Source organism: Ptychodera flava, chromosome 18 (assembly GCF_041260155.1).
Source record: "Ptychodera flava strain L36383 chromosome 18, AS_Pfla_20210202, whole genome shotgun sequence".
Classification (NCBI taxonomy): Eukaryota; Metazoa; Hemichordata; class Enteropneusta; family Ptychoderidae; genus Ptychodera; species Ptychodera flava.
Window position 1 is genome coordinate 28,790,283 of NC_091945.1, and position 104,931 is coordinate 28,895,213.

At 35.8% G+C, this 104,931-nt stretch overlaps 4 protein-coding genes across 19 annotated transcripts; 3 read left to right on the forward strand and 1 right to left on the reverse strand.

Moving 5' to 3' along the window:
- Positions 1–1,369: 1,369 nt before the first annotated feature.
- Positions 1,370–71,874, reverse strand: LOC139117309 (extended synaptotagmin-2-like). 10 transcript variants are annotated; one of them, XM_070680304.1, is made up of 26 exons: positions 71,179–71,610; positions 52,624–52,665; positions 47,227–47,364; positions 46,956–47,032; positions 33,370–33,436; positions 32,753–32,842; positions 32,205–32,260; positions 31,740–31,860; positions 31,108–31,207; positions 30,606–30,676; positions 29,892–29,977; positions 27,994–28,042; positions 26,596–26,685; positions 24,232–24,249; positions 22,260–22,355; positions 20,723–20,746; positions 17,429–17,500; positions 16,810–16,896; positions 16,418–16,567; positions 14,716–14,772; positions 7,044–7,285; positions 6,528–6,626; positions 6,023–6,157; positions 5,347–5,452; positions 4,976–5,025; positions 1,370–4,604 (listed from the first exon to the last, which is right to left on the reverse strand). In XM_070680304.1, exons 1-26 carry the CDS (start codon positions 71,467–71,469, stop codon positions 4,532–4,534), a joined length of 2,487 nt encoding a protein of 828 aa, XP_070536405.1. In that variant the 5' UTR covers positions 71,470–71,610; the 3' UTR covers positions 1,370–4,531. The 10 variants fall into 10 exon arrangements, with proteins under 10 accessions (XP_070536405.1, XP_070536408.1, XP_070536412.1 ...); XM_070680307.1 differs by lacking the exon at positions 24,232–24,249 and having other exon boundaries at positions 22,260–22,346; XM_070680311.1 differs by lacking the exon at positions 14,716–14,772.
- Positions 35,645–39,621, forward strand: LOC139117312 (pancreatic lipase-related protein 2-like). 2 transcript variants are annotated; one of them, XM_070680317.1, is made up of 7 exons: positions 35,645–35,736; positions 36,193–36,275; positions 36,782–37,074; positions 37,521–37,749; positions 38,222–38,358; positions 38,524–38,590; positions 39,204–39,621. In XM_070680317.1, the coding sequence occupies exons 2-7, from the start codon at positions 36,233–36,235 to the stop codon at positions 39,416–39,418; spliced, it is 984 nt and encodes a 327-aa protein (XP_070536418.1). In that variant the 5' UTR covers positions 35,645–35,736; positions 36,193–36,232; the 3' UTR covers positions 39,419–39,621. The 2 variants fall into 2 exon arrangements, with proteins under 2 accessions (XP_070536418.1, XP_070536417.1); XM_070680316.1 differs by having other exon boundaries at positions 35,648–35,736; positions 36,196–36,275.
- Positions 41,734–45,804, forward strand: LOC139117311 (pancreatic lipase-related protein 2-like). Its single transcript, XM_070680315.1, has 7 exons — positions 41,734–41,858; positions 42,569–42,650; positions 43,297–43,589; positions 43,706–43,934; positions 44,609–44,745; positions 44,884–44,950; positions 45,502–45,804. Exons 2-7 carry the CDS (start codon positions 42,602–42,604, stop codon positions 45,714–45,716), a joined length of 990 nt encoding a protein of 329 aa, XP_070536416.1. The 5' UTR covers positions 41,734–41,858; positions 42,569–42,601; the 3' UTR covers positions 45,717–45,804.
- On the forward strand, positions 71,861–97,788 carry LOC139117308 (cytoplasmic dynein 2 intermediate chain 1-like). Of its 6 annotated transcripts, XM_070680298.1 has the most exons (30): positions 71,879–72,033; positions 73,122–73,175; positions 74,131–74,305; positions 78,702–78,883; positions 79,374–79,553; positions 79,970–80,032; positions 80,642–80,838; positions 81,010–81,052; positions 84,072–84,143; positions 85,697–85,801; positions 86,183–86,251; positions 87,076–87,162; positions 87,593–87,617; positions 87,877–88,109; positions 88,441–88,552; positions 89,094–89,197; positions 89,543–89,669; positions 90,759–90,835; positions 91,076–91,152; positions 91,583–91,887; positions 92,088–92,152; positions 92,603–92,654; positions 93,221–93,287; positions 93,727–93,814; positions 94,231–94,297; positions 94,594–94,652; positions 95,023–95,068; positions 95,516–95,693; positions 96,459–96,531; positions 96,932–97,788. In XM_070680298.1, the coding sequence occupies exons 1-30, from the start codon at positions 72,019–72,021 to the stop codon at positions 97,043–97,045; spliced, it is 3,111 nt and encodes a 1,036-aa protein (XP_070536399.1). In that variant the 5' UTR covers positions 71,879–72,018; the 3' UTR covers positions 97,046–97,788. The 6 variants fall into 6 exon arrangements, with proteins under 6 accessions (XP_070536402.1, XP_070536399.1, XP_070536401.1 ...); XM_070680301.1 differs by lacking the exon at positions 84,072–84,143 and having other exon boundaries at positions 71,861–72,033; XM_070680300.1 differs by lacking the exon at positions 79,970–80,032.
- The last annotated feature ends 7,143 nt before the right edge of the window (positions 97,789–104,931 follow it).

Consider the following 104,931-nt stretch of genomic DNA (forward strand, 5'->3'; position numbering starts at 1 on the left):
GTGTTTTACGAACAGAAAAAAGTAAAAGTTTCATTACAAGAGCAATCAAACTTTGTGAATTCAGCCACAACATCCAGCTGAAAACAAACGGGACCCAGGCAGAGGTTTTGAGAAGATATGCAGCATGCATCTAATCTTGTCTCGTTCTTTGGGTTGAAACACCATTACCCGATAATTAACCTCAAAGTGACGGTATAAAGGAAATAACCAACACAATCTTACCCTTTTTCCATCACCACAAATCTCACTTATACGGTAATACAAAAACAACCGCCTAGGACTTAAGAGGTCCAATGCACCTATCAGTGTTTTCCACTGGAGATGTTCCAAGCCATGTCAAAGCCCCCACTCGCCACGCTAAAAATATGTCAAATAAAAAAGGTCAGGGAAAATAGAGGCAACATGAAGATAATTTTGGACTTCACGCCATTCAAAATATGGAACAGTGTGTGAATCGCAGCTTTCAAATTCATTCCCGTCCCGTGCTACGATTTGCGTTCAATTTTCCATGTTGCCCCGCACTCCCCCCCCCCCCCCCTCCTCTTTGGGAAACGACCTCTTAGTGACAAACATGGATGAAGTACGAAAGAGACTGCATACGGCAAGTTGAGATAAAATTATTGATAAAGGTAATGGTCTAAAACATATATTGTCTTCTTTCTCTTGAAAAAAAAGTGTGTTCATTTATAAAGTAACAGCCTTGCCTATACAGTGGATTGTTATTCTTAAGGCAGTATTAGTGCCTCAAAATCCAGAGTTGAAACTTTTCGCGAGGAAAACTTAAAGCATTCCCTTTCAAAATCGATGATAAAACTCCGGGGTCACAATGACAAAAATTGGCACTAGAGAAATTACCCGATATTTCCTATCCTATGAAAATCAAAATGTCTCATTCTTCGAGTTGAAACACCATTACCCCGGCGATTAGCCCCCAGTGGAATAAAAGTAGTGAAATCTTCCAAGTCATTGCATTCAAAGTCTAAGCCAGTTCTGCCATGCTCTAGATAGGATACATTCAGCCTGATTGTTTATTCATATTAATGTCTCCCTGAACTATGAATAAAACATAAAGGGTATTGACCTTGCCTGGATCCAATCGTCATCAAATCTGATCCAAACATATGCTGCTACGCTAGACTTCAACAGCGCATGTGTCGTTGAAAGTGGACAGCCTGTTGATGCTTGCTTAATCTGACGCACTGCGTTCATCTCAAATAATTTATTTCACAAACTCGTTTTTAGACAAAGGCTTTCCAAAACACAGGCTTTCATTTACACGCACACATTCAACCTCGTGGGGCCTGTCATCCTTTTTACTAAACGGGGGTAGAAATATTCACAAATGTGAAAAACAACAGTCATAACCGGCTTAATATCCATCACCATATCTTTTTATTGCCAACACGCAGCACAAAGCTGTCAATAAATAAAAACTATGCACTATACTTGCTTTTCTATAAAATTTACACAACATATTTTTCAGCAAATGGACACAAACATTATGGCATAGCAGAAATCTAACCTAGTTTACATTAAATTATTATTAATTCATATTCACTATGACTAAGATTTGAAATGGAATCAAATGAAATGCTGGATTATAATTCTAGGCATCAATAAAATACAGTAGCTGCACCATTAGATAGATTATCAGATATTAGCCTTGCTAATCACTTATTCATGTGATCAGTAAATATATAAAGTACACATGGGCAAAATACACTACTGAGGACACAGTATTCTAAACCCTGTTTTCTGTCACAATATTGTGTATCATCCTTTCACCCCTGTATACCAGTCCTACAACCCTAGTGGCAACAGCAGGGCTGTACCATTTCTGCTGGGAAAGGGGGTGTAAGGTTTCTTACAAATGGTTATACAATAAGTTGAACGATAGAAAACAGGCACAGGGTAAACCTTGCATAGTATGCAGCAACTGTATACAAGAACCAAAAAAATAGAAAAACTTTTTTTAAAAACTTCATGCAGCTCTATAAAGTATAAGAATATATTTCCTTCACCTGGTGAAAATAGTGTTTGTTATCATCTGCTTTGATTTGGTGTAGAGTTCAAAACCTAGGAGGTCATAAGGCACTTGAAAAGTTGACAGAGTTATTGTCCGTGATTAAAATATTCTGCTGAATATACATGCTATGTAACTTCTGCGAGTCCAGTTTATGTCACAGAGTGTCCCTATACAATTGAATCTATCAGCCTATATTAATCAAAACTGTATGCTTTAAGACTGTATGCACTGAAAGAAATCATTGTCAATAGAGTACATTGTCTACACTCAATGTGCTGATTACAGTTTTTATCAAACATCACTGAATGTGTTTGTTTTGACATGTGAACCCATTTGGAGTATTTCAAGTTATTTTCCAATGTCTTTTCATGCTTGAACGGGACTTTTTCTTACACCTTTATAACATACAAGATATAAAATTTACTATATTTCCTAGACTTTATTGCTTAGCAACCACTCTTATTTCATATGACTTAAAATCATTCTAATAGATATACCTTTGTGGAACTGTATAGTACTCTAACTATGCTAGTACTAACTTAGGACATTCCACGATAAATGTGTTTTGAGTCAGTTTTATGCATAGTCCTGTTCAGCCTTCATCAAATAGATGATGAAGATACTTGCAGAGCACATGTCTTCCTGAATCTAACAACAGCCACATAGAGCTCCAACCACAGTCCTTCCCCTGTGGAGGAAGCTACACTAGTAATGTATATGTGAAAATAACATTTCTCACTAACAGGTAAAATCTTAGCTGCCAAAAAACCCTGAAAAATCACCTAGAAAATGCAGCTATGATAAGCATGGACTTCAGCTTTTCCTGCTGAAACAACAGGTGTTAGCACACATTATGCCATGAGTATATACAGGACTAAGGGCGCCCTCTATACAAAATGGTGCATTACTTTCGTTTATATAATTTTTCTTTTGAAGAGTACTGAAGATCACGTATTACCCATCATTCAAGGCAGTACCTGTTAAATTCATCAAATTATCTTGTGGCAGCTAGCAGTTCATTTTGCGTTGTTATTTCATTTTGATTAACATTGAATTCAAATGTTCCCTAGCATGTTTTAATCCCTAAGTAAACACTAGTTAAGAAAAAAAGAGAAACCGTATTTTTTTTCAGCACTGAATACAAAGCTGTATAAGAATCCAAGGATTTGACATAGTTTCAATGTTTACATTACAATAAAATCAGGAAAAACTAATATCTGGCATTCTTAACTTAGTAACTTATGAAACAGCTACAATTACCGGTAACATCTGATAAAATTAAACACACAAATTATTATAAATATCAACAAAATCTACACATTGAAATAAGTTATTTTTGCTAAAATGTAATACACCGATCAATCATAAATAAATTTTATTAATTTAACTTATCAATTGCACAAATAGTCATTTTAATGTTTGAATAGTTTTCTAATGGGTCGATTAGGGAGGGGTTCTCCGGGAATTGTATCAAAGTACTTGGAACTAGCAGTACTACACTATGCTATATGATGTGAAAATGCTTCCTCCTTTTTTCAAACAGAACCATAACTTTTTTTATTAATTTTTTGGACACGGTACCAAAGTGTCTATGTTCTGCTGTTACAAAATGATTTCACTTCTGAAAGAGGATGCTGGGATTTGACAGTTGAACATGCACACACCAGAGTCCATACACTCAAAGTCATTTCAAATTCAAGGACTTTTTCAACAACTTTCAAGCACAATTTGAAGTCTAAAAATGCAAAACTGCCATTTTCCAGTTATCGTTTTTGCAATATATCAATTTTTTATAAATCAGCATTTTTGAAACTGATCATCTTGTCATTTTTGAAAATTCCGGGTGGGTTATCGATATTCCAACTTTCCAGACTCAACAAGGATCTTCTACGACTTTAGGAGGCTTCAACATTCCAGGACTTTCCATGAGTGTATGGACCCTGACACACAAATATCATATTCTGTTGCTGAATGAATTCCACGGTATATTTGTTACATTAATCTGCTATATTAACTTATTACTGCACGGTATAACAAGCCAATACAAATCTTACACAACCTGTATACATTAAACAATTAAAAGAATTTTTGATTTTCCCATTTTGTTTTATGAATTATTTCTAAAACAAGGAAAGCATCTGGTTAAGTTCCTTGGGGACCTTTTCTAGAGTATCTTGAAGTTACTTAGTTTGTAAAATGATGAGTCAGAAAACTCTAGACTTTGTTTCCTGAAGACCAAACTGCCAACTGAAGAAGCTGCCTCTTACAAATCCAATAGAAATGATCAAAATATTTTCTTGCAACTGTGATGAGGGTTTAAATGTAAAGTTCATCGGTTGACTGCTAATGCAGCAATGGTTTATACTGGTTTCCATGGTGAAAGTACTGTGAATGGGTTATTTACTAGTCATGAATTATCCGTAATGCAGCTTTAAAAAACTATTAAAAAGTACTATTTTGATGTTTTTTCATGTTACTTGATATGGTTAAATATTTCAGTGTCCTCTATACTGCTGTTCCACTGGCAAGAGATGGTGTCGATGCATCCATTGATGATCCCTCACCCTGCAAAGGGAACCTATAAAAGACCCAAAAAAATTTCACGAATATCAAGTCTGACTTCTTTCCCGTTCACTTACAAAGAATAGTATCATCCTGGCCACTTTTGAATACAGCTCTAGCATTTAGACAATGCTGATTTGGTAAGATTGACTTCGAAAACTAAACTGACACTGGCATGTATGATGACTTTACAGTCATGGGATAGTTTCAAATCACCATGATTTTGATATGAAGTTAGAGACTGTGAAAATATTTTGATACTCCAATGATACTCCAAGATATGATAATTTACAATTCACGACATGACTGTGTTTACAAATTCAATATCTGTTCTCAATGGATGTCAGATTGAAACCGAGAAAATCATTTAGTTTCATGTTTACTTACCACACAGTTGTAGCTTTTGTAAGGTCCAGCTCAGACAGGTGAATGTATGCCTGTGTGAAAAAATGTACGTGAATGTAAGTATGTGTGTGTGTGTGTGTGTGTGTGTGTGTGTGTGTGTGTGAGAGAGAGAGAGAGAGAGAGAGAGAGAGAGAGAGAGAGAGAGAGAGAGATTCCAATATACATTCACAGTACAACTCAACCTAAAGTTTTGCACTACTTTGCTTTCCTTAAAGGTTCTCTATCAATATTATCTAGAGAAGTGTGCAGTGTCAATGTCTGTCACATTCTCAGTGCAAGGCCTAAGCTTCATCGGTCTCCTTATTTGATTTAACAGTCTCTAGTTAGTCTGTGAATGATAAGATGCTGCTCACCTGTCCAATGAAAGATTTGCTTTGTGAGAACATGCCCACTGAGTTCTTGACAGCCATGTCAATCACACGTTGCTGTGCCTCGTCAGCATTGCAGTGGAACTCAAATCTGGTAAAAAACGCAAGTAAATGATGTGTCAAAAATACACAGACAAGGGTGCTATATTACAACATCATTCTTATATTTTGGTTAAATTACAATCAAAGCCTGTGACAACGGACCGCTTTGCAGAAGCTACCTGTCAAGAACAGTCACTCCAATGCATGTATACAGTAATGGTTCAAGGTGTTTTAAGATAGATAAACACTATATTTGAGACTGAAGATATAGGTGTATGAACATTTCAATAACAGTTATGTCATATTTATACCCTCTAACCAAAGAAATAGTGAATTGATTTCTGCGCAAATCTACCATAACTTCAGTTTGGTACAGAATCAATAAACTGTGGGTATCAACATGGAATTTATGAAATACAGAAAATAATTTTGTACTTTGCAGAGATAGAATTACCTAATGTTTTGGTTATAAAAAAGTCACAAGAACATAACAGGGTTCATAACATATCTCTTGGGAAAAAAGAAACATTGATATGTAAATACAGACATATTCATAAATTCTTGTGATTTGTGAAATACGAAAGCGGGGTATTAACAAATATGGGTCTAAAGTACTCACGTCTCATCAAAAACTGGGTTGAGTTCATCCTTGATTACTCGTGTCTTTTTCCTGCCTGATTTGGATTTGTCTGGTAGCAGATACAGCCTCACATACGGATCCGATGTATTGTCAGAATTCAAAGGTGGTAAATTCCTGAGACAAGAAAGCAAAAATTCTTAATAACTCCGCTTTCAGACAACAGTTTAGCCATCAATGACCTATGGTAGGATCTCTCACAATGAATCAAACCTTCCCACAATGCAGTTCAACACTATATATGATGTGTACTATGTAGGATACCTATATTCTAACACTATAATTAGTGAGTACCAGGTTTGACACTATTTATTATCTATGATTTTTAGTACCGGTTTCAGGCTGAAACAAAATAGCTTCATGTTGAAATCCTTCACCCTGTTCCCATATGGATCCAACTTGATTGAAAACACTAAGATTGAAGCAAAGACTAGGGGGTAAGAGGGCTGTTGCTATGGGGATAACAATAGAGCAAGGCAGTACTAACTCAGCTTTGTGTACTACGACAATCAGTTTGTTTCTCTGTGAGCTGTATCGTATCGTTAATTGAACTTTTCCAAGGCCGCTGTCCTCTTCTTCACCAGAGCTGTAAGATTGTTGATGGGAAAAAGAAAGAAAGAAAAATAACACTTGATCGCTCCAGGAATATGCAAAAATCTCTTGGAAATATTAAGCTGTACTAAATAGAGTACTAGATGGCAAATAAGTAGAAATATAAGACAAAGTAAAAAATATGAATGACTTATCGAGAATGCACAAGTTCATAAGATCTGTTTCAAAGCCAAGCTCGTGTTTACACTGCACAATCAAACATTGGCGCAGGCCCATATGTGAAACAAATCAACACAAGATACTGGTTCTATCTTCCATTTATTTCTTACACCATAAAACAATGAAAAGAATGTTGATCATTTGTCACATCCCTTTCATATTAGTATCAGTATCACATTTCAAACAAGACACATTCCACATAAATTTTAAATCTCTTTGATAAGTGACATGCCTTTTAGCAACGTTTCGCCTTCTGAGCTCTGTATGGCCAGCCAGGGCTTCGGCAGAAACCATGTCACCGTTGATGACGGCCGTTGTGTCTGCCGACGTGCCAACGCCACCTGCATCACTGATACTGCTGGCCATGCTGGTGCCGTCAAGCTTCTCATTGTCATTACCAGATGCTGGCTCTTCCGCAGGTGACGACGCAACCTCATTGGACGGTGACTGGGTGCCTTTGCTGGGTGATAAAACCTAATATGCAAATATGTAAAAAAGAAAGCATGTATATTAGTAATAACTTATAATTTGTACGGACTAAAGAAATCACAGTGATACAAGTATTGGAAGTAATAAATAATAAACTATTCTGACTTGAAATACATATTGAAAATTTCAATCTGATTACAAATAAGGCTAATGACCTGCACTAATATAGTCTATTGTATACAAGTTTCTCTAATTTCTATCTTACCTGGAAATACTTTTATATTCTGAAATATATAATTCCATGTACTTATGAGTAGGTATGATATTCTAGCATGCTAACTCATGCAGTGGGTGCACAAACAGTTGATTTCTTTAACCCCTTACTGTGAGTGCCAAATTATTAACCACTTGGTCTGGTCAAAATAGTCCATGGAATCTAGAAAAACTTGTCTACTGGGAAACTGGTACAACCCTTCATTTTGCGTCTGCTACAGCATTCAGTATGTGCAGAAGATGAACTTTTCACTTCTGTACAACGTGCTGAGTTTCTGTGTTTTCATGGTGAAGTATTTAACAAGTGGTGATTCTGTCCACCAACTGTGCGCATTTGCCACCATTGCCGATAGCATAACAACCCTGGCATACAACAGTCATTTCAGAATTGACTGCCATGTCATGTTATACAGGTGTGCAGTGAAGTTCCCACAGAAAAAGTTGCTGAGAATTCATAAAGTTTCATCCTTGCAAGACATCAAAGTCATTGCTTTTTTTCAGCCTTCAAAACATGATGAAAATAGAACTTAGAAAGAAATTTGTAAATAGCATACATTACTGGCATACAAAATAAATATTTATCAATTGTATTATTAGTGCAGTGAAATCACCCCCAGAAACAAATGCTTAGAATTCTTTCTTTCTTTTAACAAGGTATGAAATTCATAGTTTTGTTGTTTCTTAGCTTTGAGAATGAAAGAAAAATGCCTTGCAAATTTTAATGACACCATGAGAACTATTTATTGTAAGCCCCTTGTATAGGATCAATATCCACATTCAACATGCCTTGGTGAATACCATGTGAAGATTGCTAAAATTTATTATTCAAATGTTTCCTTATTCACATCAGTTTTCTCACTCTGCCATTCAACCGCCCTTCTTTGAGAGCTGACCGCAGCAGCATGTTATGACAGCTTCACGCACACATTTGCCCGCATCCAATCATGTCAACCATGCCACAAGATAAATTCAATACCAGACTCACAAACACCATTGCAAATTCTATTTTAATCAAATGTGCTACATTTGACAGTCACATGACAAGTGTCCTGGCCTGTGACCTTTGACACTGACCTGTACTTTTACTGAGGGTTTACAAAATCATTTCTGATCAAATTGATCCCTGCACATACCTCATCATTGTAAACTCCACACAAATAATTCAGCTTTGTCATTGAGGTCTCTTAGCTAGGGCAAATCATCATTTTTCAACTGTGAGCAATAATTTAAAATGTCCACTACACCATTACCAAATAAATATTTAAGTCTGAACTTCTCTACATATACAATCTAAATATTAAATTTTAAAAATTCAAAATGCTGACAAAACAACTGATGATTTATATGATTTTGTTTTTTAACATTTTTTTAATGTATAATTCAAGATTCTATTGATGTATAAACAAATAAATACCGTCAGACTTGCCATGTGTTAAAAAGCAATGTCCGCTGAGTTGATAAGTATTCTTAACGTTCATTTCAGACAATAAATGAGCAACTTTTCAAGTGAAAGTGATTACTTACTACTGAGAAAAAAACCTAGAGTGTCTGTGTTGGAATTCAACAAAGTTGTGACATCCAGAACATACACTGTCCCAGTTTTGTTAATTTTTATTTGTGGCTGTTAATTTCTGATTCAATCGAAAAGGGAAAGGAATAAATAGACGTAAAAATTTCAAAAGTTAATACTCATACATTACCTAGAACATTTAAGTTCGGTTTTTGGATCTCTAGTTTAAACAAAGTCAATTGAGAATTATACCCAGTATAACATTTATTGTATATTATTACATATTAAAGAATCTCAAACATCTAGATGATAAAAATTAAAGCCAATAAATCTTAAGTTAATAACTGAAAAGGGCAGTTTAATTGAATCTTAATTTTAAAAAGTGTCTTTCTAGTATTTATTTGAAAAGTTCCATCTGAAAGGATGCAATGCAGACTTTCTGTTGATGTACAGTTTGTTATGCTTAGCCATATATTGAGTTAGGAGTTCAACACAGAGATGCAGATTAATTTTGTCTCACAGCCAATTTCAGGAATGAGAAACTAAAGCTTAGTTCAGACTGCATTTGGTAGTCCTTAAAAAAGAAACAATGTAGTCTGGCTTTATGTTTATAGCCAGCTAGTCATGAATACATACACGTGTATTATTTTTCACTGGTCAACTTGCAGAATAGTAAATCAACTGCTCAAATCCAAAGAATTACTTTTCCTGGACCTAGAACTTGTGAGTATGCTCATCCCTGCATTTTACAAACATTCTGTATAGTGTCTCTTTTTCAATATTCTCCCAACCACTATTGTTTATCATCTCTTTGAACTAGTAAATTATGCATGCTATTAGGACTGCAACAGAAAACAAACTCTTGTGAGAACAGAATCTGTTGAAACATTGCAACAAATATATGTGAATTGGTTCATAACAAATGTTGGATAAATTGAGGTCTGGTTCATAGAGAGAAAAGACCTTAATCTCAGAAGTATCAACATCCATTGGCATCTTGCAAATTGTGACTTTTAAAGTGTTGTGTAACTGATTAACTTTGACAGATACTCTGCAAATAATTTCTCCATCTTTTGTGACATGATGCTTTAAGTAAAGTGGGAATGTTTCGGACTGCAGCACACTATTGTTTCAGTGCTTCTTATTGGTTGTTTTCAAGTTATGCAAATTAACCGACATTTGTGACAAAGAAACATCAGTTTTTGACCTTGGCAAGAATAATGTGCAACCTGATTTAAGTCGTGTCTTAACGTTTTGATTCTTTAGTTTGTGCCTTCCTAGTTTTGAATGTTGATATTTGAGTTTGTAGCAATACTCAATAATTGTAATAGATGTAGTGTTGGTCATAATGCTGTCAATTATTCCATAACGTCAAATTATACCAATATTTCTGAAAACAATCTCTGACGACTTGCATTACAGCGACTGTTGAAATTGTGTGATTTGTTGTGAACCTTCAACTATGCCACAGGGCATGCAAAACCTAATTTATGGTAGAACGCGCCTCGGGGACAGATAGTCGGACTCTCAAATTTCTAGATCTTTTCTGATCTACTACTTTTGGGGGCTCATTTTAAAGCTCTTGGAGAAAGAAAAACTTTCACTGGCTTAGTTTTTCGAATATCCAAAATTTAATTTTTCCCCATAGAGTTAACACCGGAATGGCGGCCATTTTGAATTGAAAATATAGCAAAAGGTTGGGTAATTTGTTTCGCTAGTTCCAAACTTTGCACGGTGACTCCTGATTTTTGTTGTTGATTTGGTAAGAGAATAGTTGAAAATTTTATTCAGGAAAGTTTGAGCAAAAGTTTATGACTTTCACTTTCGAGGCGCATACTACCTTAAAATAGTTTGTGATAACTGGGTTTAAAACTGCAGCAAAACTGAGTCTCTTTTTCAATATCAGGGTAATCAGCCCCAGGAAATTTCTCCTTTGGTTTTTTAGAGAATTATGGCTGTCACCATCTTATTTTACATAGCTAAAGTAGTTTTCCTAAGTAAGCATTAATTATGGTCAAATTGGAGTTAAGTATAGAGTTAATGTTTTAAGATTGGAAAAATCATATATGTGACATTGCACATCATCAAAGAACATCAATGCTTATCTTACCTATTAAAGATTTTAAAACTTCTATTACTTTGAAGCCAAGCAAGTAATTATGTAAAATTATTCAAGAATCCTTGAAAAATATCATAGTAAATGTAAAGTGAATGGCAAGAATGATAATTTAAATAAACATGCAAGGTATCATGAGTGTTTCATTGGTAAAATCTTACGATAGGTGGGTAAATGTACTGGTTTGTTCAGTGACTTGGCTTCCAGACCTTTTTTCACTGGCAAAAAGAACAATAAATATCTTCTAACATGTATTTTCAGTGCTGTGTTAGGGACTGCTGATCATAAAAACAGACGCACGAGAAATGTAATATATTTGTTTTAGTGCCAGCCCCTTGAAATAAAACTCATTAATGTGAAAGTGGTTTCAGAACTTCAGCGAATTCCTTATTGTGATTTTGGCATATGAAATATAAGCTGAGGTCTGACCCCCTCCCCTTCGCACATGAAGAAATAACCTTTCTCATACATCTGCTTTTGTGATCGACAGTCCCTTACAACATCCCATACACTGGGATGCATCATAGACCCTCGAGAGAGTTTTTCTCGAGGGTCTATGGATGCATATTGATAAAACTGTACACTGCTGAAAGCATTCATTTCCGCAGCCGTGTTGGTTATTTTGGAAAAATACATGCATTGCCCAACACAGTATTTCAGTTATGTATCCAATCTTCAAGCAACACAACTTTGAAAACGCCAATGACATAGGACTACACATCTTGTAACCTACTACAGTAGGTATTTCAAAAAAAGGCTATTGTAGTAAACAGTAATATGTAAATAACATTATATTATATAAACTATAACTATAGCAAAAAGGTAATTATAAATTAAATACTGAATGTTATTAATAAATTAATAATGAAAAAAGAGCGATGAAACATGCACGGTCAATTCAACTTGAATTCAGAAAATGTTACTGTGAAGACTGAAAACCCAATAATCCCTTCTTTTAATAGTAATTGCAGCTATTGAACTCTTTCTACTAGCATGGATATCAGTGAGCTAGCTAACGTTAGCTCAGATCAGCTCTGAATCCTGCTGAATATGTCTCAATGGTCCTTAGCGTCATCATCATCATCATCGGAGGAGGAGGAGGATGGTTGTGGTTTGCCATCGTCGGATTTCTCATCCCAGGCATAGATGTCCTCCTGGCAGGGGACAACACACACACACACTGTGTCAGCTAGTACCCTCAACCTGCATCTCATCCGTGCAACTTATTCAAAAACATCCATGGAAAACATCCTAATTTCTTTTCAAGATGTATTTTCAAAATTTTGATTTATCCCATCCAAATTTCATATGCAAGGTAGGATATGGTTGGTTCGTCTAAAAACATAGTAGCTTCTCATTAGAGACAACATTTTGTTTTTAATTATTATTTTTTGGGTCGCTTGATGAAAGTACTCAATCTAATCCTTATTTGACTATGGATGTTTTTGAACTGGCTGTTTACTGACCCTGCAGGCAATGCACAGAGTCATCTAGCATTATCCAAAAGAGTTTCAGTGCAGTAAAGCATGCTATACTGTTGAAACCCATGCATGTCCACCACCAACATCTACTGAAATAAGTCCCATGCCTTGGTTTACATGCACCATGGCAGATGAAGGTGAATGCACTGATTTGAAAAATACTGTCTGTGGAAGGTTACCCTGAACTGGTAGCAATTGCAAGGCTAAAGTAATTACAAAATCACCAATTTGAAACCAGTGTGCTTTCACAAAGTTCTAATGTAAAAGAACCATGAGACCACCAAGGCAATGCTGTTCATCTATGACATATATGTAATGTAGACTGAGGAAGAAAGAAAGTTTTGCCACTAAACCAAATAATATGATCTTCTCCTAAGCCTCTTTTATGAAAGGTCATCTTTGGAAAAAGAAGACTAAAAAATACATTGACACCAGAAAATTGACAGCATAGCCTTTGTCATAGCAAACTGAATACGTCGATAAAACTACTGGGTAACATTCCCAGAAAGAGAAAAAAAGGCCTGCTTGTTTCAATGTGCCTCAAAAACCAAAGTTTTAACTGGCCACCAGGCTAAGCAATTATCATAAAAGACTCTGACTTGTACTATTAAATCTCACAGAAATGACTGTACTCAGACAATGCTAAAAGGCTACTGTTGATGGTGTTTCACATCCATATACGAATGATGAAGGGAACTAGAGCAATATGGAGGACTGGTGACCATATTGGATCTTACTGCAAAACGAACTAACCAATGGATGTATGAACATCCAGTATGTATAATATACTTATTATAAATCCTTTCCACAAAGTGATTGGTGATGTAGGGAGCAAGAGATTTCAAGAATATAATGCTAGATTGTATCTTTGATGTCATTGCTATTTCTGATCAATCTACCTGCCATATATATACACGATTATTTTAAATAGATCAAGATTTGCCTCCAAGTTACGACTTCAACTCAACAACCATGATCCTATCTGACATTAGTATTATTGATTTAAGGCAGTGTGCAACTGAGAAAATACACCAAACAACTACAAGAACTTAAAATTTGTGATAAAATAAGCGTTGAAATTTACACTGGTGGTTTTTTGAGTTCATAAAGTTATCGGTAATCCTCTGTGTGACCTAGCCATAGAGACATTCCAGTGAAAAAGCACAAAAACTTAGAAAGGGAAGATCTTATATTTATGATATTATATTCTTCACTTATGCATAACTGATGGTTAATAGTTGCTCCAGTACACGTTCAGTATTATGGTAAACCTGAAAACCATGATTTCATTTTTGTCCAGTAGGTTGGAAAAATTGCCCTCGGTGCTACCAACTATAACATTTCAAGACATTGGTATGAGCCCCATTCCAAGACCTGAATCACAACCCGGTGAAAGAGGACACTAACAGAAGTAGACCACATGATGGCTCAATGCCAACCACTCTATGGTGGCAGCATCAAACAGTTCTGTGAAGAATGTGCATTCATACTACAGTACAGAAAACATAGAAAAGTGTGCACTGAGGGAAATATAACATATCATGAAAAAATGTGTCAACATTGGAAAGGGTCAAGAGTTCAATAGACTGCAAACATTTACTGCAATCAAATAAAAAAATGAACGCAAAAATTTAAACTTGTCTTTGAGATTTCCCACTTGTATTAACCAACCTATAGAAATTCCAATTTTAATAATATATCAATTATTGGGCAGGTAGCTGTCTCTTTGGATGATATTTTTTCACTAGTTTTGTTTTGTATGTCAACTGCAAGTTTTTGTTCTTCTCCTAGAAGCATGTTGAAACACCAACTAAGAGCATCAACAAGTGTAAAATGCACTGTTTTGTTTACATTTGAATTCTAGTCCAGACCAGAAGTCATTCGTCAACAATAACAATGCAATCTACACATATGTACAGGCTGAATTGACAAGCTGAAAACTGTGTATCTCAACATACTTTGGGAATAGAACAAGGAAAAGAAGTTGACATTAAAAACAAATATTGTGAAAATAAATCATTAACTGTTAAAACTACTGGCCCTTGAAATGATAGAATAAAATCCTGCATGCTCTGTTGCTATGGTGATCACTTACCGCATCCACAGAACCTATTTGGTTACCATAGAACTTAGATCCAGGTGATACAATGGACTGATGGTTTAATGTGATGATGAGAAAAAAATATGCTGGTCATAAAATACGAATAGTGAGAGTGAAAGGAAGACAAGGAGGAAAATGGATGTGAGGGAAAACTGATGCATAAATGGTGAGATTTGAAAATTGTGTATGTGTAATGGAGATGTGTGTGACGGAATCTGAAGAAATGATAATATGCTAAGATAAAGATTTTTATGACCTTTTTTCTCACAGCCTGGTTCAGACCAGTTAATAAATTATGACAGAGGAAAGATTTAGTATACATATGTATAGAATACTTGTTTTTCTGTATGAATACATTTTTGTATGAAAAATGTGTAGAACATTTGATACAAGAAGTATACAACATGTATAAATGAAAGGTTGGAACAGAATGTAATTCTTGTGTGCGAAGGAAATCTTGGGAGATACGACAATTTGACACATGATAATAAATACGTGTGATAGACTAACAGGTCAACAATGTATTGAGCAATCCATTGTATGTACTGAGAATCTTTGTACTCGGCTATTTTGGAAGAAAACTCCTCGTATATCTCACAAAAGAGTTTAAAATGGTAAATAAACTCCTTCACCATGCTGCAGATTCAAGCCTTCTATGCCTGGTACTAATGGATGCAAAACACCTGGTATGATCCCTTTATATACACCATGTTTTGATGATAGACAGATCTCATCCCAGAACCTGCACTTCATCATAGTATCTTTACACACGACAACATAACCTACAAGAGCGTATCTGCATGCTAGATGCATCAATCATCACGCAACACAATGTTAACAGCATGACTCTTCATACATATTATGGATACCAAAAAATACCAATCTCAAATACGTGCTGAAATAAAAACCTCACATGCACCCAAGGTATTTATCAAAGCACAGTTTTAGTCTAGGAGTGAGCATGAGCCATTGAATGTTTGTCAGAGGATTGGTATCCAGGTATAGCCATTGATCCACAAGCAGTGTTTGCAATTCTTTATGCAGTTTTATCACTTCAGATAGCATTAACCTAGTCCACTGGATCATCATAATGGCAAATATTTCAACACTCAGTGGTCCAATACCTCGAACCCTTGGATTTGCTCACCTCTGCAGTTCATGTAAGATTTTTACTACCAGGTAATTTCTAATGCATGACTGGGGTAGTTTGTCAACCTTTTCACCATGCATGCAATTAATAGAGTTAGATGGCCCATGACGGAGTTAGTACGTCTGGGATAAAACAGATGAACACATAGGTGTTTTCACCAAATCCCAGAAATTTTTAGCTGATAAGATGGAGGATAATGACCCTAATACAGGTATTTTACAAGTAAAGTAAAAACCTTTGATGAACATTTGAAATTTTACACAACAATAAAAATATCTCAACATTCAATAAATATATCTCAAGATTTGAAAATCAAACGAGGGCTAAATCAATATCTGAACACATTTATTTACAATTTTCTGAACATGGTGCTCATGTTAGCGTTCAAATACACTCTTGATACATACCTATGATTTTTATTTCTTGAAATATTGTTGTTAAAAAAACACAAAACTGACAATCTTCTATACACTTTGATATTTATATCAGGCTAGACATTCATGTACAAATGGCATTTTCTGCTTGAAATGATTTACATGCACTCACCCTCAGACACAGTTTCAGGTTGATGAAGGAGTTTGGCCCGGACTCTTCCAGGTGGAATCTCTGCTCTAGTTCCAGGTCAGGCTCATCCAGTAACTGCTTCAATGCAACGCTGACTTTGCCCAACTCTTTGGATGATTTCTTGTCCAAAACCTGCGTGCAGGAATGCAGAGAGATCATACTGTGTAATCATGCATACATTTATTCATATTATGAAAGTCAACAGCACTGGGCAACATTTTAATTGATGTGTCAAAGAAGAATGTGGCTTTGGGACAGATTTTCAGAAAAAAAGGAAAGTTATCAAAGTCTTATCCATTGAATACTGGGTCCTACAATATTTTGTCTTCAGATCTGTATGTTATCTCATTTCCATTTATGTGTTAGATACTGACCTCAACGTCCAGAGACTGCAATGATGGGTTCTGTACCAAGAAGAAATAGGCCTCTTCCCATACTGGGTCATTGGTTTCTTTCTGGACCTTTTGGAATTTCAAATGAAAATGCAAAAAGTTAGAAAATAAAATATATTCTAAGAACTTGGAAACATTCACAAGTAAAAAAATGACATTTACTCGTATTCGGTGAATTTCTGGTTTACACATTGTCCCATACATTACACTGATGAGTGCTAAACTGTGAGCATTTTCCTTGTATCCTCCCTCAAGAGCAACCTCATCATAATACATGCACAGATATTTTTGTGAACTTAAAAGACAAGGAACAAAATATACTGCATTCTAAATGCTTTGTTTGACAAAAGTAAAAACAACATATCTCAATCAAGTCAACTATGAGGGCAGTATACTGGCACTGGTTGATTATGGCCAACTGTAGCATTTATATTGACTTTCTTGCAAAATCGAATCTATGTCTGCTTTGGGAAGCTTTAATCAACTCAACTATGAGGGCAGTATACTGGCACTGGTTGATTATGGCCAACTGTAGCATTTATATTGGCTTTCTTGCAAAATCGAATCTATGTCTGCTTTGGGAAGTCTATTTTTTTCTTACCTTACTTTTCTTGGTTTTATGACCAAGAGACAGGGTACAGTAGGCACTTGGTGGTGTTATGGTCTTCTTGGACTGCAAGCAGAAACAAAATACGTATAAATTAGTAACAGACATTACAATCATAAAATTGACCTGTGCTCAGAATTAATAAGAGTGCAAATTGTTGTTCTACATTTATATATTTTGGCTTTTTATAGACAGTGTATTGGATGGTTGGGTATATCATTCAGTGTAGATGAAAAGTTGGTGCTATGTTCACGTGCACTGGCAAAAGTCATCTAATGGTTCTTACCTTCTATGCTATTCTATAGACTACATTACCTTCTACTTGCCATGCAAGGCATGCAAAGAAACAGTACATGTTGTACTGTTTTTTTAGTAAGCAATACAAGCTTTGAACTGAATGATGTTAGTGTTAAAGCTACCAGAAGCTCCAAGAGATACCATAAATGTGGCAGTTGATGTGATTGCTTCTTGAGAAAAATGTACACATCAGGGGCAGCCAACAAGCCAAGTTTGAGAAATTGTTACCAGAAGTTTTGTCACCTGCAAATAAGTTATTACAACATAAGCCTAGCAAAATTGAAATTTGGAAGGGACACTGAAAGCTGTACCCAGCTGCACTCTGCTGGGAATTAAAAAACTTCCCCTTCTGCCAAAGTTTTAATAACTCCCCAGCGGCAAAACTGCCCCTGACCCTCTGACCATTACAAGTCCTACCCCACTGTCCTCTCCCTGCCCCATGATTTTGTCCCCTGTCATCCTGAAAATAACTTAATCCTACTCTCTGCCAAAGTACCTTTGTCTTTTGTAGAAAACTAACAAAACTTACTTGCCTGCTTATGACATATAAAATTGCTCACCTACTTGGTTCCCACCCTCTGATACAATAAAAACTCTTTGTCCACCCACTGAGAAATATTTCTTATTAACCTTTACATATATTTGTTGGCTACCCCTGGCAGATATCACTCAATCATTGCTGTCCAGTACAATCTGTACCAGAGTACTGACCCTATTATTCAAATGCAAAATTGTGGACCAGTTTGTGATAATTAAACATGGTTCAAGCTGTATTGTCTTCTAAATACAATGAAGTTATTAAGGTAGTTTGCGTCTCAATAGTCAAAGACTGAAAACTTTTACTCAAACTTTCCTGTAGCAAACTTTCAACCATTCCCTTTCATAATCAAGAATAAACATCAGGGTTACCGTGCAAAATTTGGTACTAGTGGAAAACATTACCCAATATTTACCGATATTTGAAATAAAAAATGGCTGCCATCCCTATTTTATCTCAATGGGGAAAATAATTCCTTATTTACACGAAACTAAGCTAGTAAATACGTTATTTACTCAGTATGGTTCAAAATGAGTCCCCTCCCCATATGGTAGGCAAAACGAGTATTGTAAAGATTTGAGAGTCTTAGTATATGTTCTGGAGGCGCATTCTACCTTAACAGAGTGTAGAGACACCTTTTCCATGATTTGCAGAGTCACTATAAAGATAAGAAAATCTGTTCTACTGGCAACATTTCGGGCAAAGATTTAGGAGAGAGAGAGAGTGATGAGAGAAAAAGTTCCATATTATGGACTGTAACTGGAACTGGGCTTAAAGTACAATACACTATGACAGGGCAACATCTGGGACACTGACAAAAACACATGGTGGAATATTCACAAAAAGGATCCATACATACAATAATGCAAAAACACATATACACATGCAAGCTCTAAGGTCCTACATGAATTTGTTTGTACAATTTAAGCACATACTTTACAAAAGACTGGACTTCCAGCTGATAGTATTTTTCACACATTTTCACAAGATTATATTAAGGAAATACTAAAATTACTATAAATCACAAAAGTTTATATTAATTAGCTTGTCATTTTTAAAACTTTGATGATGCATTCTGAGAATTTATCACAGCATTTTTATCAAGCTAAACATGGGAACAGCGCAATATTGTACAATTCATCAAGTCCATTGAATGGATAAGCTTGAAAATACGTCTTCTTCCAATTAATTGAATTGGCTTCACTGAGCAGAAACACTTGACTTCTCTGAGCAGAAACAGACACTCTGACTAAATTATTAAGTAAACACTGATTCTAATGCGCATTAGGAAATCAAGTTGAAGTCAATGCTATTTATGAGATACATGGGATTCTACACTCATATTCAAATACCAGATTTCCTGTTTATTATACTGAAAATTGCTATGTTGGTCATTATTATGATAGCAAAGTACACAGCTTTCTTGATGTTTGAGATATAAATTGTACATTCTACCCGACGTCCTCATTCTTCCCTTTATGTATCATTAATAACAATGGCAAATTATGTGGAAAGTGTTCGCAAAATCATTTTTTGAATCAATCCAACATCTACAGTCACTAAACAGAATCAAAGTTTCTGGTCAACTTTGGCTGTAAAAATCTGATATGCTACAAATTCATCTGAAATGAAGCATCTATGATATCACTCATCTGCAGCTTTCTCTTTCATTGTTTTGTTTTGTTTTGCTTTGTTTACGTCCCATACTGTAAATGATAAATCAATGGGGAAATAAAGTTGGGACTTTCTTGTATGATGCGACTCAACTTAAAATAAAACTACACACAACTGAAAGTGCGACACAAACGCTATAACTGTTAAAATTAAAACTACATTTTAGACATAGATATCACGTAGTAGTTGTGTGCCCCATTACTGTGCATGCATAAATCCCGTGCAAGCAAACACCAAAAGTGATGAGATGTGAAGTAAAAAATTGCACATGCTGGATTAGGAGAGGGTGGTTGTCATACAGTATTTTGAGATACTAACAAATAGAAATGAAAGCAAAATGCAAAGCAAGTTTAATACAAAGCAAGGCCTTGTCATGGCAATCACATCTGTTGTACAGTTTCCCAACAGTAAATACAGTTAATGTGGATAGGTCGCAGGCATACCTTCTTTCTGTTCTATAGAAAGAAAACAGAAAAAAAACACATGCAGGGTATTGTAGTTTACCCAATTCATAACAAAGGACAGATACAGGACATATGACAACAGCATACAGACATTCAACAAAACATCTCATGTGCGAATAGAAACATAGCATTTAATATACAAATGAAAGTAGGCAGGCAATGCAAATGTCATGTATTTTCAGTAAGTAAACCCTGAAGCGAATAAAAGATAATAATACCAGAAACCCAACTCATGCATATCCCCTCATATCTTTTATCATAGCCAGTTGTAAAGCAAACAATTGAAAATAAACAAAAGTTTGGCAGGCTCCTTACGGAAAAGAATCCTCCATCAGTTTTCTGGATATATGGTTATGAAAGAAATTGTAAAGCAAGTGAGAAAGATTTCTCTTCTGCTGTTTCAATATTGATAATAAATGAAAATTTATTCTACAGATGTGGCTATTCAATGATTGTATCACTAAAGGTTTAAGGCATATGTTAATAAAAAGAAAACAATTGTTTTGTGAAAATGCTGTCACTAGAGCAATCAAGAGTGTTCTACAAATACATGATGCATGTCTAAGGAATGGCAAACTACTTTGCTGAGAAAAAAATGATAAAAAAGATTTGACTGAATAATATTTTTGAAATAAATGTACAGATAATCGCATACATGTACATAGGGTTTTATTGAAAACCTGGATGAGAAAAAAATTTGCATCTTACAAATTCTGCATTCACATTTATTATCTGTACATCATGACCCTGTTGATATACACAGCTGTGTTTATGAACCCAGCTTGAGACGGCAATCCATTTCATAACTCTACTTTTAAAAAAATGCAGTCATTCAAACATTTTTTTCCTCCCCAAAATCTTCATTTTTGAATCTGCAGCTCTAAACTTGCCAGCCTGACACCCACCACATTGGCAGTAAATTCATGCAATTTTTCTTGTAACTCATAAATTCTGCCTGGCTACTATGGAAGTCATTGGCATGTATGTCAAGCATGACAGGACACAAAAATGGAAGTAAAAAAAAACTGATTTACAGATTCCCAAAGCTAATTCACACAAATCACTTGTAAGGACATCCCCAGAAAAATAATTTATGTACTTTTTTAAGTTAAAATCAAAAGAGACCATGAAGTAATGATGGTTAGTGATTAGATTTAGAAATTATACAGAATGTGAAAATTGTTAACATTGGCCAATCAAAGCCTTTCACCATATCAGGATAGGAATTGATATTGTTACCAAGAACATAATGTAATATTCCCTGAGTTTAAGCTCTTCATCAATACTAAGGTTCCATAATTTGTCTACAAATGCAATAATGAACAGAAGAGGGCCCAGTACACTCAAAATAGCCGTGTGTGCTTTTTTGTCATCAGTTTTATACCATGTGATAACTTCATTGTGATTTTGATTGAGTGGCTATCATCTCATACAACTCAAAGTTTGCACACAATATCTTTTCAGATAGTGACTCTATACCATTTCGCTGCATTTAGCAGATGAGAAAGTGTCTCAGGGCTGCAAGTTTGCAAACAAGAGAGCCACTGTACAAGCAAACAATCAGACAAACTAATATGAATGGTGAAAAAATCATTTGCACAATAAAAAGCGCTTCTAAACATAAAGTTATATTGCTTTTATTCAATTTACATTTATTACTATATTGTTAGTTTGTAAGCTAAAGACAATTTTGTGATTAGTAGTTGACCACAGTTGCCCATTTGCAAGTATATAATGAGCAACACAGCTACATGTAGCAAACATAAATGCAAAATATTTTTCAAGTCTTGGTTGGTGGTTATGATGAGTTGATCACAACCTCCTAAAAGTGTGTGCGTGTAGCAATGCTTACCGGCAAGTCTTTGGCAGAGTCTAGCTTGACACTCAGCAAACTGGATGCTAACTGTTGGTTCACCAGTGCCTTCAACCGCTTTGTCTCCTCCAGGGCCTGTTAGAACAGACATTGCATGCATACCATCAGTACCATCCAACACACGGTAGACACTGGTCACTATTATAAAATCTATCATTTTTACCACCCTTTCCACCACTAAAAGGTGGTTTTACTCCCAGTTTTCTACAATATTATGGCAAAAAATATGTATATATGAAATTCTGGCCAAAAAAGGTGTCAATTTTATGTAGTATTGACATGTCTTCTGGGTGGCGTTTTCACTCATCAAACAAAGTAAGGCCTTCTAACAATAACAGAATTTCATTTGGTCATCATCAAACAAAATCAACAAACGTCATAAACAAGGTGACTGATAGAACAAGAATATTGTAAAATACATGCATAAACATATTTAAATATTCAGGACTCTACATAAAATTCCTTGGATTTTGTCAGAATAGCCTTCAATGTTTTTACCAATATCTTTCCAGACTAAGTTTTTTATCACAAACTACAAACAACACAAGTGACAATGTACGACAAAACAAACCATCCACCGTAATTCATTATATGACGTGTTGAAAAGTCAAAGGTGAAAACAATGATCGTTTTTGCATGGAAAGGTGTCTTTGTACCATGTCCAATATGACTTTGATGAGTATAATGTCACGACAAATACAATATGATTAATTATTGGTGTAACACTAACACTATAAATCCTATATTGACACATATCAAGAAATTTTCAGTGATGAGAGATAAAGACCTCATCTGTACCAGAAATGAAGTCCACACAAGCTGATGTCAGCCTTTCAATTTTCATGCCAAAATTAATATTTTTAACACTTTTATGTAATGTAGCCTGTATGTGCTGTTACATATCTCGGATGTATTTTCTCAGATGAAGACTGACAACGTTCTGTTTGTGAAAAATATATGTATACAAGTAGACTGTTGCAGACAAACACTTTCAGTCAAATCCTGTTTATGAATCAGTAACAGAAAGAAGAGGGAAGTAGCATTATATCAAATTTGTGAACAATAAGACATAAGTTTTTTTGTGACTGAGTCGATAAGATTACCAGTACTATCTCACTGAACATTTCTCAATATTTGAATTTGAGCAAAATAGTAATTTTTTTCATTTCACATGTAGAAAGCATATACCATTATGAATAGTGAGAATGTAGCATGAGCAATCCCTCTATAGCATAATCTGAGCTATACTCGGATATTATGTCTGGTACAAGTCTGGTTTGTCTTATACACTGAGTATCATACTTATGGTTCAACCTATATGGCCAATGTAGTGTATAAATTATACGAAATAACATACTTTGTTTATGCTGCATGAACAACAGAATGGCTGAAAAAATCATGCTCATTCCTATTGCCCCATTTCACTGACCAGAGATTCACTTTCACCATATAAAATAATAGACTTGGGCCAAACCATTGTAATCATTAACCTTTGATGTAATAGATGTCTGACTTGTGTCGTATCCACAAAAGGCAGAGACAGACAATGCATTTTGAGTATGAGCTCAGATTACATGTGTCAACATGATTCATGACACCATGATGGTACCAAAATACTTGACAATGTATTAATTTTACCAGGTTATTGTTTATCAATTCTAAAATGTGGTGCAATCTGTGATTTTGGAGTAGTGTTTGTGGAATGAAAGTCAGAAATGACAAGTCAACAAGGTGACAGTCTAGAAGAAAGAAGACTTAGAGTACTTATCAGCCGTAAAGAAATTGTTGCATTTAGTGTTAATATACACAGATAGCAATTGTAGCCAGCTGGCACATGCTTGAAGTGAGGGCAGGTCACTTCAGTTCCTTCACTTCAGTACATTTAATCGTTACAACAGCAGTACACAAACTACCAGGAAAGTAGACAAAAGTGGCAGAAAACATGCAGTACCCGCATTCTGATCCGAGCCTAAGAAACAGACAGAATAAACAGACAAGGACGTGACATGGTTAGAACATATATTAACATCACACACATTTCTCTTATGCACTCTGTATCATCATCAGCTGCTGCGTACAAAACTCCCTTGCATCAAAAGTTTCTAGCATGCAAAATAAAACAGCTAGTGGCAAAGAATCAGGCTTCTTAAATTGGTAGTGCAGCAATCAAAAACACCTGCATGCTGATAGCTCTATAAAAACTATGTGTATGATTGAAAGCAGCATTGCTTGAACACAAGCATAAAATACCATGCAAATACTAGATACTAAATACAAGCCAGTAACTTACACAACAATACAGCAAAGGTTAGTTGGCACATAACAATGAAATTATATACACTGTCAGACATAGCAATGTTTACACATAATATATACAGTGTCACATATAGGAATAATGTTCATTAAAATCAGTAAATGTGTGTAAAAGTGAAGTGTGTAGATAACAGCCTAGTTCTTCTGAAATATTTGTAGCGCTGGTCAGTAAATTTATAATTTTTGTAACTTGCTGATCACTTGCGTACTTACATAATAATACTGTGTACTATAGATTTTCAGGTGGTGATGTCGGCAATAATTCAGATAATGTTCTTATAACTAGATTATTACTTATCTGTACCATTGTCCAGTCCACTACATTTCTTGAAACTAAATTGAATTTTGAGTTATCAGTTTCTACAATATTGTCTATTGCTAGTGATCTTTTGAACTGCTACTTGTTCATTACATATTGGTTTGCCAGTGTGTAATATGTGAGCTGTGACAAAATATGGATTCTAGTACCATTACTGGTATATCTTTCCTTATGTTTACATTGCATTATAACTTGCAAACGGTATTTCATTTTAGATCCCTGCCTAGTATGCTTATCATCCTGTACTGAAATGTTTCCTCTTAGGATATTTGACAACATATTGTTATGATCAACAGTTGAATACATTTTGAAGTACAAAATGACAATAACCTGACGTATGAAATAAGATATACAAACAAAAAAACAAACAAATAAATAAATATATGTATTAATTCAATGCATAATCGGAGCATTATTGCAAAGTAGGAAAATTTAGATTTCATAAAAGTGTGGTTCTTTTGTACACAATGTGAACATGATGTTAAAAGTGACCAAGCACTAAGAGTGTAAAATCCCTTCACCATTGAACTGAAGGTTCATTACTCTGATTCCCAAGTTCAAGTCTTTTTATACAGCTGCAAAGACTGGGAATGGATAATTTGTGTGAATTTCAGAGAGTGGAGTCTGACAAACTGTATACTGGCATGCTCCATTCAAGAGAAACAAAATATATGGTTCAAGATACAGGCATGACACCAAATGACATTGTAAGGATTTTGTATGTTAAGAAACATGCAGTCTAGTGATCAAGTTCACTGCATTGTACATGTCACATGGAGATCCTGTTTAAGAATATCGTTCAAATTGATACCTGCCGATTATCAGGGACATAGCACTGAATTTGTATAAATAAATCTGGCTGAATCTTCATCTAATGAAATATGAATAGAGTTCAACACCGCAAATGATGTAATATGCAACAGCTTTGAGTAATTTCTCAAAAATATTCCTGATATATTTAAGCGTTCTTCAAAATACCATTGATTTTATCGTAATTTAAACAAATCTGAACAAGCCCATACATATCATACTCAGGAAGTGAATTAGAAGGGCAGTTACTGTATTGGAAAATGCTCAAAAAATCCTCTAATTTTGTTATGATTTGGGTAAATCTTCATATGACATAATCACTGTCCATTTTCAGTCAAAAAGCAACAGTAGAAGAAAGGTGGTTTTAAAAATTATTGATAAAAAATCACATCATTGTGATGCCAAAAAGAGAAACTCCTTTGAAATCAGTAAAAAATGCAAATTTTGTCATAAATTAAACAAATTTGCATAAATTATCGATTGATATTTTGTGTACCAAGGTTGATGGTAACTGAACAGGTACCTTTTCAGGAAACTTGTGAATTAATGAAAAGGGAATGATCTCAAAAGACCATTTGTCTCAGTTCCTTGGTACTTGAGAAGGTCGAACTAGTTGATTGCAGGATACAGGTTGCAAACTACATATTACTACATTACATATTACAAAAACAAGCTTCAAGGGTAAGTGATAAAAAGTCCTTCACCAAATACATCCTTGAGAACCCTTGACCAGACTCAATTGAATAAATCCAGTTTATGAGAGGTCTGTGCATAAAAACATAAAGTTAATGACTTTCACCAATTGTTTAGCAACACATTCACACACACATATAAATTACTTGACAAACAACAGAAAGTCAAGAAAAATCTTACCTCCTCCAGAGCATCCACTTGATCTGATAAAGTCAACCAAATCAACTTCAGATGTATCTGGCCAGTTTTCGCCTCCTCCAATGGTAACCACTGTAATTAAAATGTTAATTTATGCACCAAATGAGCCAATGACAATTGACTTGATAAAACTAGCCACGCCCTGGCTGACTACGCAGGTCATTATATTTTAAATTTTCCCAACTACTGACAAGATTTTGAAATTTTCATCTCTGTGCAGTGAACCAAAAGGTGCTTATCAACTGTTGAGATTAAGTGGATCATTTAATACTAAAGTATCAGCAACTATTCACTCTTGATATTTTTTACCAATTCTGTGTATAGTTCCTTTTTCTGCTTTCTAACACATGCTAAAATGTAACAGGTATCCTGCTTGACAACATGCACTGTATATACCAGACATTTAGAAGTTTGATATTTATTTTCAAAAGAATTTCATGAAAATATGAGCCTATATCGGGAACAAGTTGTTTATGGACAAAGAAATTATGCAATCACCAAATAATGAAATTTATTCACTCAGAGAAAAATAATATATCATTTTATTTCAAAGGAAAACCTGAATAAATCCTTGGTATTTCTCTTGACAGAATATTTAACATAATTTTGGATGGGAATTTCCTCTGATATTGGACTGGACTGGTCAAATGGCAGTCCTTTGTTCAAATTCCAACCATAGCACAGCTGCTGAAAAACAATTCATCTGTCTTTGCACTGGCTATGCGTTGACTCTCAAAGCGTGTTCATATGTCAAAAACATGCACATTATACAACTGCCTTTCTATGGGTCTCTACCAGTATGGTTTGATCTTTGATTCATTTCTGTTTGAGGTGTTTCACAGGACAATTCCATGAGTATCGGTATTCTCATTTGTTAATTTGACAAGTGGGATAACAGGTTTCAACTCCTTCTCAGTGTATTATGACTGTACAAATCAAGAGTAATGTGGTGGAAAGCTTGCTATGATATTGTGCATGCATAGATTTACCTTCAAGTTTTTTTCTTTCAGATTGGCTGCAACATTGCCATAATAACCTTAAGCATGCTATGTGAAAATATTTCTATTCTCAACCTATAATGGTGTACAAGATGTAATTTTGGGTAATACTTTATCAGACTTGTCATATAATTCATGTTCAGACGTTGTCTTCATCATTACCATCACATACAGCTACACTGCAGACTGATACCATGATTAAATTGTTTGTTCACAACCAATGTCAGACTTTGTTGGTTCCGTGTTTTGACAAAGTATTGTTACCTAGGGTAAAGATGAATGCAGAAGACAGGATTTTCATCCACTGTTATTGGGACAGAGGGCAAAGGTCACAATGAAGAGAGATGGGTGAGAATTTAAATCTATATGAGTGGAGACTCACGGTGTCAATGTAGCCCTTGGTAACAATGTCTTCAATGTCAACACTTAGGCTGTGAATGGAGAGAACATGCAAAGTGGTTGATACTGAAAGAGATCTTAAAAGATTTGTTCCTAGTTCTCATGGCTGGGAAGTAGTATTTGCAGGTGTCAATGGATGTGGATGTGTGCATGTGATGTGTGTATGGGAGAGATGTGCCCTTGTACAGCTGTTAGTGTCACTGCCTATGGGGGTGTGGTGATGCAAATGTCTATGTACATGGATATCACAAGTACAAGTGTTGTGTTAGTTGTGCTTGCACCTGTAAATGGTGTATGGTGAGGAGGGGTGTACGTGAGAACAAATTCTTTTAACCTTTTTACCCCACCTTTCTTGCATGTAAGTACAACTATTCAATTGGAAACAATTGAGTCGTACCAAATTGTGGGGGGTGGAAGGTTTCAAAATGTGTGACACGTGCATGTGCGTATATAGTTATGCCAGAACTAGGAACTAGAAATTGATTAGTGTGTTATTAATAACATGATATACACAAGTTTGTCACTCAATCTACTCTAGTGTATCAAAGGGCTGCTATCGGCTTACCAAATATTTTGTTGAAATTTCTAACACTAAACTCAAAATTCAACAGGTAAAATAAGGAAGAAATGATGAAATCGTGCTGTGATAATAAGCTAAATGAATCAATCAATTTGTAATAGAGACATTCTGGTTTTAAGTCAGTATTACTGGCTATACTCTCATAGAAAAGTAAGAGTGGCAATTTTATGTACAACTGAAATACTTTTCTTTTGTTATGCATTTTGTCAATCACCAAAAATTCATGGTGTTATCATTTGTCTTCTATGCAAAGGCTGTACAAATTGAACAATTATTCTCAAGGATGTGTGAATGACAATTTTCACTTTAAAGGAGATAAATTTTGTGTTTGTCTTGATAAAACAGCATCTTTTCATTTCTATAATCAATATTGCAAAAGTTGTTGATAGAGATCAAAACAAATACATCTTTGGTAAAATGCAGATTGTATTCTAATTCTGGTAGGTTTTTTCAAATAGCTGAATAACCCTTCAGAATCTCACATGTAAAAAATATATACAGCAGCTGAGTCATCTTGTAGTGTTAATGTTAGAATTAGAGGTTGGGTGCAGTTAAACTTCTTCAGGAGGTAAGATTGATGGAATTCGTAGCTTTAGTCAGAAAGAAAAGAAAAAAGTGGTTTAATCAGCTGTAGCTGGATACAGATGATTTACATCAGTGGGGTTATGAATTAGTTAAAACATAAAAAATATGGCAAAACAAACAATCACACGCAGAGTACTGTGATCAATTCTCAAAAATACTGATTACAGAAGAGATATTTGGAAAATTATTTTTTTTTCAAAGTGATTCATTTAAGCACACAAACTTACAAACTGTGTTTTTCAAATTTTTAAACTTGTGCAGATTCCTGGAACACTTGTGCAACATAAACCAAAGTGCTAAACTGTTTTCCTGAATAAGGGGAGCTATGTCAAATATTGCAAAGTACCCACAGCATACATTGTTACCGTACTTTCCTGCTGCAAAACCATGCTGACATAGATATTAGATGTGCTGGATGAAAGCCGGTACAGACTCATAAACATCACGATAGCACATGCATGGCAGACTATGTGGCACACAGACATCAAAATGCCAGCAACTGGTGTAGTACAATATGGGTTAACACTAACTAACAGCAAAATGGGAACACACGCATGAGTACTTAATATACAGATTGCTATAAAGTGATCCAGATGGCAAAAAACACTGCACACACCAGGTAAGTTGTGGGTATAAACAGGTTCCAAGACTGAAATCTTGAGTACAATTATGATCTCTCTTGCCCTTGCAGGGAAAGCAAGAATGTGTTTACTTACACGCCCAATGATTCATCTTTGGAACCCTTATCTTCATCCCACAGTTCAATATCCACAACTTGGCCCAGAGGTTCATCCACTATAGCCTAAAATGAAATTTGATCATGACATAATTGTTTTGTGTATACCCTGATGATACAGTCAACGCCGTGCAAAAATTAAGGTTGCTCTGTAATAGATGGGTGATATTTTCTCTGTGAATTCCTATTAAAAATCACCACTAGAGTGACAGAGAGCACCACATTGACCGTTTACAGACTGATCCTAATGTGCTATACTTTTATTACAATTAGTGATAGTTAACCCTCTCAGGCCTAAACCCCTTAACCCTTTGAGCGCTGTAATTTTCTCCCGCCAAAATTTTAGTGCAAAATTTTACCAATTTTAATGAATTTTTCTGTAATTTTTTGATAATTTTGGAGCAAATGGACATCACATTTCATTGGCTACAGTTTTTTCTCAAAATTTTGGCAAAAATCTGAGAAAAATTGACAGGGTTTATTTTATGTAGGGGACAAAAATAGACTTTGACGCTCATAGGGTTAATATATAGTGGTAGCTCTTGTAAGTTATCTGAGAGTCAGGCCTGAAAGGGTTTAACATGGATAAAAGTTTTGTACACAAGTTATCAAAGTTACACTGCAAACGGTGTACCGGTATATCTTCTGATCTCAACTTTTTCTCGACAGCTGCTTGAGAAGGATTCATTCTCACCTCAAAGTATTTTTCCCATTTAGGATTGACAGTTGAACTGATGGTTTCCGTCTTGAACTTCTGACCACCAACTGAAATGCGTGTGTGAAGTTCCATGAGAAATACTAATATGTGGTTATTTTATCCTTTGAGCTTTTGAACCCTGCTCTGGGGTGATTCCATTCCATCATAGGTCATCAAGAGGTCAGGTTCAAAGGCCAAATTTCTAATACACATACCACTTTAAACAGCATTGTGGTAACCAATGGTTATTGACTTACTCGAACTGAAAATTCTCCCAACACTGAAAACTTTAAGGCAAAGAATTGTACATTTGAGTAAGTTTTGACAATATTTCTGGTATTTGCATGAAGTAGCATAGGCTTGCCAGAAAAACTGAAAAATCTACATATATTATGAGATACAGGCTTTCATGTTCTCTCAGTTTAGTGACTTCATAGACAACAATGGTTTGCTTTCTAATACAGAACACCATCAAAATTAACAGGCTATATTGACTTACCATGCAAGATACAGTATGGATCAGAAGAACCTTTAGAAAAGACAGCAATGTCTTTCTTCATCAGATTTTTGGCTTCCTCAACTCCAATACGCAATACACCCTGGGAAAAGGTAATATCAGTGCAGTATGTTTGACACATTTCACTGGTATCAGGTGAGAAGAAAATGGCAAGCACAGCTATATAAGTGTCACCATTCAGAGATAATGGACAGCAATCATACTTTTCACTGGGAAATACTTGGGGCATCTTAATTGCTTGATCAGTGCAAAAGGGAAGGAACAAATTTTTGGTCAAAAGTATTTTTTTTTTCAAATTTTTAGTTAATGACTAAAAATCTATCATTTGAGAAAATCATAAAAATCCAATATGTATAAATTCTCAGAATGAATATCAATATAAATGATTTTATCAGTGAAAACAAAGTCATTTTGTCTTTGTTCTAAAAGTTTGGAAAATTTGAATTACAGCTCTGTATTCCTCTAAACTTTGCATCTTGCCTGTCTACCAAGTAACATCATGAGAAATTAACATATACATGTCAATTCATTTCACATCCAACCGTTTCTTTCTTTAAAGTGTCCATAGTAAAGAAAGCTAGCACAGAATGATTAAATTTCATTGAGGGTAATACCTTTGGCATGGGGAACTTCAACTTGAGGAGTTCGATATCTTTGGTTATTGGTATTACCAGTCTGTTAGGTAAGACCAAGAACTGACTCAACTGATCTTCAATGATATTCCTCAGTATGCCACTAGAGGGATAAAATAGACAGGGATATTCATAAACATGGACAGACAAAGTTATGACAGTGTGCCCTCTATTTTCCCTTCAGTCGCTTCTTTTGTCAGAGCTACATGTAGGAATGGTTTTCAACATGGAAATATAATTTCATGAGCTAGACAAAGATTTTTCACCTGTACTTACATGGCAGACTCACAAGTTGAATTTCATGGATTTGATATGACCTAATTGTGTGGGTGTTTCAGTTTTGCATATGATAATAGGCAATTGATGGGTATATAAAAGTGTGTGTCTAATTGGTTATGCAGAAAATGTACAAAGTATTATATAACTGTAGGAATGGAAGTGACTTACCTCAAACCAGGAATGTCAAGGATGTTAGCAATATTTGTCATGTTGAAGTCTAACTCCTGTTAAATGAAGAACATGGCAAAAACTATTGTTTTAATAGAAGATTAAATCAATTAAGTTTGTGTCATTAACTTTAATTTTAGTAACCATTGAAGCTGTGACATGTTTGTTGAAATTGGTATTTCAACATACAAAAGTGCTGCCCAAAGCATAGCTCCTTCTAGAGTGTGCCAAAGTTGCTTAGAATAGCTAAGAAAAGTAGATTGTCTATCACAATCACATGAAACTGTTATTCCAAACAGTAACCAACGCACTATGAAGGTTTGCCAATAATGTGGCCATTAAATAATTCACCTCAAGTGGACCTATACATAATTTCTTTTGATGCAAAACTACATGAGTCATGATTAGACCATGAGATGCTGTCACTTGGGAAGATTGAGGCAACTCTGGCACTGTGATCGATTTAAAATAATCATGTGATACTGCCATATAAGGTAAATAATGATACTCTTGCATATTTATAACAAGGCTGACTATTGGTCACATACAGGCATATTCAGGAAGTAGACTGTCATTGCACCAATCAGAGGAACTGTACTAATGAGAGGCTTCATCTCAATCCGTACAGTGCCATGTAGCTGAAAGAGGTACAAATAAAAAGATGAAGATAAATAAAGACAGTATTGGGTAAAAAATTGGGATACAATAAAATCTCCCTGGCAATCCAACATATCCTAATAGGAGCTAGTTTGATTAAATTTCATAAATATTTTAGATGTCAACATAATTCCACAGTCACATATCCCTTTCAAATCTCAGTAAACTGTCATTCTAAGCAGCACCAAGTCTAAGTACACTAATGGTACAATGTCAATGTGAGATCATTCTTGTTCCTATCATTGGAAAAATACTACCCCTGACAATGTTTGCTTCCAAACATAATTATTGTCACATTTGATGGCCACTTTGTCTTTTCTGACATCACAGCTGCATTTTGTAGATCCTGATCACTACAATCATCCCTTCAAAATTTTATCTTTATTCACAGTTTATTCCCATAACATCAACAATAAGAATATAGGGGCAGTACGTGCTGGCTGTGTATCCAGCTGGAGAACAGGATGACATCACTAAAGGCTGTGCATAAAATTGTGAGCTCACACACCTGCACATCTTCGATACCAGCTTTCACACGTGACAGACCCACTTCGATGTCGCAATCACCAGCATAACTAGATAAGATAGAAAATTGTACAGTTACTTGATAATGCTACTGTCCAATGACAGACATTTTTACAGTACACTGATAATTCAACAACCAATCAACAAGAACCTTTCTTGTCAACTCTTCCCATTCAAATGGACTTCAATTCCCTCACATCATCGAATACATCATTCTATAGATGTACAAGTAAACAAATACAATTTGTCTGAATTTATGGATGGTTCAATAAAATATATTACATGTTGTGATGACAGAGGTCACCAAAGAAAAATAAGGTCACTTGAGTATTTATTGACAAAAAAGAAATCCCAATATGCAGAGTACATTATGATGTGCTGAATAAATGGGAGTAAAAAAAAATTGAGTGAGATAACAAATTATCAAAGATAATCTGACAATTTGAAATTTCCTTCAATATCACATCAAATATATATCAACATAACTGCATCAGGCCTGAGGGAATAGCCAAATGTTTACTTCTTGTAGTCAACAATTGCATAGTTGGTATTTTACCCAGAACTCGGCAAAAATGCTACGTTTTATATGTAAATATCTGAATGCGTGTGATATTAAGTAAATCATGGACAGCCAATATTTTGAAGGCAAAGTTCCATGGATTTGTTTTGCTACCTGCCTTGGACCAGTTAATACCTGTGCAACGAAGAGTTTTGGGATCTCTGGACAGATATTTAATTTTCCCAGTATTCTTGGTTGAAGGACAATGTAACTGATGATGATAAAGGGCTACTAAGGACCACATGTTTGCTAACTTCTGAGCTCTGACTGGATGTCATACTGGTAGTGTATACACTTACACACTGATAGGAACATTACGTACTTAACCCCAGTAAATGCATATACATTCAGATATGTAAGTGTTTGCTTAACCCGTCAAAAAAAGGACATTCACTTTATAAATCATCAGTTTTCAGTTAATGTTTGACACTTGTTGTTATTAGATAGATAAATATCATCATTTGCCCTGGTTATGGTGATATATCTTGTAAATGGTTCTACTCTGGAATAAATAAGATGCAGTGTTCCACATACTCAGTATGCCAAAAAAGATCACGTGATGGCAGTACCAAACAAAATCATGTGTACAAATGGCAATACACATTATTTCTATGTGTATTTGCATATGTGGGTTTGTTTGTACTGTGGTCCATTTGAATTCTGAGTTTCACCTATTGGATGCTTAATTTTAGCAAAGTCTGGTCAACTGCAGCATTGTGTATGAACATGTGTCATTATTAGTGCATTAATAACTATCACTTGTGACAACATTTTACTTTATATATTCATTACAGGCTCTGCTTTTGAAATCCTTGTGAACTTTCTCATGTCACTGAAGTCACACATGTTTGTAATGTGCCTTGAATACAAAGAATATTTTAATCATATTGACATCACCACGGACACTATAATGCTCAAAACTACTACAAACTATATATCCTGTTGTATTTACAAGTCTGGGCCATGCAATGCACTCTACATGCTTCAGAATATACATGTTTTATCGGATATACTGAGAAAAACAAATATTTTGGACCTAGTTATTGGTCCAATCATTTTTGACCTAGTTATGTGGACATATCTCCCATATGCTCTCTACTAAGGTGTAATTCATTAGTGCAGGGACTGAAATTCACCAGGAAGTACATTCAACAATGATCAAAATTTTGCTTTGATCATCAAAGAAGTGATTTATGTTTCCCTAACATGACATTACCAGAGTTTATAAACACACAGTCCCTTGTACCAGAAGGGCTGCAACATTCATTTCAAAGTATGTATAGGATATAAAACAGTGGTGATGCACAGAAAAAAAAAACTTTCACCAACTTGACTACAAAAACACACATAGGAATTTACATATACTTTTTTGCATAAATATAGAGATCAATACTATATAATTTCAAATTAACAACTCAGACTTTTGAGAAGATTTGCTCATTTTTACAGTAATATCAAATGAAATTATTTGCTTTAGAATATTACCTTTTATTGAAGGTGTTTATTGTGGTAAAAATTTAAAATGTTACTTCTAGTTCTACAATTCTTGAAAAATGATGTTGTTAGAGTTACGTGACAAAAAAATTTGAAAAAATGGGACAACTGGTGACTGCCTGTCGAAGAGATAGTAAGCCTGTGTAAATACACATTTTTATTATATTATCTTTGGACAATATGTTGAATTCCCATCCATCCTGGCTTAAGACTTGAGAGTGTTGCACAGCCAGTTCAAGTTTGGTCACTGGTTGTGGTGTACATCTCATAAAACGGAGGCTCCTGTTTGAGTTACACGTGAGTTGCAAGGACTTTTTGCTATGTTGTGGATTTCCACTGAGCACTGCACTTTTCATTGTATTCATGCACAGATCTATCAATGTTTTCAAATGGGGAATGCGGGTCTAATAGGGCAATTTTTTATTTTTTCGTAGCCATGTCAAATTCCCCATCCACAGGTTATAACAATACTTCAAATACCCCAGGGTAGGGAATATAGAGGCTACATATAGACAATTTGGGACTTGGCATCAATTTAAATTCTAGACACAGTGTGCATCAAATTCCCGTCCCAGGATACCATTTGCGATCAGTTTCCCTTGCTTTTGAAAGTCAAGGTGGACTTTCCTGGAGCACACAAACCCCACAATTGCTTCCTCTGACAATGTATATATGCATATAACTTTGCAGATCTTGAAATAACAGTGACACCTACTGTAGTCTTTTATTACAAATTTGGAAACTTTTTACTAGCAGGTATCAGACAGCTGGTTCTATAACTAAATTTCTGAAGATGATTTTGAGTCTCTGTGCTCTGCTGTCTCTTGCCACTCTGGGTGAGTACGACTTTTCAAACTTCTCTGCCACAGTGCCTTAAACATTTCAAACTTTAGATTGAAATGCAAATGAAAGGGCTCCACAAAAAGGTGAAACAACTATAATGTTTATGTTATAGTTTCATATTGTAAGTCTTGTTACTGCTCAGCGTAAATTGTTTAAACACCGAATGACTGTTCATAGCTGTTTTGTGTTTTCACTCTGCTTGGATATTTGACAGTTTTGTGTGCAACTGCGATATGTTATGTATTCACATTTCGACGAAATGCATTGAAGTTTAACACTTCCAGGCCTAAACCCCTATATATAGGGATAGCTCTGGTAAGTTATCGGAAAGTCAGGCCTGACATCTAGGTGGGGAAGTTATTCATCCCTTATGAAAATAGTGACAATGTACAGTACATTACAATTGTATCTTGTGATTATAATTAAACTTTCTGAAAACTACAATCTCACAACTTTTATCTTGTTGTATCGTTTGACATTACTGGGTAAATGCATGTAGGCATGGCTGACACTGTGTGTTACCCAGAGTTGGACGACCGATGTTTCACCAATGATCCACCATATGACAACACCAACCAGCTGCCGGAAGACCCAGCCACGGTTGGCACAGCTTTCCAGTTGTTCACCAGACAGAACTACAACACTGGACAGTTTCTTGACCGCCACAAGCCAGAGGCCCTTGAAGCTTCCAATTTTGACGCACAGAGAATGTCTGTGTTCATCATCCATGGATGGTTGAACCATGGAGATATATTCTGGATGCATAACGTGAAAGATGCTCTGCTGGATTTTGTAAGTGGTCTGATTGCTTCATGAGAAAAGAGGTGATCATATTTTCAAGGTGGAAGTGGAAGTACAACTGGTGATCTAGTCATTGGCTGCCATTTATCATATACATTATAATCCACACTGCATTCATAAAGAAAATTCTAACAAGCAAAGCGCCAACTTTATAAAAAGATGCAACATTTTAGCATGTGTATTTCAAATATAGTGCACAGTTCGAGTACATTTCAAATATATGCATTTCAAATGGGAAAAAAATATGCAGGAAAAGTCAACTGATTAACACAAAAAAATTCGACTTTCATCTCTTTTGGTAAATAAAGTCATGAAATATATTTTTGATATTATCAATTTCTGAAATTATCAAATGTGTGTTTTCTCTTATGCCATAGTTGTGTCACCTCAGTCAATTTGCAGTTTATGGTCTGATTAGGCTCATATATTTTTTTCAGAATGATTATAATGTTTTCTTGGTCGATTGGTCAGGAGGTGCCAGAGCTGGGTATTTCCAGTCTGTAGCCAACACCAGAATAGTGGGTGCTGAAAGTGATCTCTTTGCTAAATTCTTGTATACGCAAACTGGTCAGACATTCGGAGACATGTACTGTGTTGGCCACAGTCTTGGTGGGCATTGCTGTGGCTACTTTGGCGAAGGAACTCCATTCCTGGGGAGAATCACAGGTGAGTATTATAAGTTGCGAGTTACATCAGATTATAAGTAAAGGCGAGAGTAGTTTCCAGACTTGTTCAATAGTTTCATGGTACCTGCAAGTTGAGCAGCGGTGGAAATACTATGCTGACAGTCAAGTTCACGTATTACACAGGTTACATGCTAGTTTGTACAGTATTTTAGTATGTGGCTTCCAGCAAACTACATTGGTCATTCAAAAAATTGTACTATTATTTGTGATACATTATACAATATGTCCTTGGTTTTAAAATTAGAAATAATGCAGTACTTCAAAAGCTGGGCAAATTTATTTTTATCAAGTGGGAGACAACATTTGCATTTTACAAATAACAATAATGGCTGTTGAATTATATGCCTCTTACAATCAGATTTCCTTTGACATCTTCCTTGAAAATACCAGAATAAAAGAATTTTTCACGTTTTGAAAAATTTCAATTGCTTTCATAATGTATACACAAACAGGTCTGGACCCAGCAGGCCCTAACTTTGAAGATGAGCATGTATTGGTTCGCCTTGACCCAAGAGATGCACAGTTTGTTGATGTGATACACACCGATGCTGAAAGACTCATTGAACTTGGTCTTGGAATATACCAAGAGGTATAAATTATTCCTTGTTTCTTCTACTTTGTACATTTTAAGTTTCCTGTACTTTTCAATAATTAGATATGGTATCGATAATATTGCGTCTACATCATAACTAATTCACGTATGATACTAACAAATGTTAATTTCACTGATGTTATTTTTTTTTTGATACTGCAGTGTGGACATGTTGATTTCTACCCAAATGGTGGTAAGGATCAACCAGGCTGTGATAGGGTTGGTAGTGGTAAGTGAAAAGTCATTACAAAACCCCACTTTGCCTTCCCTTTCCAAACATCTCCCCTCTCCCACTAAAAAATCAACACTGCAATGAAGTTTTTCTCTTCAGATTGGAAATATATGTTAATGAAAAAAGCAGAATTTCATGTTGACTTGAAACAGTAAACTCCTAGCATAGTAAAAACTATATTCAACATGATTGAACTTTTGCAAGATACTGTAATTGTCTTTCAAATGAAAGGAAATGGCCATGATTATGCTAATCATATGCACAGAGGGATTTGTGGAGGGACCACGAAGAAATCAACCGTGGAATATCAGTGTGCTGATTGGATGTTAATTATATGGCTCCACCTTACTTAACATAACAAACCACTCCCACAAGCAAAATCAGCCAATCAGCATTGGGATCAAGTCTGTGTTTGCTTTACAACTGTTATATAAACCTATGAGTACATGTTAATTAGGTTACTTATCCTGCTTTGGTGGCCCATACCAAAATGCACAAAGTTCAATGTGGCTATTAAAAGCCTGCAGAAACTGCAGATTCATGTTAGTTTCACTGAAACGTTATGGGCAAAAACACACACATAATGTTGGCCTTTTGTTTCCGTCCACAGAGGTTTGTGATCACACAAGAGCTGTTGAGTATTACCTGCATTCTATTACCCCAAGCTGCAAGTTCACAGCCTACCCATGTGAACTGGAGCAATGGTCTAACTGCAATGACTGTGGTACCAGGGGGTGTAACTACATGGGACACCCTGCCACACCAGATAATCAAGGTGTTTACTACCTGGAGACCTCTGATTCCGTGCCATACTGTCTGGGTTAAGGAGATGTTTATGTCATCATCGCTTTTGACTGATATTTTGAAATGTTAATTCTGGACATAAAAGTTGCTAAAGCAGGGTGAGGGACCCCTACAGTGGGTTTGTGTGATTCAAAATTGATTCAAAGCTTGTCAAGCAATCTTATATATGTCAAGTGTAATTTTGTCACGGTGATTCTAGATGCAAATAAACCTAGCACAAAGTATTGGATTTGTTGTTGTGACACTTTCACAAAACCTGACTATGTGTTACATGCAACTGAGTTGACACAGTAATGGTGAGCTTTATGGAACAAACCAGTATGCCAGTGTTGAATTTATCACCCACTTTCTTCATGGCAGACCTATTGTATGTGTGAGAAGATAAATTACTTTCATTGACTTATGAGAGGGACAGTACCTGTTCAATCCGACCGATACTTATGTACAAATTTTGATCATTACACATCATTCTTTCCACAATATAATATCTTTCAAAAGTTGTATTTAAATTGTATATATTGAAAATTGGGATTGGAAAAGGTACCTGATATGATCTCAGTGAGTGTCAACAAGTTACATATGCAGAGACAAAACTAAGAAGTGTATGACTATGAATGGAAAGTCAGTTGCATGTATTACATGACAAAGAATAGACAGTGGAGCATCAGTGATGTCCTCTATACATAATGTGGAGAGGTACGTCACATACACACGGCTAGTAGGAGTCTGTCTATGAACATATGGTATACTTTCTGGTGTGTTGCAAACATATGTTTATCTACATTTGTGTACATATATGATATCATACACTGACACGCACTGCAAGATTTCAGCACTGCTAAATTTGCAAAATGTGAAGACACCAAATCAAGGAGACAAAAGAACAAAAGTTGTCATTTATTAATATCTGTTAAGATGTTAGATCTGTCTCACAGTGTAAAAACTATTCCAGTACTACACTGCTTCTCAATACTACTGATGAAATAAGGGGAATTTTCTGGAACTAAAATTTTCCTCTGTAGACTGGCTGTCATTTTTTCACCATAAAATTACCAGAATTTACACAATTTTGCCTAAAATCATACTTTGCTAAATAGGAGCTCAGTAATTTTGCCCTGCAGGACAAAATTATTTGATACTGATTGGAAATAATCTGTATAGAGCTATGATTTCTAATGTTACAGTATGGTTGCCATATGAATTATTGAAATATACTGTACCGATCACAGTATGATTCTGATTGTAACTATACCAGTATTCCAATGGTCAACCCTTCAGCAGATATGCCAAAAACAGAATGACAAGTACCCCCATATAAAACTGCATACCCATATGGGTTAAAAATTAAGCAAGGACAAAGTGCCTTGCCATACTCTCTTACAGCCCTCTCTAGCTGATGTTATGGGCCTTTCTACACTTGCATGGTAGACGAGGCTACAAGCAGCATATACTAGTATACAAATAGGGGTCTGGTACGTACTGTACTCCAGCCTGATTTTTGGTTTAATAGACAATCTTCGGATCATGAAATGGCAGTCTTAGCCACTGCGCCACAACTTTAAAAGTATACAGTCACCTGTAATCTAAATATGCCCATATTTGGTCAAGGGGGCATTCCTTTGTATTCAAAATGCCCATGTGAGGGCGCTGTTTTTAAAAAGTGGCCACCCGCTTAAAATCTGCGATTGGTTAGATTTTCTCTTTCCATGGTAACTGAGGCAAAATTAGAACAGGTGACAGTTTACCTTTAATTGGTCACCAGAGCAAAGCAATTATCATTAATCTCATTACAATAACTGCATGACACAACTAAAGTCTCAGTCTATTTAAAACACAGTTTTGAAAATTCATCATGAGTAACAAAACAGTCCGGTCAGATTATTTGGTTGTTATGTGACATAACCACATTGTAGATGTAATATGCAATAATTTTATGTGGAAGAGATAGTACCTTGTCAGTAAAATGTGCCCCCTGGACGTATGATAAACTTTGACATCATATCTCATATACTGGTACTCCACCAGCTTTGTCACTCTGGCCTGGTGTGTACAACCATATGCTCTATCAATGATGTGTGACCTAGCTGTGTACCGGTAAACTGGGCATGAAAGTCGGGGTTTTAACTCTGTCCCTTCTAAATTTGGGTATAAACTCTGTTAAATTTCTATTGGATGAGGATAGACCTCAATAGCAGGAAATTGGGGGTGATGGGTACTGGGTTTACATAGTGCCCCTTTTATGGAAAAAAACTTCTATTTACAGCAAATGAGACCGACAAACTGATAAGACAACTAGGTGTCTCCTGCATGGAGAGATAGCTAACACCATAAAAATACTGGTTATCTAAGAAAATGTGTTCAATTCCCATCAAACTGATGTTTTATAATCTGAGCTTCTGACTGAGTCATCCTAGAGTTTGAAGAGACGCATTTTCAGAAGAAAGTTCTGGCTGAGAGCACTGTGAGTATACGAACCAATATGCTTTGAATTTCTCGTATAGCTGAACATTCACTTTATACAGGTTACTTGTTTGCTAAGCACTGACTAACATGATTTTGATTTTGATAAATCAGAAACTGGTGACATTCGTGCTTCTATTGAGATACTGGTCTTCATGTAGAAAACAGACAATATTGCTGAACATAACATTATGAACAATTTGATTGAAAGGTAGAATGCGCCTCAGGGACAGATATTAAGACTCGCAACTTTGTAAAATTTGTTTCTGATCTACCACTTGTAGGAGCTCAAATTTAAAGTTCTTGGAGCGACAAAAATTTTCACTGTCTTAGTTTTTATCGAACATTGAAAATTTCGTTTTCTCTGTAGAGTTACCAGAGGAATGGCTGCCATTTTGAATTTCAAATATAAGTCAGATATTTGTTTCTCTTTGTAAAACTTTGCATGATGACCCCTGATTTTTATTCTCGGTTTGGTAAGAGAATGGTTGACAGTCACATTGATGAAAGTTGAACGAACGTTTAAGTTATCACTTTCGAGGCGCATACTAACTTAAAAATATTCTCCTAAAGTGGTTGGATTTTACATGCAGGTACTTGAGAAAGTTTACTGGGCAAAAAAATGTACTGTTTACACTTATTGTTTAAACATCTTGATTACGAGCAATTTGTCCTTCTGTTCTGAAAAATATAAATTTTTTCTCTGGTAAGGTATCGGGGAGTTTGTTTCTAGGCTATTCCAAAATGAGGATGATTTTGAATTTCTGCATTGTGGCTTCAATTTCTACATTGGGTAAGTATCATTTATATGCAACTTTTATTTATAGCGTATGATAATCTGACACTGATGTGAGGGTGTATTTTACCATCAACAATAACATTTCGCTGTCTAATGACTACATCCCTTCATAAATAGCATACAGCAAGTCTAATGAGTTAGGAATATTACCATGTTGAATGACTTACATGTAAAGTAAGCTGAATCTAAAAATTTCAAGCACAGGTTCAACAAGTTCAACATGAGCAGTTGAGTAATTGGGTAAAAAGTGTTCGCGGCTATTTGTGCGATTTGTGGACTAAAATTCTTACAAATGAACATAAGATTCATCTCATTATGAAGTTGCCATAATCAAAATGTACCTTTACTTTACACGGATAGTAAATGAACGTCATTTTTGGCTATTTTTCTGTGATATTATTGATAGTGATATACCGAACACATTGTACCATACCCAAAGTAACATGGCCTGCGTATTTTATTTGTATAATTGAATAATTTGTAAGGTTAATTTGTATGGATGATTAAAAGTATCAGACAAGTTCTTTGGCACCTTAGCTGTATCACATTCATGGTGTAAATACATGACAGTTGTCACAAACCACAGACTGATATGACTTAACCTTTCTGGATTCTCTCCGTCAACATGATGAAACAACAGGCATGGCTGACACTGTGTGTTACGAAGACTTGGACAACCGATGTTTCACCAACGATCCACCATATGACAATACCAACCAGCTGCCCGAAGAGCCGGGCATAGTCGGCACAGCTTTCCAGTTGTTCACCAGACAGAACTACAACACTGGACAGTTTCTTGACCGCCACAAGCCAGAGGCCCTCGCAGGTTCCAATTTTGACGCACAGAGAATGTCTGTGTTCATCATCCATGGATGGTTGAACCATGGAGATATATTCTGGATGCATAACGTGAAAGATGCTCTGCTGGATTTTGTAAGTTATATCATGTTCTTATGAAAATACCACATAGTGTGATTTGTGTTTAAAGAGTCACTTAATTCAGTCAGTTGTGGTTTATGGTGTGATTAGGCTCACATATTTTTTTTCAGAATGATTATAATGTTTTCTTGGTTGATTGGTCGGGAGGTGCCACAGCTGGGTATTTCCAGTCAGTAGCCAACACCAGAATAGTGGGTGCTGAAAGTGATCTCTTTGCTAAATTCTTGTATGAGGAAACTGGTCAGACATTCGGTGAAATGTACTGTGTTGGCCACAGTCTTGGCAGTCACTGTTGTGGCTATTTCGGTGAAGGAACTCCATTCCTGGGCAGAATCACAGGTGAGTGAGCAGTTTGTGTCATTGATCAACACTGATTGATTTGTACATCAGAAAACTGTTTACTCGTAGACTAACTTTTTCAAGTCTAAGTCACTATACAGGGTCATTATGAAACATCATTTTACACCAAACATCAGAAAGTATTAGTGCCATGGCAGTCAGCTGCTCATGTTGATAAAGTCCCTACCCTTTGTACACGTTGTCTGTCACTGAATGCTTTCACACTTGACTATGCCTTCTCTTGATATAAACTATTTAGCAGATTGTTTTGACACACTTCAAGTCATAAAGACATTCATTCCCATTGTTAATGATACTCTGAATTCTCTTTTTCTTCTGCTATGTATTGTCACTGAGTCAGATACATTTTATGATTTATATTTGCACAAATTTAAAAAGATGTAACTGTATGACTGTATTTTCATCACCTTAGCAGTGTATAAAAGTATGTATGTATGTATGTATGTTTGTGTGTGTGTGTGTGTGTGTGTGCACACGCGCACCGGTATTTATGTACCGGTATGTGTGCATGTCTCTATGAAGAATCAAGAAGTCAGTTTTGCACTTACACACTGTACAAAAAAGTTGTTTAACATCTAAGACTACTGAAGAACCTTTCTTTCAAAATAATGATAAAGCTTAACACTGTCTTAAAACTGATCTCCTCTGATCAGGTCTGGACCCAGCAGGCCCTAACTTCGAAGATGAGCATGTACTGGTTCGCCTTGACCCAAGAGATGCACAGTTTGTAGACGTAATACACACTGATGGTGAAAGACTTATAAGACTGGGCCTTGGAATATATCAGGAGGTAAAAATAACTTCACTTTCTCCTGTTTTGGATGCACTCATACTCAAGGAGAGCGCAGGTGAAGGAAACTTTTAGGGTAATTTATGCGTCAAATAAATATACAATATGATTAAAGTATCACTGTTTTTGTTCCTGCAGTGTGGACATGTTGATTTCTATCCGAACGGTGGTAAGAACCAACCAGGCTGTGAAAGGGTTGGTAGTGGTGAGTACTAAGCTTTCAGAAATTTTTATTCGATGAAATTCATACTCTTGTAGAAGAGACACTTTATACTTTCAACAAATTACTAAAGGAGGCATGGTGACTATATTGATATGGGTGATGAAGTGAGATCCTTGAAAATACGACACAGCAGTTCAAGCTCCACCAGCTGTAACCTTTGATGTATTTTCAAGTATTTGCGTTGTGCTTGTAATAATCACCTTCTTGTTATACTCCCCAAGGACCTATCAAAATGTCCTGTTTTCAATTTGTAAATATAGACTGTGTGTTATATTCAGTGTTATTGTTGACGACTGAACCTCAGTCCAGCCTAGCACTAAGTTGTCAGCAATATGATTGCATATTGTATATGATGTTGTCTTGGCAGGTCTAATCCTTTGTATTTCAAAACATTTTAGAATGAAGAATATGAATATCAATTTGTTTGAAAAGAACAACAGGAAAATATTATCAAACACTATGGCTATCGTCCCTTTAAAAATTGAAATCCAACATTACAAATAATTTTTCAATTTATTTTACTTGTTACACAGAGGTTTGTGACCATATGAGAGCCATTGAATACTATGAACACTCCATCACTCCAACCTGTAAGTTTACAGCCTACCCATGTGAACTGGAGCAATGGTCTAACTGCAATGACTGTGGTACCAGGGGCTGTAACTACATGGGACACCCTGCCATACCAGATAATCAAGGTGTTTATTACGTTGAAACCCTTGATGACAAGCCTTACTGTAAAGATTGAGAGTAGATTATGTTCTTACGGATTAGAGAAGTGTATTGTCTTTTTGCTTCTGGGTGCATATTAAATAAAATTCCAGCAGGAAGAAAAATGTCTCTTTTTGTTCAATACTGTTATGATACTTACCATGCGAAGTGGAAGTATCTTTGACCCTTACAAAGTTTTGGTATGTACAAACTATTGTCAATGGCCTTGTCAAACTCATGCCTTGGGAACTGGTAGAGTGAGGTTATGTGCGGTAAATTGCTTTATTTTGGTCATTAAAGGTATACAGTCACCTGTAATCTAAATATGCCCATATATGGTCAAAGGGGTGTTCCTTGGTATTCAAAATGCACATGTGAGGGCATTGTTTTTAAAAAGCGGCCACCCGCTTAAAATCTGTGATTGGTTAGATTTTCTCTTTCCATGGTAACTGTGGCAAAATTGGAACAGGTGACAGTATACCTTTAAACTATGAAAGTGAGTTGACTTGATTCATCAAACACTGATGTACAGACTAAAGCCCCATTGTTTTCTGTGGAAATGTTGGCTTTCTCTATTGGGAGATGAGGCTTATAATGTATTGGGTTAAATTCAATTCAGAGAGCATGTTTGCAAATGTGCTAAGACCCATACTTTATCCACACTGTGGTTAGATGTATTTCCCAAGCACTGACAATGAGGATAAGTCTATTGCAAAAATACTGACATAGCTACTATTCCCTTGAATAAACACATACACCGATTACTGTTGATTATAAAAAGACCTTTGTGTAAGAAACCAGACACAAAAAATAAACATCAACTGACACACTCACATACCATTTAAACAGATAATTCTTGGTGACTTAAAGATATTGCTAAAGTAAATCTACTCTGAGGGTTACATTTCACAAATACCGACTGATTTCAGTTGAAAGAAAGCTGACTTTTTGATAAACTTGCAGATTTAACTATCTTTCACAATTACTTCCATTTGATTTGATGTTCAATCTGTTCAATGCCCATTAATAAAAGTGTGAATATCACTGTTTATTTATGAAAATTATCAAAATTACACAACCTATTGGCAGCTGTTTTGAACTCTATGTGTCTTTTAAGACATTGTGTTGTGAAGTGAGACTTTTGATAAAAAGTTAGGTTTTGAAAAAACATATTAATGAGATTGTTGATCTGATAAATGTAAAAATCTACATTGAAACTTTACTATGCATGTAATTAATACAAACTGTGGACGTGGAAAAATGTTTGAGAACTTACTATATATCAAGGTCCATAATTATTTCATTCCTCTTGATGTGTTCCGAGTATACCTTTACTCCACCTATACGTAGTGGCTGGGTGATGTCAAAACAGAAGAAAACTTGTAAAATTTCAAAAACATAATTGATGTCAAATATATTTATGAACATTTAGTATATACACACAGTGATAAAACAAAAGACAGGACAAAAATGAAACTATAGAGGGCAAAGTTCAGCCAGTACAATAAAAACAAAAGAATTAAGACAATTGTTTTGAGGGCGCTCACCTTCTCTCCAAGATCTATGGTTTCAAAGCGGAATGAGCTCAGGGAGGAGGGCAAATTTTCTTTGATGGAGGGTTCAACTGTTGTCCTGAGAACATTTTCTACATAGTCCCCCAAGAACGGCCACATCTGCTTGATAATCTGAAGCAAAAAAGATAAGACTGTCAATAGTGGTGCGGCATGGCAAACCCATTGTGCATTTTTTGATAAAAGCACCAAACTTGGCTCAGATGTGCCTTAATATGTGTTGAGCAAATTCAGATACCGAGCCACTGAAAATCTCTTGAAACGTTGCCATGGCAGCCATTTTTCAAAATGGCCGCCAGACAAGGCATTTCTCACCTAGTAAATGTGAACTGCAGAATGCGTAGAGTAATTTTGGGTTGCATATTTTCAATTAGAAACTATGGGAAGAGTAATTTGCGATTTTTCTCAACTTTTCTTCATCGCCTGACTTGTTAAACAGGTAAATACAGACAAAAACACAATTCTTATACATAAAATGCACGGTATTAGATCCTATCAAAGGATGACACTATGTCAGCAGTCAAGAAATATTAGGCCGTGGGCTAGAGGGGTGTACATGCACCTCTAGGATATCAAACTGTATTTATAGAAGCCTTGGGATCCCTAGACTACGAAATAAAATTTTAATAGAAAAACAAAGGGATGCAATAACTGTTACGGTCGCGTTTTGAAGAGTACCGCGAAATCACCAGTTTACGCACACCTACATGCATTTTTCTGGTAGTACTTCTAAGTCATCTGCAAAGCTTTTTTAACATAGTATCATTAGAATGGAAATTTATTCCTCTTTAAAATGACATATGTAATATGCAATATCTTCCATAGACGTTTAATGAAATAGGACCAAAACTTTCCCGATACCCCAAAGTTTGCATTGCGCAAATTATTCCTAATCTCAGATTCTCCCGATGTTTTACCTTGGCATAATACAAAAGGCAATGCTTTGTATGATATCTGTTTTATTTGCTACAAGGACATGCTGGTCATATGAAATAAATTTTTGGCAGAAAAAAAATATTGGGATGCTATAGCTCTACCGTTCATAATTTCAAGGATACCGCAAAATCACAGTATTGCCAACTCGAACGCATGTTCGTTAAACCAGTCTTCTTGTAAGTCATTTACTGAGCTGATTTTTAACATAACATGACTTATAGGGTAACATTGGAAAGTAATTTTATTCTTCTTTCAGATGACATATTGTAATATGCAATATCTTTGATAGTTTTTATAACATATGACCAAAACTTACCCCATATCCAAAACTTTATATTGCAAATTATTGTCACTGCTTATCTCAAATTCTACCAGTTTGTACCTAGACATATTACAAAGGGCAATCCTTTGTATGAAATCTGTTTTATATGTTACAAGAACATGTCAAAATATGAAATGGACATTAAACAGCAAAACTATTGGAATGCAATGGCTGTTACGGTCATGTTTTGAAGGGCCCCTTAAAGTCAAAGTATTGCGAATCGCATCTTTTTTGTTAAGCGTGCCTCCTTGTAAGTCATATATTTTATATATTATATTTATACATAACATGGCTTGTTTGGTGACATTAAAAAGTAATTTTATTCTTCTTTCAGATGACATATTGTAATATGCAAGATCTTCCACTGTTCTTATAAAATATGACCAAAACTTACCCCATATTCCAAACTTTGTTGAATATTAATGTCACGGTTTCAAAGTCTACAGCCCTTTTACCTAGACATATAATAATAGGCAATGCCTTGTATGAAATCTCTTTGCTACGGAGACAGGTTAAAAATATGAAATAGACTTTTAACAGAAAATTTTTTTTGATGCAATAGCTGTTACAATCATGTTTTGAGGTGTATTGTAAAATCACGATTTTGAGACTTATTTTTGTTAAACCAGTCTTCGTTTAAGTCATCTGCCGAGCCTAACTTAAACATAATCTGGTTTATGGGGTTCCATTAGTAAAGCGATTTATTCTATTGTAAGATGACATATTGTGATATGCAATATCCTTTATAGTTTTCATGAAATAAGACAAAGACTTACCTAATACCCCAAAAGATTAATCGAAAATTACAGTTTACCTTACATTCTACCATTTTTGCTACACATAATACAGAAGGCAATATAATGCTTATATGAAATCAGTTTTGTTTGTAACAAACGAATATCAAAAATATTAAATGAACCTTTAACGGGAAGATAATATGATTAAGTAGCCATTGGGATCATATTTGGAGAAGTACCCAGATATGGCAAATTTAGTGAAACATGTATTTTTTATCAAACACGCCTTTATGAAAGTAGTTTGCTAAAACCATAGTCACGGATGATCTCAAAATATTATCAACATCGCATATTAAAGTAGTATGTTTCAAGTTTGCTTTGTAAGATTGGACCTAAAAAGTTCTTATCTGACAATCTAATTTAGTGTTTTTGGCAGAGCAGTTCTTGAAAACTAAACCATGGTTTGCGTTATACCCGCTGTAAAGGAGATGAAAAAAGAAAGGCATTATATTCAATTATACAACCAACTGATTGAGGAGCAAGGTGCGGAATTGTGCCTTCATAGGTTTTGTTTGCTAAACTGTATGTAAAGTCTATTTGGCTAAACTAGCTTTATACGATAAACACGGCTAATTAGGAACAGTTTAACTGATCCAATAATCGTTTCTGATCGATCATTATACATTACATCAAGTTTGCCTGGGCGCTCCTGAAGAAAAACTTGTAAAGATATGTCAGAAAGCTGCAATCTCTTTATTAACAAAATATTATGGATATATCTGATATTTAGCTGCTCTAATTATCTTTTCTAAACTTCATAAATTTGCAAACGTTTCTATATATATATATGTCAGATAGCTTGGCTTTCTTCATTAACAAAAATATGGAAACACAATGCTTAGCTGCTCTAATGATAGTTTCTTAACTTCATAAATAAGCAGAAAATTCTTAAGTACTTTTTCCTAGATATGTCCGATATTTAGTCGATATAATTATCGTTTCTTAACTTTATAAAGTAGCTCAGGTTAAGCTGGACATTTTTCAGTAAAATATTTCCAGGATATATACGATATTGAGCAATCTAATTATCGTTTATGTTCCATAGTTTAAAAGCATGTATATATCCGATACGTAGTCAATCTAATTATTGCCTCTACACTTTATAAAGCAGCTCACATATAGCTGGGCTGACATGTTCAAAACGTTCAAAATTTGGAAACAACTTTACTGTAATTTTGTGTCACTGAATGTGCAATTTATTTATTGTGAATACTGAACTACGTTAAAATCTCTGAGGTTTATGTTTCAATCTTGATTGGAGTGTCACTATACATCACATTTGATCAGATAATTGTCAGTCAACACTACCTTCCTTAGGTCTTGGGTGTACGTGTCAAGTGGATAACAAAAATATGATTGGTAAATGTTTAGGATTGTCGTTTAAACTTGTTGTCGTAGCCTATGTAAACACCATGGAAAGGAATAAAATACTCGCCAGCTGACTGGCCATGCAAAAGCAAGCACAGGTCCAGGGAGTGCCAAGCACGGACATCACTGACAAAAGTGTAGGATTGTGTTTCAGCTTTGCTTTCCCCACCTTTAATGTTTATTACAACAAAAGAAAGTTGAGTAATACAATTTAATGACTATGGTACCATGTTTTTGCATTTAAATAACAAATTATGTACTATCAAGAAATTAGTATCAAAATATACGATGTTAAAATATATTAAAATTTATGCAATAGACCATTGACGTTGAAATAACTCTTAAACTAACTTGTAAATCGTGAAATTTATATCAAATTACACACTATCAGTTTTTTGTTCAATGAATTATGAAAAGTAATGTATAAAACATAATATATATAACAAAAGAAATAATATAAAAATATGATCGTGTTCTCCACGTGGTCAAATTTTAAACGGCGCCACTAATGTACTATTACATGATACATCTCTAACATTGACAATTATGGGGATATATAAGAGATTTTCCCAAAAAATGTTATTTCTTTCGGCGTTAAAACTTTAAGATTGTTATACAGTAAATATTATCATGTTTTTATGTATATAGGCCTACGTATGAATGTAGAACAAAAGTGAGAGATTGCCATAGGCCTTATAATCAAGAACGCCATGCAAAACTCGTCAATGGCTAATTATAAAGTTTAGAAACGACAATTAGAATGTCAAAATGTTGCACATATTCAACGTTGTACTCAAGAACACCCATCCATTGGCAGAACATGGGATAGGCTGTCCTTACACTCGCACATTTCATACACATCCCGCCCCCCACCACAGCCATTGGCCGATCTAGGCCAATAGTTTGCAAAACCTGGTGTGTGTGTCGCACGGCGTGTGATGCACACGTACCAGCTACAACCCTAAAATGGTTAAAACTGGTACATCAACGATTACAAATAAGAATTCAATAAAAAACCCTAAACAGTACCTTCTGATAGTCTACTTACACAGAACAGCTAACAGCTGCTCATCGTAAAAATACATTAAATTTGGTAATTTTGAATCTTCCATTTTCGCTTTTTGGCAGCATTTTGTTAATATATTTATTAAGAGAACCCGCTTTTCTGAGAAAATGAAATAATGAAACAATAAAAACTACAAACAGTAATCCTAATATGCATTTATGATGGTAATACATCCACTATTCACCACAGAATCATCCGTACAACAGCAACTATTGGATTTTACAGTAATTGATGGTCGCTATGTTTGAAAATGGCCGCGACACCAGAACGAGGCTGTACGTGTAAGGGCTTGGTATCCAAATTGATTTTAAAACAATACAAACATGCAAATAGTAGTCTAAATGGGCATTTATGATAGAAATAGGTCGACTATTCCCAACAGAATTATCCGTAGAGCAGCAACTATCGGATTTTATAGTGACTGATGGCCGCCATATTTAAACATGGCCGCCACACCAGAACGAGGCTCAATCTGTGGTGGCTCGGTATCCAAATTGATTTATATTATAGTAATCTACATTCACACCAAATTTCATGCTTTTATCACAAAATGCACAATTGTTATGAAAATTTTGGTTATGCCGCGCCACTACAATGCATGCTGGATCATATTGTTAAATTTGCTTGTTGATCAACTTTTTAAAAAGGTACAAAGCTTGGAGTTAAATGCAACATGGTAATACCTGGACATTGCTTTGACTCTGTATTTACATGAAAAACAAGTTGCATGACTTCATATTGCAAACATCATAAACACTTCTATATTAACACATATGATAATATAATCAGCATGTCATTGTTGGGAGCAATTCCTTATACATGTATTTGTATGGATGTTCCATCTGGCATTTCAGAATCCACCAAAAGTCTGTACCCCAACTTACATTATTCAGCCATTCAGCTCTTTCAACATCTGGGAAATAGACCTACAAATAGAACAGAAAAGAACAGCAAGCAGTGAGAAGAAATATTTCAATTGCTCATTGACTTTTTAAATCCCATTGTTGCCTCATTGTCAGTGTAGCATGGAGAAGCACATGTATGTATTCGTGATACATTTCCCCAGATCCCTGGGGTAACCAATATGGATACAGCATTTATTTGCTTGGCTTCTCAACAAGTCTAGGTGATATGTGGAATTACTATACATGATTGCTTTGTACCGACCTTGTATTGCAGGACCGATAGAACTACAAAAATAAACACAATGGGGACAGCTTTGCAAACCAACAGAATTTGCCAGTGTAATGCACATCCATGAATGATATTAACAAAGATGGTGAAATCATGACACACTTATTATTGTAGTAAATGCAGAGCAAAATGCAGACATTTGGAATGGACAGTTTAGCCTTCACTTTCACCCATGTCATAGAACCAAAACAGGCAATGTATAGCTGGTGACTTTAAAGCAATATCATTACATGCAAGTCTGGTAAGTGTTGATAAAACATGTGAAATGCAGGATGAATCATCTCAATTGTTACAGTGACAATTAATTCTTGAATGTTAACATTTTATGCCAGCATGTATTCGTTGATACTATTTTTTCCACATCTGATATGACATGTCAGGATGTTATATATTTAAAATGATTTTCTCTGTTGGTCACTATTCTTTGCCTGTAGTTGTAGGCTATACTTTAAAAATACCGTCAATGACGCTGTACCTTCTCTAATGTGTGGCCAGGTCAGGTAATTGTTGTTGGCATGGAGTTGTTGGTAAATAGTTGATGATGTAGGGGCATGAGGTGGGATATGGACCCAAGAACCCAAAAGATGATTAAATACATCAATCAAAAAAATTCTAAGCTACTGTATAAACTGCCTAAAGATAGTTCAATGTGGAAAAAAGTTAAACAATTCAGAAATAAGAATTAACAGTCCAAAATAGTAATGACGCACTTCCTTACTGACCTGAGTGCATGTGAAATACACAACCTGGCATCTGTAAATTAAATGTATACCAAGTGATCATTTCCAGTCACTTTTAACAAAGAGTCCTGTGGAAATGATGAAAAACGCCTATCTGGTCTTGTGTTTGTATAACCTCATGGCTGATAATTGTCATAGTATTGAAAAAAAATTGAAAGTGAAGAAATTACTGTTTTTAATAGGCATATTTTCCTTGAAATACATGACCGTGTAAAGAATATATGCTAAAAGTGTTTAAGAGTAAATTTCTTTTCAAAAATAATTTAATTTGTGACCAAAGGATTTTTATTCTTTGAGTTTACAAATTCAAACATTGCAATTTGTTCAATCATCTTGTGCAGTGCAAAATTTATAAAATGACTGAAAAACAAAAAAATTGGCAGAATTACAGTCTTTGTGATGTAAAATTATGGGTTACATCACGATAACTGTTAATCTGTTGGAAGTACTAATATACTATAATTTAAAAAAGAAAAATTCATGCAGAAACGGTAAAATATATTGTCAGCAATGTAGTGTTAATTTTGACTTTACATCAAAATATGCCTTTGCTGGATACCAAATATATAGGGCGAAATATCAGCCATCTTCAGCAAAATCCACACAACAGCATTGATCCTTTTCTAATTTGATTTGATTTGCTTATGTTATCCTTGTATGACAGTCAGTACAATATGGAACTTGAACACAACACAGTGAATAAGTATGCTGTAAATGAAATGGTGTGGCTGCATCCACATGCAGCAATAGGAGTGCCTTTGTCTCTCACCCCTCATTTCCAACCTGTCCCATCCCTGAAAAAATAGTTTGGTCTTATATTTATAATGTTAATAATTTCTGTATTTGTTAAAATGTGCGCATCTCAAAAACTTTTGATCATAAACATTTTCATGTTTTTTATAGCTGACCAATCAGTTAACCTGTTTATTTTGAATATTGCGCATTTTTCCTCAGTATTTGACATTTTCTGAATACCTTCTTATTCAGTTTGTCATTTTCTAAAAGTTTAAATGCTCCATTGTGTGGTCAAGCTTTCCACAAGCATCAAATGTGGTACTTCATATAGGAGGGTCTGCCTCTAGAGGGCGGGCATCATGAACACTCCTGTGTTTGTTGGTTAATTCCTCCACATAAACTTCTGATTGTACTGTAAACATTGAACATGGCCGACGTCCGATTTTCCTGTCTAAAACTTTCACTCATTTTCGTTCATATGACTCTGAAACTCCAGGAAACGATTGGGAAGAAAGGGTTATCTTGAAATATTGAGGTACTCGCCGATATTTTGCAAAATTAAATGAGAAAAAATGCAAGGAAAATGCCGACAGGCTTACGCAATGACAGTTTTCAGACTCGGAGGCATATGATCATCTCTGCAGATTATGCAACAGGCCCAGATCACGTGAGGCCATGAGGGGATATCCACGCAACTCAGTACCAAACACTAGCGCTCACAGAGTGAGCAAACACAAAGTGAGTACCCCTAACGTCAGCTCAGTAGTCTGTAATAGATTGTAGTCAACTAAGAAACCTTGGAGAAAGGCTAAACACTGTGGCTATGCCGCTAAGTCCCTTTTGATTTTTGTCATAGCTCAAAATCGTTCTCCCACACCTCAACCTGAGCCATGAACACCCCCACCAGTTTATGATATGACCCATCACAATGGCATGCCGTCAACGGATCTTGACAGACGGAAGTCTTGACAGACGGAAGTTCTTGACAGCAGCATATTGGTTTTCAACTCTAATACCTTCTCTGTCTATAAATAGACACGAGAAGGTAAAAATAGCCATTGACATCTCGTATTAATAGTAAGTGATTGATGATTTTGAAGAAGCAGGGTATTATGTGTTTGTCAACATACTCAATATGCATCAATTTGATACAGATGAACACTTGTCAGTGCACGGTAGAATCTTTAATTTATTACGCTTAGGGATATGAAATGTACACAGCACTCTAAAAATAACTATTTAATGACTGTTTTATGACAACGAGAAACAGATTCTTCCTGTATAGTTTTCTTTCCAAGCACTCCTGTATACAACCAAACCTGAGCATAATACTGATCTATACAAAAATATGATACTTTTGTATTTACAGTGTATCCCTTTCCGTAAAGCTGAAGTACATGTTCATAAAAAGCTGTTACTTTTGTATGGTCCCCTTCAAACAAACAAGTTTTCTGCTGTTCTCCAAAAATCCTGTTGAAATGCCAAAGCGGTCGTTTCCTGAATGCTGCCTGTACATGTACAATGTACAATATAATTGTTGAGAACTGGATTTCTAATAGTGCAGGCCAAAATTCATTTGTAAACAACAACATTTCAAATTGTAAACCACACCTTGTGTTTGTAACCTAATACCTTGTATTTCAACATACTATATACATGTATACTTAGAGGAATAAGAATGAGTAGATGTACTTGTTCCTTGGATTCAAAATTATGGAAATATCAAGTTACAGTAACTGTCCATTTTCACGACAGCAAATGATTTGCAACATCTGTGACATTCAAAGAAGTACTGAAATGTAATTTTTGATAGGATTTTTTCCATTTCAATGTATGCTTTATAATTTCAGAATAGCAAATATTTGTTCAGGGTATGACCAGATGTCTACGATATATTAAACGTACCACATGTTACAATGAAAGATAGTGGACAATGGTAGCCTGCCTTAAAACACAGTTAAGGAAGAAAAGCATTATGGGACATAAATAGCTAAAACGTAAAAAACCTGCTTTGAAAAAAACACTACGTCAAAAATCATCTGTATGGATTATAGCAGGTGCTCAAGACCTTTATGTTCTGAAAACTGTTCGCACACTCCCACAGAAAAAAATAGCGTTACATAAAGAGGGTAACCACTGAACCATGCATTAGAAAACACACTGTAATCTAGAATAAATATACTTGCAATCAATATCATAGAGACAATAATTCTTACAGTTGAAAACTGTGCATTAAACACTGATAGGTATGCACAAAAGAGAGTGAAAATTAAAATGGTTAAAGTTGCAATATTTGAATTAGTGTAAGGACTGTTTGCATTGAAAAAGTGAAATATTATATGTGCCGAAATAAAATAATATCAATGAAACTCAGGATAGTAACAGAGAGTATACAACTTCATACTATGTATAAAGCCCTGTGTCTCGCACGAGTCAATAGCTGCTTTATAAATGAATCAATAAAAAAAAATCTCTGGGTCACCCTAGTTGGGAAATGTGTAACCTTGCAGTGAAAGCCCTGGCTGAACATTTAAATATATAATCCCATGATGGGCCATTCCTTTCCCAGTGATAAACCATCAGGCAATTCATTGTTTATTGTCTAGCAAGCTGACATACTACAACCATATGTTTGGTATATCTGATTGTCTCACTGGCATCTGTCCATGATGTCCTGATGGAAGCAGACCAATGCCAACTGATTATAATGGAATTGGCATTGAAAAGGTCTCTGAACAAAAATTTGTGAATATTTTTGGGTAAACAGAATCACCACCAACATTACTGGTGCTATCAATGATCAAGCTTAAAGTATAGCACCAGTCTTTACTGGTTCACTGCTATAGAATGATAAATCTGCTGGTTTGAACCCTAACAAGAGTTGCTGGTCTCAGACCTTGGACTGTTGGATTTGCTCAACCCTGGCTGTGCATGTACTTACTGTATTGCAAGACTTTAATCCTATTATTATAAAGTAGCAGTAGAGGTTATTGAACTATTTCTAATAAATGTTGGTACCTAGATCCACTTTCAATGTCACTATCTCTGACCTCTGTGTTAATGAATTCAACATCACAACTAATATACAATAACAGCAACAATTCTGGGTGTTAGTACTGAGTAATACATACAGTCGCTATTTACTGAAATTGTAAGACAGCATTCTTTAAAGTTTGTTGACATAAATAAATGCTTACATTACAAGAGAGCAAATGGGAAATTTATGTGGCATTTAGTTGGAACTTTTGGTGTATTTCTCAGGATTTTTGTTATGGTTTTTAACCCTTTCTCTACCATGGTTTGGTCTAATAACCCATTGTTATCGATGGTGATTGTGGACCTGTTCATAGGGAATTAGGGATGAGCAGATTAAATACAGCGTTCGTTGAACTCAATAAAACTCGAGTTGAAATAACTTGTGTTCAACTTGTCAACACAGTTTGCAAGCTTATTTGTATAAGTATAAATGCTATTGTTGGCAATTCTGGTCTCAACTTGAATTTATTTGTCAACAATAATATTGCACATTGCACACATTGCATTGTTGTGGTGAGGCTGACTCAGAGCATGCATTGCTTATCAATATATTTCACAGTGGAGAATGAGCAAATGTTGTTTTATGGAACAAAAATAATGAGGATATCATAAGAAGAGTTATAGCTATTGTCCCTTTAATTAATAGCTTGAAAGGAAAGTAGAATGATAGCTACTTATTATTTAATTGGAAATTGTATTATAGATGATAGCAGTTTACAATGATGCATTTTTCACATTGTTTTACTTACAAACACAGTATAGAATTTCAGAGTGAAAAAAATTCAATCAGAATACAATTTCACTTTGTTTGGAAATCCTACAATGAATTAAAGCAGTTTTACACTTGCAATATGCATTTTACACATTTTCTTCGCAATAAACAGTTTCAAATTTAATGAAAAACCCAATTACAGTAATTTTTAATTTGTTCAGCTTATTTCAATGTTTTATTAATTCATTTTAATTTCATATTTTCACTTTTCACCCAAGGCCATCATATCTACCTGAGGTTAGGCTTCATCTATTTGAAATAACGTTTTCTACAGACAAACACTAAAAAGCTAGCTCTATTTATAGACTTGCCACATGGAGAGCTTGAATGTGGCTGAAAAGAGCATGTGTTTTTGAATTGCTCTCATGAAAAATTGCACCATGGGAAATCAGACAAATAAGTTTATGCTTTGCGTGGCATAAAATTAGTCTAACCATAGATTCTTAAAATATTTTCTGAACAACATGATTTCACTAATACTTCTGATTAAGCGTCTATATTGACATGTGGAGAATTGGTGAGCATTTCAGATAGAATTAACTTGCAATTTTTGTACCTTTTTGTGATTTTTCACACAAATTTTGCTGCATATTTATAAACTACAACTTGTTAAATATTCTGTGGGCAGATAAACCTATGAAAAGCACACAATTTATTTTTATTTATTGGTGTTGAGAGCTACAAGTACTGCACTCTTGTCTGTAAAGTACAAACACTTTATCTGCCTTTCTCTTAAAATATCTTGACGGAACATATTTTACACCTGTGTTGAAGTACATGCTGGGATTACTGAACAGATTTCCTTGAGTTAAAAGGTTTTTGTGACAGATGCTACATAGTGTCCATGAGGATGGTCAAGCGTTAGAACTACAAATTGATGTTATTCAAGGTTTCTAATTGATTCAATGTCACTGCTATTTTTGTATTTTCGTAAAAAATTGCATGAAAAATTTAGGCTTTTTATCACTGAATGATAAAGAAGTGAGTGAAAACTTGTGATATCAAAGACACAATTTGAAAATTAAATTGAGTATAAAACAGAAGTACTAGATTCTAAAAATTGAGATATACATAACTGCTAACTCTGCATATGGTGTCTTAGAATGCATGCACTCATAAATGCCATGGTGTGTGCCAGTAAAAGGCAAATGCTTTGTTGCCATGGCTGCAATATGCAGCGAAAGCTATGCCTGCATGGTCACTGCTTTGTGGAGCTGGCATATATATGATGCAAACCAAAGTAGGTATAGGGGACCCCAGAAATGGAATCTGTCACCCTTGAAAGCAGAATGGCCACATCCTTGCGGCATTGTAATCATGCACGATGTAAATTATAATTACAAAGATTTTTTTTTTGCTTGAGAATAATTCAATAGAAAATAACAGACTGCTGATTGAACCCTGGGAACGCCCTATTGAGTTGTAATTTTTACAGGTACTCTCCAACCACTGTAGCATACTGATTATTGCAAGGTATTTTTATGGCTGTTAATACATCTACCCCACCATAAAACATATCATTATGGTGATCAAATTAAGTGCTGCAGTACATTTGGTCCCAGGTTTGACCTATTTAGCATAATTTATTTCATGGTAATATTATCATCGTTTCAATATATTGATATTTTTTGTACCTCTAGGGAAATGCTACCATAATTTTAACTGCTGTTCTTGAGTAAGCTTTCAATCAGACATGGCAACTGCACCATACTGACTTTCACTGTTAACAGGTGTACACATGTATATACATTTAAAATGGCATTATCCGTGAGCCGTGGATTCACCAGTGGATTAGACAGCAAATCTTTCAAACCTGGTCTTTGAGATGCCATACAGCATAACTCATTTTTGAAAAAGTGTATTAATAGTCGCGCCAGCGGCTTACTGACTACGCATACGCTTATTCATAATATACTATGCGAGTAACCGAAAGTGTACCCTTCTTTCACGGGCGCCACCATGTTTTTTTTTGAGTACTCGTAAATAAACAAATACGAAACAAATTACTATTATATAACATGCCATTTATAAAATATACCTCTTTTATTAGCCAGTAAATGTTATTATGCACCTTGTCGCCGATACAAAATATCGTTTATGTGGATAAAGGGAGAAAACTGTCGTGCATATGAACGGGGGCCTACGCAAAGAATGCTGGGATTTAATTTTAGAAAAGCGCCCCCTGTGTCAATAATTAGATTCAAAATTGCCAGTTTTTAGACTGAACGCTGTAGTTTTCAGCACGAGGGACCGTGTTTTCAGCTTGCAAGTGGAAGGTGGGCAGTGCGGTTACCATTGCAATGATAATGATTGCATAATACGTCCCTTGTTTAACACAATAGGCTGTTATCATTGTAAAAAATGCCAATTTTTGTCCAAATTTTTACATGTTACAGAAAATCTATACCTGCTCTGCTGCAGGGTTTGACGTCGTGTACTTACGTGAACTGCTTTCATCAGAGGGAAACTGGGCATAGTTGTCATATAAACGTTTATGAAGTAACAATTAATTACATTTTATCATGAATCAATACAAATAACATTGCCAATCTTAACCCCTGGCACGACACCAAGGGCTGAGCCCTAAATATTAATATTGTTCATTGAGAATACAGCAAGAACAATTCATACTTTACTTGACTGCATATTGCACATGTGCATAAACTTGGTGATAAAATGAAACTAAATTAAGGTCGAATGCACCTTGGAGACAGACCCTCAAACTTTTACAAATCTTTTCTGATCTACCTCTTGTGGGGTTCGTTTAAAAGCTCTTGATGTATTAAAGAAAGCTTTTGACCAACTTTCAGTTTTTCGAAATTTTATTTTTCTCCATACAGTTATCACAGGGATGGCAGCCATTTTGAATTTTCAATATTGGTAAATCTTGAATTATTTGTTTCTCTGGCACAAAAATTTGCATGGTGACCCACGATTTTTATTGTTGATTTTGAAAGAGAATGGTTAAAAGATTTCCTCAGGAAAGCTTGAGCAAGAGTTTAAGTCTTTCACTTTTTGAGGGACGTACTACCTTAAAGGCCCTTAGGGTAAACTGACATTCATATTTTCTGTCCTTTTCGGTAGTTTTCTGTCATTGTACCTTTCAAAACTCATTGAGAAACTCAGCATGCATTATATCAGTAACAAATAAAAAAAAGGGAAGTTGGAAGTCGGAAGTGTTATGCAGTGGTTGAAACAGAAAAACTTGCATTTTATCATGATGCAATTGGAATGTATAACAGTTGTTGACAAGCCAAACTCAACTGTGCTACAGCTAGTTTTGGAAACATTACCTATTATGTATTACGATTTGACATTTTACAAACTGAGATTGGGGGATGTAGCATGTTTACAGTAGTTGTGTTATCTGAGAACTTTATCCAAATCATGTGCCATGCATTAGCCACAAACATATGTCATGGCATATAAAAATAAAATTAAAAACAGAACCAGATTGTCGTTTGATATTTATCGGCCACAGGGCTTTGCCATGTACAAAATACACGGCTCAATCATTTTGCTGGTAAAAGGTACAGACAGTTCAACCTTACAGTGTCGTTGCAGAAATGATCATAAATATTTTTGACATATATGTGTTGATTCACTTCACATACAGTATCAGTTACCACCTCCATATATGCTAGTGGAAACATTCTCTGCATAGCATTGTGTAAGGTCATTGATTTGGGTCGGTCATATATTGCACATCTCTGCATAGTGCATGCAAAATGTCATATATCTCAGTGTCATGTTGTGTTTTTTGCTGTATTTGAAATATATATATATATATATATATATATATATATATATATATATATATATATATATATATATATATATTTTTTTTCAATATTTTAATTAAAATATTTTCATGATATACTACAGAGAAAATGCTGTGTTATAAGTGAAGGAAAAGCAGTGATCTAAATATTTGTAATTTGTGTTGTTTGTGTTGTTTCAGTACATTACAAAAAAGTTAATGGGTCAATAAAAGATAAAACAGGCAAGAAAGACAGAACTTACCAAGTTTAATCATAGAAGAGAAAACACAGTGTTTCCGTTAACGCAAAATCCTGCGTATTTTACGCAAAATTGTTCGGAAATACGCAAAAAAATCATGACTGCGTAAACAAATACGCACTGAGAAATGCCGCCCAATGACACGACGTACTTGGCCCGCACTACATTGCCTGAACATGGTTCAATGCAGGACAAAAATAGAACATATGCACCTGCTTGCAAGTGACATTTATCATGATATTGCAACATTTTAGACTTTAGCAGACCGCAGCACTTTATGCAACATTGTATTTCATCATCACAAAACGTCATGTCAATCAGTTCTGTACAGACAATGGCACTACAGATGCAAAAAATTCGAGAATCGATCGAGTCTACGTTGTTGGTTGTTGGTAACACAATACAGTTAATGGTCATTACGTCGCATGTTATTTGGAAAGTGTTTACGGGTGACCATTTAGACTCTGTCGGGTTGCATTCTTGAGAGGTACCGCTGGACTTTGAACAGTATCTGCTTTTTGTTGGCCCTTTGAAAACACTAATTTCGTAGTCAGAAGGTATTTTCTTTGAACATGAACTCATTGGGCTGCTCAACGATCATCACGCATAACGGCATTGCAAACGTTCAGCTACACCTTGAAGCCCCCCAGGTTGTTGTTTTTTGTTAATATAGAGCATGCGCATTACAGGAACCCCCAAGTTCTACAGAAAAGACTGCCCAGCTCACTTCAGATACTGATTCCTACCGTACGCATTTTGAATACATTTTACGCAAATAAAAACTCAGTTGCGTAAAATCGTACGCAAGTTTTGAAATTGTAACGGAAACGCTGAAAACAAGACATTTAAATGCCAGAAATTGGTCAAATCCTAACTTTTCACATGCATTCTTCAAGATGCAACAAATTCTTGATTGACTATTCACAAAATTTTATGTCAACCCTACTTAATGATAACAAATGGAGAAATACATGTAACTTGTTTTAATAGTCTAATGATTTATGGTTTGTCACCAGGTCAGCAAATGCTATGCCATACCATGGTCTAAGAGTGACTGAGACTTTAAAGTTTAAAATAACGAGAATTTCAAAGAGGAGCTATCACATAATAATGACTAATTTGCATAATATTTTACTTGCAAATTTACCTAGTTTGGTCAATATCAGCATGTAAATCAATTGATAACAATATGAATAACTGCATAGATTTTCTACTTAATTAACTGGTGGGGGCTTGAATTGGCAAAGCTTATCCGGCACAGTTGACCTTACCTACCACTTTTAATTTAATCTAAAAATACTACAATAAAATTTGGATCATTCCAGCTGTTTTCATCTTGGTAGTCTAAACCAAACAATGTTGTAAAAAGTAATTCATAAATTTGTCTTTTTTTAACACACCAACGAAGCCCTGTCGTGTTACTTGCGACTATAGTACGAGATAAATTACCCTGTACTTGCACTTTGTCCACGATTTGTGTACATTCAAGAGAATTTGCACAGGAACAGTACATTGACTAAACTGACAGCACACTGAATTGTCAATAGTAACAAAGTATTATAATATACAAGGGGGTGTTTCATACAAGCTTTAACGAAGGTAATAGAAGAATACAGTCAAAACAGAGACCATGCAATTTGCTGGAGAGACGAATGTAGTGTAGAATTCTTTAAATTTTAAATGTAATCTCCCCGGCAACCTGATTTTCTGAACTGCAGTTGGCTTAGGTGAGATCTGTAGATTAAGAATTCTCAGCCCCCTACAATGTTGTTAATATACTGTGGCTACATATTGATCTATTACCAGTATTTTTTTCCCCACAAGTGAATAGGTCACAGTATTACCACTGGTATTTGCATGATCTGGCCATCTGAGCCACCATTACTGTCTATTTTAAAGAAGACAGAATGTGAACATTCCTGGGGGCATGACCTGACCTGACCTTAGTGACCTTTTTATTTTTACACTCACTAACAGGTTACAGTTTATCAAAGAAAGTAAGATTTACCCTAGCAACAGGTACTCAGCAAGAAAACACCTTTATGGTGGGAGAGCCACACAAGTTTACCTTTGTAGACATTAAAGTAGTAACACTTGATGTATTTTTCTGTTCTGTTATTATCTATACTGTACTACTGCAGTCTGTACTATTCAATAAAATAATTGAAGCCTGAATAAACTTACTGATTACACAAAAAATGCTAGTCTTTCTTGTCTATGTAAAGGGTCAAATGTCAAAAAAGTCAGCATAATACTGAGTGTAACATTTTATCACATAGTCTACGTAAATATTTGTTTGAGTATACTTTTGCTATAATATATTGCATTATAAGATCTTATCTCAAATACATATGCAGGAAATTTTATGGATATCATCGGAAATTTGATAAATTCATAAGTGTATATAAATATAAGCTGACAAGGTTTGGTGTTACAGAAGTCTGTTGGGTTGGTCAACAGATGATAAATTGACCTGGCTATTTTAAAGTGCACACAGGATATAGTATTTGGCACCATAAAATACTTAGCATAGGTTTGTTGATGGCAAAGTAGGTTGTTCATACAGTAATAAAAGGCAGCTTGGGCCATTAACATGTGTGGCACACCATTATGATATTATTGTCAGATATTTATTTCCAAACTTGCTATAATGGTTTACCTAAAAGTGGCACACATGAAGTTTAGTGGATGCAAGAACTCGATACCGACTGAAAGAGTTCGAGGCCTCTAGCTAACCCTAACTGTATACTGTGACTCCCTATGTCATTAGTGACTCCTGCACAATTCTGTCTATCTACCAGGTATTAAGTAGGGATTTTAGGTCACATGACATTCGTGTTGAACGTACGCGTTCGATGCAGGTCTAGTCCGAACTTTCGTGTTAATTCTTAAATAGACCAAATAATCAGAGAAAATGAAACTGTAGTGTTGAAGATTATTATTTTAACTTCATTTTGGGAAATTTTCACTTTTGTACTACGATAAATGGCAAAGCAGCACGACTACAAACTCACGCGTACCGGCGATTTTGGCGTCCATTATGAGCGTTGTGCCGTGATCTCAAATGTCCCGCGAAAGAGATCGAATATATACCTCTTTGATAGGCTCTCCGCATGACTTATCCCGATCGCATCACTATTTTTTAGGGGTGGTACGAAAGTAGAGATCATGGGCTTCATTTTGAGGGGGCGAACGTTAAAATCGGCCGAGAAAAACTCAATCAATGATCAAACTTTGTGTTTTGTTTGTGTTTTTTTGAAAGAAAACCTTGATTTCCTTAAACGTTCGGCCCAAAAATTAATTTTATGATAAATATTAATTGTAATTCTGCAATAATTACAAGTCTGACGATGCAAAAAATGATGCTTAAGGCCCTTTTTAGCGAGTATGGTTTCACCCCAACTTTACATCCGGGCACTCCCAGGAATCACATACAAGTAATCAGCGCTTCGCCGCATGTTCTGTGTTGGGAGGTCTAAGCTGAGTTCCGACGTTCACGATTTTGCAGCTAGATTTGTCTGATTTCTTATCAAACGCAAGGATCTAGAGATATATTTCTATACTTTACCCTTTCAAACGTTATCTTGTTCGAAGTAGTTTGATTTCCGGGTGATATTTTTCGATAGACACTGAGAAGTTGTCAAGCCAGCACCCGGGAGCCAGCACTGCAGTGTAGGCATCATCATACGCACGTGCACCGCACTTTGCCGATACCATACTGAACTGCTCACGTGCACCGCACTTTTCCGATACTGTACTGAAATTTTAGTTTCGATCTTTAGTTCCCGAGAAGAGGACTATTTTGGTTCTCTCTGAAGAAAAAGGCCGTAGATTATTAACTTGTTCTTTCCTCATTGATGGTGTTCCCCGGGGGTGTTCCGGACTTTGGAAAAGTTGGTTTTTATACTGGTTTGTATACCGCTGACTTCGAGGGTCTATGGTATTTCCGGGGCAGCGTAATTTTGCATCCAGTTTAATGCAGTTGTTCATTCTATAAATGCGTGTTGCTGTTTTACGGCATAGAAAAAGGGTTGAGAACGAAGTTTTTTTTTACTTTTTGGAAAAGTTTTCTGTAATTGTTAAAATCAGACATATTTCATAATCATTTAATAAAAGTTGTAATCACACAAAAAAATTAAAAAATTCTGAATTTCAAATTTAAAAAAAAAATATAAAAAACATTTTGTTAAATTTAAATCAAGTTCTAAAATGTCACAGGCATCATTTGATTGTTTACAGGTATTGTTGTTTATTTATTCACCTTGTAAACATAAATCTAAATAACTTTTTTCATATATGCAAAGTAATATATAATGGAATATGATTATCATATTTCTGTTGATATTCACAATACATAATGCATACAGTGATCAATGTCACAGGTATCATTTGATTGTCTACAGGTATTGTTTATTTGTTTACCTTGTAAACAGCATTCTAAATAATATTTTTCATTTATAAAAATTAAAAACCATTGATAATTTCATCAGCAATATTCACAAAAAATTTCATCAATTTACAATAAGAAATGCTTGAGTTATTGCAAAAAGCACTAGAAATTGCAATTCTAGTTTCCTCAAACAATGTTCAATATGGGGTCACCTGGTTGTAATGAAAACTACAGGTGTCTACCATGGCATCATTTCTAAATAGGAAGCTGATTTTTTCAAATTCAACAGGACATATCTCTGCACGTACTGAACCAATTTTCATCAAACAAAATGCAATCAATTGGTCTTGAAGAGAACTTTCTTTTGATATATAATTTATCATTATTGTACCTATTTATCAATTTCATGTAAAATCCCTATTGTTGGTATTAAGTCTCCACTCTTGCCCTAAAAATATTTTAAATTGTACTCGGCAACTAATCTGTTCGTATTTCATACATTTTTCAAAGAATATTATTTTGTGAATAGAATACCCATTTCTAACTCTGAGGATATGGAAGAACTTAACCCTCTGAGTGCCAAAGTCAATTTTGGTCACCTTTATAAAATAGACCCTACTCAAATTTTTTAAAGTTTTTGCCAAAATTTTGATAAAAACCTGTAGCCGATAAAATGTGATGTTCATTTTGTATAGTCCAAAATTATCAAAAATATTTCAAAAAAGTTCATAAAAATAGGCAAAATGTTGCATTTAAATTTTGGTGGGAAAAATTACAGCACTCAAAGGGTTAATTCCATTTATAAAATGTTTAACATAGTTCTATTTGTTGATACAAAAAAATTCTACAAAATAATAGAAGTTAACCCTTGCAATAACACTCTTTTCCAAGGACCCCAGACATCACATGCTTATAATGTATGTCCAACAACAGACAATTGTTCTCATCTGCTCCATGTGCTGGTTGGATTCTTTTGTGCATTGGTTCTATGGCAGAGATGATAATTACAATGCAATATGGTACAAACTCCACACAATTACAGAACAGCAGGCACTGCATCATTAATATGCACTGTATTCATTAAGTCTTCATTAACATTGATAGAAACCTGCATTCACAGGATGGTTTGTATAAACAACAAGAGCAACTCATTATTTCAGATAATATGCTGTAAAATAAACTATTCTTTTAGTTTTAAATTGAAAATAAGAAATTCTGATTTATTCTGAGATAGATAAAAGAGAGCCATCACATTCTATTTTAGATGAAATACTGGAAATATTTTCACCTGTTTACTCTTATTTTTTTGTAGTTTACTATATCTTTGAGTAAGGGTACAATGTGACCATATTTACAGAACTGCATAATGCTTTACATAACCATTACGTTGCTTGCACTGAAAAACAAATATCGACATAGCAAACATTGTTTGTGGACACTATAATATCATATTACTTTAGCTATACACCTTTTCACATCAGATATTTAAAAAGCAACGTTGAATGACATTTGCTGGTGCAAAGTAAATTCTTTTATGAAATAATGATGCTAAGCATGTTGTCCTACAGCTATTGCACAGCTTTTTTTTTACATGATAAATAATACACAGCAATAGTATATCAGCAATAGATATCACAAATTCTAAGTCTGTTGACCTCCTAAGCATATTGTTGCACTGTAGCCGCCAGTCTGACAGGCCACTTAGTACTTAGTGGCTGAGAATAATGGCTTATTCGCCCAGGTGCCTAAAAAATGCAACCTGCCACACAAAAATAAAAATTGAAAAAAATGTGGGTCTGCATTAATAAGCATTTACTGATGTAAACTGTAAGTTTTCAGATCAATAAATTGTGGATGTACTAGCTAATGTTCACTTTGTCTTTGTGAAAAAATAAATTATGAAACAAAAGTACATTATTCTGATATTAATTATTACATGAAATACTTTTTTAGTTCCCAAGTGATTCCCTAAGATCCATATTAGTTTAATTAAACCATTTTGTTTTTGTTTGATATCAACTTGCTAACCAGACCTTTGGTCACTTCATGTAAAATAAACCAATTATACAACAGCCTATACTTTATTAGGTGAAAATTGTGTTCTGTTTACCACCCAATAAATAAACTGGCTAATCGATGGAAAACTTCATAAGAGAGAATCCAAGCAACTGGTTGTTAAGTAATTGGCTGATATGGAGAGAACAATTTAGTTGTGTGCATTGTCAATACATTATGTAACTCTGTTGATTTAATGAGATAGCGTCTACTACTACTACTACTGTAGAGTATTATAACTGCTGCACTGATATCCAGTATGTTGGATCAGTCAACAATTGCTAAAAAAACATCCATCTACTTTGGTACTTTGTGTTTTGCAAAAGTGACAACAGAGTATTGAAATATACAGTGCATTCAAAAGACTCAAAAAAGGAAACTCTAGTCAATAACAGACTGTCTGCATAGACTACAGCATAAGCTTTAATTCTGGTTCAACTTTAAACCATAGACCCTCAAGAAAAACTACAATATTACAATACAAAGTGAGTCCAAAGCTTAAACAGACGGCACCCAGTTTGACCTTTTAATCCTTAAACACAGTCCTGACATTCTGTCGCATGAGTCATGTAATGTAGGATATAAGTACCCTCATCAATGCTACAACTATGCTGGTCATAAACCAGAAATCTTTTTATACTGATTGCATGAATGTTTCGATTAAACGAAAGCTTTTACAAGTGAACCTATTAAAAAATGTTAATGCTGTGTATGCAGTGGTGGTTGGTTGAAATGGGGGAGTGAGACAGACGTAACACTAACAAAATAAAAGAATGTAATTTATACATGATAGTTAAGTGCATAGTATTGGTACAACTACAAGGCGTGAACAAAGTTCAGTCGAAATGCACCTGTAAGAAATGCCACTGAAATTTTACCCTTTTTTGCTACCCATTTCTGCACAGACCGAAGAGACGTGGAAAATAACAAATTAATTAATAATTTACTCTCACTCAGTGTACTTTTATTAATTGATTTAGTTCCATCTATCTAATCATTACGTGGGTGTATATTCCTTTATAAATAGGTGTACAAATTTGTGATATAAATCATTTACACTGGTATACTGGTAAAACCCTATTTAAAATTGGAACAGCCAAATCTTTCTGTAATATTCAGTATATTGTTTGTTTGATATGTGAGCTTCAGAATACTAAATTGTATGCATGCATACATACATATTAAGTGTATAATTTGCATCACTGTTTACATACAATAGTGTTATACTAGTAATTTTAATTAATTTATTCAAGGTGACAAGCTGTGAAAAAACAGATTATTTTAATAGTATTAAATATGACGAAACCTTGAAATATCTCATTGATGACACAGTTAATGAATGCAGTTTGATAGAAATATAATTTTCTGATTCAGTTTAAACTTTAAACATGAAACTATCATTCCAAAACTACAGAATCAGGGTACTTAAACAACTGAATTCCTGGACACTACTGATAATTAATCTATTTATCTTCAATAAACATAGAGTAGCACTCATAGTTTAAGATTTCAATACAGTGCAAGAATTCTTCTTCACTTTAGAGCACAGGCACGTACAGGCTTTTAGTTATATTACTCCTTACTTAAAAAAAAGGAAGTACAATTTTCTCATGCTTGATAAAACACAAAAAGTGGGCAAAGCTGAATTGCTTTTTTTTTAATTTTGTGTGCAGGTCAATTTTCAATTCATCGATTCTGTGATGTCCTGAGAATTTGTTCATGTTCATCCAGAAAAATAAAATGTTCCACTGCTTTCACTTTGCAAGACAGAAAAAAAACAGTATCATTGACATTTTGGGACAGACTCTGGGAGCAAAATATCTCATTGAATTTTTTTCAATTATTGTAAAGAAGATTACATGGAATTTGTCTACCTTGGAAAGCTATATCAACAGATGTTGTCCTCCGACAGGGCATATAACATGTGCTACCAGCTGACCTCCTAGTATGCTACATATATACGTCATTGACGCTCGGTCGAATTTTGAGATACATGACACAGACAGACAATATTGTATCTTTTGACCTTGCTACTGTGATTTAACTTTCCTTCGGTGTGCATTCCTTTTACACCACACACACACACACACATACACACACACACACACACACACACGCAAAAACTTACTTATTATTCGACATACGAACTTCAGTTTCACCAAGCAACACTATTTAAAGCAGAGATAATATCCCAATAATCATATATTAATCGGACAATCTATGGTTTATAAGATTTTATGTCATGATTTCTAATCAGATAAGAAGCTCAATCTTCTTGGCCTTGACATTCGTTCTGTTGCCCTAGTTGGGCTTGTATACAATGATTGATAGCAGATATATATTCTGCTTTGAAGTATTTTTATGTTTGCAATGTGTGTAAAGGAACAGTCACGAAAAATGCGGTATGCGATATTGCAAGCTCTTTTACAATGTATCTTATATTTTATGTGTTACATACAAATGGATAAAATATCACGCAGTACTACTTTGAACCTACCCAGGATGGCATGTCTGCGACGTACGCCTGGATCGCTTGCTTTTCATCTTCAACTACATCACTTCGTATTTTCATTTGCAACTTTTTACTTTGTCCCGTTTTATCTTTGTAGACCCACACTGCAAATATTATCAGAAGCCAACTGATGCTGAAGTCGAGATAGCCCAGCAACCAGATGAGAACCAGAAGTCCCAAAACGATTCCATACTTCTTCACTTCTTCGATCTGTTCGGCCGTCTTGTTGGACTTTTGTGCTTGTGGGGCTGCCGCATCAACCTGTTTGTCTGCCATGTTGTGCAAAACTATCTAATTCCTACGCAATAACAAAATTACTATATGCAAACTAGTAATATACTGGCCTTGCACGCGTTCGCGCGTCCATGGAGATTGGTGGAGTAGCTGAACACGGTATTTTCGCTGGCAGAAGTCATCCATCAAGTCACAACCAAAACACTGAATGTTACTGCGCCATTAGGACTACTTTTTTATGAAAAAGTGGAATAGTTTTAGTAAGTAATCAACACAATTTAAAGGACCGTAATTTAAAATCTAAACTGTATTAAAAGTCCTGTACAGAAATGTGAACATTCGTTAATTATTATTTTTGTTCTCATCAGCGTATTAATTTTTACCCTAGGGTCAGTAATAGGTCAGCCAAACGCAAAACGAGCGCAAAGTAAAGTGGACCAGACGACTGAAACAATGTAAGAAATACGCATGCGCATAGAGCTGAATATTTTCAACATGGCGGCGCAGTAGCTGTCAAGTTACTCGAGGTTTTTACACAATTTACCAAAGTTTGTCGAGTTTTAAGGTATTTGTCGCACCAACGACAGAAAGATGCCATCAGAGAAGGTGAGAGCATTTACCAGTCCAACAAAAATACTCAACACCCTAGAATTTTGAGTCTACATCAAATATCTCGCAGTTGCTAAGAGAAGCCGTATCCACATCTGTGTTGTACATACTTGACTGCCGTGCAGCATTGCAAATTGTAAATAATGTTATGCCCGTTTTCTCGCCATTTTCCCTGTTGTACCACCTTTGATGGTTCCCGTGATGGACCTCAGGCTTATAACTGGTGGCTTGTTAGTTGGAACTGTTTTTTAGAGTTATACCTGTGTCATGACACCCAAAGTATAAATTTTGATATCTGAAAACTGTACACAGCTTGTGGTGAAATTAGGATAATAACTATAACAAAATAATGATGAAAGTTTAAACTCACATTGTCAGCAGCATAGTTGATAGAACAAACCTTACCAGTGGTTCTCAACTTTTATCGCGTGTGGATTTTAATAAATTCATGGTCATTGCACTGGTACTAGCAAAAGACTCAAAATCATTGATTTCTGCAGTACTTGTTCTCAGATCAGGGCGCCACATTTGTTAAGTTGCTTTACTGGAGGAAATTAAGCAACAGATATATAACACATGATCTTATGCAATGTAGATATAGAGATCTGGAAATCCTCAACAAACGTAAAATTTTTAATCTAAAAGTTTATTGTTTTTGGTAAGGTGGTGGGTACATTGTAACAACAGTATTCAGTTTGTTCCATCTCCTCAAATAGTTCCTTTTATATATAAAGAGTCAAGCCCCAGTAAAATTACTGTGATATTCAGTTACATGTACTAGCTTAATCCCCTTGGCAAAACTCAGAAACTGACCGTAAAGTTTCTCAACAATGAGAGACAGTGAACTATTAATTTGTGAATCAACCTTTTGTAGTAACGGTAGTATGTGTGACACTACATATAAAATTGAAAAAAATTGGCATTCATTTAATGTTTCTTGATTTTGACATGTTTGAGGATAACAATATCATGGAATTATTGTCAAGTTACATGTATTGCTATTGAAATGAAACATGATATTCCGAAGTCAGAAAATCATTTACTTTTCATTGCCCTGACCATGTTGTTAATTTTTACCAATGCAGCACCGTTCTAAAGAGGATACATGGGGCTCCAAGGAACTTTCAAAGTCAATTAAGGTAAATTTTGCTATTATATTATATTATATTATTATATTATATTATTATATTATATTACCAGAAAAGTAAAACCCAATTTAAATCTATAATAATTTCACTGTCACATGTACATGTGTTTCTCAATACTTCACTGACTGCCACAGTAATTGGGTTGAAGTGATAATCACTTTGGTTGAACTTGTAGTAATTGTTGCATAATCTGATTGGTTAAAATGCGATCAGCTACCTGGATATTATCTTTAGGCAGTTTCAATGGGTGAAACCCTTTATTCGAACAGACCATGGTACAAACAAAACAATGTATGTACACGTACATGTGAACATAGAAATATGTGTATACGTGATCACGTTCTATCCACATGTATTTGTTCGTACTTCTGAAACATAATTCTTCAGTGTTTGTCTCGCATAGAAGGAGGACACTGCAGAAGTCAGTGTGACATCTTACTTCAGTAGGCCTTGTACCTTAGTCTTGGTAGCTAAAACTTCAACTAAAGTGCTGAGAGATACGAGAATGCCAATACAATGTGACTTATGTCACTTCTAATCAAAGTACTTCTTTTGAAGAAGGTATTTTTCAACATTTTATGATGTACATCTCATGTTCTTTACTATTCAATTTTTATACTGTTCATGGATTAAATAATGAAATGACACACTCACTTTACTTTCTAAGTCAATTTCTTACACACTCACCTACCAAACTACCCACTCACTCACATAATTTGCCACGTTCATCTATTGACAGTGCTGTCAGTTGAGTGACTTTCATTTCATGATGACTCACAGCCACATTAATTAAAATTTTAGAAGTGACCTTGCATTTATTTCACCCACATAGATAACAAAAGGTTTCACACGGAATTTACAGATATATAACAATAGAATAAAACTTTCAGAGAACTGGTGAAATTTTTTTTTTAAATTTCTCTTATTCTTATACTTCCATTTTCAGGAAGCAACCTCAGATAGGTCTGAGCGCAAGAAACACAGGGACAAAGACCGTGACAAGGAGAGAAGGAAAGACAGACATTCAGCAAGAGAAGATGAGAGAAATGATTCTGCTGATAGAAAACACAGAGATAAAGACAGAGATAGGGAAAGGAGGAAAGAGAGACGGGAAGATGGAGGTATGGAACTTTATGGAATAGGTCGAATGAAAGGATACTGTGTACCTTGGAAATAACATTGCTTTCTTCTGTAAAAGATTTTAAAATTGAACCAATATTATGATCAGGAAAACTGCAAGATGCTTGTGAAAATCCATTTTACCTTATAATGAATACTTGCAAGGAGCATTATTCTTTACACACATGCACTGATAATATCACAACGTATGCAAATGTGAAGAATTGTAATTTTTACATGTTACTCAATGTAGCAGGATGTTGCTACTCTGCGGCTAATTTGTGACCTGTGTAATTTGCAAGTTACCACATCGTATGCTGTGATGTGTGATTTAGTGATTTACACTTGTATCTTTGACCATAAACAAAGTAGGCAAAGCCCATTCTGGACTTTTTGTTGATGGCTATTCATTGATTAAATGCTAACTTTCAGAGAAATGAAAATATCTTTAATAGTCAGGTCATGGGTGATAATTTTAAGATACATGGCAAAAGCAACTCTGCAATTCAAAGGCTCTAAATCCTAGCACCCCAAGATCATAGGATGGGGGAAAACCTTGTTCACAGTAGAATGTGCCTCTGAACAGATATTCGAACACTCAATTTCTATAATTCATTTCTGGTCTACCACTTGTAGGGGCTCATTTTGAAGCTCTTGGAGAAAGTAAAGTTTTCACTGGTTTAGTTTTGTGAAAATCAAAAAAAGTTGTTTACCCTTAGCGTTAACAAGGGATTGCAGCCACTTTGAATTTGGTATTGTATTTATTAGGTAATTAGTTTCTAGAGTAACAAAATTTGCATGATTACCCCTGATTTTTATTCTTGATATGTTACTGATGAAGAGAAAGCTTGAAAGTTTCATCGGGAAAAGTTTTAGCAAAAAATGAAGTCTGTCACTTTGACTTGTTTGAGGTGCACACCACCTTAATAATTTTTTCAGGTATCCACACCAATTTGTGTTTAACCTCATGTAGTAAAGATTATCTTACCTCATTGACTATTACAGTAGAGCACATATTTTGATTTTCAAACTGAACCTACACAGGATTTGTGTGAATGGCAACGGACTGAAATATTTAGTGGACTTGTACTGTTTTGAAAATATTTTCCCAAAGTAAATCAATATTTTGTCAGTTTATCTCCTCATCAAAATTTCTCACATGCCTTTAGGTGTCCCTTGTGTTTTAGCACAAAGAACTGCACAGTGTGTTTCAAAGAGTGACCTCTGCTAACTGTCTTACTCACTTCATTAAATCTGTAACTCAAGCCTTGACAAAATTGTTACATACAAGGTACATCTTGCTTTACTTCATCATTAGTTATATGCTGATTTTTATCTAGAGAGTGGTCTACTACAATGTGTCCATAGTGTTTTCACTGTTGGCTTTTCAAGTAGATATTTGTATAGTTGCACAACCTGTAAGCCAGAAGAAGTTATTTTAGGGCTTGAAATGCTTTCTTTGCCAAGGAGCAATACGGTACCCAAACAGAATAACAACATAATGGATTCACTGTTTATTGCTGATAGTGATCATGTAAAACTAGAAGAATATTTATCAGAATAGTATATTACATGTAATTACTTGATCAAACATTTGGTCTGAGTAACACACAGCTGCACTCAGTATATGCAAAAAACAATACAAGTGAGATGCGATGTTGTCGTCAGCAGAAATATTCTCAGTCTATGGTAAAGTGTCATGTTTCCACAGAGATTAAGAGATTTAGAATCAATTTATTCAGGATTGCGTGTTCAATTCAAAGGCTGTTGATATGAGTGGCACCCATAATGTCATGATGACATATGCGATGCCTTTCCTTTCTTCAATGAAGGCCTTTATTTGTCTGAACTTTATCCATGGCCAGAAGTCGGGATTTTTTCATTTTAGACATTTTTACATTTTAGTAGTGCATGTTTGACATGTTAGGTCGGAACTAACAGCCGAACTAACGTGACCAAGAAAGCCAAACTTGCAAACCTATCGTGTATCGTGCAGACCCAACATATCCGCACCTATCGTTTCTAAAATGTCTAACGTGTATGCCAGGTTGGAACTAACGTGCCTAAAATGCCAAACGTGCAAACCTATCGTGTATCGTGCAGACCTAACGTTAAAGAACCTATGTCTAACATGTATTGCATTTTAGGGCGTACAAATAAGTCCTATTCTATCATGCCAATCGTGCAAACCTATCGTGTATCGTGCACGCCAAACATGGATGCACCTATCGTGTCTAAAGTGTCTAACGTGTATATCATGACTGCACAATTGACATATGGTACCATTCGACTTATCTGGACATACACGTTAGACATTTTAGACACGTTAGGTCCGTACACGTTGGGTCAGCACGTTACACGATAAATTTGCACGATTGGCATGATAGATTTTGACTCTTGGACAACCTAAAATGACATACACGTTAGACATTTTAGACACGTTAGCTCCGTAAATCTTAGGTCGGCACGTTATACGATATGTCTCAAGATTCACGTGATGGCCTACAAACACGGTAAGGTCTAACTCTATCATGCCAATCGTGCAAACCTATCGTGTAACGTGCCGACCTAACGTGTACGCACCTAACGTGTCTAAAATGTCTAACGTGCATGTCATTTTAGGTTCTCGACATGGGTCAAAATCTATCATGCCAATCGTGCAAACCTATCGTGTATCTTGCAAACCTAACGTGTACGGACCTAACGTGTCTAAAATGTCTAACGTGTATATCATGACTGTACCGTTCAACTTATCTGGAGACCCTAAAATGACATACTTGTTAGACATTTTAGACACGTTAGATCCATACTCGTTAGGTTTGCACGATACACGATAGCTTTGCATGATTGCCATGATAGATTTTGACTCGTGGACAACCTAAAATGACATACACGTTAGACATTTTAGACACGTTAGCTCCGTGAATCTTAGGTCGGCACGTTATACGATATTTCTCAAGATTCACGTGATGGCCTACAAACACGGTGAGGTCTACCTCTATCATGCCAATCGTGCAAACCTATCTTGTATTGTGCAGACCTAACGTGTACGCACCTAACGTGTCTAAAATGTCTAACGTGTATGTCATTTTAGGTTCTCCACATGACTCCAATTTCTATCATGCCAATCATGCAAACCTATCGTGTATCGTGCATACCTTACGTGTACGGACCTAACGTGTCTAAAATGTCTAACGTGCATGTCATTTTAGGTTCTAAACATGGGTCAAAATCTATCATGCCAATCGTGCAAACCTATCGTGTATCGTGCAAACTTATAACGTGTACACACCTAACGTGTCTAAAATGTCTAACGTGCATGTCATTTTAGGTTCTCAACATGAGTCAAAATCTATCATGCCAATCGTGCAAACCTATCGTGTATCGTGCAGACCTTACGTGTACGGACCTAACGTGTCTAAAATGTCTAACGTGCATGTCATTTTAGGTTCTAAACATGGGTCAAAATCTATCATGCCAATCGTGCAAACCTATCGTGTATCGTGCAAACCTAACGTGTACACACCTAACTTGTCCAAAATGTCTAACGTGCATGTCATTTTAGGTTCTCCACATGAGTCAAAATTTATCATGCCAATCGTGCAAACCTATCGTGTATCGTGCAAACCTAACGTGTACGGACCTAACGTGTCTAAAATGTCTAACGTGTATGTCATTTTAGGTTCTCCACATGACTCCAATTTCTATCATGCCAATCATGCAAACCTATCGTGTATCGTGCAGACCTTACGTGTACGGACCTAACGTGTCTAAAATGTCTAACGTGTATGTCATTTTAGGTTTTCAACATCGGTCAAAATCTACCATGCCAATCATGCTGACCTATCGTGTATCGTGCAAACCTAACGTGTACGGACCTAACGTGTCTAAAATGTCTAACGTGCAGACTTTTACAGTGTTTAGTCATGCACGTTTGCCTTACACGTTTGGGTTTTATAATGTACAATGGCATACAACTCCCCATAGCACGATAGCTTCAATAATGTGAAACGTGCATTTTTACCAACTACTGGCCATAGCTCATGAACTTGGATATGCCAGATACCAGTATCACACACACAGCATCATGTTGTAGCCTCACAGGCTGCATGAGACAGATTCAGTCTATCAAGGAACGTGTAAGACATGGCGCGGCATACTTTGCAGTTTGTGCAATGTAATGGACTCAGAATGATGCTCATTGAGTATTGCTGGGGTGAATAAAGAAAATCGCATGACAAAAGTACGAACAAAAACGTGGATACAAATGTATGCAGTTACAGGAATACCTCTGTTCTTATGCCTATTTACACACATGGTGCTGTTAATTTGCACCACTGTCCATTTTAATGTATGGATTCACCTTCTGACAGGCTGTGTTTGCAATTTTTTACCCAGAACACAGGAAAGACAGGGATAAAGATAGAGACAGGGACAGGGACAGAGACAGAGATAGAGATAGAGACAAAGACAGAGAAAGAAGAGAAAGAAAAGAACGTCACCGTGACAAAGAGGAAGATTCAAGAGACAGACACAAGGAAAAAGACAGACATCGAGATAGAGACAAACACAGAGATGATGTAAGTTGTGCTTGCATATTGTAGATATCAACCCAATCCAACATATACTGATGAATGTACATAATCACGTCTTCTTGGGCCAAAATTGTATTGTTTATCTCACAAGTTTGGGGAATTTGTGTCTTGGACTGATGGTATGAATAAAAAGTGGTACATTCTTGAGAATCAGTGGTCATAGAGCTTTTGGCTCAGTGTCCATACGTATCTTCCCATTGTGAAGGTGAAGTACACAATTTATAGTTGAAGTGACACAGTTATTAGCACTGGTCTATGTACACTGTACCCTGTACAATGGTTTGTTTTATTGTGAATCTTTTGACACACCAGAAGGGAAAATCTACTTGATATAATCATGATGAAGTTCTTTTGTTTTTGACTTGATAATTTTCATAGCAATTCATTGAAGTGTTGAGTTAATTTAGATAACAAGTTTGTATTCATGCCTTTTTTATCACACATATTTTAATGCCTGTACTATCCTAATATTTAGGATGAAGAACAGAGGAGAGAGGAGCGTAGAAGGCGAAAAGAAGAGGATGGAGAAGGGAGAGAAAGGCGGAGAAAACATCGGGATGAAGAAGATGGAGAAGATCGGGAGAGACGGAGAAAACATCGTGATGGGGATGAAAGGGATGACAAAGAAAGAAGGAGAAAGCATAGAGACAAAGAGGTATTTAAATCATGTTACTCTTTCTTCCAGAGATGTCTTTAAAACCTTCACTCCCCATTTCCCAGAATGTAGGTATGCCTGTCCATTGTAAACAATTGAGGTGACTACAGTCTGATAGCAAAAGGTTGAAAAATTCAACAGCTTTTAACCAGTAGTACAGTTTGTAGTTTGCTTGATTGAGGCATGTTAGATATTATGTAAATTGACAATATGTTGAAAGAAATTAATATTTTGGAAGTAGCATTCTAGTTTTTTTCCGGAAAAGATCATGTCATTGTTAAGGCCCAGGGAAAGGCATTGTATTTGTGTTAACAAATCTCTAACATAATGCAGAAGTGTTTTGGACTGTTCTGCAGTTCCAAAGGGACAGGGCATGTACAGGTATTGATACAAACTTCTCACACTTTGCTGGTTAGGATGAGGGGGATGATGACAGAGAAAGAAGACGAAGGGAGAAAGAACGCAGACATAGGGAGAAGGTAGGAGAAAGAGGGTACACAGGTGACCATTCAAAATGTGTCACATCTAGATGCACAGTCTGTCTGAGTTTGTTTGCATGGAAAACCTCCATTGTGTGTCCAATCTCTATCCTCTTACTCCTCAGTATGTCCTTGCATGTATTTGTCTACCATTGTAGCTGTATGTGTACTACAACCCTCTTTCTTTCTACTATTTTGTTTGTATCTGTATACTTTGCATGTATATTTTGACTTATGTGTTTTTCATCAATATCCAGTGTGCTGTAGTTCAATGTGAATGCTTTCTGCATCATGTACAATTGTATGTGTGTTTTTATTTTTCCTTTTCAGTGTCTTATGTTACTTCCATAGGAAACACATTTGAATGAACTTTCTGCAAATAGAAGTTCATGTTCTCTTATATAGATGTTGTCAGATGCAAATTTTTGTAAAAGTTTACAGGAAAATGGAAGAATTATAACTTTTCTATCATCAGTTTTTGAGTCAAGGGACGTTAAATGCATACCTCCATGCAAAGTTAGAGTATTGATTATTATTCAAAATAAATTTTGCTTTGCCAGTGTACCTTTTGATCACATGCTGTATCTCATATCACTCCATCTATTCCAGAATGATGAAGACCGGGAAAGAAGACACCGGGATGACAGAGATGAGAGGGACATGGATAGACACAGGGATAAAGACAGAGATAGGGAGAGAAGACACAAGGAAAGATCAGAAGATGATGATGAAGAGAGAAGGAGGCGACATGAAGAAAAGAAACGAAGGAAAAGGGAGGAAGAAGAAAAGAGAAAGGAAGAAGAAAGGTATTGTGGGTAGTTCATTCTGAAGTTGTGCACTTAAATGCACTGCCATCATCATGTTTTCCTATTTGCATATGTACGTATAAATGATAATGAAATGTGACTGCAGTTGACTTTGATGTGAAAATTAAAATTTTTTATCTGAGCTGAAATTTAATTTATTTGTTTTTACAGGGACGAAAAGGAAAGACATAGATCTAGGAAACATAAAGAAGAGGTAGGAATATTTTTTGATATTTGTGTTTCATGAGGAGATTCTTGACATGTCACTGACTTAGAAAGTGTGTGGAGATGTGTGTGCCTCGGAGCTTAAACTAAAAGATTGTGTACCAGTGTGTTCTTTCAGTTGAGTGTTGAATAGAGAAATAGCTTTGGTTTCTGTAGCTTTGGTCATGTCCTTTATGGCAGGCAGATGCTTGTGGTATTTTTCTCCTGAGCAGCATGGAATTGACAGTGTTCAGGTGAATTCTGAAAAATATTATACAGAGTGCTTGTAACTCTTTCCATGTATTATGCAGTGTGGATCACATTGCTGCATATACAGGCAGTATGCATATTCAGAACTTGCAGTGAGATAACAGTTTTTACTGTGTTCTAGACAACTTTATGTTTTAGTGAATATGTATGAATAATATCAAATGGAAGATAAATGTTTACATGACAGATAGAATCCTAAAACAGCACTGGTGTAGTATGGGCAGAAATTTATTCTTTGAAAGATGTATTAAAGTAGGTGATCAATGTGTTGACTGTCATGTCTACTAACAATCCAAACTGTTTAATAATTATCAACAATTATTGTGTTAAACCCCGGTGCGGGGTATAAAAGACCCCTAACTCATCGAAAATTCATAATGGCGCTTGAGTGACAACTGGCAACAGCAAGGTAGACCGCTCCGTAAAAATCAGCCGAAGCGATTCTCAAACAAACATTATTGGCATACCATAAACATAGACTGTTTCATAAACACGTAGGCCATACAGGTATCCGCAAAGTTTCACAAAGCCTTTTAAAATTACGACGATATAGGGGAAAAATCGCTTTCGTAACAAAGGAAATTGCCCCCAGGGAACAGTCGTTCCGCGTTTCAAACAATTGTCAATCATTCAGTGACGCGCAGAGGTGTAAACTGGTCAAACATTTGCTGTGCCTACGAGAATAATTACGATGTAAACAAACCATGTGTACGCTTAGAGTTACATGTATATTGGCATGCACACAGAATGAAAACTTCGTGGTTGTCATAAACTATTTTACTAACAAGCGTTTATGATGCAATGACATCGCGAAAGTGAGCCATTTTCGGTCGTGACTTTGGAAGAGATGAGTCAGTACCGGTACGATGTATCCTTGCGAAAAGTGCGTACACCGTATTTTACAGAACTGCAGGCAGAGTCCATAGTTTACAATGACATCGAAAACAAATAAATACTAAAGCATGGCGGTAGCCTCCATGATCAATTTAATTACAGTCAGTCAGTCAAAGAGAGCCACTTTTTTAAACAGCCCCCCCAAATTTACGGCCGAAAGTACCGGTACGCTACAGTCGCTTTTGATATAAATGCTAGCCCTGAAAACCCGGGCTGAAAATGGCCGTATGTACACGTGTTCTCACACATGGCAATGACATGTCGTGTTCGGACGGTTGGTAAGGTTTTGACATACCGGTTGCCCCAGTAACGTTTGGACTTCTGTTATGAGAATGAAACAAAGCTTGTAAAGACATCAAAACAGTATTTGTCAATGTCAGTTCAAGGTGAGCAAGTGAGCGTCGACGCGTCGTCACCCGATCTTCTTCGAAAGGCTTAGGCCTATTGATACGTGTGTCCGAGATCGGCTCATTGAGTTGGCACTACATCGTATGATTTCGACAAAGGTTGGACTTTAATTTCTTCAATAACGAAGATATCTATGAACCCAGTCCGTGGTTCATCCCATTGCTCCGAAAATGAACATAACTCGTGATTAGTTGTCCGGGGTCACCCTCAAAGCAACCGAGCAGCCGACCTCGATCGCTTACAGATATCGTGGTACGCGAGATTCATGGAAATCTCGATCCTTCCGTGATGTAGTGAACTTATTTTTTTATTTTCAGCGATCGGCCATGACGTCGCGTCGTTCACCTATTTCCTACCATTTTCCTGACCGTGTTTCTTAGTCAATGTTTAAATCGGTAATTCGTGATTTCAACATACGAAATTGCCAGCTTTGGATTATTTTTAATGTTTATGTTTATTACTTTCTTGATGATTATTTCCACAGCGTACGGCGCCATTTCCGTATGTAGATATGGCGGTCAGCAGCCGAATCATTCTCGAACGATGACATGACCCCGAAACTTCAGTAAATCAACTCAGCAAAAACTTCAGTAGATCAACTCAGCACGCTCCTGTTTTTATGAAATTGATATTTTTTCCTTCTTTCTTTTTTCTTTCACGTATTGCGAAGGCTGTACCTAAGCTTATAGTCAGAGCGTGAGTTGAGAGCAAACAGATTACCCAGATAATGCGAACGATAGCAACCGTTACCAACAGACTCATTATGCAGAGCCATGCCCCAAAACGCCCACCCAAACTTGGCATTAATCCGGATCCCGGTCCATTTCGCCCCGGGCTTTAAGCACACTCATCATTCTTAAAGCTCTTGAAGCCACCTGAAAATGCATATTGCTTCACTTATGTCTATCCAAGGATATGACGTGATAATGATTAAAAAGTGCTTCACTGTTTGTAGTTGTGTAAAAGTACCACTGAGTACGCACACGGTATCTTCATTCTAAACCACTATTGTAGACCTGTGTTTTCATGCATCAGTTTTGAAACATCGAGCATCATTTTATAAAAGCATAATGCAAAGTTTCAAAGCTGTTTCAGTACTTGCATATATGACATAAAAATTTGAAAGTCTTTGTGTCTACTATACTGGTTGTAGAGGTTGCATCCATTTGGTGTGAAGTAGTGTTGCAAAATAGTATGTTTTTCATTGCCCACCGTTCTTTATCAAAAATAATTGTCAGTGAAACTTTCCACAAACGAATTTATTCCTTGTCTTCTATTGATGTCACTCCCAGAGTTCAGTTTTGTTCATCACTGTTGCTTAAAAGCAAAGCCGGTAGTGTGAAAATTGTAGAAAGTTTTTTAGTAATTATTTCATTTCGCTCTGTGAGGTTTTAGATTATTTTTTCATTTGATTTTGATTTTATACTCAGTAGAAGTCTCATTGCCTTTTCTCCCAGGAGCCTTTACGGCCTCGGCGACAAGAGGGCAAAGGTCAAAGCTTTCGTGTAAAGCGCCAACAAGAGCAAGCTGTAAATATCTTATGCATGACGCTTCTCTGTAGTGGTAGTAGTCATGTGAAGTGTGTCAATCCCTTTATAAGAAGTACATGCATGTTGTGTATGTCGCTCATCATCGTGAAATCTGAACATTATGTTAACAGAGTTCAATAAGTGCATGCACTATGATCCTGTCATATACCTTGGTCACAATCCAGTGCTTTATTTTAGAAAAGATGTTCAACTTAACAGCAATTGTCATCACGTTACTTTCTCGAGAAATTTTAAGATCAAAATCATACATTCATGTCATATTTTTTGTAAGACGTCCCGTTCAAAAATGCAAAATTTCTGTATTACTTGTGTAAAGTTACAAATTCACACATCAAATTGTTTGACAGGTATGAACAGGGTCATTTGTGCTGTCGCTAGTTTGGTAACCCTACCTACCTGGATCTCTGTGTAAAATGGATATTTATGCATGACAACTCATGAAAGTAGTTCAGTCCATTTCATCATCAGGGGGAGGATTTACATGTAGGAGTGATTATCCCCTTCATGTGGTTTTGTCCATTGATCACCAAACGTCACAACGATTTCACCTTATTGGATTTGTGAAACTTTAAATATATCATCTTGCAATGACCAGCACCATATGCTGTCACTTTGATGCCAGGATAGATTTCTCAAAAAAACTGACCATGGCAAATTTTCAAACTGAAAAACATAACAATTTATTGATGTAATTTTGTTAATGTTTATGCAAGGAATGATGTGATCAATTTTCATCTGAACAATGCACAAGCAGGAAGATTACTGATTACTGTTGACTCTATGGCCATGGTACCCTCAACTTGAATTTTACAGAAAACTATAATGGACGTCAATCTTGACACCTGGATCTGTGAAACTTTTTTTTGAATCGTTTAAGATTTATTACTGTAAATACCAGCCGGCAGAATGAAAAATTACCCTGATCATATTAAATTTTGAAATGATCAGGAAATTGCATATTTTCCATATTGGAAGATGTTGAATCTCATGGAACCCATAAAATAGACACACATGTATCATGACCTGTGACATTTTAAGTACTAGTATTTGCTTGAAGGTAATCTACTCTTAATCTGTCAAAGATAGTCTGCATGATACAAGCTGATGGCTCACTTTTTAATGTTCACCATTCACATTAATCACAGTTGTACTGTTTGGTGTACACGTTGACAATGCAGTCTGCCAACTTTGGTATTTTCAATTTGCCTGCAAGCACCAGTGTATCTTTAGTTCTCTGTTATCTGATGAAACCTCCCAGCTCCTCAAGGACTCTCAAAATGTCTGCGTAATACTGTGCATTCCTTGAAACAGGGCAACACCCTTTTCACCTGAACTATGTGGACACATCCAACTCTTTCCAAGGTGTGACGTGGCTAGACCTATTCATGATGAGCTACATGTAGGTGTTGCATATGAAGATACAAGAATAGATTTTACCCACCAGCACCAGGCATGCCATGGGAATTCCCGTAGTATCTGTTGACGTTTACTAAACTGTTTGTTTCTTTGTGTGTTGAACTTCCATAAATCAGCCATCAGTGGATGAAGAAGAAGTACAGAACGACAAACACGGAGTTGAGGTAACCATGGGAGATGATGATGATGATGGATACAATTACGACGATGATGAGTTTGAGGTAAAATGTTCATAATTTTTTTCCATGTAGCAAGTGCTCAGTGTTACCGCCATGGAAAGTGAATTCCAAGGAATGATTCTACTCCGGAATAAATTTGATGTGTCATGTTCTACAGACTCAGTATGCCCAAGAGATCATGTGACGGCGGTACAGACAAATGCATGTGTTCAATCACGTATGAAACATATTTCTACCAGTATGCACGTTTATTCACGTAGCTTTGTTTTTACAGTGTGTTCCATTCAAATTCCATGTTCCTCTCATTCTCATCAAGTTACTCATACTATGGTTTTAATGATGATTAAGGCAAACTATTTTTGCAAAAGTTCGGAGAGATTGATGTAATAATCAGTATTTTCCCATCTGTTCTGATCCCAAAAGGACTACGATGATGACTTTGAAGATGATGATGGTGACAATGACAGTGAACCTCAAAGAGAAATGTCTGCTGTGAGTAATCACCTTAGAGCAGAATCTTTCCAAGCGTCAACGGCAGTCTTTTGAAAAAAATTATGTACTTGACACAATATCGTTTTAGAGTATAGATAGAGCAGCTAATGAGCAAAAGATATCAAATCAGGTCCAATAATCATTATCATTCAAGGTAACTATGAAATTTACCAGGCCCAAGGAATATATCGAAAATGACAAAGGCAATTGGGTCATCTTGAACCACGAAATAGTGGTGGTACCAGGTGTCCAGCCAGCTGCACCCGTCAAGATTGACCCAAAGCGACAAATCCATTGTTATTTGGTGAATTCATCAAATTACTTTTGTGAGTCAAAATTTGGTATGCTGTCACTCATCATTCGAGAAACAGACAGGTCATATTTTGATACAACATCTCCGTATCTACCGTAGAACTTCTTAAATGATTTCACTAATCTACTTTCTGAGAATCCTTGCCTCACTAACTTTTGAGCTAATAGGCTGTGTCTAACTCGAAAGTCTTCATATGAATTGCATGCTCTACTGTATCTACGGAGTTGAAGCTGTGTGCATCTGATTATTTGAAGCAGCCATGGCTTCTGCCACCAGCACAAGAAGCAAACAATGCTAATGCAGATATACAGCTAGAACTGTGTCTTTCTATGATGTTTCGTAGTTGGGAGATATTGCATGTTTTCATGTGTACAAAACAGGCACAAACAATCTGATGTAAAATTTTGACACAGTCACGTCCTTGCATACTTCGGTAAGTTGAAATGATATTCTTTAATCAACTCAACAGCTTGGCATTTTTCAGTTGTTCGTCTCTTTTTCTCCTTTGCAGAAAGACAGAGAGCTTCATGAACTGAGGAAAGCTATAGAGGCAGAAAATATGGCGACACTGAGGTCACGGCAGAGAGATACAGATTCGGTATGATCATGAATATCTGTTTCCCTTGAACTACACACAGTTGTGCATTTTGTGTTCATAATCTCTCAAACAACTTGTAACAAAGTGACAGATCTCTTTGAAAAATGTATCATGAAAAATTTGCATATGTCATGAATACGTTTAATTTTTTATGCTAGTGTAAGACTTCAGTACATGTAGCTGTAGAAGATATACATTATCCGGTTAAAAAAGTGTTGATTTGACTGTGTTCAGATACATGGACGTCAGCATTGAAAAAATTAATTCGTGCAAGCTCCTTCAGAAACTGACAGTGCAAAGAATTTATTGTCATTCTGCCATTTTCTGGTAGTCAAAAGCAGTCTTTTGTTTCTCAGGACCCAGTGAATTAAATTCCAGGCATGACAAAGTGAAAGTAACACAATAAATCAATTTTCTGTTCTCCCAACAGTCTGGTGTGTCGCCATCAAGCAGTGGTAAGTACTTATATTGCTATGAGTCAGTCATACATTAGTCAGTCATTCCAGCAAAATTTCACTTGAACCCCTTGGTTTGTAAAATTTTGTGTTTATTTTGTTAATTTTATAAAGTTTTTATGGTAAGCAAAGGGCATTGTACCCATTTTATGTACTTCTGTGTTATTTAATTTTGCAGGACACACTAGAATTAAAAACAAATGAACTTTTTATTAACGCCTTTTGATTTTATTAATCATGATGTAATGGCTCTCCATAGATACTTCAAGTTCAAGACCAAAAACTGGTCGAACTGGCCGCACATTTGTCAACTTTGTGGCAGCCAAGCAGAGAGTGATCAGCGACAAGGTGTCGTCTAAAACCAAGAAACGCGGCAAGGAGTTGATGCGTCTGATTGATTTGGATATCGCATCGTTTGACATGTTCGATTTACAGCCAACAAAGGAATATGAAATGTATATCAGGAGTTTTGGTCGTTCCGATACCAAACAAGTGAGTAGCAATCACTGTCTCATTTCACTGTCCTGACCTCAGTTGTGTCAGTGTATCTTAACGCAAGACTGTATATTACTAGGGACAGTCAATGCCGGAGTACTATTCAATATTATCCTAGACGGTGTTTTTCTCAGTATTTGTCATAAAAGACTTCCTAACACAAACAGATTACTGCCTTAAGCAAGGTTTGGTCCGCCATTCTAAAGATGCAGTAATCTCAGACCCATGTTGTGAATTGGAAATTATCACCAGCTACATGTGTCTCAGTGGAACCTACGTTTTCGAATTCATATTCATTGCTGTACATTTTAATTGGCTCTATCACTAGGCATATGTGCAATGTAATGAAGATAATATTGACAGAGACATACAGACAGAAGAAATTGAGTACAGACAGAAATGGACACAGTTCCCAGCTGATGATATGAGAGGATGTGGAGGTAAAGCCAAATTCTACAACATTTACATATGCATATCGGCATTTTCTCAGCAGCAAAAAGTCATTTTGTCTAGCTTACTGCTAATACTTGTTTGGGCCATTGAAACGCAAAGTTTTAGTAAAATTTTTGATTCCACAACGTCAAATATATCTGTTTGACTGATCTTTACTGCAACTGAAGTAAACAAATACTCTATGAAGCTCTCTCAGAAGACTCTTCAAATTTATTGGAAACTGCAAAGTCTTTCAATTTTGATGAAACCTATTAATTTTGTCAGTGTCCTTTAACCCTTTGCACCCTGACCCCCTGGTGACCTATGACATCATAGGGACATTTTTTTCTGAGCCGGGTTCAAAGGATTAACCCTTCCATCATCATGGTTTGACCCAAAACCTGTTGTTATCAATGGTGATTGTGGACCTCTTCACAGGCAGTTGGGTATGAATGGGTTAAAGTCTCTATTTTACACCTTGATCTTGCCTTGCACTCCCTTCATTGCTGTATTCTACAATTAATATTTACCCCTGACTTTGCCTGTAAGGTGGCGATGATGAGGTTGAAGATGACGAAATTGCAGCCTACAGAGCAATCAAGAAAGACATTGATTCTGCCAGATTAGTGAATTTCCTTCAAGGAGCTGGACAGGTAATTATGCAAATGTTTCCCATAGAATAGCCTCCTCCCATGAAAAAAGAAAAAAATGACCATTCATTCTGGCTAGTCTACAGTATATATTTTGCGTTTCTGCATGTAGTCAGATTTATGCTCATGAACTGAGCGTGTATTACATTTATGTATTACAATACTTTTTTGATTGAATTCACTTAAAAAATTGAAGTATGCATTTCACATTTGTCAGCAATTTTATGACAATCATGCTACAAAAGAATATTGATCAGTACACAAGTGTCGGTGAATTTCACGCTTTTCAGTGGAATGATAAAACTGTTTTTAGAGGTCTAACTGATCATAACTTTGATCATCTTTGAGGTGATAACTGTCTTACTTGAAGAAAACTTAGTGGACAAAGGAAGTGGAAACCTGCAGAGCAACCAGAGACAAATTGTCTTCAGTGAAGGCTACACTCAACTCAATCCAGATCTACCATTCTTGAAAGGTATGTTGGCAGTGTCATTTTCACTTTGTTGTTATGCTGTTTTTGCCTATTGTGAAATTTTCTCATACATAAGAAAGGTATGTTTAATCCTTTTCCTGCCAAGTTCATATTTCACCATCAGGTCAAGTTTGTTAAAACTAGGGAAGCACAATATGTCCCATTAGGTGCATTTTAACAAAAAATTGAACATTTGAAGGCACCTGAAATCACATATACTGGAAACATGATTTTTACGGACTAAAGCTGTTGGAACAGACCAAGCCAAATGGGTGGAAATGCATATATGGTTTTAGCTCAATACTGCTTTTCACTGAGTAGGCTGATAGGGAAGTGATACTGTCTGGCAGGAAAACAGTCAGGAGTGATAAGTAATTTTTTTCACCGATGAAGTGATATTTGAATCTATTTATTGATGTTCATTATTAGGCTGAACATTTCACAGATAAGTGTGCACACGCACTGAATACAAAACAAGAATGATTATCTACATGGACAAATTAAGTAGAACGGCATAAGCAAACTTTCCAATTCTCATGGAATCTCAAGAACTTTATTTTAGGGTAGTATGCTACTCGAAAGTGAAAGACATACACTTTTGCTAAAACTTTCCTCAATTAAACCTTCAACCATCCTCTTACCAAATCAAGAATAAAAATCAGAGTTAACATGCAAAGTCATTTACTAGAGAAACAAATTGCCTTACAATGTTACATTACCAATATTTGAAACTCAAAATGGCTGCCATCCCTGTGTTAACTCCATGGAGAAAATTAAGATTTTGATTTTTGAAAACTAAAAAAGTAAAGCATTCTTCTAATATGCAAAGAGCTCTAAAATGAGTCCCCACATCCATCAGTGGTAGTTCAGAAGAGAATTGTAAAAATTTGAGAGTCCAAATATCTGTCCCCCATGGCGCATACTATCATAATAAAGATATCCTACTAATCTAGGGTTGTACGAAACACAGTAGCTGATAAAATGTTGTCCGATTTACATCAGTAGATATCAATCTCTATGATAGCAAGAAAGATGTGCTTTTTTGCTGGCTAGTCCACTCAATTTATGTCTCTCTATTCATTTCCTGAACAGATCGTCATGTTGTACATATAGAATTCCATCCAATACAGACTCATCTCATGCTCACTGCCTACAGCATGCCCAAAGTGGTAAGTTCTGTTTCAGTAGGCCTTTGTCCACATTTTGCCATGCCAAGATTATGAGCTAGTTAAGAAGATGAGAAATTAGAATTTTCACATACTTTCATTTCATCTGAAACCAAAGTTTGATATTCTTTGATGTTTCTCATTCTTATTGTGAGGGAAAAGAATTTGACAGTGTTTTTGATATTTAAGCAATTATTACTATTTTTTGTGTGGACTATATTTATTGAATTTTTGTCTTTATAGGCCTTATCAAAAGACAAACTAGCAAACACTGGCTTGTTGTGTGTCTGGAATATCAATGAGCCTTCAAGACCACAGAAGTAAGACACTGTTTGATTCATTTGCACATAAAATTACACATCTTTCAAATCAATTTAAGTTTTGTCAACTCCTTGCTGTTTCTCTCAGTTTCAATCAGTTGTTTGGCACATGTGTCATATATTGATAATCTCAAGTTCTAGAGTAAGAAAGTCTTACAATTGCAGTTTTTGCCATTTCATCTTGTTTGAAATTTGGTCTCAACGATGTTTATATCTGATTTGAAATATTAATGACACTCTTGCAACATGTAAACTGCACAGCTGGTGTTCATTTACCAAATGTCATCTTTCCTTGATCACCAGCCCTGTCATTTACCTGATTTCAGTATTTATTATTTATCAACATCATATCTGTAGGACTTTAAGTGGGGAATGATCCTTTTGAGAATATCGGCCCACTTATACTTGTTTTCCACTCCCATTCACCCAGGGTACTAACATGCCAGTCGGCCCCTCTGAGCTGCTGCTTCAATCCCACCAAAGCAACTCTGGCATTTGCCGGCACAGCCGATGGCTCAGTGGTTGTGTGGGACCTAAGAGAGCCGTCATCGATGCATCATACGCACTCCATAAAGCAGGAAGAGTGGGTCATACGGATGCCTACGTACAGCACTGATGGTGTACATGGCGATGAAAACCACCACAGTCCCGTCACCACAGTATTGGCTATAGTCTCACCAGTGGAGAGTATGAAGGCATCCCTACCCAAAGGTGCTGGGGTTGGAAATGTTAGTGGTAAGTATCAGATATTGTACACGATTCTTGATTAATTTAATGAATATTCCCAATTAATAATCAGTAATTATCATTTTATTTCGGGACTTGAACAATGCTAATAAATGTACCGTAATTATTCCTTCTGTTGCATTCCTGAACCAAACGATCTGTACACAATCAGTTTTAATGTGATGTAGTATATTTTCCTCTTTTCACAGATGAAACTACAGGGCTTTCATTCCAGTTAGCATCTATTGAAGAGCAAGCAATAATTAATTTCTGGGTAAGTAATTATCTCATACTTCATCTTCTGAATTATCGAAAAGAAAATATGCAGTTCATCTTTTCAAGAATCATGAAGAGAAAAAACCTATTTTTTGGGAAACTTATATTTTTGAAAAGAGAACATATGCCCATCGTCCAGTGAGCTGTCTATTAGTAAGATGAAATGTTTTTTACATGTTCTGTTAGATCTTTCCAAACTGGTTTTACACTGTATTACAGACTGTGTTTCTCCCCTGTATCAGAAGTGCTTGGTTCAACCCAAGTTTGTGTTTTCAATAGATGGGTATTGTTTGACTTGTGTAGTATTCAGGATACCTACTTGCAGATGAGTGGGAGATTTTGATGAAATGGGGCGAGGAATGAGAGCTAACTGCAGTGTATGTTGAGTATCAAAATACTATAAAACTGAATGCATTTAAGTTGATTTGTGTAACCTTGACTTCCACAGACTGTTGTTGAAATCACAAACCCAGACAAGGCAGGGTCTGAATCAGATCTAGGTGAGTAATTCAATACACCAATTGTTCCGTATTCTGTCCAGGAAGGAGTTTGTCCTTAACAGCTGATTAGTTTCCCGACGAGTTTCTCCAGACATTCAATAATGAAATATCACAACTGAAGGCAATGAAGTGTTTTTTTAATATACGTTTTGTTGTGACCTCATTTCTTGTTTTCTGCAGTTTCAAGATCATCCTTTGCTTAACCAATGATGGTCAAGTGTAGTCCTCTATAAAGAAAGTGTGATCTCACAATCAAAGTTTTCTTGAAATTCCACGTCACAAAATTTTCAAATTAATTTTTTAGCTTTTAGAACCCAAGATTTGTATTCTCTTGACAAAGGTTTTTTGTCAGAAACTGTGATGGTGGAACTTTTAGTGTGTATCTGAAATTACTCAACTGCATAACAACAATGGACTCTTCACCATGAGGCTCCATAATGTTTCCCTCCCTCCCTTAAGTGTTTCTTTGGTGTATATAGAATGATTAAGTATGGTATGTTGGTAATTACGGGAATATCTTTGAAGGAAAGAATTCTAACCTTCTGTTTTACTTGCTTTCCATGTAGGTTTGATGCCAGGAGGCAAAGTGAAATTAATAAAAAGTTCATTTGTGAAGCTGGAATCTCCTGCAAGGTAAGCTATCAGTATTGTAACTCTTGAGTTATCATACTTAATAATGCCATAGTTTGCATATCAAACGGTCTTTCTGAGCAAAGTCGGAAAGTCCAACAAAAATTTGCTCTTTTGAAAGAAAATGTGCATCCTTGCCCAAAATATGACCCAATCGTCTCTGTGCTGTTTATTGTTGGAGAATTATGAGGGGCCTTGATACAGTTATCCAAAAGTCTTATCATTGCATCCAAAAAGCATCCAAAAGCAATGAATTTGGTGTAGTTTACATGTAAACCTTGGCATAAAGGACTGGTTGCATTGAACCAGACCTGATAATGTCTTAATGGGGACCGTTAGCAACGTAACCAATATGAGTGACCATGCTTTTCTCAAGAAGTACACGGTGATCCTGGTATCTCTGCAGGATGAAGTTAGTTACTTGTCTTTTATATATTTGCAGAGATATAAAGACTAAATCCTCTGTACGTGCATTCCAAATGCAACTTCTACCTAAAGATCCCAATCACTTGTATGTAGGAACAGATCTGGTGAGTATCATTGATAATATAAATCTGCCCTCAGTTAATTTAAGGAGCTCAGACACTGACTACAAATCTATGAATGAATGACCTTGTAGTGGACTATTTTATTGCGACTACAAATCTATGAATGAATGATCTAGTGGTGGACTATTGTATTGCAATATGTTTAACACTTTGAAGTTGCTTGTTATGATTTGCAGTGGAAATACCCTTGTGCTACCCATTCTGATTGTAAAAGCTGAAAATTTCCTTTCAGCCTTGCCACTAACAGTGACTCTAGCAACAAATTTGTAATGACAACTGTTCTAGCGACAAAATTGTAACAATGCTGGTAGTAAATATCTCTTTGCCTGAGGTTTCATTTTCATGTAAAATTAGAAAATGACATCTCTTTAACTTTACTTTTCCTTATTTCTGTACAGGGATGTGTTATACATACTGTGAGATATGGAGGCAAAGCCCCACCTAAAGCTTTCAGATCGGATTTAGGTAAGGTCACATACTGCCAGTAGAGCCCAACTTGTTCGTGGAAAAATGAATTCGTCCACAGATAGCAACATGCAAAACTTTTTTTTGCTTGCTATCGTTTTAATTCAGTTGTATCTTAAAAATTAAGAAAAAATTGAGTTAAAATTCCCTCTCAAAAGATACATGTTGCTGTCATGAATATATTGTGATGGTGCACTCAAATTTTTGATGCTTTCGTAGTTAGGTCAGTTGTGTCAGATTAATCCTAAAAATTGTTTTGTGTACTGATACTGTACATCTCTGCCATTCATTTTCAGATGTACCTGTTGATATTGTAACCTTAGATTTTTCACCATTTGGCCTTCCTGTTTTTGTGGTAAGTAACAGCAATCTACAATATGGTTGCCAGTGTAGCATTAAAGTGGCATTGCTTTGTCTTCTTGACAGTCACAAATGGAGATAACATGTCAGTAAAGAGACTTTCATGAATCATGTTATTGAATCAAAGAAATGGTTGTGTCTTTATGCCAACGGCACTTTCTTCATTTTCAGTTGATAATTTCACTTCAACTACAGAAAATTCTGCGGCCGTGGCATTCTTCGGACTTACTCTTTCAGTATACTAAATTATGTTATTACTCCAATAGCTTGCTTTTTGTTAGTGAATTTGATCTTATTGTACTAAGAGAGTTTTCCTACCACTAGTTTTAGAAGTACATTAATGCTTATTTTATTTTCATCGACAGGCTGGGTGTGTTGATGGTTCATTGAGACTTCACAGTACAACATCAGGTATGTCTCACATACTAGTATCTACCCACTTCCAAAAAATATTTACATCTTTTTGCCTCATTCAGAATGTCAAACCTATACCGTCTTTTACTGTAATGCCATCCTCATGCTGATGCAGTGAAGATGCAGTGAACTGAGCCAAAATTAATAACAGTTACATTTTACTACATACGGATTGTAGAACTAAATATAATTACTGCAAATTTCAACATAAATTGATTACGAGAAACCATATCCTGCCTAATCTCACGTTTAGATTGCATTTACTTTGTTTCCAAATGCATTTCACTGGCTTTAAAGATTGCATTAGAGAAGCAGATTTTCAAGCAATTATGAAAGAATAATCCATGATAACATTTTACAACAGTACATCCTTGTGAAATTGAATGTGGAATTTCTATCATATTTCATACTAAGCAAGATTTTATCACTTTTACCTCCCATCAGAGTACCCAATGGTTACGTGGAATAACTCAACCAATGGTATGGCCATTGTCAAAGTACAGTGGTCCAGAAGCAGACCGTCTGTCTTCTATGTCATTGATGAAACTGCAAAGGTCTATATTTGGGATTTACTAGAAAGGGATGGATCACCGGTGAAAATAGAACAATTTGCAGGAGGAAGGTGAGTTACAGACCAAATTACAGGATGCTTTATGTCCCAGTATTCAAGAGAGTGCATAATTAGACACTAAAGCTGGACAAAGTAATGATGACATTAGTATTGAAGGTATACAGTCACCTGTAATCTAAATATGCCCATATATGATCAAAGGGGCATTCCTTGGTATTCAAAATTCCCATGTGAGGGCGCTGTTCTAAAAAAGCAGCCACCCGCTTAAAATCAGTGATTGGTTAGATTTTCTCTTTCCATGGTAATTGTTGCAAAATTTGAATAGGTGACAGTATACCTTTAATGACAGTTTGAAAAATTAATTGATGACAATAATGAAACTGCCACAGACATGACAATATTTTTTTTATTTTGAAGAGTTAGTTACATTTGTAGTAACTGACCACTCTTCGAAGAGTTATAAACTGGAAAACACCATTAAAATGATTGTCAATAGTTTGTGTCATTCCACTTCACATGCATTGTTGACTATGAGAGAAAGTTTACCTGCTTAGAGGTAAAAGTTGAATCTTGCCAGCTCAACAGTCTTGGAATATTCCAGCTGTTTTCAATAGTGTAGTCAGCTCTATAACGTCACACAATGTGAGTGGGATAATGGTTCCTAGGTAGACGTCTCTCCATAATTAGATTCCATTTCTGTCGTCTGCCAAAAGTTAACGCTTTGAAACATGAACAACTACACTGGACACTGTACTTACTCACAAAATGCTTTGCACTGGGATAATGCTGTGTTTTCTCATTGGTTTATCACATTAGGTTGACCACCTGCTCTTTGTCCAATGACCATTCAGCGACAGGATTAGGGCTACCAGGCAGGCGGCCTGAGTTGGTAAGTAGTGTCACACAGTTTTCAAATAATATTTTCAAACATACAGAATATTGATAAGTGGCCAGGGTAGTGTGGGATTTCACAGATGTATCCTTTTTCATGGGTAGGAAAATAAGTAGCCAAAATTAGTGAACAGCAAGTCATTTTGTATGTTGTCTGATGAAAACTAAAGACACTTCAAGGGCAGGTCACAAGCGTTTATATAAATACCTTTTAGTTAAAAGATACAAACAAATAAACAAAATGGATACAAGAAATACAAATCTATGAATATCTGACAAGTATTTGCTTATTCTCTGTTCTGGCATATAACATAGCCCTTTGAACTTTAATACTGAGCTTCACCTCTTTGACCGTTTGTTAATATTTCATTTGTTTTCTCCATTCTGTGTTTTCACAGGCAATAGCTGCTGAGAGTGGAATGATTGAAATCCATCAGTTGAATGATCAGTTTTACAAAGCAGCGGCTGATGAACTGGACAGTGTTGCCAGCTTTCTTGAAAAAATCATGTGAAAAGTACAGATGTGCTGAAACTTAATTTCTAGAGATCTATAACTTGTTTGTATCAAATTGTCAGTGTGCAAGAACTCTTTACATTGTGTGAACTTTGACCCTTGAACCCAGCATACCTGGACCAAGATGACCTTCTGTCATCTGTTTGAAGAACGCAACCTGCTCAGGGTGAACAAGTGGCAATTACCATAAAAATGGAAAGACAGACCCTGAAAATGTTTATGCTGAGCTTTCTAAGCTATACTGATTAAGGTTTTGTTGGTAGAAAATTAACTGAATGTCTTGCGCATGTGAAAATTCAGACCCTCCATGTGTTTTGACTTTTCAACACCAAGCTCTGCAACCAAAGACCACATTGTTGATAGTTGTAAGTGTTTCTGAAACAACTTTTTCAAGTGATTGTGCAGTGTCAGACCCAGTCTCTGAAATTGCATGAAACTACAAACATACGCATTATCAGCATGGATAGGAAAAAGACACCTTGAAAAAACAGTTCAGTAAAACCCCCTGACACAAATTTACCAAAATTTAATAATTTACATCCATTGGCAAAATACAAAGACACTTACTTTTTTGACTTTTGAAAGATTTCTTCACAGGTTTTTCACTCTTTCAAATTTTTACTTTTGACTAGATGTAAATATCACACAGGCAAGCTGTCATTATACTTCTGTCGTACTGTTATTCAGTCCGTCCACAAGTCACAATAAATACTTTGGTCACACTAGTGCCTGGATGAAACACTTTCTGATTGGTTCATAACATACACTACTGGGCTTTCATAGCATGTTGGATTGCAATGGCACTATCTGCTCAAATTTAGTTCTGTATTCAAATATATTCAAATGTCATCAGTGTAAAATGATTTCCACAGTTTAATTTTAGTGCACCATGGTATGAAAATACAATGCTCTAATTATTGTACAAAGAGTCATGCATAAGACAGTGCTATGCCATGACTGTGATAGCATTTATCAGAATTTATGTGATGTAGCTACAATATGAAATGTTGTCCTCCCAAAAATATGTATGACTCGCATACTTTTCTTAAAAGATATACAATGCAAGTCCCAGATCACAACCATTTATCTCTAAGGTTTTTATCTTGAGGGACAGAATTCAAATTCGCATGTGGCATGTCACCTAAAACATTGATGTTCAAAATGCTGTATTTCAAGAAGCTTGTAATTGGCCATTTTACTTGTGATTTCTTGTTCACGACAGACCTTGTACATTTCCATTTTTTTTTCTGCCCAATATTAAAGTGTCATTCCAACTGTAATTTTCAAAAAAAAACAACAACACTGTTGACTGAAACATCATTTTGTAGACAGTGTAGTAACAATGTAACTGTTACGTGCAGAGAAAACGAACAAAAGGGTGAACTCAGCAGTTAACGTTTAAACAAAATTTATTACAAAAATAAAACTAATTGCTAAGTCAGGGATAGAGTACAAGCTTTAAAAGTGTACAGATTACTTATCTCAGCTGGGACGGCAAAGCTCCAGTCTCAGAGTTGTAACAGTCAGTCGGATGAATGAACAGTCCTTTGGCTTGCAGGCTTGAAGCTGCATAAAGTCCACAGTATAAATCCAGCGTTGACAGTGAAGGTCTTGAAAAGTCTTGAGAATGACTACTGCTGGAGTTTAGTAACACACAAGAGACACGATCCCAAAAGTCTGACTGGAAGCTGAGCACGTCCCTTTTATAAAGGCATATAAGAACAATCTAGAACTTTTATTGACATGCTAATTACTGTTCTAAAATTATCTCCCTTACACAACTAATCAACTTTCCAGAACATTCCAAACATGACTAATTGAATTCAAGGTTGTTAGGTCATCAAGGGCAGTGACCTTGAGAATGTTCTAGACTAATTGAACTCAGGTCATGATGAGTGTGGGGGGAAATGACCTACATAACACACCCCCTCTTCAAAAAAAAGAAAATTTTTCAAAGAAAAATCTTTCTTTTACAAATGTAATCTTGAAAAAGATTTAAGTACTCAAAATTTTTTTTACTCTAAAGTAAAATTTCTTGAAAGTGAACAACAATAAACTCTAAATACGAGAGAGACAGTCTGCAATTAAATTGTCTCTGCCTTTGATATGTCTAATGTCAAGATTAAACTCCTGTAACATTAAACTCCATCTTAGCAATCTCTGATTTTTGCCTTTTAATTTCTGCAGAAAAACCAGAGGGTTGTGATCAATATAAACCACTATTGCCTGATTTGAAGAAGTAACATAAACTTCAAAATGCTTTAAAGCTAATATCAAAGATAAACACTCTTTTTCAATTGTAGAGTAGTTTCTCTGAGATTTGTTAAATTTGTGTGAAAAGTAGCAAACAGGATGTCCCATGACTATCTTCTTGCAATTTGTTGTTGGAAAACTTGAAATGGCACTGAATTTGGCATAAAGTATGCACGGCAAAGTCCGGTTATTTTTACTGAGTTCGATAAAGTCATTGTTCGGCAAATACTTGGCTTCCTCCTGGAGATATTCCGCTTTCGCAGGATTCAGTCCGTCTGGATGTTGTTCCACTGGATTACTGTCGCAGACATCTTCGTTGTGGTAGATGATGTTTGTCCTCGTTGGAACATCTTGGAACAAATGTTCATGGATTGGTTCTTTCAGCTGTTGTTGGTGTTCTGGCTGGAGGTGTGCCAACTTTGTAGACTCCAGCTTCTCCAGGATTTCTGAGTTCTGAAGCTTGACGAGCCCAGCTTTGAGTTTAGAGTATTTTCACTCAAGTCAGTTTCAGTATCACTATCTTCATAATGGTTTGAACTGACTGCACTGACAGGCTGAGTATAGTAGGATTATCCCTATCCAAATATGGCTTAAGCATATTTATGTGACATAGCTGTTTTTGTTTTCGCCTGTCAGGTGTTATTATGATGTAATTTAAATCACTCAATTTCTTATCAATTAGGTATGGCCCAAAGTAACGAGCATGGAGTGGTTTGCCAGGAATTGGAAGTAGAACAAGAACTTTTTGGCCTGGTTCAAACTTCCGTTTTGAGGTGCTTTTATCATATTTGGTTTTCATTGACTGCTGAGATGACTCAAGATTTTCTCTGGCTAATTCACATGCTTCAGAGAGTTTCGTACGAAAATCTGACACATATTGCAAAATATTCAGACAATCATCATCGTCTGATAGGAATTTCTCTTTAACGAGCTTAAGTGGGCCACGGACTGTATGTCCAAATACAAGCTCAAATGGGCTAAAACCAAGAGACTCTTGAATTGACTCTCTAACAGCAAAGAGCAAAAATGAATTCCTTCATCCCACTGCTTCTCTGTGTCAAAACAGTAGGTCCTAATCATGTTTTTCAAAGTTTGATGAAATCGCTCAAGAGCACCCTGACTTTCTGGATGATAGGCGGATGACCTATACTGTTTAATGCCTAGCTGATCCATTACTTGTTGAAAAATTCCAGACATAAAGTTGGAGCCTTGATCGGACTGGACACATTTAGGGAGGCCGAATAAAGTGAAAAATTTGACTAAAGCTCTCACTATAGTCTTTGTCTTTATATTTCTCAGTGGTATGGCTTCTGGGAACCGAGTTGATGTACACATAATTGTCAACATGTACTCATTTCCTGATCTTGTTTTTGGTAGGGGCCCAACACAGTCTATTAGTATCCTACTAAATGGTTCTTGAAATGCAGGAATTGGCTGTAAAGGGGCCTTTGGAATAGTCTGATTCGGCTTTCCTACCATTTGACATGTGTGACAAGTTTTACAGAAATGTGCTACATCCTGCCTGAGATTAGGCCAATAAAAGTGACTGAGAATTTTATGATAGGTTTTCCTGACTCCTAAGTGACCAGCCCAGGGCGTTTCATGGGCCAGGCGCAATATTTCAGCATGGTAGGGCTTTGGAACCACAATTTGAGGTTTTATAGCCCAATCGTCATCAACCAAAACATCTGGAGGTCTCCATTTACGCATGAGAATACCAGATTTTGTATAATAGGAAACAGAGCTATCTGAGTTTTACCTTCATCATCTACCCTGTCAAACAAAGACAAAATATCTGGGTCTTTGTGTTGTTCTGCAATGAGATTTGATCTAGAAAATGTCTGACTTTGGTCAGCAGAAGTTTTACTGGAAGTTTCAAATCCACGAGGGATAACGGAATGATCCGTGTCAAACACCTGACTGAGAAAGGTGTCATTTAAGTCACATCTGTGACATTATTCTTGAGAGTATTTTGATTCTCGGAAGTTTTCTTTGACATGGCTCGAGTAATTGCACACGAAGGAAATAAATCGGGTATCTCTTGTTCAATGGCTCTAGATCCTGATCTAAACTAGGATTATCAGTCACAAGTGGATTAGTAATGACCTTGTCCCCAGCAAGGTCGTTTCCGAGAAGAAGGTGAATCCCTTCAAAAGGCAAAAAAGGCCTAATACCTAAAGTCACAGGTCCAGAAACAAAGTCCGAAGACAAATAGACATTATGGAGAGGAACAGGAATAAAGTCATTGCAATCTACCCCTTAATAAGAACTTTAGAACCTGAAAATGACTTTTCAGAAAACGGCAGGGTATCTGCCAACAAAAGAGACTGGGAAGCCCCGGTATCTCTTAAAATTTTGACAGGGGTAGCGGAAGAAAAATCACTAGAAAGTGATATAAAACCATCGTGAATAAATGGTTCGAAAATACCCATAATGCTATCTTGAGAAGAATTGACCTTGACCTCATTAATTGGGGATGAGAGGGATTTAACCTCAGAAAATGTGTTGCACACATTATTAGACTCTAATCGAGTTGATGAAGAAATAAAGCCGGTGGGCTTAGATCCACTTTGACTACTTTGACCTTCACGTTTTCTTTTCAATTTGAAACAATCTGACATTAAATGGCCGTCTTTCTTACAATAATTACAAGAAAGTGTACCGAACTGTTTGTCAGAAGGAGATTGAGACTTGGGATCTGATGATGTGGGAGTGTTACTTGAATTTTGTGAACTGTTGTCATTTGATTTTCTACTGTCCTTTGAAAAATTCTTGGATGAAAAGGAGGAGTTAAATTTACCTGCATTGTTTCTGTATGAAAAGGACTGGGATGGTTTGCTGAGAAAGGAAGATTTGTGGGTCAATGAATAATCATCGGCCAAACGTGCAGCAACCTCCAATGTATCTGCCTTTTGTTCATTGATAAATGTCTTGATGTCACTCCGGATGCACCTTTTAAATTCCTCAATCAAAACAAGCTGTCGTAATTTGTCATAATTCTGACTGACCTTTTCCGAAGAACACCAACGATCAAACAGTTGTTCTTTTGTTCGAGCAAATTCAACATAAGTTTGATCCTTCACCTTCTCACAATCCCTAAATTTCTGACAGTAAGCTTCAGGCACCAACTCATAGCCCTTGAGAATTAATTCCTTCACAGAATCATAATCTGAAGCCTGCTCTACTGACAACTGAATGTAAATTTCTCTGGCTTTACCCACCAAAGCACTCTGCAAAAGCATAGACCAGGACTTCTTAGGCCAATTCAGACTCTGAGCAATTTTCTCAAAATGAAGGAAATATTTATCAACATCCTTTTCTTGGAAAGGGGGAACTAACCTGAAATGCTTAGTGATGTCAAACTTGTCTGAAGGGAAGAATTTTCCTGACTGTCCAAGCTCTAAACGTCTCATTTCTAACTGTAGTCGATGTTCTTCCAATTCTCTCTCCTTTTCTCTCTGTCTTTCTTCCATTTGTAATTCTTTGTCTTTCATTTGTAATTTTTCCTGCCTTTCCCTTTCTTCCATTTGCAATTTTTCCTTTTCTAATTCCAATTTCTTAAGCTCCAAATCTGCCTGTATTTCTAATTCTAATTTTTTGAGTTCGAAGGAAGACTCAGGGTCATAATCTTTTAAGGCAGACTCTTCAAAATGGCCAGAATTAACTAAATGTTTTGCAATCTTGAACTGAATTTCTCGCTTGCGCATAGATCTTTTGACATCTACTTTAAGGAAATTTGCCAGCGCTATGAGGTTGTCTTTTCTGAGGGAATTAAATGTGTCCTGATCAAGGTCATCCATAAATTCGTCTGGTTTAAATTCCGCCATGATTGAATTTCGCTGAGTTCACAGTATACAGTAGTTTTGAAAAGGCTGTCAAAATGTTGTCAAACGGCTCAAAATATTCGTCTCCCGGACGAGCCCCCAATTTTGTTACGTGCAGAGAAAACGAACAAAAGGGTGAACTCAGCAGTTAACGTTTAAACAAAATTTATTACAAAATAAAACTAATTGCTAAGTCAGGGGTAGAGTACAAGCTTTAAAAGTGTACAGATTACTTATCTCAGCTGGGACGGCAAAGCTCCAGTCTCAGAGTTGTAACAGTCAGTCGGATGAATGAACAGTCCTTTGGCTTGCAGGCTTGAAGCTGCATAAAGTCCACAGTATAAATCCAGCGTTGACAGTGAAGGTCTTGAAAAGTCTTGAGAATGACTACTGCTGGAGTTTAGTAACACACAAGAGACACGATCCCAAAAGTCTGACTGGAAGCTGAGCACGTCCCTTTTATAAAGGCATATAAGAACAATCTAGAACTTTTATTGACATGCTAATTACTGTTCTAAAATTATCTCCCTTACACAACTAATCAACTTTCCAGAACATTCCAAACATGACTAATTGAATTCAAGGTTGTTAGGTCATCAAGGGCAGTGACCTTGAGAATGTTCTAGACTAATTGAACTCAGGTCATGATGAGTGTGGGGTAATGACCTACATAACAGTAACATTCTGCCTAGGAGGCCGTGTACATCATAGAATTACCATCATGAATGTATTATGATAGATTTCTGTAAGTTGCTGAACAAATACCTCAAACATTTGGGTAGACCTTGCTCCTACCAAAGAAGTTTTCTTTATGTTGACAAATGATAGTTTGACCTTTAAGCAGAGAGTTCTAAATTATGGTGTGTACTGCATAGAAATATCTGTGGTCTAATAGTGGAACATCCTTACCACAATTCTGTTGCACATTATTGCCTTTCCGGTTGTTTGGTTTGGACATCAGTCTATAAAAAAGGAGCCTAAATTTTGTCTGTCAACTTCTGTTCATAAGTTGAACCCCCTTGTGTATAGTGGATAGATAGGATCTATACATGGTACAATGGATGTAAAAAGCCCAGTAATCATTTTTATCAGTGATCAATGACTTAATTCAGATTATGCCATAGCCTGTTCAGTGAATTATGTTCACAACTGTAACGTAGGACTTACATTGTAAACAAATTTCTCTGCCATGGTCCAAACAATTTACAAAAGCACTGACAATTTGTATATTCATTTTTGTACTCTTGTACAGAGTTGTGTGTATATGTACTTAGTGAAATATTGTAAATAGAAAAAAAAACAGATTTTCATTGTTCCGCAAACTCTCCCTGGGAATTCAGTGCACAAAGTTTTCATCTGAGTGTACTGTTATGCCTGTATATTTTGGGTTGAAAAAATAAATTTATCATAAGGCAATTTACAGCAGTGTTCACTGAAAGTTTATGATTATTCTTTCCACAGTTTCCATTCTGTCTTTCATTCTGTTTTGATAACATTCTTGTGAGAACTGTCCTACATGACCTGCTAGACGCCGTGGATGGACATGCTATTACAGGGAGATAATGGACCTACACCGTAGAGGGCGCTGTTCATGCGCTTTGTTCTTCACACCAGAGTCAACATTCCCCATAATTCCTGACGTGCCACAATTCATCCATTTGATCTGTATGCCCAGATTTATCAGTTACCTGCCATAGTATGGATAAGTTGTCGATTGACTGCATTTGTATTAATACCACACAGAGACATTTTTATCCATCGCCTCAACGTAAACATTTTTAAAACAGCCCTTTGTGTGATACGAGTA

Coding starts and splice junctions, on each gene's coding strand:
- LOC139117312 (XM_070680317.1), top strand. CDS start 36,233: ATGATTTTGAGTCTCTGTGCTCTGCTGTCTCTTGCCACTCTGG. Junction 37,075..37,520: donor AAGATGCTCTGCTGGATTTT/GTAAGTGGTCTG, acceptor TATTTTTTTCAG/AATGATTATAATGTTTTCTT. Junction 38,359..38,523: donor GTCTTGGAATATACCAAGAG/GTATAAATTATT, acceptor TTGATACTGCAG/TGTGGACATGTTGATTTCTA.
- LOC139117309 (XM_070680304.1), bottom strand. CDS start 71,469: ATGGCAGACAAACAGGTTGATGCGGCAGCCCCACAAGCACAAAAGTCC. Junction 31,861..32,204: donor CTTGACATTCCTGGTTTGAG/GTAAGTCACTTC, acceptor TTATCCCTCTAG/TGGCATACTGAGGAATATCA. Junction 20,747..22,259: donor ACTCTGCCAAAGACTTGCCG/GTAAGCATTGCT, acceptor CCATATATCCAG/AAAACTGATGGAGGATTCTT.
- LOC139117308 (XM_070680298.1), top strand. Junction 78,884..79,373: donor GAGACAAACACAGAGATGAT/GTAAGTTGTGCT, acceptor CCTAATATTTAG/GATGAAGAACAGAGGAGAGA. Junction 86,252..87,075: donor CTCAAAGAGAAATGTCTGCT/GTGAGTAATCAC, acceptor TCTCCTTTGCAG/AAAGACAGAGAGCTTCATGA.
- LOC139117311 (XM_070680315.1), top strand. CDS start 42,602: ATGAGGATGATTTTGAATTTCTGCATTGTGGCTTCAATTTCTACATTG. Junction 43,935..44,608: donor ATTCCTGGGCAGAATCACAG/GTGAGTGAGCAG, acceptor TCCTCTGATCAG/GTCTGGACCCAGCAGGCCCT. Junction 44,951..45,501: donor CTGTGAAAGGGTTGGTAGTG/GTGAGTACTAAG, acceptor CTTGTTACACAG/AGGTTTGTGACCATATGAGA.